Source organism: Pyrus communis, chromosome 6, assembly GCF_963583255.1.
Source record: "Pyrus communis chromosome 6, drPyrComm1.1, whole genome shotgun sequence".
Classification (NCBI taxonomy): domain Eukaryota; kingdom Viridiplantae; phylum Streptophyta; class Magnoliopsida; order Rosales; family Rosaceae; genus Pyrus; species Pyrus communis.
The window spans coordinates 3,156,250-3,300,428 of NC_084808.1; the positions used below are offsets into that span (position 1 = coordinate 3,156,250).

General features: G+C 39.6%; 6 protein-coding genes and 1 pseudogene across 6 annotated transcripts in view; 1 reads left to right on the forward strand and 6 right to left on the reverse strand.

Annotated features, from left to right (window-relative positions):
• The first annotated feature begins 26,322 nt into the window (after positions 1-26,322).
• LOC137737384 (uncharacterized) lies at positions 26,323-26,928 on the forward strand. Its single transcript, XM_068476839.1, has one exon. The coding sequence runs from the start codon at positions 26,323-26,325 to the stop codon at positions 26,926-26,928; it is 606 nt and encodes a 201-aa protein (XP_068332940.1).
• Positions 26,929-42,423: 15,495 nt separating this feature from the next.
• On the reverse strand, positions 42,424-44,151 carry LOC137737850 (uncharacterized). Its single transcript, XM_068477419.1, has 2 exons — positions 44,018-44,151; positions 42,424-42,817 (listed from the first exon to the last, which is right to left on the reverse strand). The coding sequence occupies exon 2, from the start codon at positions 42,771-42,773 to the stop codon at positions 42,567-42,569; it is 207 nt and encodes a 68-aa protein (XP_068333520.1). The 5' UTR covers positions 42,774-42,817; positions 44,018-44,151; the 3' UTR covers positions 42,424-42,566.
• An 18,926-nt stretch (positions 44,152-63,077) lies between these two features.
• Positions 63,078-65,407, reverse strand: LOC137737875 (anaphase-promoting complex subunit 13). Its single transcript, XM_068477448.1, has 4 exons — positions 65,259-65,407; positions 63,960-64,106; positions 63,796-63,849; positions 63,078-63,320 (listed from the first exon to the last, which is right to left on the reverse strand). The coding sequence occupies exons 2-4, from the start codon at positions 64,033-64,035 to the stop codon at positions 63,259-63,261; spliced, it is 192 nt and encodes a 63-aa protein (XP_068333549.1). The 5' UTR covers positions 64,036-64,106; positions 65,259-65,407; the 3' UTR covers positions 63,078-63,258.
• An 18,025-nt stretch (positions 65,408-83,432) lies between these two features.
• Positions 83,433-84,529, reverse strand: LOC137737390 (uncharacterized). Its single transcript, XM_068476850.1, has 2 exons — positions 84,220-84,529; positions 83,433-84,136 (listed from the first exon to the last, which is right to left on the reverse strand). Exons 1-2 carry the CDS (start codon positions 84,527-84,529, stop codon positions 83,433-83,435), a joined length of 1,014 nt encoding a protein of 337 aa, XP_068332951.1.
• Positions 84,530-92,579: 8,050 nt separating this feature from the next.
• On the reverse strand, positions 92,580-93,074 carry LOC137737391 (uncharacterized mitochondrial protein AtMg00860-like). The gene has a single exon (XM_068476851.1). It carries the CDS (start codon positions 93,072-93,074, stop codon positions 92,580-92,582), a length of 495 nt encoding a protein of 164 aa, XP_068332952.1.
• A 3,491-nt stretch (positions 93,075-96,565) lies between these two features.
• Positions 96,566-104,471, reverse strand: LOC137737392 (uncharacterized; annotated as a pseudogene).
• Positions 104,472-137,686: 33,215 nt separating this feature from the next.
• Positions 137,687-144,179, reverse strand: part of LOC137737550 (ras-related protein RABA5e-like) — a 7,754-nt gene continuing 1,261 nt past the window's right edge. Inside the window, exon 2 of the mRNA XM_068477069.1 lies at positions 137,687-138,727. Coding sequence (XP_068333170.1) covers positions 138,405-138,727 — 323 coding nt within the window. The 3' untranslated portion in view covers positions 137,687-138,404. The remainder of the gene's footprint in view (positions 138,728-144,179) is intronic.

The following is a 144,179-nucleotide window of genomic DNA, read 5'->3' on the forward strand; positions in this document are numbered from 1 at the left end:
TGTATATTGTTGACTGGTGCTCAGTAGTTTCGGGATTGGTCAAGTATGGTACAAATAGTGCTCCCCTAAGTTCCTAAGTAAGGGAAGCTCCTCGGTTGGGGACTTGCAAGATCCAAGCCATTGAGTAATCGCGAAACTTCCAAGCACCGAAGTGTGGTGTCACCTTCACTTGCCTTCTCTGTCTTGTAAGTAGATGTGGCATCTTTTCTTGGAAGTACTTTTCCTTCATCTAGGACTGGTATCTTTAGTTGGTGTTGACGTACAAGGTAATGTATCATTTTCATTTGAAGCTTACTTGTAGTTTCGGGTTTGGTCAAGTGCGATCCAAACCATATAGTAGGAGTCCCCTAAGTCTCTAAGCGAGGAGATCTGCCGAAGGAGGTGACAAACAAGGTAAGCAATTAGAGTTCCAAGTAATCAATCTCAGATCGGTAGGTTGATCTTGGGTTTCGGTTGATTGTGCTCATTCTCCTTGTCTCTCATTCAACAACAAGGATAAAGAGAAGAAACAGGGAAAAAAGATGATATGAGGTACTCTTGTTTTTGGAGAAGACGGATGAATTGACACGTGCTTTGTTATACTTGACTTTCCACAAGTGTATTCTTGAACTAGGCTGGAGGGTTTTCTGGTTTCCTCCAAAAGAGTGAGCCGACTCCAGAATTTGAGGGTCAAAACAAGTCCGCCAATCTGGAGTATGTTCGATCATGATGATATGGGATACTTTTGCTGTTTGACAAAGTAGTGGATGTGGTATGGCGAGGCTTTGTTCTTCGACGATGGTGCTAGCATAAGGCTGTTGAGGCTTCTTGATCTTTTCAATTAGAGCAATGATGCCCAGCTTAGATTTGACTTAGATTCCTCTGTCTGGATTATGCGGTTCCATAAGAAGGGCGTCGTGTTGTAGTGATCTGTTCTAGCGCTCGTCGTTGAACTTTCTGCTTTAATCTTTTGTATAGAAGAAATGGTGCACAACCTTTGCATTTAAATGGTCCTTCAGAGCACTACTTCTCAACGACTCATTCATGCTTGGCAACTTCAGTGTAAAAAGCCAATATCGTACCAACTGTTCTGAGGTATTTGCTGAAGGAATTCGTGACCTTGACAACAGTTGAGGATGAGTACTAGAGAGCAATGCTAGGCAAGCAACCAGGCAAGGGTTGAAAGTAATCAGTTCTAGATCGGAAGTTTGATTTCAGGTTCTGACTGATTGCATTCTTTCTCCTTGTCCTGTAGGTAAGAGCAAGGGCAAGGGAAAATCTGTTCTAGCTCGTCGTTGAACCTTCTGCTTTAATCTTTTGTATAGCAGAAATGGTGCGTAACCTTTGCATTTAAATGGTCCTTCAGAGCACTACTTCTCAGCGACTCATCCATGCTTGGAAACTTCAGTGTAAAAAGCCAATATCGTACCAACTGTTCTAAGGTATTTGCCGAAGGAATTCGTGACCTTGACAACAGTTGAGGATGAGTACTCGAGAGCAATGCTAGGTAAGCAACCAGGCAACGGTTGAAAACAATCAGTTCTAGATCGGAAGTTTGATTTCAGGTTCCGACTGATTGCATTCCTTCTCCTTGTCCTGCAGGTAAGAGCAAGGGCAAGGGAAAAGACAGGGAAAAAGCATGATATGTGATACTCTTGCTTTCAACCCTAATGATATGAGATATTCTTGCTCTGATGTGGCTGGTTGGCAGGGGTATTATCGATGGAGAAGAAAACGGAGTATTAAGAGAGGCTAGATTGGGAGTGCCATTTCGGATGTGAGGAAGGGTTGAGTTTTTTTTTTTATTTGGCAGGTCTGCCTGGCTGTGGAGGATGGAGGTCGACATATATAGGAATTGTCCCAACAGCGAGTAGTAATGCTGTTCCTTTACCCTTCTCGGTCAAAGCAATGTAGTGGTTGCTGCAAGGTTCACGTGTTTTAACTTTGTCAGGGCACTTTGAAAAAGTGGTCTGTGGTATCCAGAAAGCTGATGTTGCATGTGAGGATTGTGGACAAATTTTATCCAAGGAAATCTGACTCTCGAAGTTCAGGGAGTGGTGCCTCTTCGATTTCAATCTTTCTTATATAACAAAATATTCGTTAATTTCTTTGAACTTAATTAGATGTCTTAAACATTTCCGATTTGGCTAATATTTTACAAGGATGATCTATGAGGTGCAAGCTGAAAAATAGACAGTTCAGATCGTTAAAGTTTGCTGTGGCGTGAACCCTACAACTAATCCCCATTTATATATATATACTGATCATTATTTACCTTGAACTTGAGATATTCAATGAATTGACTGAGAGTAAGATATGTTAATTAAAATCAGTTGTTATGAAAATATTCATAATGAAAATAATGATGCAAATATAATTTGAAAATAAGTTTTATTGCAAGACTTACACAAGGACTTACAATTGATTTATTGACGATTGAGTCAGCAAATAAGAATGTGACTGATGAAAAGGATATTGATGCACACAGGCATCCTTGACATTTGAGAATTAAAAGTGTTTACATTTTTTGGTTTCTTTGAATACAATGTGAACTCAAAGAAAATTTTAACTAAGGAAAAATTGTGGAAAATTAACTTGCTTTCTCTTTCTCCGGAGTCCTCCTCTTATAGACATGGAAAATGAGGCTTGAATGATTGATTTCTTCACTGTTGAAGCACAAGATGAAAGATGACTTGCTTTTACTATTGATGAATAGTGAATTTGTCAGAATAATTGTTGCTTTTATTGTGGAGCGTGCTGAGTAATTTCTGCTGACTGATTGATTCCTTGCTTTGTCGGAATAATTGATGCGAAAAATGACTAAATGCTTCACATGGTGATTGACATGGTGAGTTACTGCATTCTCATGGCTTGACTTGTTGTTTCACATGGTGCCTTGAATGATGATTGAAATTTTCACATGGTGACTGACATGGTGTTCACATGGCTTTATGCAAATGGGTCTTGAGAATCTTGGTAGTCGGTCCATCTAGCTATTTGGCTTTTTAGATCGATTGGTTGCTGTGAGGATGTATCTGAAAACTCTGAGTTTGAAGCTTCTTTATCTTCAGTTTGGAGCATGGTTGCTTCTTCAAGTAATTGTTGAGCTAGGTCTTGGAGCTGCGCAACTTTGTCCTTGCTTTTTTGCCTGTTGACTTGGATGACTTGACTGTTCCTTTTAGGGATAAGAATGGACTAATGTCTGATAATGATTGTGCTAGAATGATTGGCAACAATGGCTGGGTTGGAATGACTGGGGTTGTGGTAATTGGAAATTCAGAGATGACCTGGTTGATGACCCTCTGTTGATTGAATTTTTCCCACCACTTGACTGGTCTTACTCTATAGACTTCACCGGTAACAACTTCATAATTCCACTTCAAGATCCATGAGACTTTGTACTTGGCCATGAATATTGGTAGAAGTGTAATCCTATAGTTGAATTTGCTTCTGTCGAATTTTGGCTGGAAATTGGCGGAGATTTTCTGCATATGTTCTTCTAGTAAGAGACTGGCTGTTGGGCCATGGATTGACCACCATTTTGGGAACCGTGCAGGAAACTTTAGCTTAAAACTTTTGTCAAAATTAATGAACCATGAATGACTGAAATCTTCTGTTTGGTGAAGAAAGATAGTAGTCCAGGCATCAATGTAATCAAAATAATTGTTATGAATATTGGGTAACTGGATGTATTGGGTATCAAGGGGTTTACTTTCCTAAAGATGCATTCCCTAGTCTAACTCGTTTAAAAATCTACGAATGTAAAGAGAATAGTAGATGATTTTTTTGTCATGGGTTTTACTGTAAAGTGGTTTGATGGAAATTGACTATGTTTCACTAAGAATGGCTTGGTAGAATTTCAATGTTTTGTATGACTGTGGTTGGGTGGAAAGACATTTTTGACTAATTTTTCTGGTGTTTGTTCATTACTGAGATTAAAAGGAACAATGAAAAGGTATTTACTGGGATTTTTCTTGACATATAGTTATGTTTTGGTATAGTTGACTGGTTGGGATGAAGATGATGATGGGTTTGTTGGAGTTGAATATGGGTCATATTGACTGACTAAGGCTGACTGGTAATTAGAACGTGGTGGTTGGTAGTTTAACAATCCTACTTAGAAAGCTAACAAGTAGGGCCTACTGGAATTAACAAACTGATAGGTGAGCAAATGAATAAACTATTAAGATTATTGATTCAATTACCACTCACTTGGCTCCGATACCAAATGGGGCAAAAGTGGGAGTAAATGAGGCTCATATGTGGGATTAAACAAAACATGGAACCCATTGTGATAAATAAATAAAAAGAAATGAAACCATAGTCTCTTCTAGTCACCCTCCATAAGAAACAATTTTAATTACGACCGCAAACACACAGATACCAGCTACTCCTTTCAAACTTCCAAAAGAAGAAGTACGAGTTAAACTAGTCATTGAACAAAACAATTTCACAAACCAGAGTCTACACACCATAGGAAGACACCTACATAAAATAGAAACCAAAATAGAAAGACTTTCACATCCCAAACCAACAATTAAAGAAAAACCCTTAGTTAACTTCCTAAAAGCCGTGTCTAGCACAACACTTTAAAGATGATCTCCACTAGTCAAAAAATGGATCAAATGTTACAAGAGTTAAAACAAGAAAAAAAGTCAATGTCTTACAACATCCAGATGAATCTCAACCAAAAACAACTTTTATAATATGGGATTCAAAAGACGAAAGTGAAACAAGTTCAATCAAAAAAGTAGAAGAAGCTTTTCAGAACCTTGAACTAAACCGAATCACAAACAAAAGAGTCAATCCAACAACTCTTACCAAGAATTCGTATCCAAGGTCAACACCTCCGGATATTCAATTTGAGGAGAGAAACATCCAGAACCAATTCTCAATCCCAACTGATAAACTCTGTGAATGGAACATAGATGGGATATCAAAACAAGAACTTTTAAACAAATTACAACAGATCTTCATGGTTGCTAATAGTTATGTTACCAACCACAATCTCAGTCAAGCCCAAGTTGTCGACCTTTTGGTCACTGGATTTACAGGAAAGCTTCATTCTTGGTGGGAAAAACATTTCACTGAACAATCCAAAAATGAAATTTAGAAATGCAGTCAAACGAGATGAAGAAGGAACACCTATTTTCAACGAATGAATCAGAAAGGGAGTCCTAGATGCAGTAAACACATTACTTTTCACATTCATAGAGCATTTCATAGGAACACCCATTAATGTCACCTCAAGAATTCATGACCAACTTAGTAACTTAAGATGTCCAACCTTAAGCGATTTTAGATGGTACAAAGATGTTTTCATGTCTAGAGTCATGCTTAGGGAAGACAGTAATCAACCATTTTGGAAAGAAAAATTCATTAATGGTTTGCCAAACTTGTTATCCCACAAAATCAGACAAGTTTTAGTCAATGAAGAAGGTAACATACCATAGAATACCCTTACTTATGAAAATATTATTAATATTATCTAGAAGGAAGGATTAAAAATGTGTATTTATAAGAAAATCACAAAACAAGTTGACAAAGGCAAGTCAATAGCTAAATACGAATTAGGAACATTCTGTGAACAATATGGATTACCCTATTGCTCCATCCAACAAAATGAAGAAATCAGAAACCTACAATAGGTACCCAAGTAGGAGACACCCAAAATAGAACAAATACAAATTCAAAAATAAGAATTTTGAAACAAACAAATTTTACGAGAAACCCAAGTCCGGCAAGAAGTGGAAGAGGAAGCCCTCAGGAAAATTCCACTCCAAAAACCAAGAACAAAAAGAAAATTGCTACAAGTGTGGCAAATTCGGTCACTATGTAAACAAATGTAGAGTCAAGAAAACAATCAACCAGATAAAGATCACTGAGGAAGAGAAAGTCTAGTTAATCCAAGTCTTAGAATTAAGACACACAGACCATAGTCAATCTAAAGATGATTTAGAATCCATAAATGGTATTCTAAAGTAAAAATAATAATTGAAGATTTCCAATTAGAAACAATTGCCTTAATCGATTCAGGTGTAGATTTAAATTGAATACAGGAAGGTTTAATTCCTACTAAATATTTCCATAAATCAACAGAAATCCTTAGTGTAGTAAACCAGTCACCAATGCAATTAAAATATGAAATTCCAAAAGCACATGTTTCTCAAAACAATGTTTGCTTTATATATATATATATATATATATATATATATAGAGAGAGAGAGAGAGAGAGAGAGAGAGAGAGAGAGAGAGAAAGAGAGAAAGAGAGAAAGAGAGAGAGAGAGGGTAGTGTTTTGATTTGTCAAAACAATGTTTGCTTCATATATATATATATATATATAGAGAGAGAGAGAGAGAGAGAGAGAGAGAGATTGAGAGAGAAAGAGAAAGAGAGAGAGAGGGTAGTGTTTTGAGGCTTACAAATTTACTGAAGATGTTGTGAACCTTTATAAGTGGAAGTTCAATTGATAAAAAATAGAAAAACAAAATCTTAAAATATACAAGGGATGTGGTAGGTGGATAATGCTCCTCTCAAATCACTTTGTGCCTAATTCATATAATTTTGTTCTTGTTGATGAAGATTGTTCATGTTATACATCATTCTGTAAGTGTCACATCCTAGCTCGACTCCGCCGTAGCACAATATTGTCCGCTCTGGGCTTACCATTCCCTCAGGGTTTTGTTTTTGGATTTCGGCACGAGAACTTCCCAAGGGGGTCACCTATCCTAGGACTGCTCTCACCCAAACTCACTTAACTTCGGAGTTCTTATGGGATTCAGAGCCAGTGAGTTCCCAAAAGGCCTTGTGCTATAGGGAGGGGAGCATGTACATATAAGGCACATTACCCCCTCTCCATTGGTCGAAGTGGGATCTTACAATGCACCCCACTTAAGGGGAACCCGGCATCCTCGCCGGCACATCCACACCGAACGGTAGAGTGGCTTTGATATCAAATTGTCACATCCCAGCTCGACTCTGCCGTAGCACGATATTGTCCACTCTGGGCTTACCATTCCCTCACGGCTTTGGTTTTGGGTTCCGGCACGAGAACTTCCCAAAGGGGTCACCCATCCTAGGATTGCTCTCGCCCAAACTCGCTTAACTTCAGAGTTCTTATGGGATCCGGAGCTAGTGAGTTCCCAAAAGGCCTCGTGCCATAGGGAGGGAAGCATGTACATATAAGGCACATCACTCCCTCTCTATTGGTTGATGTGAGATCTTACAATCCACCTACTTAAAGGGAACCTGGCATCCTCGCTTGCATATCTACACCGAACGGTAGAGTGGCTCTGATACCAAATTGTCACATCCTAGCTCGACTCCGCCGTAGCACGATATTGTTCACGTTGGGCTTACCATTCCCTTATGGTTTTGTTTTTGGATTTCGGCATGAGAACTTCCTAGGGGGGTCACCCATCCTAGGACTGCTCTCGTCCAAACTCGTTTAACTTCAGAGTTCTTATGGGATCTGGAGCCAGTGAGTTCCCAAAAGGCCTCGTACTATAGGCAGGGGAGCATGTACATATAAGGCACATCATCCTCTCTCCGTTGGTCGATGTGGGATCTTACAGTAAGCATCATCTAACAAATAATAGAGTAACCTTGCTCTTTCTAACCATGCTGATGAGTCAATATTATCCTATATATTTTACCCTAGTCTTAAATATTAATTTATTGGTTATTTTGTGAGAATTTTGATACTTTGAATTATATTTTCAATGTAAGACATTCAACTTCCTCTTGAGAAAAAAGTGGATAAATAGATGAATTTCGGAGTGATTTTAATGGAGGATGCTTGTTAGTCTTTCAAGTTGTTTGTGTCAAAGTTTCAAATTTTCTACCGAGCAGTTGATTTTTGGGGATGAAATAAAGGAGTAGTGCGCAATGCTGTCAAAGTGACGTTTTGGGCTTAATTGGGCTTTTTGGTGTCCAAGATGATGTCTTTTGCGCTTGAGGCCTTCTGCAATTATGTTCGAGACATCTCAAGCTTAAATCTAGTCATTTTGGGCCTATTTTGGAGCTTTGAAGATCCTGAAAAATTGTTGATTTGTGGTTGGACAGATTTCTCATATTTGATTAGGATTATGTTTCCTAGTTTCTCTTAAGTTATTATGTTTCCTAGTTTTTAGAAGATTTTTTCTAGGAAGGATTTTATCTTCTAGTAGTATAAGTTCAACTACGGGAGTTAGTTTCAACGAATGGCTAGACAACCTATCATGCTTGGATAAGAATGAGTTAAGCGATTTAAGTAAAGTAATTATCATTTGTTGGTAGATTTGGAATGATCGTAACAATGTAATTTTTCATCAGGAGACTCCTTGTCCCACAAGGACGCATATTATTTCTTCGAGTGTTGGTCAAGAGTTTTTCAAAGCTAACTGTAGGTCGTCTTCTACTGGGAATCCTGAAAATGTCCCCATCATCAAGTGGCATCCTTCGGACAAAGGCTTTGTAAAGCTTAACTTCGATGGCTTTGTCAGCAATACCAAGGCTGGAGCTGGTTTTGTTGTTCGAAATGAAGATGACTTTGTTATTGACCTTCAATCTAAATGGTACAACAATCAATGAAGCGGAGGCTAGAGCTTTGAAGAAGAATCTCACATATATCAAGAAGAAATGATTCAACAAGGTTTTTATTGAAGGTGACTCCAAGCTCATCATCGGGGCGCCTCAAGGGACGGTCAAACCTCCATGGAATATACGCACTTGCCTAGATGACATTAAATGGTTCACTTCAGCTTGTTCATTGGTGATTTGGAAGCATACCTTTAGTGAAGCAAATTTTCTAGCAGATGCCTTTGCTAAGCAGGGTCTTGTTAGTAGCAATAGTCATTATTGGGAGTATTGTATTACTAATTTTGCTCGTGTTGCCTTCTTATTCGACTCATTAGGCAGTGGTTGTAAGCGTGGTTTCTTGTTTAAATGCATTTCTTTCCTATATATAAAAAAATAAATAAATAATAAGGCTACTTAGCCATTAGGTGAGGAACAAATAAATTTACTAGGCTTTGAGGATTTATTTTCTTCTTCCAAGGTGTTTTCTATCCATGTTTTTAATAATATTTTGTGTATGATTGTTCGAACCAATTTCTTTTGCTAAGGTGAGGCCACGAGGAATATGTAGTTTCTTTTCAATTTGTTTATGATATTATATATGCAGGTTTTGAATTATTAATCACTGTGTTTAAACTATCTACTTGTCTTGATGCTTGATCACCATTAGGATATTTAGAAAAGTAATTTGATACAATTTTGATCGGAGGTCGATGACACACCCTGACCCGGAATGTCCACCTGGACTCTGAATAGTGATGTCTCGGTCGACACCAAAAAGGTGACGAAGCCATAAAGTGTAGTGATGTGGAAAGTAAATTTAAACCTAAAAGTGCCTAAATGCAAGAGTGCGCTTATGAGCGGAAATGAAACCATTTCTCACATGATTTCAGAGTATAAGTAAAGTACAATAAAAGTAGAATGAAAGTTATACCATCGAAGGTAATCTCCAATACCAAGATTTGCCAAGAATCCTCTTCGACACAAAAGCTCTGCTACTAAAACCTAGAGGGGCGAAAAAACAAGGGTGAGTGGGCCTAAAACAAGGGTGAGTGGGCCTAAAAATAAAGCTTTGTAAAACCTTTTCAAAACGTAATAACCCTTCACCGTAAAACAAGTATAGTTTTGAAAATATACATATCACGTATAGTATGAAAATACTTACCATATGTGACATCCCACATCGCCCAGGGAAGTGATCCTTATATGTATATTCTCATCTCTACCTAGCACGAGGCCTTTTGGGAGCTCACTGGCTTCGGGTTCCGTAGGAACTCCGAAGTTAAGCGAGAAGGGGGCTAGAGCAATCCCATGACGGGTAACCCACTGGGAAGTTGCTCGTGAGTTCCCAAAAACAAAACCGTGAGGGAATGGTAAGCCCAAAGCGGACAATATCGTGCTACAGTGGTGGAGCGGGCCCGGGAAGTGATCCGCCCCAGGCCGGGATGTGACAATTTGGTATCAGAGCTAATCCCTGCCTGGAAGTGTGCCGAAGAGGACGTCGGGCCCCTAAGGGGGTGGATTGTAACATCCCACATCGCCCAGGGGAGTGATCCCTAAATGTATATTCCCATCCTTACCTAGCACGAGGCCTTTTGGGAGCTCACTGGCTTCGGGCTCCGTAGGAACTCTGAAGTTAAGCGAGAAGGGGGCTAGAGCAATCCCATGATGGGTGACGCACTGGGAAGTTGCTCATGAGTTCCCAAAAACAAAACCGTGAGGGAATGGTAAGCCCAAAGCGGACAATATCGTGCTACGGTGGTGGAGCGGGCCTGGGAAGTGATTCGCCCCGGGCCGGGATGTGACAATATGGTATCAGAGCCTAACCCTGGTCGCGTGTGTGCCGACGAAGACGTCGGGCCCCTAATGGGGATGGATTATTACATCTCACATCGCCCAGGGAAGTGATCCTTATATGTATATTCTCATCTCTACCTAGCACGAGGCCTTTTGGGACCTCACTGGCTTCGGGTTCCGTAGGAACTCCGAAGTTAAGCGAGAAGAGGGCTAGAGCAATCCCATGATGGGTGACCCACTGGGAAGTTGCTCGTGAGTTCCCAAAAACAAAACCGTGAGGGAATGGTAAGCCCAAAGCGGACAATATCGTGCTACGGTGATGGAGCGGGCTCGGGAAGTGATCCGCCCTGGGCCAGGATGTGACAATTTGGTATCAGAGCTAATCCCTGCCCGAAAGTGTGCCGACGAGGACGTCGGGCCCCTAAGGGGGTGGATTGTAACATCCCACATCGCCCAAGGGAGTGATCCTTAAATGTATATTCTCATCCTTACTTAGCACGAGGCCTTTTGGGAGCTCACTGGCTTCGGGCTCCGTAGGAACTCTGAAGTTAAGCAAGAAGGGGGCTAGAGCAATCCCATGATGGGTGACCCACTGGGAAGTTGCTCGTGAGTTCCCAAAAACAAAACCGTGAGGGAATGATAAGCCCAAAACGGACAATATCGTACTACGGTGGTGGAGTGGGCCTGGGAAGTGATTCGCCCAGGGCCGGGATGTGACACCATAGCCTACAGTATCTCAAGAATTCAGTACGTTACAATATTTCATAAATAAACATCTAACGTCCGGTAATCACATAATCTCGAATAAACAAACATATCATATCCAGTGCTCATTGACTGGGTGTAATAATGATTTACGCTCTAGTACTATAATGACATGAAGACTAGTGCTATGCGCATCAAAGACGAGTCCTAATTGCCTATAGCAATCTAGGACATGATTGCACCTACAATGGATCCAAAGTGAGTGTACGGTGCGATGTGAACATTCACGAGAAATACTGGCCTTAGCCCCGGATGAGTACTAACACTAGTGCAGTACACGATGAACAAATAATGTAAATATGATCATGCCATGGTAAATCGATAATTCGATAATTCTAATCAATGCAATGCTATTCATGACCGTAAATCCAATTAAGGCATCAATAATTATATGTATACCTATGTATCCTGTAGGACATAGCATAATTTCATAAATTTCGTTCATACGCTAATTCTCATAAACATTAGTCTAATCTAATTGTAATGTGGAAAGTTTTCATCGGATATATAAATGGAACCTAAACAAATATGTAATATTTAAAAGCAAAGACTTACTAACAAATCATGTCGTCAGGTCGAACCATCCTCGTGGGCATTGAAGCTTCTTGTGATGCATTTCACCTAGAAACGAAACCATTTACATAAATATATAACGTACTAACGTATATATGCGTTTTTGTACAAAGTACAACTAATGGATAAACTATTTTAAAATGGTCAAATTTCAGAAAACGGACAGCAGATTCGGATTCGGCATATCAAGAAACCTAAGGAGGGACCTTGGGCTCCTCCACGCATCGCCGCAAGCGCCGCCACGTGCTGCCATAAGCTGCCTGGCAGCCATGCGCCTCATGTGTTGACAATCCACGCACATCCACGCGCCTATGAGTATGACTGTACTTGGCTTCCTAGTGAGTTCCTGCAATTTTTGCAGGTTTTCCCCTGACTTTTAAAGCTAATTTCTAGCTCGATACTTAACCATTTTCAATGTTCTACCTATGTATTTGAAGCTAGGAATGAGAATGAGAGAGTTATACCAGTTTGAGGTCCAATGGGTGTTGGACACTGCCAGAAAAGTCATCTGAAAGTGGCATGACAACCACAATTTTCATTTTCCAGAAATCTGGAGAAACTCCACTGCGTTGTTTTATGTACCAAATCTCGTCAAAACATACCTATGAACTCGAATATTTTCCCAGAACATCACAAGAAATTACTTTGAGGTGGTTGAAGCCTTACCTTTGCATAAAGGCAAGATTCTCGTAGGAAAACTTAGGATTAAATAGAGCTCCGTGTAAGCTTCTGTGCACTGTTTCTGTAACCCAAAGCTTGGTTTAAGTTTGTAGGGGTAAGAGGATGGTAGTCTAGTGGTGTGATGGTCTGTAGTTCACCGGAGTGGTGAAGGTGTTATGTGTGGTGGTGTCTTAGTGATGTTTTACCAAGAGAGGAAAGATTGTTTGAGTGAGGTAGAGAGAGTTAGAAAGAGAGAGAAGGGAGTAGGGTGAGGTGGCAAAAGAGGAGAGGGAGTGATGAGAGAAAGAAGAGAGATTTGAAATGATAGAGAGAGAGGCCGAGAAGTATGGAGAAAGGGGATACGGGACAGGGCAGGAGGTGTGGGCCCCACATGGCTCACAAAACAACACAAATATGTCTAAATATAAAATTACCAATTTGCCCTCGGTCTTCAGTGTTTCGTAAAATTTTAACCGTAACTGTGATTTCAATTCCGCTTGTGCCTACACATTCGAACCATTAAGTACTTCGAGAATACAGCAAAATAATAGCTCGTATGCATCATGAAATGATGGTCAACGAAAGTCAACAATCTCGCTTCTAGGGGCATTTTCATCAATTCACTTTTTAAAATTAATAAAATTGTAAAATTAGGGATAGGTTGTTACAATCTACCCACCTTAAAAATTTTAAGGTCCCCGAAATTTGAAATAAGTTGTTATACATAAACTACTCAAAGATAAAAAGAAAGTATATAAAGAAGAAATCAAGCTAAAGCGGTTGCATAAAAGAGAATGTCATTTTGTCGCGATCAAATTGCAATGATTTCTCTTTCACGCCTCCAAACTCTTACTTTCCTTCTCCTTCAGTACACTACTATAATATAATACCTTTATAAAAAAAATTCAAAGTAAAAACAAAATATATAATAACATGACGTCAAAATACATACATAATAACGTAAAGTTAAAATAGTTGTACTGATATCAAAACTGAACTTAGAAATGATTTTTCACCTACATACTCGTAGTGTCACGTGCTTCTAAGATATGTATGTACTATCTTGGGTCAAGCCCAAGCAGTAAATAAATAAATAAATAAATAAAAATACTAAAGTAGACGAGACTACTTGTCCACTTGCTTAACGAATCCAACAAATAAGTTATCAAGATTGCGGTTTGCAGCCCGCAATATCGACAGCTCACTGTCGTCTCGATAAGCAAGTAATAAATTTCTGAGGGTGCAATATTACCATCATGCCCTCCATTGGGAAATACACATAAATTATCCGATTAACGCCTCGATCTTGCTCGCGTACTACTATCTCGAGCAACATCGTCAATATTACACAATTTCCTATATTATAATTTCAATCCTTCGAATTCCTATTCTCAATACTCTTCTGTCTATCATGAACTGAGCGTAGAATCTCTATACAACGTCTCAATGGTACCATAGCTAAATCGAAATAATAATCGTCATTGTACGCATTTCTAATAGAGATAGGTGTCTGTTACAACCATGCTAAAGTTGCAAAATAGACAAACTCACATGTCCACTAAGGTCTAGATAGTTCGTTCAGACTGGCCGTTAGTCTGAGGGTGAAATGTGGTATAGGACAAAAATTTAGTACTCATTGCCTTCAAGAAGGTTTCCCAAAACTTGGAAATGAAATGTGTATTACGATGAGATACAATAACGGCACGCACATCATGTAGCTAAATAATGTAGTTCACAAGGCCTTAGCGAGCATATTCATAGTGAAATTCTCTCAGATTTAGTGAAAAACTTGTAGACATGTAAATTTCGTTGCATACAAATGATGCATCACAAAGCTCCACGTGGCATATGACTCATCACAAATAAACAAGTCATCAAAGAAATGTGGCACAAATCAAGCAAAGGAAGTACAAAACCTTCCCAAAAGTCAGCAAAAGGGAAAAAAATCCCTCTTAAAATCGGCATGGGGTCCAAGTTGCTCCTAAAACCGGAAAAAAAGCTAAAGCATCTTCATAAAACAAGCAAGAATTGAAGATTGCTCACAAAATAGGTAACAAGCCCTATAATTCGGCCAAGGTAAGGAAAAGTGGCTGAAACAAGGCACAAAACATGCCTAAATTGTCCCATGGACGAATCAAGATACAAATCAAAGCTAAATCCACCCAAAGGCATAGCTTTGGAAGTCTATAAATACAAGGTCCTAAGACAAGCAGAAGTGTCGACAATTACTACATTGAAGGGTCGAAATTCTCACAAAAGGAGAACCTCTGCCAAATCTTTGAAGGCTAATACACTGCCAAAGCTCCCTTTGAAGAACGCACAACCAAAGTTGAGCTTTCTTTCGACCAAAGCCGAAGCATTCCCTTGAAGAATCAACAAGCACTCGTGCCGATTCCGTCAAGACTTTGTTGCAAGCTCAAAACTTGTAACGATGTTCGATTCAATATCAAGTCGCCAAGATCCTTGAAATGACCAAACACACCCGTCTTCTGATACATCCCAATGTCGAGAAGAAGGAATGGGCAATCCCCATTTGAAACTGGAACAACCAAAGCCGACACACAGTTACACAAGGATGATGTAAAGCTACTTAAGACAAATGCAGTTTTACCTCTGACATAGCTAGGCAACGCTAAAGTTTCAAAAGCGCCACAAGGTTTTGTAAAACCCCTGCCTAAGGGGGTAGAACCAAGCTCTTTTCCAGCTAAGAGGACTGAAGAAGGTTTCAACCCAAACACCTACAAACTCGTGTCAAAGGTTGGGTACGATTTCGCCTCCTCTTCAAATCTTGGAAAGAAGAATGTAAACACATTTAACGACAAAGAACATGACCTCACTTAGACTCAAAAGAAGTTGAAGGACTGTGGTTACGGAGTTGACAACAACAAAGCTAGACTTAGCTTCACACCAAAGACACTCGTGAAGATTTCAAGCAAAGCGAAAAACGTTAGCACTCAACACATCTGTAACATCCCACATCACCCAAGGGAGTGGATCTTGTAAGCCTTATATGTATATTCCCATCTCTACCTAGCATAAGGCCTTTTGGGAGCTCACTGGCTTCGGGTTTCGTAGGAACTCTGAAGTTAAGCGAGTTTGTGCGAGAGCTATCCCAGGATGGGTGACCCACTGGGAAGTTCTCGTGTGAGTTCCTAGAAAAAAAACCATGAGGGCATGGTCGAGGCCCAAAGCGGACAATATCGTGCTACGGTGGAGTCGAGCCTGGGATATAGTGGGGGCCCGGGGCGGGATGTGACAATTTGATATTAAAGCCAATCCCTGGTTGGAAGTTTGCCGATGAGGACGTTGGGCCCCCAAGTGGGATGGATTGTAACATCCCACATTGCCCAGGGGAGTGGATCTTGTAAGCCTTATATGTATATTCCCATCTCTACCTAGCACGAGGCCTTTTTGGGAGCTCACTGGCTTCGGGTTCCGTAGGAACTCCGAAGTTAAGCGAGTTTGCACGAAAGCAATCCCAGGATGGGTGACCCACTAGGAAGTTCTCGTGTGAGTTCCCAGAAAGAAAACCGTGAGGGTATGGTTGGGTCCCAAAGTGGATAATATTGTGCTTTGGTGGAGTCGAGCTCGGAATGTGACATATCAGCGAGAGCGTTGAACAAAATCAAGATGAGCCTAAACCCGCCCCTCGAACATCAGTCTTTTATAGGCTGAATTGTTCAAAACCTAGAATTTATGTACTTGATCACATTGGTGGTCAAGACCGAATTTCTATGCTTAAGTGACTTGACACGCCAACACCCCAAAGCTCTGTTTCCGAAAGGTTGTCAAAACCTAAGAAACAAAGTAACATGGCTAGCTCTCATCCGTGACAGTCAGCCTTGGAAAGACTCAAGAAAACCAAGAAGCCTTCTAGAAAGAGGAAGACAATGCCGAAGGAAGAAAAGCTCGACGGTTTAGCAGAAAATGACGATGTTCAAAGCTCAATTCCTTCAAGAATGAAGCACCAAGCAACCTTGGAAGTTAACACAAAAGAACAATTGAAGGTGAAAAGGCGTACCATCGTCCACACTAGTCAATCTTCACGCCAACAAGCCCAAGATGATGACACTGAAGAGGAGGTCCACGTCTTCCACATCACTATCTAAGAAGACAAAGAAGAGGAAATCCCGAGGAAGACGTCACCGCTACGCCACCACAATTCGAGGATGGGGGGTAAGCCATGGTTGATGATCTCAAGGAGCTCAATTTAGGCACAAGTGATGAGCTGAAGCCTATCTTTGTAAGTGCACTACTAAGTGCGAACGATATCAAGGATTACTACCAACTACTCTTGGAGTACACAAATGTCTTTACTTTGACCTACAAGGAAATGCCCGGCCTTGACCCTACCATCATCATGCATCATTTTGCAGTCAAACTTGGGATGCAACCGATAAAGTAAACTCAAAAAGGCCATCGATCTGAGCTTATTCCAGAAATTGAGGCCGAGATTGACAAGCTAATCAAAGCAGACTTCATTTAAGAAGTGCAATAACCTAAATGGATCTCCAACATCGTTATTATTCTGAGACCTCAATGATGTTTGCCCGAATGATGACTTTCCCTTACCAATCGTCAAAATCATAGTGGACGTCGTATGACCAATCACACCAAAATCATCTGTAGTAAAAGCCTACATCCTAGCCGTAATGAATTACTCATACCCAAGCTACGCCTTATTCTCTCTTATATGGCATGAAAGTTGTTATGCCGCTCGAAAGTCAAATGCCCTCGTTAAGGATGGCTATACAAGAAGGCTTGACTGAAGAGCAAAACTCAAAGCTAGGATTTCAAGAGTTGGAAACACTAGACGAAAAGAGGCTCGAAACTTAACAACACTTGGAATGCTACCAAGCACGGCTATCCAAGGAGTTCAACAAGAAGGTCTTGTCTTGGCATTACGAAGGCTTATCATCACAACTCACAAGATAAAAAGCAAGTTCACATCAAAGTACGATGGACCTTACGTAATACAAGAGGTCTACACCAACAGTGCTTGCTTAATCATGGTGTAAAATGGCTTAAAGATTGGCCCCATCACCAGCAAATTCTTGAAGCATTACTACCCCTAAACCGAACACTCAATGCTCCTCGCCTGCATGAGCCTAAACTGCATACGGCACAATGCTCCTTGTTCACACAAGCTTAAAAGGTGACACACAACGCTCCTTGTTCGTATGAGATTAAAAGGTGACACTCAATGCTCCTCGCCTGCATAAGCCTAAACTTCATACGGCACAACGTTCCTTGTTCGCATGAGCTTAAAAGGCGACACTCAATGCTTCTTGCCTACATGAGCCTAAATGCATACGGCACAACGCTCCTTGTTCGCACAAGTTTAAAAGGCAACACATAATGCTCCTTGTTAGCACGAGCCTAAAAGGTGACACCCAATACTCCTTCTTCGCACGAGCTTAAAAGGCGACACCCAACGCTTCTGGCCCGCAAGAGCATAAACTGTGCATGGCAAAACAAAAACAAACAAAAAAAAATCAAATTCAAAATCACCATCAAAACCATTAAAAGCAATCCATCATTCCTTTCAACTATGTCATGACTTCATCTCTCATCTACCGAGGGTACGTAGGCAACTTGAAACTTTAAAACTTCAAATACAGTCACATCATCAAGAAAACACAAACGCTTTGAAGAATAAAAAGCAAATTCATAATGTGTTATTTCTTTAAAGGAAGAAGTTGGCTTTAAAGCCTTACTACAAAAAACTTAAAGTACAAAGAATAGAAGACACAACTTGAAAGCTATGTCCCAAAAACAACGGCGACTATCTTTAAGCAAGCCTTCCAAAGTCTTTAAAGTCTCCACAACTAGATGGGCAACTCCATAGCCATGCCTTTATCTTGCTCTAGGTGTGAAATCTCTTCTTGATGCTGAGAAAGTGTAGCTTCCTGCTCCGAGAGAACACCTAGAAGTCATGATGCTTCGATTTCCAACTGCTCTCGCTTATGCGCCAACGCTTCAAGATGTGCCTGGATGAAAGCTAAGTAAGTTCTTGTGACTTGATAAACTTCTGAAGCAGCTTGCTGAGAAGACCAAACTTGGACAATTGATAAGTCTATTACTATAAGTTATTGAGCTCTAACCTCTGGATCAACTTCTTTGAGGAAATAGCATACAAGGAAGAATACTTAGTTGAGGCGGCCATAAGTTCAGCAATCTTGACTCTCAAGAGTGAGGAATCAACGTTAAGGTTGTCAATCACAGAAACAAGCTTCGACAAGTCCTCCTTGAGCAACGCAAGGTCCTTCGATAGGCACTTTGAAATCCTCTTCTCAATATGGCTCTTGATATCCATAGCCGCATGATGGTTGAAGCGATGGATAAGCTACTCAGTGCCACTAAGGTTTGACCCTCTCAAAGAGATCTTAGAGCTAGTTGGCAAAGGTGTTGGATGCATGACAGGCTCTTACATACCTTCCACCTGCACACGGCAAACTTGGGCAACTTGACGGATTTGTAGCAAGCTTTGCACCAGGCAGATCCCCAATCACCTCATCCGTAGGTAGGTTGCCTCCAAATAACATCTCCATAAAGGAATGAATGCCCATGTTCACCAAATCAAGAGAACAAGAGGGCCCAACCTAAAGAAGTCAAAGAAAGATGTTAGAAATGAAAGCTAAACCAATGAAAGTAGAAGAAATCACAAGAAAGAAAGAAATACATACATCTTTCTCAAGTGACACACGGCCATCAAATTGAGGAGGCCTAAACACTTTCTTCTTCTTATGAGGGAAATTAAAGTCGCTGTCATCCAAAGCACCTTCATGCGATCGCTTGTTCAAAACTTGTTGACACTGCCACAAAACAAGTTTATCTTCGTGCGAATCAACTTTGTCACTTGCTTCTTTAGAAGCATCCGAATGTTGAGAAGACAAGCATGAGCGTTGAGGAGCTAAAGTCCCAAGTCCATCTTGCAAAGGAGTTGCACTCGCACAATCAAAAGGTGCCAACAAGCTAAGAAAACGGCTAGGTAAGATTCTTCCATGTGCTTTGACGCTACGCCAAGATCCTTAAACGCTTTCAACTTGGCAGGGGCACGGGGCCTAGTTGAACCAATGGCACCTGACAGGTCTGAGTCTCCCTTTGGCTTAGTGGTCTTGTTGGTGCCATTTTTCTTCGAAGGCTTCTTGTACTTCATGGCATCCCAATACCAAAATCGGATCTATCAAGAAATCTTCACGCCTGACTTACCCTGAGCCTTATGGGAAAACTTGTGATACGCCCAAAACATATAGCGGCAATTCGCAGGCAATCCTCAGCTATTATGATGGGAAAATTCCTCCACCCTAAGAACAACCTCGTTGTAAAACTTATCTTGGATCGGCAAGCCTCCTATCTTGTGAAGATCCCAAAGTGAAATCAACATCTCCCCTTGTGACGTGCGAAGTGTGTTGGTCGCTGAACACCAATGCTCAATGGCGATCATAACTAAACAAAGATGCGTACACAGCATGATAAAGGCCCACGTTAGTAAGAACATCTTTGGATCGACTTAAGACATCTTCAAGCCACTCCCAGTAAAACTCAGCAAAGAAGGCTTCTCCAATAGTTGACAAGGTGCTATTCCAAGTCATAGCTCTACTACGGATGCGATCACCAAGAAACTTAAACGAAGCCGGTGGATTGTCACGAACATGGTGCGAAGGATTCAAGATAAGAATCCTTGATGTACACACCTTCTTCGTCATATTTGGTCGACCAAAATCTGTCACCTCCCAAGATACTTCAGAAGACCACAACTTGATATGCATCCAGTTATCTTTTGCAGAAAGAACAATCGCCTTAGGGCTAGTCAACAACGCACAAAGCTTCAACGTCGTTCCTCCATCTTACGAATCACCTTCCTTCGCAAGAATGGTAAGCTTTTAAAGCACTTGAAAATGCCATGGTTGCAACAAAACAAACAAGGCAACATAAACATAAGAGTGGGGTGACAAAAAAGATAAAATAAAACAGCTTCACTAAAGCAAAAGACATGCGAGACAAACCTCATGAATGTTGAAGGATGACAATGACAAAGTCACAACGATGAAAAGAAATCAGCCACAAAGCTTGAGCGGCACAGCAAAGTGGGCAGCTACAAGACAGTCCTTTAAAGCACACTACAGTACTAAAGAAAGCCAAAATGCTACGTAATCGCACTACGCAACCCCACATCAATTACGCAAATATTTCTTGCACTGCACGACAATGTCACCACCGAGGGAAACAACGACCTACATAGCGAAACCCCGTTGCAGTCTTTCGCACAACACCACACTGTAAAAAGTGACGCACTGAACAAGCTCCAAGCAACAACAAACCACGGCAACAACAGCAGCAAGCACACAGTAAGGGTGTTTTGTGACAAAAACACATACCCAATTGTCCTATAAATAGGGGTCAATTGCTTCCCAATGCTATAGGGAGAATACATACCAAATAGCAAAAGGAAAATCAAAAGAAGGAAGTACATTCTGACCAAAAGAAGGAAGCAAATTCCAAGAAAAAAGGGCAAGGCGATTTCAGCCAACAAGGGAAAAAAAAACATGCTGTTTTTGCAACAAAAAAATCAGCAAAGAGAAGAAAAGGAAACAAAGAAATAAGGAAAGGGCTTTAAAATTTCCAAAACATCAAAGGAAAGTACCAAAATACAAAAGGAAATCCCTCCAAGGCATGGACAAGTCTTCAAGTTTCCCACAACAAGGAGATAAATACCCCCTTGGCCGAAAAAAAGAGAAGAGGAAAGGAAAAAAAAAATACAAATCCTACTTACCCAAGGATAAGAATTAAATCTTTCCAAAACCTTGAAGGAAATCACCACAGCTTTCCAACACTTTGAAGGAAATCATCCTCATTACCAAAATTGAAGGAGGTTCCTACCTAAGGAAGGAAAAACATTTTTTTTCCTACAACCACAAGGAAAAAATTCAAAATACCCCAAATGTTTTTGCCAAAAATATTATGGAAAACTAATACACACAACAAGTATGTTCCGATTTATCCATTTTCAAAATTTTCATTTCTTCCAAGATCAAGCCTCTACGGCCCTTGAAGAAAGTTTTCATTTCATTCAAGATCAAGCCTCTACGGGCCCTTAAAGAAAAATTTCATTTTCTTTCAAGATCAAGCCTCTATGGCCCTTGAAGAAAAATTTCATTTTCACTAAAGATCAAGCCTTTACGGCCCTTGAAGACAATTTTCATTTCATTCAAGATCAAGCCTTTATGGCCCTTGAAGATTTCGTCCAAGAAATACGCCTCAACGGCTCTTGTCGAAATTCATCGTTTTGTTCAAGAAATACACCTCTACGGCCCTCGAAGAAGAAAACTAATTCAAGATCAAGTCTCGACGACCCTTGAGTTAGAATATTCACATTGTAGGACTTCAAAACACGTTTCCTATATGTGACAAGCACATGCCTACTACACGCCTTGAAGTGGGGGCATTTGTAGACATGTAAATTTTATTGCATACAAAAGGTGCATCACAAAGCTCCACAAGGCATATGACTCATCACAAATGGACAAGTCATCAATGACATGTGGGACAAATCAAGCAAAGGAAGCTCAAAACTTGCCCAAAATACGGCCAAAAGGAAGAAAGCTCCTTAAATTCGGCAAGGGGCTCAAATTGCTCCCAAAACTGGAAAGAAAGCTAAAGCATCTTTATAAAACAAGCAAGAATTGAAGATTGCTCACAAAATAGGCAAGAAAACCCTATAATTCAGCCAAGCAAGGGAAAGTGGCTGAAATTAAGACACAAAACATGCCTAAATTCTTCCATGGATGAATCAAGACACAAATCAAAGCCAAATCCATCCAAAGGCAAGCTTTGAGAAGTCTATAAATACAAGGTCCTTAGACAAGCATAAAGGTCGACAATTTCTACATTGAAGGGTTGAAATTCTCACAAAAGGAGAACATCTGCCAAATCTTTGAAGATTAATACGTTACCAAAGCTCTTTTCAAAGAACATACAACCAAAATCGAAGCTTTCTTTCGACCAAAGCCGAAGCATTCCCTTGAAGAATCAACAAGAACTTGTGGTGATTCCTTCAAGACTTTGTTACAAGCTCAAAACTTGTAATGACGTTCAATTTATGATCAAGTCACCAAGACCCTTGAATCAACAAAGTCCTACATCAACTCTACCTTTGCCGTAACCCTGAACCTTGAGGTGAAGATTATCCATGCATTGTTTCAAGCTCAAAACTTGAAGCAATCGTTCAATCAATCATCCGAGATCAAGTCATCGCAACCCTTGGATCAACAACCTACACATCTACATCAAATTTGAAGACTGAATTAGAGGAAAATTGTAAACAAAGATTGTAACCCTACAAATTCATTAATACAAATCTACTTTGTACACGTGTTCTCGCTTCGATATAGAATATTCGTGTTTACAAACTCGTACTTCAGTTTCTAAGATTCGCTTATGGAAGTGACCAAAGGGATGACTAGTATTTGAAAAATGACAATTCTCGGTCAATGATTCACCAAAGGGATAATTACGATGTAGTCAATTCATATATTGCATGATGTGGAAATCCATGATATCCAACGTAATAGATTAACTGGCATCATTAGATTGGTAAAAGGAATGGTGCATCCACCGTATTCGCACAGGACAAGGCAAACTCGTGGCATTAGGATTCTCAAAACTTACCTGACTAAGGTACCAAGTGATAGATATATTTGAATAGTTAAAGATGATATGACGAATTGAATGGTACCCAAATCAAACAAAATCCTAATGAAAGTGTCCTGAATTTGTACTTGTGACTAGTTAGGAATGTTCTGGTTACCTAGGTGAATGATAGGGTCAACACAGCTATAAGTTTACTATCCTCCTAAAATGCTAGCTCCTAAGTTTCCATAATTTAATTTCTTTGCCTCAGGTAGTCACTGTTAACAATCGTGTCGCTAATTAACGCGTTTTGGCACAAAGGTATCACTTCCAGATGCTAGCATGTGTCTGGTATCAAAAATCAGATCGCCTGAATACTAGTTGACAACTCTTGGATATCAAGTAAGATCGTCAATTAGTAGTGCCACCATAGACTAACTACAGGTTAAAGGCCATTTTGATGGGTAATTTCGATTGATTGGTAAGGAATTGGTCTTATGACCTGGTTTCGTTGATTCTAGGGGAAATTGATTACTATTCGTCGATGGTATAACAATTCGTATTCCCATGCTTGTACCCATCACAATGACGAGTACAACATATAAAGAAATTCTGGAACTAGTATTGATTGGAAGGTTATAAGCTCATCAATGGAAATTACTAATAATCTACTTCGAAATGGGATTTAATGAAATAGAATCTTCCTCCTAAAGGTCCGGAATTATAAGTATGCTTGAAGGATTAGTATTGTTGAGGACCAAAGGTGATTGTCCCCCAGATGTTCTTCCGTTGAGTGCTACCACTTTAGCACCACATCATCACTTGAGACATTTCCAGAAATTTCGACGAAAAGTAAAACTTTGTAGGAATTCTGATAGATGGTATACTAAAGGGTACATTTAAAGAATCAAAACTATTTACAGTTTCCTAATTCGGAAGGGTTGGTAATGATGACTAGAAAGTAGTAGTAGAATTGATGAGTAAATCTTGGGTGGTGCTTAACTATCGATACATTAGCCCTGCATTAGGGCCATCAACTCGTCTCTAATCTAAATCTTTCCTTGATATGGAGGTTCTTCACTTGAAGTCTAAAGGCCTTCACCAAAACGATCATCTAGAATGTCGAAAAGTTAGGAAAGTTAACACGTTTTTCGTATTCGACGAGGTGGCAAGATTTGATAATTAGGTTCAAGGACCGAGAATGCTCACATCACACGTGTGATGAACGCAAGACTACCCAAACTTATGCTCTGATACCAAACTGACACACCTCGACTTGGAATGTCCACCTGGACTTCGAATTGAGTTGTGTTGGTCGACACCAGAAAGTTGACAAAGCCATAAAGTATGGGGATGTGGAATGTGAGTAAATTTAAACCTAAAAGTGCCGAAATGCAAGAGTGTGTTTATGAGCAGAAATGAACCCATCTCTCACGTGAGATCAGAGCATAAGTAAAGTCTAGTAGAAGTAGAATGAAAGTTATACTATCGAAGGTAATCTCCAATACCAAGATTTGCCAAGAATCTTCATCGATACGAAAGCTCTGCTACTAAAAGCTGGAGGGGTGAAAAAACAAGGGTGAGTGGGCCTAAAAATAAAGCTTTGTAAAAACTTTTCAAAATGTGATAACCCCTCACTGTAAAACAAGTATAGTTTCCAAAATATATATACTACATATAGTATGAAAATACTTACCGTAGCCTACAGTATCTCAAGAATTCAATATGTCACAATATTTCATAAATAAACATCTAACATCCGGTAATCACATAATCTCGCATAAACAAACATATCATATTGAGTGCTCATCGACATATGTTGACACACGAGTTCATGCAGAGGTATTCTGACATGAACAGGACTGGTTGAAATAATAATTTACGCTCTAGTACTAAAATCACGTGAAGACTAGTGCCATGCGCATCACATACGAGTCCTAATCGACTATAGCAATCTACAACAAGACTGGCACCTACAATGGTTCCAAAGTGAGCATACGGTGCGATGTTAACATACACGTGAAAGACTGGCCTTGGCTCTGGGTGAGTACTAACATTAGTGCATCAAACGATGACCAGATAATGCAAATATTATCATGCCACAGTAAATCGATAATTTGATAATTCTAATCAATGCAATGCTATTCATGACCGTAAATCCAATTAAGGCATCAATAATAATAGGCATACCTGTGCATCCTGTAAGATATAGCATAATTTCACAAATTTTGTTAATATGCTAATTCTCATAAACAGTAATCTAATCTAAGCATAATGTGGAAAGTTCTTTATCAAATATATAAATGGAAATGAAACGAATATGTAATATTTAAAAGCAAAGACCCACTCATAAATCATGTCATCGGTTCGAACCTGCCTCGCGGGCAACGAAACTCATTGTGATGAGTTTCACCTAGAAACGAAACCATTTACGAAAATATATAACATACTAACGTATATATGCGTTTTTGTACAAAGTAGGACAAATAAACAAACTATTTTAAAATAGTTAAATTTCAGAAAACGAACGGCGGATTCGGATTCGGATTTAGCACGTCGAGAAACTAAGGAGGGACCTAAAGCTCCTCTACGCGCCGCTATGTGCCACCACAAGCTGCCTAGTAGCAACGCACCACACGCACCGACCAACCATATGAGTCCATGCACGCCCACACGCCTGCGAGTACGACTGTACTTGACTTCCTCATGAGTTCTTGCAATTTTGCAGGTTTTCCCCTGACTTTTAGAACTAATTTCTAGCTCAATACTTAATGCACCCGACAAGGAGAAAATCGCGTTCGTGATCGAACGAGGCACTTACTGCTACAAAGTTATGCCTTTTTGGCCTCAAGAACACGGGAGCTACTTACCAATGACTGGTAAACATGATGTTCAACAAGCAAATTGGAGTAACCACGGAGGTCTATGTTGACGACATCATGGTGAAGGGCAAGTAGCGATCATACCAAGCAAATCCAAGCAATCCTAGAGTATCTTCAAGAAGATTCTTAGGATACGTAGTAACCCAACGAGGAATCGAAGCACATCCTAAGAAAATCCAAGCAATCTTAGAGATGAAATCTCCAACTACCTTGAAGGAGATCCAAAGCTTAACCGAACGAGCAGTCACACTCAACCGCTACCTCTCGCGATCCACTAATCGATGCAAGCCTTTTTCCAAAGCAATCAAGAGGGCACAAGAAGACAAATGGGATAATGAGTGCGAAAGAGCTTTCAAAGACCTGAATAAGTATCTTACATCACCTCCTTGACTATCTAAGCCGAAAGCAGCATATAACTTATACATCTACTTAGCAGTCTCGAAAGTAGCCGTGAGCTCTACCTTCATACGAGAAGAAATGGGGGCCCAATTGCCAGTATTCTACACTACTAAAGCTCTTCTCGATGTGGAAACCAGATATCCGAAGATCGAGAAATTAATTTTGGTGTTAGTTGTTACAACTCAGAAGCTTAGACCATATTTTCAAACTAATACAGTCATCTTCATGACTCAATCTCTTCTACGATCAATCCTACATAGTCCAGATACTTCTCAACGAGTAATGAAATGGGCATTGGAACTTGGCCAATGCGGCTTAGTTCTTCAACCCCACACGGTGATAAAGGCCCAAGCCTTGGCAGACATTATAGCAGAATTCATGCCTAGCTTAGGTGACGCAATAGAGCGACCCAACAATGCCCTGAAGGCAACTGAGCACACCCTAGCTACGCCTACTTCACCCAATGGAGACTTCTGGTATTTGCACATTGACGGTGCATTCAACTACAAGGACTCGGGAGTAGGCATGGTCCTTGTCACCCCAGACGGTTTGATGCTCAAGCAGGCAATCACTCTAGGCTTCAAATCATCCAACAACGAAGCAGAGTACGAAGCCCTACTAGCTGGCCTCCGAATGGAAAAAGACTTGGCGGTGAAAAAGCTTGCAATACATTCTGATTCCTAGCTAATCACCAACCAGATTACTAGGGAGTGCATGGCAAAACATCTGAAGATGGCGCAATACCTAGAGAAGGTACGAAGCAACTTAAGGCATTTCAGACTTACACCCTAACTCAAGTTCCACGGGTAGACAAAGCCTACACAGACGCACTAGTTGGCCTAAGCTCCGCCCTCGACCACTAACTTAAACGCTCTATTCCTGTGGAATATCTAGATAAACCAAGCATAGAGGCAGAGCCAGCAGCCGAGGTGTCATAGGTTAGTACAACTCCAAACTAGCAAGATTGATTTATAGACTACCTGGTCAATGGCACATTTCCCATGGAAAGATTGAAGGCTAGAAAGCTCCAAACAAAGGCAGCATGCTACTGCATGTGGAACGGCATTTTTGTCCGAATATCCTACACTGGACCACATCTTCGTTGCCTAGCGCCTCCCGACGACCTAAAGGTTCTAAGTTCAATCCACGAATGCGTTTGTGGAAATTACTCCGGAGGCCAATCCTTAGCATAGAAGGCTCTTAACACAAGCTACTATTGGTTTACCATGCATCAAGACGCTAAGGAATTAGTACAAAAGTGTGACTGCTGCCAACACTACAAGCTGGTACCAGCACTGCTTATCAGTGAGCTACACTCGCAGATAAGTCATTTGTCGTTAATGTAGTGGACAATCGACTTGGTAGGGCCTATGCTGCCCGTTACTAGGGACAGAGGCATGATGATCGTGGCGACTGACTACTTCACCAAATGGGTGGAAGCAAAGCCTATGACAACCACAACTCAGACAAAATAGAGGGCTTTATTTGGAGGAACATCATTTGCCAATTTATCATCCTTCAATCCATCATCACAGACAATGGCCCATAATTTGTAGGCAAAGATTTGGCGAAGTTCTTCCAAAAATATGGCATCAAACAACACATGTCCACGCCGAGGTATCCCTAAGGTAATGGGTAGGCCGAAGCATCTAACAAGATGATTTTTCACTACCTCAAGAAATCCCTCTTCAACAAGAACAGAAAATGGCCAGACGAACTTCCTAGATATCTATGAGCATATCGCACAACCAAACGACGAGCAACCAGTGAGACTATTCTCTTTGGCATTTAGTACAACAAAAGGGCCAAGATCCAGCAATTCCAGCCTGAAGATCTAGTCCTAAGAAAAGCCTTCATCACTGCCTGCAGAGAAGGCTCCAAAAAGATAGATCCCATATAGGAAGGTTCATACAAGATCAGCAGAGTAGGAGGAATGGTAGTTACACCCTTGCCACTATGAACAACAAAAAGATCAAAAAGTAGTGGAACGCCTACAATCTAAGGAAGTACTATGTGTGACCTCCCGCTACATCAAAGCCCGAAGGCTTAAGCAGCTCGACGGGCACCACCTTACAAACTGATGACTATCCAGTTGTTATGCAGTTCCTATCTTACAGCTAAGTTTTCATTCATTTCACTCGTTTTTCAATGAGGAATTCAGAAGTAATTGACAACTTGGCTTGGCTGCATGTTTACAACAACAGATCACTCATGCACTTCAAAAGAAGATCACTTCTGCACTTCAAAAGAAGATCACGCCCTTCTTAGGGACTTATCGAAAGAATTAGACCCCCTAAGGACCAACCATACTCTCCAGTGCGAGAGGGTAAACTAATTCCCCAACATCCATAGGGTCTGCTCCAATGTGAGAAGATAAACTATACACTTTGAATATCCAAACATCGATGAGTTGGGCTACCTTGGTGTAACTAAGAGCACACGATAGCTTGCGCTAGGATTCCTAGAAGTAGCCACAATGGTCTTTTTCAAGGCTTAGCTAACTAAAGGATTTTTTGGTCTCTTGGCCTAATTTGCGGGGAACTGAGCCTCAGAGACGGATGAGGCACATTATGCAACATGTCCTATGGACGGTTGCCTTGGAACCCTAAAGGTTATACTGAGTACACTAAGGTAGCCTACGATTTCCACAAGACTGCCTACGGCTTGCCCTTCAAGCAATAAGCTGTGCTAAACTTATGCAACCGCACATTTTTTGTGAAAGGTTAAACAGTTAGCGTGTATATATGAAACTCTATCCACTAGCGACATGTTACACAGTCAATAAGATTCACCTCTGCTAAGCGCAGAATGATCGTTTAGATCTACATCCTAAAGTGTTGTGATACTTGCTACACAACCCATGAAATTGGTTAGATAAAGAGCAAGGAGTTTTCTAGACCTTTGCTTACAAAATTCCATATAACCGCATACTTTTGATATGAAAGGTTAGCGAATTTCATGACCCAAAAATCTTTAGTATGTTGTGATGCAGGCCACACATCTCAGACGATTAAAGAAAGCCAAGGTTAAGAGCCAAGTGGTCACACAAACTTATCTGCTTATGTAAGTAAGGTGTCCAGCTGCCAACCCTATGGCTAACAACTTTGTAAATGTTCTACACTAACACCTACAGTTGCATAGGCTATGCGGGCCTGTCTGCTTATAGAAAAGCAGCACGCTTGCCGTTGGATTAAAGGTCAAAGGTTAGGCGTAAACAAAAGAAGCAAAGATGAAGAAAAGGGAAGGAAGCAAGTTTATTAAATTTTCTAGCAAATTTGATAAACAACTAGCAAAGGCCGAAAGAGTTCAAGTAGAGTAAAAAGTAATAAGGAAAACAAAGAAAATCCTAAATGCTACCTAGAAGACTACTCTTTAGCAGCTTGAACATCCCACGACAACTCAGTTGCCAGCCTGGGCACCAACTTCTCTGACTACTTCACTAATAGAAGCCTCAAAAGTAAAGGCAACCAAGTCTTCCAGAGAAATAGAGAAGGTCTCGAAGTCTTTCCCAGCAAACTCAGAGTCAGACGACCTACCAAAAAGATGATCTACGTAACCTAGCTTGTAGAAATCAGTTTGACTCTGAACAAGCGAAGCCTCAAGCCCTGCCTTCTCACCATTCAGTTGCTCAGTATCCTCGAGCAGACCAACACGGACATGCTACAATGCATCCACTTCCTTCTTCAGATTTTCGTTGATCTTCAATGCACCTTGGAGTTCCAACACTTGGGGTTCAAGCTTATTAACGACCTTCTTGAAGTGGATCACTTGATTATAAGTAACAGTCAACTCTTCATCCTTTGTGTAAGCAGCTATTGATCCTAAAAACTACCAACCTTACGCGGCGCGCAGATTGAGTAATTAATAAGCTAACTACATCATTCGGTTATATGCAGGGCATGCCAACTCGTCGGTTAGGCTTGGCCGAGGAGTAAAATATGTTGATTTGGCATTGGGCGCACTGCTGACTTATTAATCTTACAACTGCAGCCAAGGAAGGAACACGTCTCAGCCTTTGGGTTCTAAAGCTTGAAGACAAGGCTGCTAGTTCTGCGAAGTTCAAATATCAAATTCGGCTTTTAATATGCCGAATGTAGTAACCTGTAACACCTTACTTCGCCAAGAAGGCTAATGAGATAACCTCTACCAACAAGGACTTAAAAATCCTTGTTGACCAAGACTTGGATAAACAACCAGTCAACTTCAATGCAGTGTTGTTTATCCAAACTAAAGGTGCTCCGCAGTCGGTTAATTCTACGGTAACAATGCTGTTTATCCAAACTGAAGATGTCATCGGTTGCCTTCATAGTGTTGTTTATCCAAACTGAAGATGTGTTGGCAAGAAAAAGAAAATAAAAATCTCAAGATTGTTGAGAGGTTTCGTGTAGAGCAAGAGTTTGCGCAGGGCAGTTTGTGTGTTGAATTGGAGGGGGCTTCTTCCATTGCCACTGCCTCTGTATTTATAAGGATGTGCTGAGTTGATCATTAAGTATTGCGTTTGATGTTTGGCGTGCATTAGACTCAACTAAATGCATGGATTTATCATGCAATTATCCAACCAATTTCAAATCTCCATCATTATCTCCTTATTTCGTGCAAAGCAATCCTAATCCAAGTATTTGATAACCTCCTATGATGAAACCAAGGCATGCAATAATTAGCATGCAAGTTTATTTCCCAGCCATGCATTTCAACTGAGGCATCACGTCAATCAACTCTTAATTTTTCCACCAAGTCTGTCCACGTGCAATCATCCATTATCAAAAAATTCAACTTGATCACATCTCCCGGCCCTACACGTGTATGCAAGTGCCGACTAGAGAATTGCAAATGAATTGCAATTCTTTTTCTAACCATTGGTTATTATATAACCATTCTTCTACAATATTATCCTATGTAGAAAAACCCATTTCCAAACAAGCGCCAAGATATTGATCATTTCAGTCTAGATAATTTGATATATTATTAAAAGATAATATCACGATTAAAACCACAATATATCCTTCGATAATAATTATCTTAACTATTCTGCCATTTAACAGTTGAGAGCTATGATGAGCAATCCTATCAGCAATCATACTAGCTATATTAGGCATGGCATGCGTCACCAACCCAGATCTAGTAGCCTCATCTTTCTTCCCCTTGGAAGAAGTCAAGTTAATCACAAGCCTATTGGCAGCAGGTGGACCCTCAAGAGCAATGGAAAAAGCCTTAGATTTTTTCTCAATCGACTTCACGACAACGATCGGACGAGCCAATGCATCCCCCTTAATCCTCTTTATCTACTCTCTTGGGGGCAGCCCACTTTCTCCCGGTGAAGAGAACTAAGTAGCCAACATCATTCACGGTACTCAGCAGGGATACCTAAAGTAACATGCACCTTCTTCATATCTGGAGAAGTCTTAGGAGTTGAGCCGAATTCTGAATCTTCATAAGCAGATGATGACAATCAACGAATCAGAGAACAACTTTGCAAAAGCACAAAGCAACCTAGAGACTGAGCAGTCTACTTACCGATGATGAAAATCGTCGGAACGCGCAGCTCAAGGGAAGAATCAGACTCCCATTGTCCACTTATCTCCAAAGTCTCCTTAGCCCAGTCATGATCTCCCTATCTCGAATGATCAAAAAGCCTATGGTTGGATTGCAATTGCCCAACTCCATCAATATGGCCTATGTCAAAGAAGTACCGGAATTCATTAACGGTCAGATCCTAGTCAAAGAATTGGCTTAGATTGAGGAATCCCACCATCACACAGACCGCATTTGGAGAACATTGAGTGGAGGCACACTTCATGGAGCAAAGCACTTCTTGGAAGAAATGCAGCATGGGAAAAGTAAATTCTAACACGAAGTAGTAGGGGTGAAACTTGATAGCTCTCCAAGCCCCACCACATGGCTCATGGTTACTACCCTTGTTGACACACTCCATAAGCGTCCCAGACGGAATGGCATGCCTATGTGTTTCAAGGAAATCTCTAAATGAATCATCGAAGCTAATTTTGAAGTCAACAACCTTGAAGTAGCCTACTTTACTCAAAGACCTGCATTGGCGATACAATGATGGCACACCATCATCACTCTTGTGGCTTGAAGAAGACATGCTCAAAGAAATTCTACAAAGATACAAGGAAGAATCATTAGACGGCTACACAATAAAAAAATAAATAAATAAAAAACAAGCGCACCAAGCCCCATGGCCCAAGGACTAACCAGCCATAGGCCTAAGACCACAAGAACCCAGCAGTCACCCCAAGCCCCATGACCTGGTCCTTTCTCCCTCAGCCCAATTCAACTGGAATGGGGGCAGACACCCCTGCACCTCCTACTCTCTCTCACTGCATGTGGGCTCGAGCCCAGCAAACTAGGAGGCCCACACATTTTTGACACCACCTCAGCAAGCTACGCCGAAAGCCCATCCCACTGCTCACATGCTTAGCCCATAACAAGCCCAGCCCAATGTCCATTGCACTCTAATCAACTTAGCCTAAGCCAAGCCGCACTTAGCCCAGCCAGCCATCGTCGCACCATGCCAGCAACGACAACAGTGCCATGGCTTTCCAAGCCACCTTTTCACACATCCTCGACCCCCATTGAGCCAAATTTCAAGCCCCGATGCTCCAAAAAATTACGAAGACAAGGAAAAATTAATTTTTTTCTTACCTTGGTACGCCATGAAGACAAAGAAAGTAACGAAAGATGGTCATTTGCATAGGCAAGTGTAAAAGACTGCTAGGGGAGGGGGAACAAGTATCCTCTAGCTTTCTCTATCTTGTAAGGTAGAATAAATTGCTCTCTGAAGTTGATTTAATCATCTACTTAAGGTAGACTTCAATAGACTTTGGAAGTGATTTATTTCCCTTTCCTAGAATGATCTAATTTCCAATTAATGTGGGAATCTACATCAAAATAGGAAACAATCTTATGTTTCCTAAAGCAAGGGAAGATCTCTACACCTGCTACCTTTTCCTACGAGTAGCCCAACAGGTGTGGGAGCATTTGTGGAGCCAAGCATAATCAAGAAAATTATGGAGGTGACACGTGGACTTTTGGGTTAAAAGGGCAAAATTACCCTCACCGGGATTCCCACGCGCATGCAACGGACAATAACGGCTCAATCCATGAAGAGTCAAAGGTGATCAAAATGGTATTTATTCAAATCCCTCTCATCACTCCTCATCAAATCCTTATTCAAAAGGTAACTCCCAATTTTCCAATTTAATTTAGGATTAATTGCCATGTTAATTGAAAGATATTATTTCACATAATACCTTGCAATTATTCACACAATTTCACCCTATATGGTGGGCCACTATTCTCCAAATAGGGCGAACCACTCCCCTATAAATAGCCTTACTATCCCGCTAAAAAGCTAAGCCATTTGCTACCCACAAACTCCAAAACACATTCTTTTCAGAATTCTAACTTTGGCATCAAAGATTCTTCAGCCAAAGCGCCCCCCATTCATCGTGGGTGCATGAGGCTTTTGGCCTTAATCTTAGGTGTTATTATTTTGTAGGTGTATTTTTGTCAAAGGAGAATACGGCGGAAATTTGCATCCACACCTATTTTATTGAGCAATAATAGAGAGAGGGATAGGGACGGCAAGCATAGAGATGGAGAAAGGTCTTTAGGAATTTTATGTGTTATTCCTCATGCCTTGCGCCTTTACTTATACTAATAAGATAGAGAATCTTACCTCCCCCCCCCCCCCAAGGACTACAATTACAATTATGAAACTATCTAAAACATACTATAGAATCCCATAGATAATCTACTAGGACTTACAGAATAACGCTCTTGATGAAATTAGGACAGCAAGACTCCCCTTTGAGTGTGTAAATACTCAAGTAAATGGCCATTAGGTCTTCATGCGATGATGTAGAAATTGTTGATGAAGTCGTCTCATCTAGTAGGCATAATGAGCATGTCATATAAATAGTTTTGTCCTTATGATTAATTTTTAGGGAAATACGCCAAAATGGGACAATTTCTTAATCATAGGACAAAAATGGGACAAACCGGCCATGCACATAATGCACAAAACCGAAATTACTAAAAGGCCCATATATAAATACTAAAATCCCTCAGAACATTTCATCATTTTTGTCATTTGGAAGAGAGGATGTCGAGAGTGCTTTGTGAACTATGTTTCTAGGTTGAGCTTAGATCTTTGAGCTCTGATTTCGAATAGAGGGAAGTCGAGATGAAGCTTTGAAGTGAGGGTTTCTCGTTTGCATCAATGTTCCATCCTTAAAATATGATTTTTGTACCAAATTTTGCGTTTTGGTAGGAAAGTTCCATTGTTTACGGCAGTGAAGCTTCGACAGCCATCAGGTTCGTCTCTCTCTTTCTCATCTCTTTCTTTCTCTAACTCGGTCATTGTCTCCATTTCTGCAACTAAATTGCTTGTTTGTTCAATTAGTTTTTTGGATTTGCAGAGATGGGAAGTCGAACAAAAGAAGGATGGGGAAGAGAGGGCTCGAAATGTGTTATGGAAATCTTTATTTGTTTATGAGTTTTGTTATTTTAGATTTTTGAGTTTCAATCTTAGAGTTTTGCGTTCTAATTTTTTTTAGGGTATTGAAGATTCATGGAGTTGTGTTGGCGGATTTGGCTTTGTGGTTTTGTTACAAAATGCTCAATATTTGTTAATTTTGTTATGAACTTGCAAATTTTTGTGAATTCGATCTGGAATCTGTGTTTGTTTGAAAATGTTTGTGAAATACAAGTCTTAGTTGAATATGAAAGAAATTGTACACAATATGCACACGATATGCGCATGACATGCACATTTGTCATCTCTATATGATTTGCCCAGTGCTTGTATATTGTTATCAGTGTATACAAGGTGTTGGATTTTGGGTTTCAAAAGGTCCTTCAAACGATGAGTTTAAACCATTACAATGAGTTTCGAAAGAAAAAAAAAGAAAAAATGTATAAACCTCCAAGTTTCAAACCCATGTCTTGTCTTGTCGAAGCTATCAATGTATAGTCCCCACAATTACAAAATAGTTAGATATGCCTGGACCAACCTATGCACAACATGACGTAGGGGCGTGAGATTTGATAATACACTAACATTTATGTTTAAAATGAAGTAACAACATTTGGAAGCATCATTCAAGTTAGGGGACCATAAAGTAGTGATGGCGATTCTTACAACTTTTGAAGGTCACATGCATCACATCCTCACCACATAAACACCTTCAATACATTCCCTCCTTTACCTAACTGATTTCATCCTCATCATGGTAGACTTGTGTATAAATAATATGCTTCTCACACATAGTTGCAATAACCATTAACCACCCCCCCCCCCCCCCACCCTAAAAAATTAGACTTTTCAGATAGCCAAAACAATTGAGAACAAAAACATGTCCTAGTTCCCACATGAAACTAAGGGCTTTTACGTAGGGTTCCACGGGTGGTACAACATGGAACCTCCTCCACTTCCAGGGCCGCCAAAGGAAAATCTTACGTCATCATTTAGCTATGTGGACTCGAAGACGCTGCTGAAAAGTATAGATCAGGTCCACAGGAGACTCGATTATGAAACGGGCGTCGGCGAGTGGTGAAACCACAAGATAACGAAGGCAGAAAAAGAGCTTGTGGACCTCAACAATAAAGCCAACGAAGTGCTCTACCGTGCAAGCAAGCAAAAAACAAAGGTTGACACGTCTGGAGAAAGGATCACATTCCTAAATTTTGAATTGTTCTAGAAGTGTCTAGGCCATATTGAGTCATACAAGCGTCCCCGGGAGGGAAAAGCCGAAATGAAGGAGGAATACAACAAGGGCTTTGAAGATTCTCGCCAATTAGCAAAAGGAAAAGAATTTCATCAACCATAATGGGATTATATGACATTTTATTGTTGTGCAATGTATTAGCTAATTACCTTATGATAATAAACATGAGTACTATGTATCCTTGTTATATGCACATACCATACACTTCGCATACACATAATATGCACATCATATGCACATGCCATACGCAAGAAATGCACACCTTATGCACGCAACCTGCACAACATATGCACTTCGTATGCACATATCGGGAAAATTTTGTGAAATTCTGCAGTTGAACTGAAACACAAATTGGAACATACCTAATATTGAACCACGTCAAAAATCAATTTTTTTTCCACACATTACTGTAAACCCAGTGGGCATTAGCTTGTTGGCCTTGGGATTCTCTTCAAAACTAGGCGCCAAAAGGGATGAGACTTACCCCATTATTTTTGGGTTTCAATGTTTAATAATAATATAATACAAAAGTAGAAGGTTTTAATTAATGTTTCATTTGGGTACTTAATTTGACCCAAAAGGGTTTTGGAAAATGTTAATTTTCCCATTTCCAGATTTTATGTTTTCAATACTCCAAACGCAACATGCAGTGTGCATATCATGACCATGCGAGATCATTTTATGTGCTTAGTATGTGCATAGTATGTGGATATAATGCACATGCGTTGTATACAGGAGGCATTTATCATTAATCTACTTCTGTAATGGTATTTGGATGGTTTTATTTTTGAATTATTATGTACATAAGAAATTAACTTTTTGTCATGGGAAGCTACATTGTTTGAATGACCTTTTTTGTGATGGGAAGTTGCACCGTTTGAATGACCCTTATCCTCCATCTATTTAAGTTGTCTTGTGGGTTTGTGTTCTATTACAAAACCACAAGTTCAATTACATCCTCCAAAAAAAAACCATAAGTTGAAAATGATGAAGAAAGGCCACACCACCTCTTTTTTTTTTTTATGCAATCTATTTTTGACGACGTTCTCAAAATTCTCATCATCGTTACTTCCCGTTCATTAAGGGACCTCTTTTCGGCAAAGATGGTCTCGAAGAAGTTAAAGGAAATAGCTAATAACCCTCACATCTACCAACATATCAATATTACAGACTTTGAGACAGTCAACCTGCTTAGATCATGGGGTGCATCTAACAAAGTCTCAAACTTCATCAATCGCTACATCTAGTGCCGCAACCCCGAGGCCCTCTACATTGTGGGGATGCGATACTTCTTCCGAGACAACAAGGATGAAGCTGAAATTTAGCATATTAAGAGTGTAATCTTGGAGGGCCATCAATTAGCAACTTACGTGTACAATGCGATCTCAATGTGCCACGGGTGGGATTCCAAGCACGAAGGGCTCAAACTTCTCTATTCTCTCAACTATCACAACTCGAGATAGTTGAGTGTAATGGAATGCTGAGAGAAGTTTCGGTTGTGTTTGTCTGGTTTTTGGGTGCATAGGGAAGTAAGGGCCCAAATCCTAAAACTTCACCATGACAACGTTGCCATCAAACCTTGCAGCAACAATGGAAGTCCACCAAGTCCAGTCACACTATGAACGCATTGGGATGCATGTGACAATGAAAAATTCACAACCTGTAATGCATGTAGATGGCATCAGGAAGTGAATATATTTTGTGATATATTGTGTGGTAGAGATAGGTACTAAGTTTTTTTTTTTTTTTGTTCGTTAATTTTGTTGTTATCGCAGCGTTTAAACTCCAACACAACCTTTTGTTTTCCTTTAGTCTCTCATGTACTACTAAATTCGTAATTCTATGGACTTTGTACTTTTAATTTTTCTGTATAGATACAGAAACAATATAAAAAAAATGGCCCAAGTTGTCATTATTACCATGTCATCGATCTACCTTGCCGCCACTTTTTCCCACTTATCAATGCTTGTCTATCTTTTTATTATTTTCTTTGGAAATTGTGCATGAATGAATGACATGAAAAAAAAATGAACATTCCTTGCACAGAACATGCGTAGTACATGCACATGCACATGTAGTGCATGTGAAATGCACATTATATGCACACAACATCTTCATGCACACGACATCTTCATGTCCCCTGAACGAATCCAAAAAGTACAAATAATAGTCAATGGCAAGTCCTATAGGTTTGTGTGCAGTTGGGCTCTCGAGGGTTGTTTGAATTAAGAGTGATGACGGTTGGTTACTGTGCATGCATGGTTGGGTTGTAAAATCTCAACCACCTCATCCAATTGGTTATTGTGCATACACAAATAAGAAACTTTAAAAAGTAGGCATAATTAGGAAATTGTGATAATTAATTACGAAATTGTGCATGAATGACTTTTGGGTGGCATGAAAGGTGGTGTATTTATTCATGCTTGTCTAAGCACAAACCACCTCATCCAGTTGCAGAACGACGAAGAAAGGCAGAGCGATGAAGAAAGGCACAATGACCCCAATTTCATACAATCTCTTCTAGACGAGCTTCTTATGGAAATACTCACCAAGGTTGCTTCCCGCTCCTTTCGTTCCCTATATTCAACAAAAATGGTGTGCAAGAAGTTCAACCAACTTGCCCAACATGACCGCATCTTCGAACACATAAGCATTCAGAGACTTGAAAGGGTCGACCTGCTAACTTCATGGAGGAGACATGAAGAAGTGTACAAGTTCTTGGAACGGTGCATTTAAGAGTTCCTTACTCACAACTAGTATGGAAATAAGATCTTTTTTTAATATAAATATCGCTTAATCGTTAACTAATACAGAAAGAGCTTAACTGATTGCTCAAAAGTCCTCATTTCCCTTATAAACTTAACCAACTACAACTGATTCACGTGAGTCTCAGTAGGACCTTACCAACCAAAACTTTATGCACAAAGATACCTGGAAGACAAACGAAAGACTGAATGAAGATGGTAACCTATCGTTCTACAAAACTCCTACCAGTTGCATTGGTTAGTAAATCCCTGCACCATGGCCCAGGATCAGAGACCTTCATATTAAAGTACGGCAAGGCCTTGTACACCCAAGGGATGCGATATGGTACTTCCGATACAACAACTCTGAACTTGGAATTGAGTCTCTGAAGACGGCGATCTCCCAGGGTCATCAAGCATCAACATACATCTATGGTGCAATCTTAGGGTGCCAAGGGGGGATGAAAAAGAGAGAGGCCTCAGCCTTCTACATTCTCTCAACTGTTAGAAATTGGTAAGCGTAATGGAGTGTACAGAAAGAGCTTGGTGGTTTTTTTTGGTCAATTCGGGTGGACAGGGAAGTTAGTAGAATAATAAAATTTTACGAAGACAATGCTACCGTCAAATCATGCAGCGACTGTGGAAGTGCACAAGGTCCTTTCATAGTCCATCCCCATTGGGATTTATGGCATCAAGAAATGAACATTTTTTGTGAAATGTTATATGGTTTTAATTGGGACTAGATTTGTTTATTTTCCTTTACTTTTCTTCAAATTTAGTTCTCATGTATTTTTTATTAGTAAATGGAAAAGGGAGAAGTTTTTGGTAGCATTGACAATGTTTGCTTTCTTAAATGAAAAGATGCACAGCACAAAGCATGCCTAAGTCTTCAAAACCCAATGTTGTAAGTTCGAATTGTATATGGCATGACACTAGTGGAGCAAAAAATAATCCCAAAAATCATGGAGCTAACACGTAGATTATTTCCCAAGAAGGACAAGACTGTCCCAATAAATGAGCAGGGAGCATTCTCATTCACCACGCTCAGTTGAGGTCGAGCAGGCAAATATTAACGACTGCTCAAGGCACCCTGCCCATAGGAAAAGTCAAAGGTATTTATGATAGAATAATTTATTATTCTTATCATAAATACATTCCTAATCAGAGAAAACTTCTTTCAAATAAGTAATCCTAATTCCATTTATTTAAGATATTTACCTAATAACTCCAAGATATTTATTTAAACAAATATCTTGGAATATTCCCACCTAAAATACCACCCTAGGGCCGGCCCACTTCCTCAGTCTCTCCTATACATACCCATTTTATCTCCAAAATTCAGGAGGCTGTTGTTACCCAAAACTCCTAAACACATTCTTTTCAGAATTCTAACTTTGGCATCAGAGATTCTTCAACCAAAGCGCCCCCCCCCACCCCCATTCATCATGGGTGCGTGAGGCTTTTGACTTTCATCCTAGGTGTTATTATTTTGCAAGTGCATTTTCGTCAAAGAAAGAGACGGCAGAAATTTGCATCCACAACTCTGTGTCGTTGTTAATTGCGTGACGTCAAAATTAGACTACAATAATTGAGCAGAAACCCAAATTTGACTTCCTTTATGCATCTCGTGTGCATACAGTGTATAGTTTTATGAAAAAATTGAAGCCAAAGCCAAGAAATATTTGACCTCACTTGTAAAGAAACCTGCATCACTCGTACTAGGCTTTGGCTCATGTTGATTCATCCAGTCCCACTTGTGACCTTCATGAGAGCTTTGATGGATGAATTGTTATCCATTACACACCAAGCTTTTAGGATTGTGAGTTGGGAATAGTGTTGCCACCTAAAAGTTAGTTGCGATCTGAATCTTGGGTCACTGATTCAAAAACAGAAGAGAGAGGGGACTAGTGAAAGGATGGTCATCGGTGAGAGAGAAAGGGTTGATGCCGGTGACATGGGTTGTTAAAGGGTAAGTGCATCGTTAGGGTTCTTCGACAGAAAGATAATAGAGAGAGAAATCAGAAAAAATAAGGAAATAATCCATATATATACGAGGGCAATTAGGACATTTCAAGGTGTAGAAAATCATATTTCTGTCCAGCGACTGTGCATGGCGTGTATGTCACATCCCGGCCCAGGCCCCCTCACATCCCTGGCTCGACTCTATCGTAGCACGATATTGTCAACTTTGGGCCCCAACCACGCCCTCACGGTTTTGTTTCTGGGAACTCAGAAACAACTTCCCAGGGGGTCACCCATCCTGGGATTGCTCTCGCACGAACTCGCTTAACTTCGGAGTTCCGATAGAACCCGAATCCAATGAGCTCTCAAAAGGCCTCGTGCTAGGTAGAGATGGGAATATACATATAAGACTTCCAGGATCCACTCCCCTGGGCGATGTGGGATATTACAGTGTGCATGCTCTGTGCATATTCAAAAAATCATATTTCTATCCCCGGATTAAGAAAATGTCTCAGGGACAATGAACATGTGGATTCGAACATTCATTTCTGCCTTAAACCATTAGAGTAGGTTGCCAATAGCAGTGGCAGTTATTCCTGCAAAGGTAGTGTGCAAGGTATGGTTCTGATAGCAATTGTAGCGTAGATAGAAATGAGTTAGTAATGTTTCTTAATTGAGGACATAATTGTGTTTTGTTATAACATCCACTCATAAGCAGAGTTTTCTTCATTCGGGCGTGTGTCAGATTTGTTGTATACATACGTGTGAGAAAGAACCCTTTTATGTTTAGATTTGTGCTTCTTTTTTTATGCGTAGCGAATATGTTTTCAGGCTGTCGTCTAGCAAACTACTACTTACTCATGAAAATTCTTCTACCAAATGCAGGAGAGGTTAAGCAGGGCACTGATGGTCTGTCAAGACAAGTTCGATGCAGCTAAGCTACAACAGGCCACAACCAATTCTCTCAACAATTTGGAATCATGTGTTGAACAGACAACCCAAGATAGCATAAAGACGTTGCCGCATCTTGCTGAAAGATTGAAGGCTTCCTTCGGCATGAACGATTTAGTCAAAAGTCGTGATAATTGTCCTTTTAAGGACGCCTCGATTTGCCCGTTAACGCCCGTTAGAATCGGTAAATGATGTCGGAATTTTTTATTTTTTTATTTTTTTATTTTTTTATTTTTTTAATGCTGGAAGGCGTAAAAACTCTTTACTTGTTTTCGTAATCGAATATTATCCATGAGCAATTGATGCTTTTGTAATGGTGAGGAAATGTTTTGGTAGAGCTCAAGAGGCATATGAGCCTGCATAAAATAATTGATTGAAATCTCATCCAAGGTGAACTACACAAAAATTTATTGCGCATCCAATACACCACATTGGCACGCCGATGTGATATACCGTCTCCATCCGCAGTAGCATACACTAACTCTAGATCTCGTGTCATGTTTCGAACGGATTTGATACACTACGTCAGCATGTCGCGGAATGCATAAGTCGTCTCGTTGCAACTTCCAAGGGGATCGAGCTTGTAACCATGCTGGTATGCTAAATAGAAAGAAATTACGATAAGAATTTTCTACAACTACAATGTTCAGATTGCAAAATTATTTTGAAGGAAACAAAGAGCCAAACATTCGTTTCTGACGACATTAAAAGTCTTCTTGTCCCAGATTGCAAAATTAACCTTTCACTTGCTCGAGCATAAGAAATAAAATATCTTGGAGAAAAACATTGCATATTCAATAGAGGGCTGCAACGGTGTCTTCGAAAGCTTAACAGCAGGGGTTACATTGTCCTTGACTACATTATTATGTTTCAACCAAAAAAAGTTATTACATTATTACACAACTGATTTCTAAGATCAAACCTTCGATGGCATGCTTGCTTCAGCTTCTTTCTGACCTTTTTCGTCCTCAAACTTGTTAATAGCCGCTTGCAGTTCATCTGTGCCTCCAACAGCTCTCATGGTGTAGAAATATACTCCGAAGACAAAAGCTGACAGGCCCCCAGCAACTATCGCATTCTTTGTTTTAGGTGCAAGGCTCCTATATCCCGAAATCCCAGCCATCTATCAGAAATATTCGGCAGCAAGATCTGTTTTATGCTTCTGGTCTGCAAACACCAAAATACAAAATACATAAATCTTGTTTGCTCTCTGGAAGAAGCATTCTGGTAAGGACCGGACATTGAAAAAGAATTCACAGATTTAGCACTTGATTTTGTTGGATGTGTGTATGAAAAGAGCCAAACAATAAATGGGCAGAGAACATTTATGTGCAAAATATGGAAAAGCAGTGGCATTACATACTGCAGCCGAAACTACTCCATACACAGACAGATAATTGCAATACAGACAGTTGGTGACTAAATTTACAAATCACAATAACACCTGGTCACAGAAAATCCACTACTATGACTAAAAACCCTTTGCATGATATCAAAAGAATAAAAGGCTGTGAGGAGAAGATTTAAATTATATTGCTCCTCTACAGCATGGATCAATAATGTCCATATAAAAGATGATAAAAAAGATAGAGATAAACCACCTTCCCTCATCCACATCTAAGTTAAAGTACTTTTTTCTGCTTATAAAAGAGAAAAACCAAAGTAAAAGCGTTAAATGACGAACAGTTTTGAAGCCTAGGTATGCGGAAGCCAAAATATAATTACTTGGTATAAAACCAATGAAAAGAAAGGAGCTAAGTCAATCGAACAATATCATTATTCCATACCATGACTATGACGGTCATTCTATCTATTTTGATTTCTTTTCGTGTTGAAGCTGTTGTGAGGCTACTACAAATGAAGATCCTAGTTTTTGGTAATACAAGTAACTTGAGGGGAAAACTCATACTTGATGGGCAACTCTTGCACCTTTGTCCACTTGAAAGTGAAAATGACAAGTGGGGCAATGTCAAGACAATCAAAACTCCTACCAGCTACCAGACAGATTTTGAATCAAACTGTTTACTGTAAACCAATGTTTTCCAGCAGCAATAACAGATTATGTTAACCACGAATTATAACTAATAATTAATCATCATTAACTAATAATCTTCATCTCATGAGATTTTCTCAGTTGCCAAACAAATTTCAATAAACGATACAACAACAACCAGTTAAGTTAAAACATGTATAAAGAATTGAAAAGAGATGATAGATGTAAGAATTATGGGTTATTTCTGCTAACGAAGAAGGATCACTCCATCAAATCGGTAGAAAATGTTGAATATTTCTGTTTCCATATCAAAAATTTCAATAAACGGAAAGGAAACAAAGAAAACAGAATTAAATAACTATATAATTACATACCTGAACTGAAATGTTGAACTTATGAATTAGGGGAGCGTCAATCCAGAATTCCGGATTCCGAACGAAAACCCTTGAGAAACACCCGACTTGCCTTTTCATTGTATTCAATTTGGGGCTTTTTGTGTGAAGCAGCAATAGTGTGCTGACGTGTGCGGTTAAGGAATGAACGCGCGTCCAACTCTGCCTCGGCACACTTTGGTTCGTATCATCAGTGGGAGAAAATTTTCAATCTCCGCACAATACGAACACATACATTATATATCATTATACAATTTTTTCTTTTAATCATATATCATTATACAATTGAAAAAACGTCCTGAAAAAATATTTAATTTTAATTGTACAATAACTTTAGTGTATTGCATTGTGCTCTAAATACACTAAAACATCTCTCCACTACAATTTAATTCTAATTAATTTCCTATTTGTCAAACACTCCCCTCAAGTTGGAGAGTAGATGTCAAGAACTCCCAACTTGTGTAACATGCTCAAAACTTCTTCTTTCCGAGGGGCTTCGTAAACAAATCTACTAGATGTTGTATTGTGCCAACATGTGTAGTAACTATTGTACCACAAACAATCTTATCACACATGAAATGACAATCCATCTCAATATGTCGAGTGCACTCATGGAAAACGGGATTGGCAGCTATATGCAATGTCACTTGATTATTACAAAATAAAAGATATCGACCAGTTAAAGGAATGCCCAAATCCTCCAATAGAAAACGCAGCCAAATCACTTCATCACAACCAGCAGCCATAGCTCTATATTTCAATCTAGCAGAAAAGAGCGAGACAATTTTATGTCGTTTTGTTCACCAAGAAATCAAAGAATATCCCAAAAACACACAACAACTGGTGGTTGAGCATCGAGTGACAGAGAAACTTGTTGTTTAGGCCCAAAATAACATTATTGGGCCGAGCTTAGGTTTTTGTTCGGCCCAATGCTCTTTCAAAAATACTATGAGTCGTCCAACTAGTAGCCCAATTAGGTCGGCCAAGTCCTATTGCAAGAAGGATTGATTTGGATAAGAGCGAAGAAGTCGAGTCCTTGAACAACAAAGAGGTTTCAGAATTGAAAACGCTAAGAAGTCGGGAGTGAATCTAATTCTTTACAGAAGCTTGGTTTAGAAACCTATTGGAACTAGGATTGGACGAATCCTAATCAGAATAGATTTGGGAGTTTTAATCCCAAAACATCTCTGGTTCAGCCAGGAGTAGATTCGCTGCTATATATATAGAGGGGAGTACATCATTTAAAAAGTCAATTCAACACACAAACTGCCCTGCGCAAACTCTCACTCTACGCGAAACCTCTCAACAACCTTGAGATTTTTATTTTCTTTTTCCACCAATACACCTTTAGTTTGGATAAACAACATTGTGAAGGCAACCGACGAACATCTTCAATTTGGATAAACATCACTGTTGCCGTAGAATTAGCCGACCGCGGAGAACCTTCAGTTTGGAAAACAGCACTGTATCGAGGCCAATTGATCACCTATCCAAGTCTCGACCGACAAGGATTTTCGAGTCTTTGTTGGTAGAGGTCATCTCATTAGCCTTCTCGGCAAAGTGAGGTGTTACAAGTTATTGGGCTCGGCATATTGAACGCCGAGTTATTTATAATTGGATAATCACAAGTAAGTTTTAGAGTTCGGCATTCTGACGGCCGAACCACATTTACCATCAAGGCATACATCTCTTTTGAGTACTTGTGTCCGTATAGTTTGTTGTCAGTTCAGCATGCTTATGCTCTTACGAATATAATCATCGTGACCGAACCCGGTGCCGACGATCCGTGAACTTCGCAAGACTAGCAGCCATGTCTTCAGGCTCTAGAACTCGAAGGCCGAGATGTAGTCCTTCCTCACCTGCAATTGCAAGATCAAGAAGTCAGCAACGCGCTCAACGTGACATCAACACATTTTACTCCCTGGCCGAGCTCAGCAGACGAGTTGGCACACCCCGCATACAACCAAATGACGTAGTTAGCTTATTGATTACACGGCATGTGTGCCACATAGGCTTGGTAGTTTTTAGGGTCAACATTTTGGCACGCCTAGTGGGACCCAGCGCTAAAGCTACGAAGTTCATAACCATTGAGACATGGTCAGTAAAAAAGAAAATAGGGATAGGTAAATCAGCGACTAACGTTCCACCTATGGTTCAAAACCCAGATCATGATAGCCTGTCATAAGCACAGAATCCTCATGTTGCCATCACACTCGAAGCCACAAGTACGACAAGCCGAGAAAAGGAAGTTAGTCCCGGCGGACAGGGTCGTGATACGGAGATCACCACCAGAGCGACAAAAGCAATTTTTATCGAAGGAATAATCGAGGAGTGCAATGAGGATGGTTGCAAAGGTTCTGATCCATCGACTAGATCATTTCTCCGGAGAAAACTTGAAGAGCAATCTCAGAATTTCAGTCGAGAACTAAAAAGCATACTTGAGGTAATACGCAGTAATGGCGAGTCACACAACAAGTAGCTCGAACTATTGGTTAGTAAAGTTTACGAAGGTGGACCTATTGATCGTTCCCGACAACTTCCACTTAAGAGTAATCCATTATTAATGATATAGGCCGAGACAGGATGTGTTCGGCTCAAAACGATCGATTTGGAAAAAAGAGGAGGATCAAGCAGTAGATCAGACGAATCCAACCAGAGAGAAGAAATAGCATCCGTCGATATGATCGAGGTCCAAAGAATGATCAATTCGGCCTTGAAAAAGGGGCTAAAGTTTCCGAAATTCATCCATCCATACCCAGCTTGTGTAGAGAAGTTCGAATATCCTAAAGGCTTTAAGATCCCAGATTTCATCCTTTTTGCTAGAGAATCGTCCTTCTACTCGTTAGAACATGTAGCTCGGTTCACTGCACAATGCGAAGATGTTAACAGTGACTTCCATAAATTGCGACTATTCAACTTCTCATTAACAGGCTCGGCATTCGCGTGGTACATCAACCTCCCACCTAACTCCATCCAAAGTTGGGAGGAACTGGTCGAAAAATTCCATGAGCAATTTTATCAGCCGAGGATGGAAATGTCAATTTCTTCATTGGCTAGGATGGCTCAAGCATCTGATGAGTCACCAATGGATTATCTTACAAGGTTTAAATCGGCTAGAAATTGGTGCTGAGTACCTCTCCCTGAATTCGAATTTGTTAGGCTCACTTTGAATGGGTTGGGCGTGGAGTACAAGAAGAAATTCCTAGGGGTAAACTTCTGTGACATGTACGAACTAGCTCAACATGTCGAGCAATACGATTATTTACTCCGAGAAGAGAAGGCATCGAAGTCTCCGTCCAGAGGAACAATTTACAAAAGCCCCACAATCAGTTATGCATCTACCGAAGCTGAAGAATATGCCAGTATAGACGTAGCCGAAATAATAATCAACAAACCCTATATATGCAAGGCGTTGGCTCATGCCAATCCCAAAGATGCCAAGACTTGCTCGGCCCCTGAGGAGTCTCTCGTCAAAACAGCGAAAGTTTATACTTTCGACATTACTAGGCTGACGCCATCTTCGATCAACTGCTACTTGCCAAAATTATCAAACTTCGGCCTGGGCATAATATCTCTAAAGACGAAGAATTGAAAGGAAAGTCGTATTGCAAGTACCATAACTCGAGCAAGCACACGACAAACAACTGCATCGTGTTTTGAGACGTCATCCAAAGCTGGATTGACAATGGTAAACTCAAGTTTCTAGAAAAGAAAATAGGCATCAACATTGACCGATTTCCTACGATGACAATAAACGTGGTAAATGCTCATCTGCTTAAGGACAAATGCAAAGGAAAGGCCGAGTTCGTTCTAATGCAACACGTCCCAAAGCAGAACTCTCGACAGCAGATCAAGATTGATTTATTTTCAAACAAGCTGCCTAAAGATTTTTCAGGACCAGCTGTCGTCGAGCCCATGTCAAACTGCAGTGTAGAAAAAGCGGATGGGCCAGTGATTTTATGTAGTTGGTGTAAGGCAAATGTCATCTTCATCGAGCCAAAACAGAAACCACCTCAGGCAATAATATAACGACCGCCTCCTATGGCCGCAACGACACCTCAAACTGTGCTCGGCATAGGACAATGCCAAGGAGTTTTCGATAGGCTCAGCCCTCAAACACGAATCTATGAACAACCTTCAGCCAAACGACACCTCGATTTTGACACACCATTTTATAACAAGGACTATTATGCGTGCAACTCTAGCAACTCAAGCTCTTCCATGAGCCAAAAAACCTTCAAGCCGCCCGAGCCACGCGACCAATGGTGGTATAGTTACAATTCTCCTACTGGCGTGTATATCGCACTCTCTAAATTGCAGAAACGTCGATGCCAATGAATAAACTGCATGGCCCATCGACAAGCGGCTCAGGCTACCTCGGCTACCAATGGTAGCCCAAGGAAATAACAGATAATGAGGATGATCGACAATCCCCAGCAATCATGGCCGAATTACTTCACGGAAAGAAAGTGATCGATCACAATTTTGAGACCACGATAGAAGAGTCTAAGAAGCGCATCAAACTCATTCTCTAGCCTAAGGAAATGAAGGCTCATTTCGAACATCTTCGGAAGGAAGCAGAAAATAAACTTCCTCTATTGCCCTCACAAGTGCCATTAATAAAGGTCTGACGAAATCTACACCCCAAATTTCTCGGTGAAGCCTTGGAGTACATGCAGGAATTTCACAAGAAATATTCCATTACTGACTTGTATGGCTTACCAAAGGCATGTTAAGAGGCTCTCGACCTGGCACTAACTTGCCCTAATGCCGAGCAGATTATTCAAAAGACTACTGATCTGGGAATAAAGGCCAGGTTCCAGCATATACGAGAAGCTTGAGTTCTCGACTTCGAGGTTGACCCATATACTGATATAGATACTACCGAGCTTCCTTTCTCCCTCAAAGACCTCCAATATTTACAATACCATTTTGAAGTTTTCTTAGCCGTGTCTTTTTTCGACCTGATGGTTGATGAGAAAGAACGCATGGCACGGCTAGATGCTTATTTAGACACGAGGGATGCTCAAATTGCCTATCAGGAGCGTGCCCATAAGGCGTCACAAGGACGAGACTGGTCTCCAACGTTGAGCGAACTCAGGGATAGTAATCAGAATGAAACGCGGAATGTTGGATGCACCACAGGAATAATTACTTGAAAAGAAAAATGATCAGGTCGAGGACACTCTAAAATAGGATACTTTGCTCCATAGTCCAGGAGACAACGGCAATAACCCAATGGGCCATTCGGTTGTCGACAACATAAAAATTAGCATAGTCCACGTTCTACTGACTGAATTTCAACCAACCACGTCCCAAGCAAACTTCTTGGAAAGCGATGTGGTTGTCGAAGAAGCAACGCAAGTCGACTTCATCATCATGGAGGAAGACGAGCGAGTAAGCAAAGAAGACAACTCAAAACAGCTCTTGCTGACTTGTTTCTCCGCTCTTCCTCAGCCAATCTCCATCATTTAAAGCCGTTGTATGTCACAGCTCACATCGAAGGATATCCAGTCTCCAAAATCTTCGTTGACTACAGAGCAACAGTCAACATCATACCCATCTCCATCATGAAAGCACTACATCGCTCTAACGATGAACTTATCCCATCAAGAGTCACCATGAGTAGCTTCGTCAGAGATAAGTCCCAGACCAAGGGGGTACTTCCGTTAGAAGTCAATATCACAGGTCGCAATCACATGACTACATTATTCATTCTCGACTCGAATACTGAATATAATGCATTACTCAGTAAGGATTGGATCCATCAAACAGGCTGTATCCCTTCATCATTGTATCAAGTCCTTATATTTTAGGATAGCAAATCGATCATGGTTCATCCGGCCAATAGTTAGCCATTCGAAGCTAACATGATCCAAGCACGTTACTACGACAACCACGTAGGCTACATCACCTTGCACGGTCTCAACGATGAAGGACGGCCAACTTGAATTTTGATTCAAAAAGCCATTTGAGGTTGGTGCCGAGACTATTCAACAAGATTCAGTGAAACTCGGGTTAACTGACCTCATTACCGATCCCGATGTCTGATACCAAACACGCCGAACGCCGGGCCGCGGTTTCATCTACTATGGAACAACTGCTGGCCCACTACTATACTATTTCCAAATAGCCGAATTTGGGCATAAACCTCGTGGAGTTTTTCTTCGAAGGAGATAATGGTCCCGTCCTATCCCTTGATAAATTTCAAGCTACCCTAGCCCAGCTCGAAGACAGTCGACCTCAGGTCAAAGACCTATTAGAGGAAAGAAATTTTGGAACGGCCGATGACCCTCAACCGTTATTTGTTAGTGCATTGTTACCCCAATCCATGAACTGAACTTTGTAAATTACTCAACGAGTTTAAAGATTGTTTTTCTTGGAGTTACCGTGAGATGCCTGGTCTAGATCGAACCCTTGTTGAGCATGAATTACGCATCAAAGTTGGTTATAAACCTTTTTGCTAACCTCCTCGGTGATTCTCGGCCGAAGTACAACTCGGCATAAAAGGCGAACTAGTTTAGCTTTTAAAAGCCGGGTTTATTCAGACAGCTCGAAACGTTGAATGGTGGCGAATATCGTACCAATGTTAAAGAAAAGTGGTGCTCTACACATTTGCATCGATGTTCGTAATTTGAACACTAGGGTGCCCAAGAAATATAGATAACACCATTCAGTGCATAGAATTTTCGGTCGGGTACCTGACATTTAATATTTTTTCTTGGTTTAGATTTGTTATAGAAAAACTAACGAGAGAAAGTGATTGAGCCTTACAAAAGCCGAAGTAACTTTTTGAGGAGGAATGCTAAGATTTTGATCCTGAGGGTGAATCAGAGTCTCTGTTGTTGCTTCTGGTTCAACCCACGGTGCCCCTGCAAGATCGGGACTGGCTTCGACCGAGGAAGGCTTGACTCGACTAGCCGCTTCGACCACCGGTTGGGGATTAAGAGTGGTTTTCTCAGCCGGCTGAGACCTCCTCACCAAATAGGGACCTTCACTCTCATCTTCCTAAACAACAAGGGTTAATCATTAGACAGGGAGTTTTAGATAAAAGAACATTATAAATTTTATACTTCATCTTCTAGGATGATCTTTGCAGTTTTCTTTGGAATAGGGAAAGAGTTCTTCTTGGCTGAGGGAGTCGCTTCCTCTAGGATGGCAGCCACCAAGTCGTCTTTGGCATGAGTAGCTGCCAGGGCTAAAGTTGTAAGCCGCTTGACAACTAGATTGATGGCCAGCTCAATCGATGGGTTTAGCTATACCGCGGTGGAAGCCTCAATCACAGGAAGAGGAAAAGAAACGCTATGAGCAGTTGCCCCTATGGTTTGACTGGAAAAAACGTGAATCTCCCGCTCACCTTTCTTAGCCAATTTCTTGACACGTTTTTTGGGCCGAGGAGCGTCTCCTGCCGTTTCAGCTTCTGGGTGAGGGCGTTTGCCCGACAAAGCTAGCGCTGCAGCCGCCACCTTTTTTATAGGAGGGGCGAGTTTCCTTTTAGCCGTAGCCATTGCAATCAACTCGGCCCTCTTTATGGTTCGGCCACCTAAAAACACAGCTTGAATAAAAAAGAAGTTCGAAGTAAACAAGCAAGGAAAGTAACAAAGGAAGTTGTATACCTTGGGTCGTTTCTTTGCATTTCGGAGCGAGAGTCTTTTTGGGGCGGTCACCAAAACGCTTCTCGAAGACTTCCTTGACCAAAACGCTGACCAAAACGCTGAAGAAGTCCTTTGTTGCAATTCCGTCGTTGCGGGTTAGGCACAGGCAGATTCTTGATGTCAATGAGCTGAATTTTCCTTCTCTTGTTCTGATCCTCCTTATAACTTTGGTGGAGCTTGCGCTTACCGCACTCCATCCTCTCTTCATCATTCCAATCAGGTTTCTCCTTAGGGTTTTGTGTGGAAGAAGATGGAGGAGGAAGGTTTTGTGTGGAAGAAGAAAAAGGAGGAGGGTTTTGTGCAGATAGAGCGCGGAGAACGGTCTCCAAATCCTTGCATTTACCATAAGATGGTAATGGGTTCTTCTTCCTCTAACGCAACAGACCGTCTTCTGGATGTGGCTTCCTTTGCTTGTTCTCATCAACAAGAGTTGCCACTGCTACACCATGCTCATTAAGGTCGATTTCGTCAAAGAAGTTGAAGGGATCGAAGGACGTGGTTTCGGCCATCAAGAAACCGTCCAGGTCAACAAGAAACTCCTGATTCTGCTTGGAGTCCATGTCGTTTGAAGAAAGAAATTCGAAGCAGGAAGAAATTAAGAAAGAGGCTTTTTTTTTTTTTTTAATAATTTGAGGTGTTTGGAATGTTACCGTTGCGAGCGCTTGAACCCATTTTCAATTCAATTACAAACAAACAAATAAATAAATAAAATAAAATAAAAACCAAAAGCAGGAGCGAAATCCCTAAATTCTTATGGATTAATGCAGAAAATAAAGGACAAATATAAGCAAGAAATTACAGAGAAGAAAAGTGGAACCTGAAAATTGATATCCTTAGCTTCTTCTCCGAGAAGAGAAGAGAAGAGAAGGTCGAAGGTCAAAGGTCGCCGTCTCCACTACTGTATCGTATTATTCATCCCGAAACAACGACAACCAAGTAACGATCGAGGAAACCCTAATCAGAAGAAAATGATTTTTGTTCTTGTCAGACCAGGAGCGTCGATCGAATTGGAATTGAGAATGAATTAGAATTAAGGCTTAAATTCAAATGCAGAGAGAAGGAAACACAGAGCGAGGGACCTAGAGAGAGAGAGATGGGTTTGAAATTTGAATAAGTGACCGTTTGGTATTTTGATATTGCAAGACCCTCGCCGCTTAAGCGCGGTTTTAACTAGGCCTGGCAAACGGGTCGTGTCTGTCATGTTCGTGTCGTTTTCGTGTAACACCTGTTATCTTAATAGGTTGTGTCGTGTCACACCCGTTATCTTAACGGGTCCTTAACAGGTCGGATCACTTTACCCAACGGGTAAAGTGACTCGACCCGCTATGACCCGTTAAGAAAAATATTTTTTTTTCTTAAATTTGCACATACCACACATTGCCACATAAATATTACTTCAAAACATTAAAACACATTTTTCGTTTAAGTACTACATCTACACTTGAAAATAAAAGCCTAATAAACAAACATCCATACACTACTAATCTATTACAAAATATTAAATGTGCAATGATATGCAAAATGAAAGAGTTTTTGTTTTAAAGGTTGTGAAGCCTTTCTCAAAAGTTTAAACCTTGCCAATGGCACTCAATGCTTGCATGTTATTCCATTTACAAAATCCTCAATTTTCTTCGATCATCATGACATAAGATTTTGTGGTATCCACTAGTGTAAATATTTTAAGTTGAATATCAAATTCATCTCTGAATGTTTGTTTTTTACGATTTTTGGCGTATGCGATCTTGAAGCATATACAAACAAGTTTGACGGTTGGATCATTGAAATTATTTTCGAAGAATGCGTATCCCATCAAAACGATAGATTCACTAACACTTGGAGTTTATTTATACTTTCATTAAGTATAACATAAGATTTTGTGGTATCTACTAGGGTAAATATTTTAAATTGAAGATCGAATTCATTCATTGTATTCATATAGGGTCAAGGACTGTAGCTGTAAAAAAATCATCAAAATTAGAGTTAAAATAACCGTTAAATCGTGATTTTTCGTTGATAACCGTCGAAAAGTTTTGTCCCATTACTTGATCTCTGAATGTTTGTGTTTTGAAATTTTTAGCGTATGCGATCTCGAAGTATATACAAACATGTTTGACAGTTGGATCGTTGAAACTAGTTTCATAGAATGCGTATCCCATCAAAACAATAGATTCACTAACACTTAAGAGTTTATTCATACTTTCATTAAGTATAACATAAGATTTTGTGGAATCCACTTGTGTAAATATTTTAAATTGAAGATCGAGTTCAATCATTGTATTCGTATAGGGTCAAGGAGTGTAGCTGTAAAAAAATCATCAAAATCAGAGTTAAAATAGCCGTTAAATCGTGATTTTTTATTCATAACCGTCGAAAGGTTTTGTCTCTTTACTTAATCTCTGAATGTTTCCTTTTTGCGATTTTTACCATATACGATCTTGAAGCATATACAAACAAGTTTGACGGTTGATTGTTGAAATTAATTTCGTAGAATGCGTATCCCGTCAAAATGATAGATTCACTAACACTTAAGAGTTTATTCATACTTTCATTAAGTATAACATAAGATTTTGTAGTATCCACTAGTGTAAATATTTTAAATTGAAGATCGAGTTCATTCATTGTATTCACATAGGGTCAAGGAGTGTGGATGTAAAAAATCATCAAAATCAGAGTTAAAATAACCGTTAAATCGTGATTTTTCAATGATAACTATCGAAAACTTTTGTCCCGTTACCTGATCTCTGAATGTTTATTTTCTGCAATTTTTGGTGTCTGTGATCTCGAAGTATATACAAACATGTTTGACGGTTGGATCGTTGAAATTAGTTTCGTAGAATGCGTATCCCATCAAAATGATAAATTCACTAACACTTAAAAGTTCATTCATACTTTTATTAAGTATAACATAACATTTTGTGGTATCCACTAGTGTAAATATTTTAAATTGAAGATCGAGTTCATTCATGATATTCATATAGGGTCAAGGAGTGTAGCTGTAAAAAATCATCAAAATCGGAGTTAAAATAACCGTTAAATCGTGATTTTTCCTTATAACCGTCGAAAACTGTTGACCCGTTACTTGATCTCTAAATGTTTGTTTTTTTTTTAATTTTTGGCTTATGCGATCTCGAAGCATATAAAAACATGTTTGACGGTTGGATCGTCGAAACTAGTTTCGTAGAATGCGTATCCTATCAAAATAATAGATTTACTAACACTTAAGAGTTTATTTATACTTTCATTAAATATAACATAAGATTTTGTGGTATCCACTTGTGTAAATATTTTAAATTGAAGATCAAATTCATTTATTGTATTCATATAGGGTCAAGGAGTGTAGTTGTAAAAAATCATCAAAATCGGAGTTAAAATAACCGATAAATCGTGAATTTTCGTTGATAACCGTCGAAAAGTTTTGTCCTGTTACTTGATCTCTGAATGTTTGTTTTTTGAAATTTTTGATGTATACGATCTTGAAGTATATACAAATATGTTTGATGGTTGGATCGTTGAAACTAGTTTCATAAAATGCGTATCCTATCAAAACAATAGATTCACTAACACTTAGAGTTTATTTACACTTTCATTAAGTATAACATAAGATTTTGTGGTATCCACTAGTGTAAATATTTTAAATTGAAGATCGAGTTCATTCATGATATTCATATAGGGTCAAGGAGTGTAGCTGTAAAAAATCATCAAAATCGGAGTTAAAATAACCGTTAAATCGTGATTTTTCCTTATAACCGTCGAAAACTGTTGACCCGTTACTTGATCTCTAAATGTTTGTTTTTTTTTAATTTTTGGCTTATGCGATCTCGAAGCATATAAAAACATGTTTGACGGTTGGATCGTCGAAACTAGTTTCGTAGAATGCGTATCCTATCAAAATAATAGATTTACTAACACTTAAGAGTTTATTTATACTTTCATTAAATATAACATAAGATTTTGTGGTATCCACTTGTGTAAATATTTTAAATTGAAGATCAAATTCATTTATTGTATTCATATAGGGTCAAGGAGTGTAGTTGTAAAAAATCATCAAAATCGGAGTTAAAATAACCGATAAATCGTGAATTTTCGTTGATAACCGTCGAAAAGTTTTGTCCTGTTACTTGATCTCTGAATGTTTGTTTTTTGAAATTTTTGATGTATACGATCTTGAAGTATATACAAATATGTTTGATGGTTGGATCGTTGAAACTAGTTTCATAAAATGCGTATCCTATCAAAACAATAGATTCACTAACACTTAGAGTTTATTTACACTTTCATTAAGTATAACATAAGATTTTGTGGTATCCACTAGTGTAAATATTTTAAATTGAAGATCGAGTTCATTCATGATATTCATATAGGGTCAAGGAGTGTAACTATAAAAAAATCATCAAAATTGGAGTTAAAATAACCGTTAAATCATGATTTTTCGTTTATAACCGTGGAAAAGTTTTGTGCTGTTACTTGATCTTTGAATGTTTGTTTTTTGTGATTTTTTGCTGATGTGATCTCGAAGCATACACAAACAAGTTTAACGGTTAGGATCCTTGAAATTAGTTTCGGAGAATTTGTATCCCATCAAAACGATAGATTGACTAACACTTAGAGTTTATTTATATTTTCATTAAGTATAATATAAGATTTTGTGGTATCCACTTGTGTAAATATTTTAAATTGAAGATCGAATTCATTCATTGTATTCATATAGGGTCAATGAGTGTAGGTTGTAAAAAATATCAAAATTGGAGTTAAAATAACCGTTAAATCGTGATTTTTCATTTATAACCGTCAAAAAACTTTGTCTCGTTACTTGATCTCTGAATGTTTGTTTTTTGTGATTTTTTTGCTGATGTGATCTTAAAGCATATACAAACAAGTTTGACGGTTGGGATCGTCGAAATTAGTTTCAGATAATTTGTATCCTATCAAAACGATAGATTGACTAACACTTAGAGTTTATTTATATTCATTAAGTATAATATAAGATTTTGTGGTATCCACTTGTGTAAATATTTTAAATTGAAGATCGAATTCATTCATTTTATTCATATAGGGTCAAGGAGTGTAGTTGTAAAAAATCATCAAAATCGGAGTTAAAATAACCGTTAAATAGTGATTTTTCATTTATAACTGTCGAAAAGCTTTGTCCCGTTACTTGATCTCTGAATGTTTATTTTTTGTGATTTTTTCCTGATGTGATCTTGAAGCATATACAAACAAGTTTGATGGTTGGGATCGTTGAAATTAGTTTCAGATAATTCATATCCCATCAAAACGATAGATTGACTAACACTTAAGAGTTTATTTATACTTTCATTAGGTATAACATAAGATTTTGTGGTATTCACTTGTGTAAATATTTTAAATTGAAGATCGAATTCATTCATTGTATTCATATAGGGTCAAGGAGTGTAGCTGTAAAAAATCATCAAAATCGGAGTTAAAATAACCGTTAAATCGTGATTTTTCGTTTATAACCGTAAAAAATCTTTGTCCCGTTACTTGATCTCTGAATGTTTGTTTTTTGTAATTTTTTGCTGATGTCATCTCAAAGCATATATAAACAAGTTTGACGGTTAGGATCATTGAAATTAGTTTCGGATAATTCGTATCCCATCAAGTTCAATGGTGTGTGTATATATCTATATATATATATTTATTAAGTAGATTTAAATCTATTTATTTTGTACGTATAATTGATTGGTACACGGAGTAGTACATCACGTGAGTCATTATAAAAATAGTGAGATATGTTATATATGTGATAAAAAGTTAATAACTTTGAAAAAAAAAAAAAAAAATTCTCACCACTTCTATTAATTTTCATTTTTCCCTGTCTTTTTTGTTTCCTTTTCAACTTTTCTTATAATTTTCACTTTTCCTTCCGGTAGCCTATGGTGCCTACCCATCTTTCCCTAATTCCCTCTCTTTTTTGTTTCCTTTTCAACTTTTCTTATCATTTTCATTTTCCCTCCCTTTTTCTTCACAGAGGGTGGCACTGCAGGGAATGGAATGGAATTATCAATTATGGAATCAAATCAATGGATGCATATTAATTAATAATTATTATAGTTTTTATAAAATTTAATATATATATATATATATTATAGATAGTTAATATTTTGGGGGTATAATTATTATAGTTAATTTAATATATATATATATATATATATATATATATTAGTTTTTAGGGGTATAAAATTGTTAAATTAATATATATAATTATTACAGTATTTTTTTAGGGTTATAAAATTATAAAAATAATATTCTGCTTATCGTGTATCGTGTTACCCACGTGTATACCCGAATCAACCCGTTATCTTAACAGGTGCTTATCGAGTTACCCAATAACGGCCCGATTCGTTATCGTGTCGACCCAAACATCTGTTAATTTCGTGTCGTGTCGTGTCGGGTTATCGGGTCATGTCAAGAATTGCCAGGCCTAGTTTTAACCACGTGCCCTTTTTTCTTCATTTCATTGCATCAGCGCCTTGACTTGAATCGAAACCCTAAGCCCCAAATTCCAAATGAGTTCTAAATGACTAAAATACCCCTGACTTGCATTTGACGCGGCTGAGCGACTGAATTCGTCGTAATACTCCATCATCTTCTCTAGTTTTGCTCCCATATAATCCAAGGAGGTATTTGTTAGTTTGTCCTCTAACTTGTATAAAGTGCCAATTTTTCTCTAAATTTTAATTCAGTCAATTACTCTCTGAACTTTTATAATTAACCAATTTTTCCCCTTTTAGCTAATTACCCACATAAAATTTTATAGATAGCCAATTCTCCCATAGCATTAGGTTTTAAACTTTCATCCAATTTCCATCCATCCAATTTTCCATTCTTTTGACCCTTATACAGTTGTCATGTGTTGCCTGCGTGATCAAAATGGATAAAAATTTGGATGAAAATTTTGAAAATCTAGCATCAAGGAGAAAATTAGCTATTCATAAAAGTTCAGGGGAGGGGTAATTGGCTGAAATTAAAGTTCAAAATTGACTAATTACAAAAATTTAGAAGGTAATCGGCTAAAATGAAAATTCAGGAGAAATTGACAGCTTTAAACAAATATGCCTAATCCAAATCTATGTGAAATCATCCCCTTCTTCCTTACATATCAAAATTACATTAAAACATGGCATCATAGCATAGTTGGATCTGAATACTGGACGTTTAATTCACAATTGTTGTGTGTCGATTGCATGTGTTCTTCGCTGTGACGCACTAATTCTTCTATGTCTTAGTCTAACATGGTTGGGTCTAGCCGAGGAGAGCTATGAGCTCCGATCTTCAATAGGAGTAAAGGGAGAGTCTCTAACACACCCCGACCGAAATCAAGACGTGCTGGCCGTCACATGAGGGTGACGTAGCCATGTGCACAGTGCGGAAGCAAAAGATAATAATAAAAGTATGAATAAATAAAAACCAAACTACTAAATAAACTAATTAAGGTAATACACTAGTGTGAGACTAAGTGTGATAAACATAATCAGAGCACAGAAAGTCTAAGTGCAGTCCAGAAGAATGAATACTAATTACACAACACCCAAAGGTGATCCTACATTTGTGATGTTCTGTCAGAACCATCGTCAAGTCCTCGTGAACCACCAAAGCTGCTTCTAACTAGAACCTGGAGGGGCGCAAAACAAAAAGTGTGAGTGGGAAAAAACAAAAAGTGTGAGTGGGCAAAAACAAAGCTTTTCAAAATCATTTCATTATCAAAAGTTCTAACCCCTTGCCTTAAAACCTGTATAGTTTCCCAAAAAATAGAATATACACATATATCGAAAACATGTTCAGAAATATGCCATGTCAAATGCCTCCACATAAACTGTAAGTAACCCAGGTAATGTCAATCAATGCAAGTAACATGTCAGCCGGAGTCACCTAACGTGACCTATCGGCTAAATCTAGAGCTCAAATCCCCAACTCACTAACTATACCTGCACACGAGTCGGAATCACCTAAAGTGGTCTATATGACAGGACTGGGTGTAAATAAATACGCTCAAGTGCTACAATCACATGAAGACTGGGCAAATAATCGTGGGTCACCTACGAGTCGGAACCACCTATAGTGGTCTGTACGACAGGACTATGCACCTAACTTGGATCCAAGATGAGCGTGTGTACGGGAGGTGAACATCACGTGAAGGACGCCCTACTCTGGGCAGGAGCACTAACACAGGGGGTGCAAGTTATGAGCTCTCTATGCATCTCACATAACCACTAATTCACAATCATAAACCATAAACTTACCTGGCACTTACCTATGCGTCCGCAGCACTAAACATACATATATGCAACTACTAATGCATAAATAAATAGGCAAACGCTATGCATGGCATTTAAAACATATAAACATTCCATTTCATTTTCTGGGAAAAACCATAAGTATATAGGTATATACGGAAAACCAAAAGACCACTCACTGATATGTGGAAGGGTCGTAACTCCCTTGTCTTGAGTGACTGCGCATGTCCTCAGGATGAGTCTCACCTATATGCGAAACAACTACAAAAACGTCAATTTAGAGCACATAACAAAAACTAGGAAATAACTTCTCATACAATGCTCAAATGGGGTGTGTGAATACACCAACGTGATCTACTCAACCTCACAAATATCCCTCCACGTGCCGGCACGTGCCGGCAAGGACACAGCCCTACGCGCCCCCATGCGTGGCCAAAACTGACGAATTCCCTAACCGCTGTTAGGGAATATTCCGTGAAAACTAACAAATTTCGTTAAAACTAACTTGACACTGTTAAGAATATTTCGTTAACTTAACGAAATATTCCCTTGTCTTCTCCAACACTCCTCCGGTATCGCCACTGTCGTCGGAAAACTGGAAAATTTTCAAATCTTAATATCTCACTCGTTTTTTCACCAAATTTCATGAAACTAGTACCAAATTGAAGCTCTTAACTTGTAGAACATTTCCTTACCTGTTTAAGCCCCAAAGATCACGAGATGTCGTCGGAGAAATTCAAGAAAAATCGGCCAAACTCGCAACTCACGATCCCAACGTCCAATTCCACTCAACGACCCACCCTAAGCTTCCTAAGGACCTCACTAACCTCCCTAAAAGCTTCAAATTCCCTGAAAGTCAATAATTCACGTGTGCATGAACAGTGACCAAATCGGAGATTCCTGGTTCGACATGAAATCGAAGGATTCCTTACCTGAAATTGGTATGGTTGAACTCGTATGATCCTCACGAACACAAAGGTACCATTTTCCACTTCGATCCGTCCCGTTTGCAAGGGTTTTGAGTCCCGTCCGTACAAGTGACAAGGGGGGAGAGAGAGAGAGAGAGAGAGAGAGAGAGAGAGAGAGAGAGAGAGAGTTCAAGACAGAGAGAGACACGGGAGAAGATGATGTGGGTGTGGGTGTGTGTGGTCCAGGTGCAACCAACAAAACAACAAAACAATCACCCCAAAATGACAAATACCCACCAAGGGCAAAATCATCATTTCACACCTACAGTACAAATAATTCGGGACGGGCTATCATAGTCTCAGCCCTGGGAGGCTTAAAAAACAATTTTTTTAAAAATATATCTAATTTTCAACTTGTAAAAATAAACGATGAAACGGGTACGGTTAAATGGATAACGATTATGGTTAGTCGTTTATAAACAGTTATGGTTATGGGTATATTCGTTTAGAAAATTACCTAGCGGGTATTGATCTAAATTGTTATAGGTAAATAACAATGGTTATCGGCCCGCCATAACCGTCAAATTCAAATTTAGTGGTCCGGATTACCTAGCCCTTAAGCTCCGTACAATTAGATCTATAGTGGATTTTTGTCCTTTTAAGGGTAGTATGATGGCCACAAGTATAGGTTTTCACAGGAGAGCCATGACGAAGCAACAAAGGAGTGAGAAATAATCAAGTGTTTGAGGATATATGCATACAAGAATGACTGAAATTTTTTACAAGTAATTTTACTACTTTAATTTAGTGTTTTTATCAACACGCAACTAGACCTAGACGAATTCGGATCCTCTCCGGATCCTCTTTGTGAGGATCCTAAGAATTCGTGAATCATATTTGTTCGTTATACATCGTGTGATGAGAAATCATTTTAAATATTTTTATTTAAAATTACATACAAACAGTACCTGACAAAAATTGACCGCACGATGTACGATGAACAAACACGATTTACGAATCTCCAAGATTTGCACCAAAATGTTCTAGAGAGAATCCTGTTAGGACCTAGACTTCTCATAAAAGGCAAGTGTCGATAAAGCAGACGCATGAGAACGTTGGGTACAAAAACGTTGTTTAATTGAGCTTAAGCACTTTTCCTTGCCCGACCGCATAATTGTACCATCAAATTAAAAGGATAGATCTTGGCTGTTGAACAGATCAGCAATAGCTGCTGCTTACGACCAATCAAGGCTGGACATATGTCCAAGTTTGATTAAAAGCATCAAAACTTGGACACATGTCCAGCCGTGATTGGTGCTGCTGATCTTTCAGCAACCAAGTCCAGTTCAAATTAAAATCAGTTCCCACTTACCTTGCAGTATTACAATCATATTCTTCGTTCATAGGATCAAAAGTACTGGGATCAATCAAAAGTTCAATTCTATCAAAACTATTCATTTTCAAATGACATCTACATCGTTCACAAACATCCGTTTTTTTATTTTAAAATTTTCTTATAATTTAATCCATAACAAATTTCGCATCAAGTTCACAATCACAAATGTCTGTATTTTTTAGTTATATTTAAATTATTAGAACTTATATTAAAGAATCAAACAAAACATTCTGTCTTTATCACAAATCGAATCAATATTCGAGACCTTAAATTTCATTTATCATCAATCCAATTACTGTTCACGCTACTTCTTTTTCTTATCAATGAGTAGATCGATTTGATCCGTATACTCCTTTTCTTAAAAAAAGAAAAAGAAAAAGGGGAAGGGATCTTCTTTGGTGGATCTCTCTTGTTCCTGTTTAGTCCCTTTCCTTTCGTTTCGGAAGTTGTTTCGACTTCTACATCTATTTCTTCCTCACTTTCCTCCATTTCTTCCATTTTTGAGGTTTCTTTTAGTTTCTTATTAACAATGGACAACGGCATTCTGCCTAAACAGTAGACACATGTAATAAATAAGAATGTAGCCGTATGAAAACAAGCTGTGAATTATCAGTCTCTGCCATTTAACCATGATCAAAATGTACACCAAATAAATCCGAATCTACTCAAACCTTCACAAGAGGATGACGCTAAACAAGCATTTTTCAGAAAACCCGATCGAGCTTGTCGCTGGGATCTAAATACTTCTTATATATCTTCTGCACAGATTGTGTTAGGCAACCGTAACATAGTTTCAATAAGTTCTTACGACCATGGAAATACTAAGAATGACAAAACTTGTTTCCGAATAAAATAGAATAAAAAGAACATAATACAGATTAGCGTTGCACATGATCAGGTTCATGTAAAGATCACAATCAACAAACCCAAAAAACAATAATCCAATTCATTTTAAGCCGACACAGCCACTAAATTACACACATTCTTACGGCCAAAAGAAAAGGAAAAATCACTGGGAAGGTAATGCAAGATCATGCCAACCATCCGCATCAACTTGTTGAGTCTCTTGATCTGATCAATGGACAAAAAAAGGGAAAAGGGTAATCAGCACAAATAGTGTTTTTCCACAAGAAAATGTAAACACGAAATAGTCCAAACAACTATAGTGACTGAGCTCCAAAAAGCAGAGAAATAACTGCCCTAATAGTTCCTAAACATCGTTAATTTGTTGAAAATCCAAGGCTTTGACTGCATGCAAGTCTAAAGTGTTAAGAAAAAGATGATACTATGCTTCCTCAGAAGGTACGGAATCATCAAGAGAAAACGTGTTAAAGAATAGGGAACACTGCAGCAACAGAAGGAACAAATGTATGCTAAAAACATGTGCCTACGTAACATGATTTACCAGATAATTGAAGGGACTTGATGGCAAGTTCACAAAATGCAACATTGTGAAAGTGCAATGGGCATCAAACCAATATTTTCTTTTTCAGTGAAAAAGTTACACAGGTGGTTTAGAAAATTTTGTAAGAATAAAAAGACGTACTGGAATCCTCAGTGTCATCAGTCCGTACAACAAGCACTGGTGGTAGGGGAAGCTCTGCAAACAATAAAGACTATTTATCAATTGAACTACAAGAAATAAAATGATAATTACTTCTTCAATGTATGCATTTTTAGGTACATTTCAAAGGGGGAGGCAAAGACTACCGTCATCAGGAAGAGTGCTTCTCATCCATTCTTCATCCACAATATCTATTAGTATACCCGGGTTTAAGTCAGCCATGTTTGTTTGCTTTATACCCAAGGCAAAATCCGATCCGGAATTTTTTTTCAGTTCAAACTATTACTAATTATCTACAAAAGAACAACATGAACTAACACATTAATAAGAACACATGCATTCATATTGGGTAGGACAAATCAATCAGAACCAATGTATTAAACTATAGAGAAAAAAGAACTCTGCCATAACATGCTCATTATACGTGAGCAATCTCTAGGACCCAAGATAGTATCTCTAACAAACTCAAGCTAATGACATCTACCCAAAAACATCAAATGAACTAAAGAGTAAAGAGTAGCATAACATTTCAACATAAAACGACCACACCCAAAAACAGTGATCATATTAAGTAAGTCCTGTTAAGCTGAACTAAAGTTTCTGAAGTTTTACGTTTATTTAGCTATTTACTTATTATGGTCTCTTCATGGCAATCGAAATGTAATATTCACATTAAGGAGCTTGGCCTCACTTCCAACTTTCATACATGATAAGGAGTAAATACCGAGGAAAGAAAAATGAAGCAGTATGTAAAGGGTCCCCATAAAGAATATAAACAAGTATTTTCTCAATAACCCCTATATTTAATCTACGTATTGTTCCATAAGACTTTACAAAGGAAGTTTGCAAGTCCTCAAGCCTTTTCTTGTATCCCTTCCCCTATAACTCTAGCCCCTTCGTAACCCTTTCCCTTCAACTCTAGCCCCTTTGTATTTTGGCACAAATCATGTCAAATGCTATAACTTGCATATACAATTAATTCAACAGCCAATAGTATCGTGCAGTTTTTCCACTGGGAGCCGGTTATCCCGCAGAAAGATAAAGAAACAAGACCAAAAGATAAAGAAATTACTCGTAAGTAAAAGACGAATGAGTTGTTCAAAGTTCGTATTGACAGTGGAGTCCTAATGAGTTATTCACCGAAGATTTTCTATACATGTTGCTTGCTAACTCGTATGCGTATTCTTTTGTCAGACTTACTAATCTGCTGAGAAGACGAACATTTTCCTACTTTACCGAAGCAACACTATCGCATCATGTTTTCGAAAAACCCAAAAAAATCCCATTCGAATTAAAATCTCGAATTTGTTTAGAACCCAGATCATATATCAGATTTACACATCAAATTCGAAGCCAGATCACATTTCAGATTTACCATCACAGAAAAGCCCAAATCGCAAAATTATATAGCAGAATCCAAAAACTAAAATGGACGCTACACGTACCTGACTAGCATAGAAATTTCGCAAGCTCAGCTCGCCGGTTGGTTCTAGGGTTCTGCCGACAGACGATGGCTTCGTGAGAGACCAAATGGATTGGGGGGTTTTAGGTTTATGACTAAATTGTTGCGAGTTATACATTTATTAATGAGTAAATTTATTACCGTGAAGTTTTTTTTGTTTTCAACATATGATGAATAAGTTTTTTATGGTTTCAAAGTGGTATATTGAAATCCTGTTTAAGATGCAACGTGGCGCGCCATGTGGATAATGACTTGGAGGCCCACGTAGATATTCAAAAATTATAAAAAGTTAGAGAAAAATTTAAAATTTAAAAAACCTAAACAGTTAAAAGTTATAAGCCCAAAAGGAGATAGGATCCTCTCCGCATCCTCTAGATCCTTCTTTACTATCAGAGTTGGCATCCTAACTTCATCGGAGTTGGCGTGGTGGCTTCGCTGGAGCTACTAATCGGCATCGTCGTAGTCGTCTTGAACGACGAACTCCACTTGTCATTCTGAAAAATAGGGTGCGTAGAAGTTCCCAATAAACAAGCAGAAAAAATGAAGAAGAAGATTGCAAAACAAGAGGAACCAGAAGCAAAACTGAAGAGATGAAAGAAGAAGAAGAAGAAGGATTTGGATGGGTGGGATCTGGAGAGGATCTTATCCCGCCTAAAAGAAAAACCACTTTCTACCAGGAACCCACACCCCAAGAAACCATAATCCAATAGATTCCTTCAAAACCCTACTAGATCCATGTCGTATGCAATTGCACTTGCTCATCGTCGCTCTAGCTTGCCATCGGCCTAACTCTTTATCCTCCTCATGCTGTCACACGATTGGCACCTCGAAGAAGGGTGTGTTATTTATGAAAAAACAATATGGCCCTCAAGCCATCAGAGGCGATGAGGTGGCAAAAACAAAAGATAGAAGTTGTTGAAACACTATGATATTGTAAGAATCCTACCTTTTTGAATTTGATCAGGGTTTTAGGTTTTGCGAATTTTCAATTTTGATTTTTTAGGGATTTTTATGGATTTATGGCTTTTCCATTTCAATTTCCTTTTCTGTAGCTTTTTGGAATTGTGTTTTGTAGTGGGTGTCTTCATTGTTTAGTGTTTTCAATGTGCATGTGGTCTGTGTCTCCATTAATGGTCCTAGTTGCAGTGCTTTAAAAAAACCCTTTTATTGATAGTCCCAATGGTTTGGTTGTCTGTTTTTGTCTTCATCAAACTTATAAAAGCCTTATGGTGGTACATGTTTGGTTGCCTGCTTTCAAAACCTTGTGGTGCTACATGTTTGTGTTTTAAAACCCTTAGTATTAACTTTGCAGGCATGCCAGATTTGTTTACCCTTAAGATTAACCATGGTGGGAAATGGTCTGAAGATGCATATACAAGAGAGTTTAAGGCTTGGTTTGATTATACAGACAAAGACTTTATGCCTTTTTTGAGATTGATGAGATGGATTCATTTTGTATCAATATAGGATTCATAGGATGTCTTATAGGGGGTGATTAAGGTTTGATAGAACGTGACCAACATATGGATAATATGTGCAACTATGTTCTGGGGACTAGGAAAATAGAATTGTAACCTAGAACAATAAAGTACAAAGCAAGTTGCCCTTAAACATAAGCTTTTGACAAATCTAGATGAGAGTAACATAGTTAAAAGGGAGATAACTATAGAAGATTTTGAGGAATCGGGAGTTGCACTATCTATTACAAAGGGTAATGGATCAAAAGTGAAGAAGACTAGAGCAAAAGGCGATGTTGATCACTTAGAAAAATGTCTATGCATTTTGTATGACATAGCTTACCATGTTGATTTAGAAGATAATGGATATGAGAGTGATGGTAGTGTGGGTATTTGGAGGAGTGACACTGAGGGATGACAATGAAGTGGAAATGGTACTGTGAAAGGCCTCTCAATGGTGCTGATTAAGGAGTGGAAATGGTACTAAAAAAGAGACTGAAAATGTTGCAACTGAATGTGGGAAGATGTTGTTGTTGAAGGTATATTGGAAACATTTATTTTTGCAATTTTACTAAAAGTATTCAATTGTTATGTATTGAAAACATTTTTTTAACTAATATGTATTATATGTGGCAGGTAATGCAGATGAGGACACTACTGATAATGTATTTGTGGAAAGTGGCTATACTTTAGATGGTGGTGACGTGGCTACCAAATTCAACCCAAACTCCCCCATCCCACCCCACCTCCACCTCCCTCGCAACCCCCTCTCCCCCACACCTCCCCTCCCATCCAAAAAACCCACCCCATCCTACCCCACCCCCACCTCCCTTGCAACCCCCTGAACCCACCCCTACCTCCCCTGTAAACCCCCAACCCCACCCCCACCTCTACACTTCCACCATGGCTTCTTCACCTTATATCATGGGTATGGGTCACAAATTCAAGATCTAAACAAAGTTTGGATCTTTATAAAGAATTTGAACTAGTAAAAAAATAAAAAAAATAAAAACAAGTTTAAAAAAAAGGGAAGGAAATGGAGGAAAGCCAAGCTTACTCTTGGGTTGAATTCATGTCTCTATGTTCCTCAAACCAGAAAGGAACAACCACCCTCATCGAATGACGTTGCCGCATCTAGATTCTCCAACACTGCAACCCCCCACTTCCAATCTTCAATCCTTAATCCCCACTCCCAGCCGACCCCAACCTGTAACCCACAAACCACAGCTTTTACCTAAACCCGCATCCCACAAATTTCTTGAATCTTACCTATCGAGACAGCTTGGATGGATGTCATTATGAAATGTGGGGTGGGGGGGGGGGTTGCAGGGGAGGTGGGGATGGGGTGGTATGGAGCGGGTTTTTTGGATGGGAGGGGAGTTGAAGAGAGTGGAGGAGAAAGAGAAGGTGGGTCGGACATGGTTTGGGTTACAGGGAAGGGGAAGGATTTCTAGGAGTGTATTATTATTATTTTTTTTAGGGTAAATTATTATAATATTTTAAATGCATAAAAAAATATTATTTTTTACCACGTGGCACAAATGTGGCAGCTACATTAGCTCTTAACTGACCAATGAATGGAAAATGTAACAGATGTATTATATTGAAATAAAATAGTACTTCAGATATGAAAGTAAGATTTTTTGAAGATATTGTATGAAGTTGCAAGAAACCTCAAACCTGAGATGGTAAAGTGTAATTTACCATTTTTAAGGGTTGAGACCAATTTAAGATTACTCTTAAAGATTAAATGATTCCAAAAATTAAATAAAATTAAATTAGGAAGGGCAAAACAGTAAAGTAGCCGCGATCGGGAAGCAAATTTGTCACATCCTGACCCGGGCTCCACCACATCCCGGGCTCGACTCCGCTATAACATGATATTTTCTACTTTAGGCCCCAGCTAGGCCCTCACGATTTTGTTTTTGGGAACTCACACGAGAACTTCCCAGTGGGTCACCCATCCTGGGCATGCTCTCGCCCGAACTTTCTTAACTTCAGAGTTCCGATGAACGCCGAAGCCAGTGAGCTCCCAAAAGGCCTCGTGCTATATGGAGGTAGGCATGTACATATAAGGCACATCACCCCCTCTCCGTTGGTCAATGTGGGATGTTACAATCCACCCCCCTTAGGGGCCCGACATCCTCTTCAGCACATTCGCACCACACGGCAGAGTGGCTCTGATACCATCAAAAGTTGTCACATCCCGACCCAAACTCCACCACATCCCGGGCTCAACTCTGCCGTAGCACGATGTTGTCCACTTTGGGCTCTGACCACGCCCTAACAATTTTGTTTCTGGGAACACACACGAGAACTTCCCAGTGGGTCACCCATCCTAGGATTGCTCTTGCGCGAACTCACTTAACTTCGAAGTTCTGATGAACTCCTAAGCCAGTGAGCTCCCAAAAGGCCTCATGCTATATGAAGGTGGGCATGTACATATAAGGCACATCACCCCCTCTCTGTTGGTCGATGTGGGATGTTACAAGATTGGCGCTCATATTGCGCGGTACCAAGTTTGAAAATCAAATTAGATGTTGTCGTTGCAAAAGCAAAACAAATAGCGCATTTGGAAATCTCTTTCTCTCGTTCTTAGAGCAGTTCCACTGTGGGAAAGGCCCCCTTGCTATTCACTATTTAATCCACCCAGTGAACAGTAAATGCCCTTAGTGAACAGTAACTGCCCTTAATGAACAGTAACTGCCTTTTGCATCTCCACCCCTACATTGAATAGACCTAGCAATAGGCAATAAAATATTAGTATTTTTTTATTTATAAAATAATACAAAATAATTTAATTTGTAATTTCGGATAAGATTTTTAATCGTTCTCGTTGCACCACGTGTCATTATCCGAAAAGACAATTATTAGTGATGGATTTCGATAAGATTTTTATCAAAGTAGCTAATAAATAAATAATACAAACAAATAATTATAATGTAAATTTGGGTATAGTACAAACAAATAAATAATATATTGTTACCTGATCCGCTAAATTTTCCCCACTTCGAAGATTACTACTAGCTTGTGCCAAGGCGTCTCTCCATGTACTAAACGATTGTGCCAATAGTTTCCAATGATTAGACATCGATTCTTTGGTTCTTTTCCCACCAATTTTCTCAAGATAATTGGTATGAATAAGACTCCACATTTCTCGCAACTGCATCTCATTACTTATAATCGGATCATGAGTAACTTCAACTCAGCTAGTACACTACGCAACATCTTCAAGAGCGTTCAATTCGTACCTGCATCATTAGTCATTTTGTTGGAAAAAATTGGATTAAAACTTTGGGAGAAACATAGGAATGTGGTTGAAAGTAGTTGAGAAAATATGAATGACACACCCCGATCGAGATCAGGGCATGCTGGCCGTCACATGGGAGTGACGTAACCATGTGCACAGTGCGGAAGCTAATAAAATAATAATATAAGTAGTACGAATAAATAAAAACTAGCTTTATACAAAGTAATAACGAACAAGTGCAAGCGTAAGTGCGACATTAAGTTCAGAGCATGAAAGCCTAATGCAGTCCAGGAGAAAACGAAGCAACAAAAGTACACCCGAAGGTGGTCCTACACTGGTGGTGGTCTGTCAGATATGCCGGGGAAATCCTTAGGGAAGCCACCAAACGTGCTAGCCGACTAGAACCTAGAGGGGCGCAAAACAAAAGCGTGAGTGGGCAAAAACAAAGCTTTTCGAAAACCATTTAATAAATAAGTTCTAACCCCTCGCCGTAAAACCTGTACACTTCCCAGAAAATAGAATATATATATATATATATATAACTCCTGCTCAAGAAGATGTTATGCCAAAACCTCAAAGTAAAATGCAAGTGCTCAGGTAATATCGCATCAATATCATATAATCTGTCAGCCGGAGTCACCTAACGTGACCTGTATGGCTGAATCTAGAGCTCAAATCTCCATCTCACTAACTAGACCTGCACACGAGTCGGAGCCACCTAAAGTGGTCTGTACGACAGGCCTGGGTGTAACATATATATACGCTCAATTGCTACGATCACGTGAAGGCTGTGCGAATAATCGCGGGTCACCTATGAATCGGAACCACCTAAAGTGGTATGTACAACAAGACTGTGCACCTAACTTGGATCCAAGCTGAGCGTGTGGTGCGGGAGGTGAACATCACGTGAAGGACTGTGCCCAACTCTGGGCGGGAGCACTGACACCGGGGGTGCAGGTTATGAGCTCTCTATGCATCTCAAATCACTACTGAAAGTAAACATAAATCACAACTCACCTGGCACTTACCTGGGCGTCCGCAGCACCAAACATACATATATATGAACAATTAACAATGCATAAACAACGGCAAAACGATAGGCATGGCATATAACGAATAAACGTTCTAAATCAATTTCTGGGAAAAACATAAGTATATAGGTATATACGGAAAACCAAAAGCCCACTCACTGGTAAGTGGAAGGGTCGTAACCCCCCTGCCTCGAGTGACCACGCTCGTCCTCGGGATAGGATTCATCTATATGCGAAACAACTACAAAAACGTTAATTTTAAAGCACATAACCAAACTTAAGAAATAACTTCTCATACAATGCTCAAAAGGGGTGTATGAATACACCAACGTGATATACTCAACCTCAGGATCATCCCCATATTTTTAGAAAAATTTTCACCGCCGCACGCGCCCCCACGTGCAGGCACGTGCCTGGCACGTTGACGACGTCAGTTAACGCCATCAGGAATATTCCGTTAACTTTAACGGATTCCGTCAACGGCGTTAGGAATATTCCGTCCAAAATCACGGAATATTCCGTCGTCTTCTCCGGCGAGGCTCCGGCGCCGGAAAATCGGGAAAACTTCAAATCGTCCTATCTTCTTCGTTTTTCAACCAAATTTCACAAAATTGGTACCAAATTGAAGCTTACAACGAGAGGAACAAAATCATACCACTTTCAAGTGCTAAAATCCACGAAATCTCACCGGGAAAATACCCCCAACTCCAGCCAACCTCGAAACTCGTGATCCCGACGTCCAAAACCTTCAAACGAACCACCCCGAGCCTCCTAAGGACCTCACCAAGCTTCCTACAAGCTTGAAATTCCCAAAAACATTAGAATTTACGTGTGCATGAACAATACCAAAAATCGGGTATCCCGAGTTCGACGTGAAAACGAAGGTATCCTTACCTGAAATGGGTATGGTTGGACTCCAATGAACCTCACGAGCATAGATATGTACTTTGTTTCTTCGATCTGTGAAGATTTGGGTGGTTTTGGAGTGTGTCTGTACACATGGGTATGAAAATGGGAAGGGAAATGGCACGGGATGGGTGCAGGGATAGGGGAAAGGGTGAAGGGAAGGTGTGGGGAAAATGTATGGTGCAAAACCAGCCACACCAAGCTCAAAACAACCACACAACGAAAAAATCACACTAGGGGCAAAATCGTCTTTTCACGCGTACGTTTTAAAATTTTCGGAATGGGCTGTCACAACCTAACCACCTTATTAGAATTTCATCCCGAAATTCAAAACAATCATTCAACAAACCCCTAGTGATCAAAGAACAACCGAGGATACAAATCCCTCATCCGATCTTCTGTTTCCCACGTAGCTTCCTCCACAGAATGATTTCTCCACAAAACTTTCACTAAGTTCACCGTCTTGTTCCTCATAACCTTTTCCTTCCAATCTAGTATCGTCACTGGTTCCTCATCATAAGTCAAATCTGGATTAATTTCCAAAGGTTGAGGAGGTATCACATGAGACGGATCAGCAACATAATGTCGAAGCATGGACACGTGAAAAACGTTATGTACTCTAGCCAACTCTGAAGGCAACTCCAACCTGTAAGCTACCTTACCAACTCGCTCAGTGACCATGTATGGTCCAATGTACCTGGGACTCAACTTACCTTTCTTTCCAAACTGTACAACACCTCTCCATGGTGAAAGCTTCAGAAATACCCAATCGCCAACCTCATACACTCTGTCAGTAGCATGCCGATCTGCTAAACTCTTCTGCCTGTCCTGGGCTGCCTTCAGGTTAGACTTAATTACCTGAACATTTTGAGTAGTCTCCTCAACAATCTCTGGACCCACTAAAACTCTTTCTCCGACCTCTGACCAACACAATAGTGTGCGACAAGATCTGCTATACAATGCCTCAAATGGTGCCATGCCGATACTCGAATGAAAGCTGTTGTTGTAGGCAAATTTCATTAAATCCAACCGCTTGTGCCAAGCATCACCAAACTGTAGCACCGAAGCTCGCAACATATCCTCCAAAGTCTGAATGGTTCTCTCTGACTGTCTGTCCGTCTGAGGATGATACGCCGTACTATAAAGTAGTCTCGTACCCAAAGCTTCCTGAAACGCCACCCTAAACTTAGATGTAAATCGTGGATCACGATTTGAGACAATACTCACAGGGACACCATGGTATTTCACAATCTTCGAGATGAACAACTCTGCTAATTGGCCCAAAGAATACTTCTCCCTTACGGGAATAAAAATGTGCTGACTTAGTAAGCCGATCAACAATCACCCAAATGCCGTCAAAACCATTATGTGTACACGGAAGCTTGTACACAAAACCATTTCCACTCTGGAACGGGAAGCGGCTGCAACAACCCAAACGGCTTCTTCCTTTCCGCCTTAACTTGCTGACAAACAACACACCTACTCACATACTCAGTTATTTCCTTCTTCATACCCGGCCAATAATAAAACGGTCGAATGGTATGATACATTTTAGTAGCTCCTGGATGCATGGCATAAGCCGAGATATGTGCTTCATCGAGAATTACTTTCTTTAAATCCAAACTATTAGGCACAAACATCCTACCTTCTTGCATCAACATGCCATCCGAATCACGAACTCTGAGGTCTCTCCTCCTTCCCCGATCTCGAGCTTGGATCAATTCTTGAGTTTCTCTATCAGCTACCTGAGCTTCAAGCACCCGATCGACCAAAATTGGCCTAACTTGAAAATTAGCAAGTAAAGCCACATCTCGATCTTCTGCTTCCAACCTCACTCCCGTAGAACGTAAGTCTGCCAGAAGAGGAATACGACTAGCGTATAATGCATTGATACGGCCCTGAGACTTCCTGCTAAGTGCATCCGCCACCACATTTGCACGACCAGGGTGATAATCAATCGTGCAGTCATAATCACTGAGCAACTCCAACCACCTCCGCTGACGAAGATTAAGATCTTTTTGCGTAAAGAGATACTGAAGACTCTTATGATCTGTAAAGATCTTACATTTCTCTCCATAAAGGTAGTGTCTCCACAACTTCAACGCAAAAAATGATAGCTGCTAACTCCAAATCATGGGTAGGGTAATTCAACCCATGAGGTTTCAACTGTCGCGAAACGTAAGCAATCACCCTACCATGCTGCATCAACACACATCCCAAACCATTCAATGAAGCATCACTATAAACCTCGAAATCACCACTATCGTCCGGGAGTGCCAAAACAGGTGCGTGAGTGAGACAATACTTCAACTGCTGAAAACTCTGCTCACACTTATCATCCCACTCAAATTTAACATCTTTCCTCGTTAACCTTGTCAGTGGTAAAGCAATCACAGAAAAATCCTTAACAAACCGTCGATAATACCCTGCTAAACCAAGGAAACTCCTCACCTTTGTGACGGTTCGTGGTTGCTCCCATTTCTCCACAGCTGCGACCTTTTGAGGATCCACCAAAATACCCTGAGCTGAAATGATGTGCCCCAAAAACGCGACTTGGTCTAACCAAAACTGGCACTTGCTAAACTTAGCATACAATTGGTGTTCCCTCAACCTTTTCAACACCAAGGTAAGATGTCGAACATGCTCCGCTTTCGATTTAGAATACACCAAAATGTCGTCGATGAAAACAATAACAAACCTATCCAAATATGGCTGGAACACTCGGTTCATCAAATCCATAAAAGCAGCTGGTGCATTCGTCAACCCAAATGGCATAACCAGAAACTCGTAATGACCATAACGAGTCCTGAACGCCGTCTTAGGAACGTCATCCCTACTAATCTTCAGCTGATAATATCCAGACCTCAAGTCAATCTTGGAGAATACACAAGCACCTCGAAGCTGATCAAACAAATCATCAATACGCGGCAACGGATAACGGTTTTTAATCGTCACCCGATTCAATTGCCTGTAATCAATACATAGCCTCAAAGTTCCGTCTTTCTTCCTCACAAACAAAACTGGAGTTCCCCAAGGTGAAGTACTAGGCTGAATAAAACCCTTATCCACTAATTCCTGCAACTGAACTTTCAATTCCCTTAACTCAGCGGGAGCCATACGATAAAGAGTCAAGGAAATAGGATTAGTACCTGGAAGCAACTCAATAGTGAACTCCATGTCTCGGTCTGGCGGTAAACCAGGTAAATCCTCAGGGAAAACATCGGGAAAGTGTCTGACTACCCTCACATCCTCTACTCTACTAGGAGCAGCCTCATCCAACACCACACGAGCTAAGTACCCCTGGCAACCTTTAGACAACAACCTTTTCGCTCGCAAGGCCGAAATAACGCCATGTCTCACCCCACTCTGCTCGCCCACAAAAGTAACCACAGGTAGTCCAGGGCGATGGAACGTAACTATTTTCCCGTAACAATCAATATTGGCACGATTGAAATGCAACCAATCCGTGCCCAGAATCACATCAAAGTCAACAATGTCCAACGGGATAAGATCAGCTGGCATAACAACATCCTCCACTATCACTGGACATCCTGGGTACACACGATCTACAATACATCTCTCCCCTCTAGGCATAGCGAACTCTAAATCATACCCTAGAGGTGTGGGGCGAGGTTGCGTCACTTGAGCAAATGTATAAGAAATTACAAAATGTGTAGCACCACAATCACTTAATACTCTAACAAAATAACCAAGGATATTTAACGTACCCATGATCAAATTTGGATTGTTCTGAGCATCCTGCAGAGAAATATTATGAATATGCCCCTGGGTCTGCTGTCGTCCACCTCGACCTCTGCTCGTCTGGCCACCACGACCCTGAGTGCCACGCCCCTGACTGGGCTGACCAGACTGCCTCGAAGACCCCGCACTACTCGTAGCAATCTCCCCCTGCTGAATCTGTCCTCCCTGAAACCACTGAGGCCCACCTGCTGGAACTGGAGGATACGACGTATAGCCGCCAGAATACGAAGGATAACCGCCCTGGGGATATGGGTCCTGGGGATACTGATATTGTCCCGGGGCATAAGGAACAGCATCGCCCTGATAGTAGTAGGCACCACCTCAACCTGCTTGCCCATAATTACCCGGACCCTGGATCTGCTGAATCGGTACAGGTGGTGGCAAGAAAGTCTGCTGCGGCTTCTGCTGCTGACTCTGGGGATAATTTGCAGCCCGATGTCCCATCTGCCCACAAGTAAAGCAACCACTGCTACCTCGCTTACACTCACCAAAATGCCGATTATTACACCTGCGACAAACTGGGGCCCTACCTCTACCAGCATCACCCTGTCTCTGGCCTCTAGCACCACCAGCAAACCTACCTCCACGTCCTTGACCAGTGGCGCTAAAACCCCCGCTAGAAGAGCTAGAACTAGTGCCACCCCTCTTGAAGTTCTGTGTCCTACGAGGTCCGAGCGACGCCTGACCTTTACCTTTATCATCCTTCCTCTGATTACCCTCTTTCTCTTCCTCCTCACTCTCGCTCGGCATATTTTCTGAATCCTCAATTCTCAGCAGAATCTCATAAAACTCCTGGTAGGTATCACAGTGGGTAGTGGTCGCCATCGAACGCCACTTCTTCTTAGTGCCTAAACGGAAACGACGAAGCATCTCCGCTGGATTACCAGCAACATCTGGATGATAGCGAGACAAATTAGTGAACCTCCGGTAGTACTCATTCGCTGTCAACTTCCCTTGTCTTAACTCAGTGAATTCCTGCTTCTTTCGATCAATATACTCGGAGGCACAAACCTTCTCCTGAACAGCTCTCGGAAAACATCCCAATCCGTCTTCTCAGCTGGAGTCAAATGACGAAGTTCCTGCTCCCACTAGGATGCAGACTCCTTACCCAAAAACCACGATGTCGTCTTAACCCACTTCTCGACAGGGAGATTCCCCTGACTGTGCAAAACACGAAAAGTCTTCTCAATATGCTCTAACCATCGCTCCGCACCCTCATGACCCTCGTTGCCTTCAAACTTATCCAACTTCAAATTATACATAGTCTCCAGAGGGGTCCTCTGGGGAGGGCGGATCGCCGACTGAATAGCTGTAGCAATAGCTTCCCCCAGCTGAGCAATATCGGGGAAACTAAGCTCAGCAGAGCGACGTGGTTCCTGACGAGGCGGCATAATTCTGACAGAAGACACCAAAACCATTAGAATACCCACAAAAGCACAGGACTGCCAAACCTAGGCTCTGATACCAAACTGACACACCCCGATCGAGATCAGGGCATGCTGGCCATCATGTGGGAGTGACGTAACCATGTGCACAGTGCGGAAGCTAATAAAATAATAATATAAGTAGTACGAATGAATAAAAACTAGCTTTACACAAAGTAATAACGAACAAGTGCAAGCGTAAGTGCTACACTAAGTTCAGAGCATGAAAGCCTAATGTAGTCCAGGAGAAAACGACACAACAAAAGTACACTCGAAGGTGATCCTACACTGGTGGTGGTTTGTCAGATATGCCGGGGAAATCCTCAGGGAAGCCACCAAACATGCTAGCCAACTAGAACCTGGAGGGGCGCAAAACAAAAGCGTGAGTGGGCAAAAACAAAGCTTTTCGAAAACCATTTAATAAATAAGTTCTAACCCCTCGTCGTAAAACCTGTACACTTCCCAGAAAATAGAATATATATATATATATATATATATATATATATATAAGTCATGCTCAAGAAGATGCTATGCCAAAACCTCAAAGTAAAATGCAAGTGCTCAGGCAATATCGCATCAATATCATATAATCTGTCAGCCGGAGTCACCTAATGTGACATGTACGGCTGAATCTAGAGCTCAAATCTCCATCTCACTAACTAGACCTGCACACGAGTCGGAACCACCTAAAGTGGTCTGTACGATAGGCCTGGGTGTAACATATATATACGCTCAAGTGCTACGATCACGTGAAGGCTGTGCGAATAATCGCGGGTCACCTACGAGTCGGAACCACCTAAAGTGGTCTGTACGACAAGACTGTGCACCTAACTTGGATCCAAGCTGAGCGTGTGGTGCGGGAGGTGAACATCACGTGAAGGACTGTGCCCAACTCTGGGCGGGAGAACTGACACCGGGGGTGCAGGTTATGAGCTCTCTATGCATCTCAAATCACTACTGAAAGTAAACATAAATCACAACTCACCTGGGCGTCCGCAGCACCAAACATACATATATATAAACAATTAACAATGCATAAACAACGGCAAAACGATAGGCATGGCATATAACGAATAAACGTTCTAAATCAATTTCTGGGAAAAACATAAGTATATAGGTATATACGGAAAACCAAAAGCCCACTCACTGGTAAGTGGAAGGGTCGTAACCCCCCTGCCTCGAGTGACCACGCTCGTCCTCGGGATAGGATTCACCTATATGCGAAACAACTACAAAAACGTTAATTTTAAAGCACATAACCAAACTTAAGAAATAACTTCTCATACAATGCTCAAAAGGGGTGTATGAATACACCAACGTGATCTACTCAACCTCAGGATCATCCCCATATTTTTAGAAAAAAATTTCACCGCCGCACGCGCCCCCACGCGCCGGCCACGCGCAGGCACGTGCCTGGCAAGCTGACGACGTCAGTTAACGCTGTCAGGAATATTCCGTTAACTTTAACGGATTCCGTCAACGGCGTTAGGAATATTCCGTCCAAACTGACGGAATATTCCGTCGTCTTCTCCGGCGAGGCTCCGGCGCCGGAAAATCGGGAAAACTTCAAATCGTCCTATCTTCTTCGTTTTTCAACCAAATTTCACAAAATTGGTACCAAATTGAAGCTTACAACGAGAGGAACAAAATCATACCACTTTCAAGTGCTAAAATCCACGAAATCTCGCCGGAAAATACCCCCAACTCCAGCCAACCTCGAAACTCGTGATCCCGACGTCCAAAACCTTCAAATGAACCACCCCGAGCCTCCTAAGGACCTCACCAAGCTTCCTACAAGCTTGAAATTCCCAAAAACATAAGAATTTACGTGTGCATGAACAGTATCAAAAATCGGGTATCCCTAGTTCGACGTGAAAACGAAGGTATCCTTACCTGAAATGGGTATGGTTGGACTCCAATGAACCTCACGAGCATGGATATGTACTTTGTTTCTTCGATCTGTGAAGATTTGGGTGGTTTTGGAGTGTGTCTGTACACATGGGTGTGAAAATGGGAAGGGAAATGGCACGGGATGGGTGCAGGGATAGAGGAAAGGGTGAAGGGAAGGTGTGGGGGAAAATGTGTGGTGCAAAACCAGCCACACCAAGCTCAAAACAACCACACAACGAAAAAATCATACTAGGGGCAAAATCGTCTTTTCACGTGTACGTTTTAAAATTTTCGGAACGGGCTGTCACAATGAAACTGTGGTGTAAGGTAGAAGATAATGAGAAGGTATTTATTAAAATGTAAAATCAATTTTTTTTTTTAAATTTTCCAAAATTTTTTTTTTGGATTTTTATTAATTTTTTTACATTTTTATTCACCTAATTAATCTTTGCTTTTGGATTAAAAAAAATTTGAATTCCAACACTCCAGATTGTGCCACATGGCACAACGGTAAGATTTCTAATTTTTAAACTGTTTTTTTTTTTAATTTATAAAGGTGAATAATGTGGACTGTTGATCTCAGATCCAACGGTTGAAATTAAATAAGGTTTTAAAATTATTATTACCATTGGAAATCCAATGGTATAAAACAAATAACCGTTGAGATCCAATGGACGCCAAGGCGCCACGTGGCCTCCAACGGTCATTGACGATGGCCTACGCACGCGGGCCCCAGCGGCTAACGCAAAATAGAAGCAAAACGTGGTTGTCGTCAGGATGATGTTAGCCTTGCATCGAACCCACTCCGGGCTCCAGGGCTAGCAACTCTCCACGGGCCTCTCCCTCGGACCTGCTTGGGCTTGCTCGCCAGCAGACGCTGGACTTCATCACTCGAGCTCTTTGACGCTATTCCTACGCCTGTCCCTCGGGCTAGAGCACACGGTGGAAGTGCTCTTAATTTGCTTTCCTGTTATCAAATCAGATTAATTGCACTCTTGTTTTTTTCTTAGCCATTTATCCAGTTAGGGTTTTGAGCAGAAATCACGCCCCTTTCTTGGTTTTCTTATTTTGTCCAATACTAGCTTGTCTAAAGACTAGATGTTGGTAATGTCGGACACGCCTTAAAGTAAAGTGCCAACATATCAATACATCTTATTTGAGAGGCTGCTTTCTGAAACATTTGAACATTTGAAAAGCCACCATAAATATCATCATTTAGGATTTCTGTTGTACGTGTAAAGGCTCTCATTTGCATTGTTTTGTTTTCATGGAGTTATGGAATCTTGGTTTTTCAGTTGTCTAGTGTTGTTTAGTTGATGCCAGATTCAGTTGTGGTTTGAGTGCTGGAATGGCGTTATTGATAAGCATTCATGTGGAGGCAATTCCTCGTGTTGTGGTGTGTTTACAACTTTATGTTAATCGTGATATATTTTGAGTCGATTTTTGTTTGGTTTATTCTTCCATGGATGCAAGTTTCATTGGCTCTTCGTTTAAAATCTTTTGGTTTCTATAGAATTTATATATGTTTACATCTTCTCTCTTCCAAGAGGAGGCAAGTTATTAAGCTTTTGTCCTCAATATAAATTTTTACAAACTTCACAATTTGGGACCTGTCTGGTGTATCGTTGCTCAGAAACATGGCAAGCCAATATTTTTGTATAGCATGGTTTTACTTGTTTTATTGTATGAACTGGTATTAACAATTGATATCCATCAATATGAAAGCCAAAGCAATGTTGTAGGTGTGATTTAGAAGTTCTGATTTATAAGCCTGGTTTTGAGGGAGCAAAGGATGAGGAGATGGGTCGTTTATGGAATAGAGTTCATTATTTGGCTTCTATCACGGCGTTAGTTCTTTCAGGAAATTGTAATTCTCTTAGTCCGTTGCTTGACTTATAAAGTCCAATAATTTTGTTCTTTTACATTTGGTCACAAGTTGCGGGTCTTCCATTCTTTCCCTTGCTTGGTGTTTACGTAGCTTACACTTGTATTCCACATTGAAGAAAGGCCGCACTTTATGATTATCCAATTTATTCATCCACCACTTTAAGGAGTGGGAGCTTAGTATTTACCAAGACATTGCCACCAACACGACATGCAAAATGACTACTTTTGCTTCTTGTTGTCGTTACTTTCGTTCTTAATAGCATAGCCACTTTCAATTTTCTTTCGAAATTCTCACTGCCCGACCCAACTTCTTTAGCTGCCACTCTAATATTAGGGATTTCTTACCTCACGTAATCTCTCTGTCTTTCTCTCTCTCTGCCCTCATCTATCTAACTCCATTTCGATTTTAAAGTAAAACAATGAGTTTGCCAAGCTTTTGCTAGTTTTTCACATCAGGTTTGTTATCAAGCTGTTTAAGTGCAAATTTTGTTGGTCAACCAGCTTCGGTCTATTGCACATATTTGTAAGTGTTGCAGATATGAATTCAAAATAAATCAAGATGCATTTTGGCTTGTTAATTTAATACTCTTATCATATAATGAAAGGGTTGCAATTGAATTACTCTGCAAGTCATGTCAAAATTCCAGAATCAGGCGATTGTAAAGAGGTTATGGACAGAAGTTTGCAAATAAATGGTAACTACAAATATTGTCAAGGTACAAAAATTTGTAGACAATCTTTCCAGGCATGCCTCATTGTTCGTATGAATAGCATATCATTCCTTATCATTTGGGTACATCCTTCCTTAAACTAAAATGGTACCATTCATGAACTTTCCTCATCCCATTTTTTGATATGGACTAATGACGGATTTTTCTTTAAGATTACAAGATCAATAATTAGGAGAGTACTGTGCAAACCATTCAACCTTGTTGCATGAGACTTGCATCTAATGACCAGGGAAGCAATGTGGTTTTTTTGTACCCTTGCTGTGGAAAGTGAGGAACAACGGCAGGAAAAAGTTATAAGTTATCTTCTTTTATAATAGGTATTACTGCTTGTTGGCACCCTCTGTTGAAGATTGTGCCGTGTCATCCGATCAGCTCAGATGATTGGTTTCCTGTTTCTGAATAATGATATAAAAGCATTCCAACCCGCCAAATTTGCTTCATAAGAGGCTACTACCATCTTCAGATTGTTATCATAGACATGCATATCACTCTGCTCAATGTGTTGAACCACATTTCTCTCACCATAATTGACTACTATCAGTGCCAATGCAGCTCTTCCTTACCCAGACAGGTTTTCCGGGTTACAGATTCTGGTGCCATGTATCAAATGATGCAGTTTTGTCAAATTTATCTCCGGCAACACCACATGTAATCACTGAAGCAATTACAACTGCCAGAGGCTCAGGTACACAAATGTACAGTTTCATTCTGGTTGCATATTGATGACCTTTTTTAGTTATTGTTTAGATTTGCTTGTCTTAGTTTCTATTCAACTTTGTGCTGTTCAGACCTTAACTTTGATTAATGACAATAGTGTTGTATTTGATTAACGATAATAATGTCACATTTATATCACCAGCTTCTCTTGTGATACAAGGATATAGATTTCAAGTGCGTATCACCATGTGCTCTACTGCTTATAGACCCTCTTAAGAACTAACTGAACACCTTTTATTATTTGGTTGTTCATCAGTTAGACTTTCTTTGCCATTCCGACAAATGAGATTAGCAAAAAATACAATTATTCAAACTAATTGAGAAACCAGATTAATTTAATCAAAGCTAAGGCAACGCATAAAATATTATATGTCAAGCAATTTGTTCTACATCTTCTGATTCCCCTATATAACACATCCATCCCTTCAATGTAATTAGGAAACATTTCTAATAAAATACCAAGCTCAAAATACATAACACCACAAGACTCGTCGCAAACAACTCAAGCGTTCGTGAGTGAAGAGTTGGAGCACCGCTCCGAGTTATCACTTCAGAATGAGAGGTAGAAGGTGATGAGGATCCAAGAGCTGGGTTTGGACTAGTAGACGAGTCAGCTGGTATAGGTAGGTTGACCTTAATGTCGACTTTTTGTCCCGCTTGGCAATGACTTGGAGCACCACATAGAAAGTACATGTGTCCAAGCCTTTTAAGGGTGATAGTGTCAGAACCAGAAGTATAGGTTATGAGAGGAGAGCTCGTGTTGCAAGACTTGAAATCTTGGTTAGCGACTTGCATCACATTGTGGAATTGATTGCTGTCGTCCACCTCGACCTCTGCTCGTCTGGCCACCACGACCCTGAGTGCCACGCCCCTGACTGGGCTGACCAGACTGCCTCGAAGACCCCGCACTACTCGTAGCAATCTCCCCCTGCTGAATCTGTCCTCCCTGAAACCACTGAGGCCCACCTGCTGGAACTGGAGGATACGACGTATAGCCGCCAGAATACGAAGGATAACCGCCCTGGGGATATGGGTCCTGGGGATACTGATATTGTCCCGGGGCATAAGGAACAGCATCGCCCTGATAGTAGTAGGCACCACCTCAACCTGCTTGCCCATAATTACCCGGACCCTGGATCTGCTGAATCGGTACAGGTGGTGGCAAGAAAGTCTGCTGCGGCTTCTGCTGCTGACTCTGGGGATAATTTGCAGCCCGATGTCCCATCTGCCCACAAGTAAAGCAACCACTGCTACCTCGCTTACACTCACCAAAATGCCGATTATTACACCTGCGACAAACTGGGGCCCTACCTCTACCAGCATCACCCTGTCTCTGGCCTCTAGCACCACCAGCAAACCTACCTCCACGTCCTTGACCAGTGGCGCTAAAACCCCCGCTAGAAGAGCTAGAACTAGTGCCACCCCTCTTGAAGTTCTGTGTCCTACGAGGTCCGAGCGACGCCTGACCTTTACCTTTATCATCCTTCCTCTGATTACCCTCTTTCTCTTCCTCCTCACTCTCGCTCGGCATATTTTCTGAATCCTCAATTCTCAGCAGAATCTCATAAAACTCCTGGTAGGTATCACAGTGGGTAGTGGTCGCCATCGAACGCCACTTCTTCTTAGTGCCTAAACGGAAACGACGAAGCATCTCCGCTGGATTACCAGCAACATCTGGATGATAGCGAGACAAATTAGTGAACCTCCGGTAGTACTCATTCGCTGTCAACTTCCCTTGTCTTAACTCAGTGAATTCCTGCTTCTTTCGATCAATATACTCGGAGGCACAAACCTTCTCCTGAACAGCTCTCGGAAAACATCCCAATCCGTCTTCTCAGCTGGAGTCAAATGACGAAGTTCCTGCTCCCACTAGGATGCAGACTCCTTACCCAAAAACCACGATGTCGTCTTAACCCACTTCTCGACAGGGAGATTCCCCTGACTGTGCAAAACACGAAAAGTCTTCTCAATATGCTCTAACCATCGCTCCGCACCCTCATGACCCTCGTTGCCTTCAAACTTATCCAACTTCAAATTATACATAGTCTCCAGAGGGGTCCTCTGGGGAGGGCGGATCGCCGACTGAATAGCTGTAGCAATAGCTTCCCCCAGCTGAGCAATATCGGGGAAACTAAGCTCAGCAGAGCGACGTGGTTCCTGACGAGGCGGCATAATTCTGACAGAAGACACCAAAACCATTAGAATACCCACAAAAGCACAGGACTGCCAAACCTAGGCTCTGATACCAAACTGACACACCCCGATCGAGATCAGGGCATGCTGGCCATCATGTGGGAGTGACGTAACCATGTGCACAGTGCGGAAGCTAATAAAATAATAATATAAGTAGTACGAATGAATAAAAACTAGCTTTACACAAAGTAATAACGAACAAGTGCAAGCGTAAGTGCTACACTAAGTTCAGAGCATGAAAGCCTAATGTAGTCCAGGAGAAAACGACACAACAAAAGTACACTCGAAGGTGATCCTACACTGGTGGTGGTTTGTCAGATATGCCGGGGAAATCCTCAGGGAAGCCACCAAACATGCTAGCCAACTAGAACCTGGAGGGGCGCAAAACAAAAGCGTGAGTGGGCAAAAACAAAGCTTTTCGAAAACCATTTAATAAATAAGTTCTAACCCCTCGTCGTAAAACCTGTACACTTCCCAGAAAATAGAATATATATATATATATATATATATATATATATAAGTCATGCTCAAGAAGATGCTATGCCAAAACCTCAAAGTAAAATGCAAGTGCTCAGGCAATATCGCATCAATATCATATAATCTGTCAGCCGGAGTCACCTAATGTGACATGTACGGCTGAATCTAGAGCTCAAATCTCCATCTCACTAACTAGACCTGCACACGAGTCGGAACCACCTAAAGTGGTCTGTACGATAGGCCTGGGTGTAACATATATATACGCTCAAGTGCTACGATCACGTGAAGGCTGTGCGAATAATCGCGGGTCACCTACGAGTCGGAACCACCTAAAGTGGTCTGTACGACAAGACTGTGCACCTAACTTGGATCCAAGCTGAGCGTGTGGTGCGGGAGGTGAACATCACGTGAAGGACTGTGCCCAACTCTGGGCGGGAGAACTGACACCGGGGGTGCAGGTTATGAGCTCTCTATGCATCTCAAATCACTACTGAAAGTAAACATAAATCACAACTCACCTGGGCGTCCGCAGCACCAAACATACATATATATAAACAATTAACAATGCATAAACAACGGCAAAACGATAGGCATGGCATATAACGAATAAACGTTCTAAATCAATTTCTGGGAAAAACATAAGTATATAGGTATATACGGAAAACCAAAAGCCCACTCACTGGTAAGTGGAAGGGTCGTAACCCCCCTGCCTCGAGTGACCACGCTCGTCCTCGGGATAGGATTCACCTATATGCGAAACAACTACAAAAACGTTAATTTTAAAGCACATAACCAAACTTAAGAAATAACTTCTCATACAATGCTCAAAAGGGGTGTATGAATACACCAACGTGATCTACTCAACCTCAGGATCATCCCCATATTTTTAGAAAAAATTTTCACCGCCGCACGCGCCCCCACGCGCCGGCCACGCGCAGGCACGTGCCTGGCAAGCTGACGACGTCAGTTAACGCTGTCAGGAATATTCCGTTAACTTTAACGGATTCCGTCAACGGCGTTAGGAATATTCCGTCCAAACTGACGGAATATTCCGTCGTCTTCTCCGGCGAGGCTCCGGCGCCGGAAAATCGGGAAAACTTCAAATCGTCCTATCTTCTTCGTTTTTCAACCAAATTTCACAAAATTGGTACCAAATTGAAGCTTACAACGAGAGGAACAAAATCATACCACTTTCAAGTGCTAAAATCCACGAAATCTCGCCGGAAAATACCCCCAACTCCAGCCAACCTCGAAACTCGTGATCCCGACGTCCAAAACCTTCAAATGAACCACCCCGAGCCTCCTAAGGACCTCACCAAGCTTCCTACAAGCTTGAAATTCCCAAAAACATAAGAATTTACGTGTGCATGAACAGTATCAAAAATCGGGTATCCCTAGTTCGACGTGAAAACGAAGGTATCCTTACCTGAAATGGGTATGGTTGGACTCCAATGAACCTCACGAGCATGGATATGTACTTTGTTTCTTCGATCTGTGAAGATTTGGGTGGTTTTGGAGTGTGTCTGTACACATGGGTGTGAAAATGGGAAGGGAAATGGCACGGGATGGGTGCAGGGATAGAGGAAAGGGTGAAGGGAAGGTGTGGGGGAAAATGTGTGGTGCAAAACCAGCCACACCAAGCTCAAAACAACCACACAACGAAAAAATCATACTAGGGGCAAAATCGTCTTTTCACGTGTACGTTTTAAAATTTTCGGAACGGGCTGTCACAATGAAACTGTGGTGTAAGGTAGAAGATAATGAGAAGGTATTTATTAAAATGTAAAATCAATTTTTTTTTTTAAATTTTCCAAAATTTTTTTTTTGGATTTTTATTAATTTTTTTACATTTTTATTCACCTAATTAATCTTTGCTTTTGGATTAAAAAAAATTTGAATTCCAACACTCCAGATTGTGCCACATGGCACAACGGTAAGATTTCTAATTTTTAAACTGTTTTTTTTTTTAATTTATAAAGGTGAATAATGTGGACTGTTGATCTCAGATCCAACGGTTGAAATTAAATAAGGTTTTAAAATTATTATTACCATTGGAAATCCAATGGTATAAAACAAATAACCGTTGAGATCCAATGGACGCCAAGGCGCCACGTGGCCTCCAACGGTCATTGACGATGGCCTACGCACGCGGGCCCCAGCGGCTAACGCAAAATAGAAGCAAAACGTGGTTGTCGTCAGGATGATGTTAGCCTTGCATCGAACCCACTCCGGGCTCCAGGGCTAGCAACTTTCCACGGGCCTCTCCCTCGGACCTGCTTGGGCTTGCTCGCCAGCAGACGCTGGACTTCATCACTCGAGCTCTTTGACGCTATTCCTACGCCTGTCCCTCGGGCTAGAGCACACGGTGGAAGTGCTCTTAATTTGCTTTCCTGTTATCAAATCAGATTAATTGCACTCTTGTTTTTTTCTTAGCCATTTATCCAGTTAGGGTTTTGAGCAGAAATCACGCCCCTTTCTTGGTTTTCTTATTTTGTCCAATACTAGCTTGTCTAAAGACTAGATGTTGGTAATGTCGGACACGCCTTAAAGTAAAGTGCCAACATATCAATACATCTTATTTGAGAGGCTGCTTTCTGAAACATTTGAACATTTGAAAAGCCACCATAAATATCATCATTTAGGATTTCTGTTGTACGTGTAAAGGCTCTCATTTGCATTGTTTTGTTTTCATGGAGTTATGGAATCTTGGTTTTTCAGTTGTCTAGTGTTGTTTAGTTGATGCCAGATTCAGTTGTGGTTTGAGTGCTGGAATGGCGTTATTGATAAGCATTCATGTGGAGGCAATTCCTCGTGTTGTGGTGTGTTTACAACTTTATGTTAATCGTGATATATTTTGAGTCGATTTTTGTTTGGTTTATTCTTCCATGGATGCAAGTTTCATTGGCTCTTCGTTTAAAATCTTTTGGTTTCTATAGAATTTATATATGTTTACATCTTCTCTCTTCCAAGAGGAGGCAAGTTATTAAGCTTTTGTCCTCAATATAAATTTTTACAAACTTCACAATTTGGGACCTGTCTGGTGTATCGTTGCTCAGAAACATGGCAAGCCAATATTTTTGTATAGCATGGTTTTACTTGTTTTATTGTATGAACTGGTATTAACAATTGATATCCATCAATATGAAAGCCAAAGCAATGTTGTAGGTGTGATTTAGAAGTTCTGATTTATAAGCCTGGTTTTGAGGGAGCAAAGGATGAGGAGATGGGTCGTTTATGGAATAGAGTTCATTATTTGGCTTCTATCACGGCGTTAGTTCTTTCAGGAAATTGTAATTCTCTTAGTCCGTTGCTTGACTTATAAAGTCCAATAATTTTGTTCTTTTACATTTGGTCACAAGTTGCGGGTCTTCCATTCTTTCCCTTGCTTGGTGTTTACGTAGCTTACACTTGTATTCCACATTGAAGAAAGGCCGCACTTTATGATTATCCAATTTATTCATCCACCACTTTAAGGAGTGGGAGCTTAGTATTTACCAAGACATTGCCACCAACACGACATGCAAAATGACTACTTTTGCTTCTTGTTGTCGTTACTTTCGTTCTTAATAGCATAGCCACTTTCAATTTTCTTTCGAAATTCTCACTGCCCGACCCAACTTCTTTAGCTGCCACTCTAATATTAGGGATTTCTTACCTCACGTAATCTCTCTGTCTTTCTCTCTCTCTGCCCTCATCTATCTAACTCCATTTCGATTTTAAAGTAAAACAATGAGTTTGCCAAGCTTTTGCTAGTTTTTCACATCAGGTTTGTTATCAAGCTGTTTAAGTGCAAATTTTGTTGGTCAACCAGCTTCGGTCTATTGCACATATTTGTAAGTGTTGCAGATATGAATTCAAAATAAATCAAGATGCATTTTGGCTTGTTAATTTAATACTCTTATCATATAATGAAAGGGTTGCAATTGAATTACTCTGCAAGTCATGTCAAAATTCCAGAATCAGGCGATTGTAAAGAGGTTATGGACAGAAGTTTGCAAATAAATGGTAACTACAAATATTGTCAAGGTACAAAAATTTGTAGACAATCTTTCCAGGCATGCCTCATTGTTCGTATGAATAGCATATCATTCCTTATCATTTGGGTACATCCTTCCTTAAACTAAAATGGTACCATTCATGAACTTTCCTCATCCCATTTTTTGATATGGACTAATGACGGATTTTTCTTTAAGATTACAAGATCAATAATTAGGAGAGTACTGTGCAAACCATTCAACCTTGTTGCATGAGACTTGCATCTAATGACCAGGGAAGCAATGTGGTTTTTTTGTACCCTTGCTGTGGAAAGTGAGGAACAACGGCAGGAAAAAGTTATAAGTTATCTTCTTTTATAATAGGTATTACTGCTTGTTGGCACCCTCTGTTGAAGATTGTGCCGTGTCATCCGATCAGCTCAGATGATTGGTTTCCTGTTTCTGAATAATGATATAAAAGCATTCCAACCCGCCAAATTTGCTTCATAAGAGGCTACTACCATCTTCAGATTGTTATCATAGACATGCATATCACTCTGCTCAATGTGTTGAACCACATTTCTCTCACCATAATTGACTACTATCAGTGCCAATGCAGCTCTTCCTTACCCAGACAGGTTTTCCGGGTTACAGATTCTGGTGCCATGTATCAAATGATGCAGTTTTGTCAAATTTATCTCCGGCAACACCACATGTAATCACTGAAGCAATTACAACTGCCAGAGGCTCAGGTACACAAATGTACAGTTTCATTCTGGTTGCATATTGATGACCTTTTTTAGTTATTGTTTAGATTTGCTTGTCTTAGTTTCTATTCAACTTTGTGCTGTTCAGACCTTAACTTTGATTAATGACAATAGTGTTGTATTTGATTAACGATAATAATGTCACATTTATATCACCAGCTTCTCTTGTGATACAAGGATATAGATTTCAAGTGCGTATCACCATGTGCTCTACTGCTTATAGACCCTCTTAAGAACTAACTGAACACCTTTTATTATTTGGTTGTTCATCAGTTAGACTTTCTTTGCCATTCCGACAAATGAGATTAGCAAAAAATACAATTATTCAAACTAATTGAGAAACCAGATTAATTTAATCAAAGCTAAGGCAACGCATAAAATATTATATGTCAAGCAATTTGTTCTACATCTTCTGATTCCCCTATATAACACATCCATCCCTTCAATGTAATTAGGAAACATTTCTAATAAAATACCAAGCTCAAAATACATAACACCACAAGACTCGTCGCAAACAACTCAAGCGTTCGTGAGTGAAGAGTTGGAGCACCGCTCCGAGTTATCACTTCAGAATGAGAGGTAGAAGGTGATGAGGATCCAAGAGCTGGGTTTGGACTAGTAGACGAGTCAGCTGGTATAGGTAGGTTGACCTTAATGTCGACTTTTTGTCCCGCTTGGCAATGACTTGGAGCACCACATAGAAAGTACATGTGTCCAAGCCTTTTAAGGGTGATAGTGTCAGAACCAGAAGTATAGGTTATGAGAGGAGAGCTCGTGTTGCAAGACTTGAAATCTTGGTTAGCGACTTGCATCACATTGTGGAATTGATTGCTGTAAGCAAAAAGGGAATTGGAGTTAGCTTCATTCCACGGCGGTAGAAGGTAATGGTGGTGGTGGTTATAAGCACAATCCTCAAGCCCTCACTCAAGACCTGCAGGCAGAGCTTTGCAACTGTTTTTTGTCTATATATTCTTTCTCCAACATTCACAGCCAGCTGGCTTTTACAGAAAAGGCTAATAACTAATTAAAAGTGACTCATACTTAATAGAATTACTTAATACCCCCTTAATTGTGATCAAGCTAATCACAATCCTATCATTACCCTATCCTTCCACAACAACCTTGTCCTCAAGGTTACAATTCATAGCTTAAACCTTGGACATCATGCAGTGAAAGAATCGTAGTCTTCCCATGTTGCTTCTTCCTCAAAGTAGAACTTCCACTTGATTAGTAGTTGAACCCCAGCTGCACCGCCTTTCTTGTATATTCTTCATTTGAGCACTTCTTCTGGTTCTTGCGTGAGTAGGCCATCATCTGTCACCAAGGGTAGCAGAGGAATAGGTTCGACCCGAGCACCCAAGTGTTTCTTTAAGCAACTTACATGGAATACGGGATGTATTTTGGATTCAGGAGGAAGTTTAATTCTGTAAGCCACATTCCCCACTTTCTTCAACACTTCAAAGGGACCATAATACTTGGGATGCAGCTTGTGATAAGCATGCAAAGCCAACGACTGCAACTGATAGGAAATTAACTTCAAGTACATGAAATCCCCAACTTTAAATAATCTTTCACTCTTATGTTTGTTCGCCTGGACCCTCATTTGGTTCTGTGCAACCAAGAGATTTGTTTTCTACATGGACACCATTTGATCCCGAGCTATCAATCCTTGTTCAACTATTTCAAGTTTGGCAGTACCTTTTTCATATGCAGCATGTGGGGAGGAGGATATTGATAAACTATCTCAAAAGGAGTGAACTGTGAAGAAGAGTGAAAAAAGGTGTCATAGCTCTATTCAGCCCAAGGGAGCCATTGGAGCCATTTCTTGGGCTGGCAGCTTGTGAAGCACCTTAAGTAAGTCTCTATACAACGGTTAACTACTTCACTTTGCCCATCACTCTGGGGATGATATCCCCGAGCTCATGCAAAGTTGAGACCCTTGTAGCTTGAAGAACTTTTTCCAAAACATACTAAGGAATATAGGATCCCTGTCACTTACAATGGTGGTACGTAGGCATCCCATGCAATTTAAACACATTTTCCACAAATTCTTGAGCCATTATGCTAGTTGTGTAAGGGTGCCCTAGTGCAATGAAATGGGAATATTTGGATAGTCGATCAACCACAACCACAACCATGATCACTGATTTACCTTTACAAGTGGGTAGGCCAGTGATAAAATCCATACTTATATCACTCCACACCTTTTCAGGTATAGGAAAGGGTTGTAGAAGTCCTGGAGGCGAGATTGTCTCGTATTTGTTTTGTTGGTAGATTCTACACTCGGCTACCCAATGCTTGATGCCCTTCTTCATACCAATCCAGTAGAAACTCCTTTTCAACATTTGATAAGTTTTTAGCACCCCTTCATGGCTTGCAATGGGAGTGCAATGGTGCTCCTCAAATAACTTCTTCCTCCAACTAGAATATGGTCCTACTACCATTCTAGAATTATACTTCAAAAAACCATTGTCTAAGTGATATTTGGAAAGAGATTTATTGATAGCACCTGAAGTAGGGTTTTCCAAGACTTCCTTGCTTTTCTTTAATATCCAAGGTTCTTACTCCAAATGTCTCCGGAGATCATCTAACCACCTAAAACAGGGATAGGTTATTGTTGTGCATTCAGAACCTTGCAAGTGTCTTCAAGTAAGAGGTTGGAACCAGGAGCTCAAGACATGGTATTTGCAACAATATTATCTGCCCCATGCTTATACTGGATTTCGTAGTCAAATCCTAAGAGCTTGGAGACCCACTTCTACTGGAAATGAGTGGTTACTCTTGGTTGAAGAAGTATTTCAGACTTTGGTGGTATGTTTTAATGATAAAATGATGCCCTTAGAGATAGCTCTGCCACTTTTGAGTAGCATGGACTATAGCTATCTGTTCCCTTTCATATGTAGACAAGGCTTGGTTTCTGGGCCCCAACGCTTTGCTAGTAAAGGCAATTGGCCTCCCTTTTTGTTGAAGAACAACTGGTATACCCACACCTGAAGCATCACATTCCAACACAAAAAGGGCTGAAAAATCAGGTAGTGCTAGCAATTGAGGAGATGTCATGGATGTTTTAAGTTGCGGGAAGGCCAAATCAGCATCTTGTGTCCAATGGAACCCATCTTTCTTGGTCAACTGATATAAGGGATGACAAATCTTTCCATAAGCTGGAATAAATTTTCGGTAATACCCTGTCAAGTCTAAAAACCCCCTGAGTTCTTTGACATTGCGAGGAGGAAGCCAATCAATAATGGACTGAATCTTTGCTGGATATGTGGTACCTCTTCTTTTGAGACTATGTGGCCTAAGTACTCCACTTGACTTTGACCAAAAGAACATTTTTTTCTTCTTCACAAATAACCGATGTTGCTGCAAAATCTCCTAAGCTTTGGACAAGTGTAACAGGTGGTCCTCCATGTTTTACTATAGACGAGGATGTCATCGAAAAAGACAAGGATAAAATGCCTTAAATGTGGTCTGAATATTGCATTCATAAAACTTTGAAAAGTAGCTGGAGCATTGGTTAAGCCAAAAGTCATGACCAAAAACCCATAATGGCCCTCATGGGTTCAGAATGCTGTCCTTTCAATATCTTCAGTGTTCATTTGAATCTGGTGGTACCCCAAGTGCAAATCCAGTTTAGAAAAATATCTGGCACCATACAACTCATCCAACAAATCATCAATCAAGGGAATATGGTATTTGTCCTTGATGGTGATGTTGTTTAGCTCCCTGTAGTCCATGCATAACCTCCAGGTTCCGTCTTTCCTCTTGACTAACAACACCGAAAAAGAAAAGGGACTGTGGCTAGGCCTGATCAAACCACCATCCAAGAGTTCTTGCATAGCTTTCTCGATTTCACTTTTTTGTAGTGGGCCATAATGGTAAGACCTAATGCTAGGAGGTTTAGTACCCGAGATTAAGGGAATTTGATGGTCATTCTCCTTTGGAGGTGGCAATTTGGTGGGAATCCCAAATACCTCTTCAAAAGTACTCAAGACCCCCTACAGGTCTTGCAACTGTTGAGTGCTCAAATCAGAGGCTTCTAACTTGTCTCCCTCCGAGGAATAAAGTATGACTCCCAAAGTAGAGTTATATAGCTCTTTCTCAATATTGCATAAACTGATGTCATGCAATTGGGAAGAAGGAAATGGGGCTGAAGACTGAGTGAGTTTGAAAGTGACTTGATCTAGCGAGAACTTCATAGTGAGTTGTTGAAAATCCTAGAGCATGGGGCTTATGGACGATAGCAATTGGACCCCCAATTTCTTGATAGGATTTTTACCACCTGCAAAATTCTCTACAAACTTGTAGCTAACCTAGCTATGATGACACATTTTCTCCCACGGCAACGGCGCCAATTTCTTGATAGGATTATTACCACTTGCAAAAGTAGGGATAAAAACACTTAAAAATACTTGCAAGAGAACAGAGTAGTTGTAGTATAAACGGCTCAAGTAAGGTTGTTTTCCGCATGGATTGAATGAATAATTTGTATTTAAACTAATTCTTAATTAACTAATTCTCCCACAGCGCCTTGACTATCACAACACATTTTCTCCCACAGCGAAGATGACCTTTGTGCGTTCTCTTCTTGCTATTACTATTACCCGTAATTGGTCTCTCCACCAACTTGACGTCAACAATGCTTTCTTTCATGGCGATCTTCATGAAAAAATCTACATGTGTCCACCTCCTGATTTTCGGCACCTGGGGGGAGAAATTTAAATGTCTCCTCAACAAGTCACCATATGGTTTAAAGCAAGTCTCTCAGTAGTGGTTTGCTAAATTCACTGAAGCTATTTAGACAACTAGTTTTGTTCGGTCAAAAGTGGATTTTTGTTTATTTACCCACAAGCAAAATCAGTTTTATTGCTTTGCTAATCTATGTTGGTCACATAGTGATTACTGGAAACAATGAGTGTGATATCAGTTGCCTCAAAAAATTTCTCTTTACTCGCTTCCGTATCAAAGACCTTAGGCGATCTGGCCGTGGGAGTGGCATTATAGCCGGCTCGCCTTCTTCTCCTAAATCTGCACCATTTGTACACCATCTGTACAACTATGAGAAGTCCTTTTGCTCGTTGTTTTGTATAGCTCGACACACTTAGGTGAACTTTTAAAAATCTCCCAAGCATGTTGCAAATTAAATTTTGCGTGGTTGCATGATTTATTTCTAGCTCAAACAATTGGCGTGCTTTCCACTCCTACGCATATAGTAAGGGAAAATTAATACGATGAAAAATGTGAATACAATTAAAACTTTAACATTTAAAGATGTGGTCTTACCATATCTTCTACGTTGGTATCACATGGTTGATTACAATATGCTGCACTTGAAGATGCACTCCATAGTTAACCTTGTTGGTTGAGAGTTTTGAAGTGAGACTTAACATCCTCCTTGTAGTCGAGGTTTTCCCCTACAATGCCCAAATTGTTACAAGAAACTTTTTGTAAATATCCCCCATATAGAATCAATTGTTTGGAAGTGACCAACAGAACCATCTTCGGCGATCTACACCCAAGCTAAGCATAAGGCGACATATTCACTAGGAAGCCAATTGTCATTTCTAGCACTCTCTTTGTCTGCCATATGAGCTAAATTTGAAAGGAGAAGGGAAGAAATTTTGGTAGTGAAATATGAGAAAATTGATTTCTTTTATGGATATTTGTAGAGTTTTGGAGGAGTTTTACATTATGTTTGGATGAAGAAATTTTAGGTTACTAAGGAATTTTAAAATGACGGGATTTTATTTTGTAGAATTTGTAAATTTTCTTGCTTGGTTAACCTAAAAGAACAATGTACATGAATACGGAATTTGTTGTTTTTGAACTCGATTACAGAAATTGGGAAATGACACCTATTTACATGGAATTTAAACTTGAGAATTGGATGTCCCAAATTCCAAGTTTTTTTTCCACTCAGAAATTCTAAATTTCTATATATGTTTATGAATTCAAACAAGAGAATTGGTGCATGTCAATTTATAAATACTTACTTTTATCCAAATTCCAAGTCTAACTCAGATTAATTAATAAAATTATTTTGCCTGTGAGCTGTTAGACTTTTTTTTTTTGTTACCGTTAATATTGCTCAAATTGGATTTGAACCGTTAGATTTAAAAAGTGGATGTATAGAAGAAAAAAGTTTCAAAAACGACTGTTGGAATTTTCAAAAACGATTGCTGGAATGGAACAATCAAGAAATCTGGGCCGCACAACAAAGTTGTCGTTGGAAAGGCCTATAGGGCTTAGGAACGCGCCTCTTTGTATCATGACTCAAGAGGCACGATAGTCGATGGATGACAACGACTAACGCATCTGGGCCATTAAAAATGGGATTGTTGTGAGCTTGACCCCAGAGAATCTCTTGAGTCAATTGAACTAACGCTCATGTCCATATTTTGGATTTTAGGTGATGCTCCACCCCTAAATTCTTATTTTCTCTGCCCCAAAATACATCATTTGGAGATGATTTGGACCGAAACGCTGCTTTTTTTCCCCACCCCTCCATTGGAGACAGTTTAACCATCATTTGGAGGTTTGAGGACTGTTTCCCTTCCACATTTTTTACCGGAGTTATATTCTAAACTAGTATAATTTGCAAAACTTTGAACTCAAGTGCAAGAGGGCATGCGGACTGCCTTGGTCAATTTGTCTAACCCCCACACATGCACATATTTGTTTTCATTCAAGAGTCTGTTGTGTTGTATTCACTCACATTCAATTGTGGACATAAAACAGCATTATATTATCAAATGAATAAAAGTGAAAAGAGGATACATGACATACTATACTCAAAATTTGCACTAAAAATGGACCAAAATTTGTTATTCCGTCGGGCCGATCTTTTTCCCCTTAAGCTCTTTCCCAGATATTCGTGGACCATAAAGACCGCGATGCAAGGAACCTTGTTGTAGTCGGTCGTGGAAGTAGTTCTTGTACGAGTCCCAGAATTCATCTCTGCGAAATAAAATCAATGTGAGGCATGTGGAGTGTATAAAGTTGAAAGATTTTCTATTCAAAATAGAGCACGAAGACGAGAAACCAAAAACAACATATCAAGATTCTCTCTCTGATTTTTGAACTATCACTGCCCACTCTGGCCAGTGAACTTGGAGAAAAGGCAAATGTGAGGGTTAAGATTTTTCAAAGACTATCATTAGTTCGGTATTATGGATTTCAGATTAATTTATGTTTGCAAAAGAATTTCCTGAGAAAGAATGTATAAACCTTAAAGAAGGTTTGCCACTCCACCCTGTCATATGAATCCGAAGGTAGGGCTTTGATTTGTTCATTATTTAGGAAGGGGGAAATCAATAAAAATAGAACAGAAAAATCCTTGAGAAAGCAAATGAAATGTAGACGGATGACTCGTAAGTCATAACCTAACCTGACATGTGGAAGCGTAATCAGGGAATAGCCCTTAACATCTGGGTGCATGTCAAGTAAAATCACCGATAGTCGTGAAAGCCCCAATGCCTCAATGTCAATTAGCTTCTTTATCCTGAAATTACTGAGTCGAATCTATTAACTAGAAAACAGAGTTTTGACATTGATCAAGGTCTTTAGAGAATGGAAGAGAGTCGAAGAATCAAAGAAAAGCTTAGAACTCAGAAGAGGAAAAGACTTCACTATTCTTGTATTGTTAAAATCATTATTGCGTTATTACAAGAGAACCAAATATAAAGGAATATCACTATTTGCTTAATGACTAAGCTACCCCTCAACATATCTCACTAAATCTTATCCATTTAACCAAATCTTACAACTATATCCAATTGTCCTTACAACCAATTCCAACTGTTTTGCTGACATGGCAACTATATGTAATATTGCCATGTGACCATACTCATCATCCCCCCTCAATCTCAGGTAGGGTGACCAATCCTGAGATTGCAGCAATGCTTGAAGAAGGCAGGCTCGTGGAGACCTTTGGTAAGAACATCAGCCGTTTGTTCTGCAGTAGGAACATATTGAACTTGCAAGTCCTTCTTCTAAACCTTCTCTCGTACAAAGTGAAAATCAGTATCCAAATGTTTAATCCGTGTATGAAACACAGGATTAGAACATAAGGCTAACGCAGAGAGGTTATCACAATGTAATACCGGTGGCATTGACAGGAACTGATGAAGATCTTTGAGCAACAACCTTATCCATATTACATCAGATGCACAATGAGCTAAGGCCTTATATTCTGCCTCTGTGGAGCTCCTAGAAACTGAGGACTGTTTCTTTGATTGCCACGAGATTGGATTATGGCCCATATACACCACAAAACCAGTAATAGATCTTCTAGTATTAGGATCAGTTGCCCAATCCGAATCAGAGAACGCTGTAATAAAGTTGTCCGGAGATGCAGAATATGTAATACCACACATGACAGTACCTTGAACATAGCAAAGAATCCTTTTCACAAGACCATAATGAACATCAGTAGGTTTATTCATATACTGACAAGCAATGTTAACAGCATAAGAAAGATCTGGTCGAGTAAAGGTAAGGTATTGTAAAGCACCAACAAGACTGCGATACATAGTGGGATCACTTAAAGGAGTGCCATCAGATGCTAAGAGCTGAGTGTGAGGCTTACATGGTGTGGATGCAGGCTTGCAACTGTCCATACCAGCTTTATGGATCAAATCTTTGGCATACTTAGATTGATTCAAGAAAATATCACCATTATCATTGTACTTAATCTGCAACCCGAGAAAATAAGACAATCTGCCCATGTCTTTGAGATAAAAAACATCTCCCAATTCTTGAATAATAGCCTGAACCTTGGTGGCATTAGATCCTGTCAAGATAATGTCATCAACATATAATAATAAGGCAATAACATCAGTGCCATCATGTTTGATAAACAGACTGTTATCGGATTGAGACACTGTAAATCCCATAGCTGGAAGATAGCCTGTAAACTTAGCATTCCAGGCCCGAGGTGCCTATTTCAAACCATACAGAGACTTAACCAATTTGCACACAAAATCAGGATGTGTAGAATCCACAAAACCTTGGGGTTGCTGCATGTAAACCTCTTCTTCTAAATCTCCATGTAAAAAGGCATTTTTAATGTCAAGTTGCCTTAATTCCCATTTGTTTTGAGCAGCAATGGAAATTATCAACCGAACTGTAGTATGCCTAACAACAGGACTAAAGGTTTCAAAATAATCGAAACCAAACTCTTGAGTATAACCTTGAGCCACTAACCATGCCTTATATCTGGATATTGTACCATCATGATTCCTCTTCAATTTATAAACCCACTTACTACCAATGATTGATCTATGTGTTGGTGGAGGAACCAAAACCCAAGTCCCTTGACTGGTTAAAGCATCAAATTCTTCTTGCATGGCATTTTGCCAATTAACATTAGTTGCAGCACTCTTAAAAGATTTAGGCTCAGAGAGATCATTCATACTAGCCACAAATGAAAAACCACCAGAACAAGAATCCTGGACATCAAGTTGCAATGAGTGTAATTCTGGTAATGATGCTATGTAATTAGTATAGGTCTTCCTGGAAATGGCACCAGTTTGTAACCTTGTTTGCATTTTTGGAGGAGAAGAAACAGTAGGATGTGTAGTACCCCCAGTAGAAGATGAAGGAATGGGAAGAATTACCTCCAGTTGTGCAGGATCAAGGACAGGTAACACCAAAGCTGTTGAGGAAGATGAGGGAGTTGTTTCAGATTCAAGGACAGTCAAAGAAGGACTCAGTGGGCTAGACAATTGCAGAGAAGGATGCATAGTAGTAGAATCAGACAAATCGATACCATCTCGACCCACAACACAATCCAGAGATGAACCATCATTGGGCACTGAAACTGACTGTGGCAGAAAGATAGCAGAATGTATTGGAGAAGATACATGTGTGGAATCTGAAGAACTACTCCCCTGAGATGTATTCTGCAATGACAGCTGAGACTTATATGGATACAAATCTTCATCATGAATCACATGCCTAGAAATGATAAATTTCCTAGACTTTAAATGAAAACAGATTACTCCTTTATAGCCCAAGGCATATCCCATAAAAACACATAACAAAGCCTTTGGTTGCAATTTATTGACATTGTAAGGTCTAATGTATGGATAAACTGTAGTACCAAATATTTTAAGCCCTTGTAAAGAAGGAGAGACACCATATAGCCTTTGATATGGAGATTGCATGCCTAAAACCTTGCAAGGCATTCTATTAATCAAAAACACAGAATGTGCACAAGCATGATACCAAAGATCCTGAGGTAACTGAGCAGTAGTCATCAGGGTAATAGCAGTTTCCACAACGTGTCTGTTTCCTCTCTGCAAGTCCATTTTGTTGAGGAGTGTATAGACACGAAATCATATGTACAATGCCCTTATGGTTCAGAAAATCAGCAAATCTTCTACTTATATACTCCCCACCATCATCAGATTGCAAACACTTAATTCCAATATTAAACTGAGTGAAGACAAAATTGTAGAATTTCTGAAAGACATCAAACATTTCTGATTTATTGATTAAAGGAAATATCCATACAAATCTGGTAAACTCATCAATAAAACTGACATAGTATTTGTAACCTGCTATAGACATAGTAGGGGATGGACCCCATAGATCAGTATGCACCTTTTGAAATGGAAAGTTACAGGACTCGTTTCTATCATGAAATGGCAGTCTACACATCTTGCCAGAAATACAACAGGAACACACATGTTGATGAGTATCAGGAGAACTAACTATACTAGACTGTTTCAACATTACAGATAACACTTCATTGCTGGGATGACCACACCGTTGATGCCATATTTCAGACTTTATTTTCTGTCCAAGAAGAGCCACTGACTTCTGAGATGAAGACTCTGATAACAACTTCACTGGAATCCGAAACAACTCACCCTCATTTGTCCTTCCGTGATACAGAACAGCCTTGGTTACCTTGTCCTGCACAAAGAACTCAGTATCATCACATATAAACCAACAAAAATTATCCTTGCATAATTGTTTAACTGACAGTAGACTGACTGCAATAGTAGGAACATGTAAAACTGTTCTGAGAAGTAAAGACTGAGGTAAAGTATGTAAACGTGCAGAACCAATATTTTTGATTTGCAAACCTTCATCATTTCCAATAGTAATCTTATCAGTGCCTGCATAAGATGTGACTTGCTGCAGGGAGTTCAAATCAGCAGTTATATGGTGCGAAGCACGAGTGTCTACTATCCAAGAATCTTGAGGGAGAAGATTAGAAGAAGCATGAGCTTGCATAGCAGTCAAGGAAGGAGCAGGAGATGTGCCTTGATAGGCAAAATTATTACGATGATGACAATCCAAAGCACTATGACCACGCTTGCCACATATTTGACATTCCACAACTTGTCCCATAGAGCTAGGACCAGTAGATCGCTTCCAACAATTAGGGGCTGTGTGACCACGTTTAGAACAGATTTGACACTTTGGAAAAATATGAGACCTGGTTTCAGTATTCCCTGACCAAGACTGCCAAGTACCTCCACTTTGTTTAGGACCAGAAAACTGTCCCCATCCACTGCCAAAATTGGAACCTCTACAGCCCCCATTAGGCTTAGAACCAGAGAAAGGCCGCGAACCATTATTGGAATTAGGAAATGGCCTAGGAGAATTACCATTGCCCATAAAACCATAGACATTTGTAAAATCAGGATATATAGGAGGCAAAGATGGAGGCAGCCTGTATGAATTAGGAGAATATGGAACTTGAGGAAACATAGAACCATCCATAGAATAAGGAATATGTGGAAACATTGGACCTGGTGGCAGAACAGGCATTGTATTAGAACCCTGAGATATAAATGGCATACTCACAGGTGGAGCATTGTTGGGTACTCGAGTAATAGTACCACCAGTGGTGAAAGGACCATTATCAGAGTTACTAGAGGAACCCTGAGAATCACCTGATTGAGAAGAAGATCCTTGCATATACAACCCAGAAAAATTATGAGCCAAAGTGTTAACCATAGAACCAGCCTCTCTCTCTGCACACAGTAATTACTCTCTGAATTCTCTTAGAGAAATAGAAGTATCTCGAGTAAGAATTACAGTTCGTATAGCAGAATACTCTCTCGGTAAACCAGATAAAGCAGCCACCACAAAATCATTGTCTGAAACAAATTCACCAGCTGCAACCAATTGTTCTTTAATGTGCCTCATTTTGGACAGATATTGATCAACTGAATCACCACCCTTTTGAATTGTTTGAAATTCTGTCTTTAACGTATTCACCCTAGCCTTTGAGATTGATGCATATCTATCTTGAAGATTAGACCATGCCTCATGTGCAGTCTTGCACCCCAACACATGTTCAATAGACTCATCAGATAAAGTAGCAATCAATAGACTCAAAAGAGCTAAATCAATAGATTCCCATTCAAGAAAAGCTTCTGTAAGAACATTAGTAACCCCAAAGGTCGGATCAATCACAAACTTAGGAGGACATATAGCAGTTCCATCAAAATGACCAAAGAACTTATAACCCTTCAACACCGACTTAAACTGAAAAACCCATTTTGAGAAATTCTTATCAGTTAACTTGATCGTCAACATTCCAAGCAAACCCTCAATTTTAACTCCAGAAGATGCCATGATGATTACCAATCAAGAAAACAAAATACCACTGCAACAATTATCAACGAAATTGCCTACTAAACAACAAATCGTGCAAGAAAATTACCCAGATGGCTTCGTGCCTGCTACACAATCGTGAATTGGCTTCGTGCCCAGTTCACAAATCAGAAAATTACTCAGATGGCTTCGTGCCTGCTACAAAATCTTGAAATGGCTTCGTGCCTCAACTGATGTCATAAACCACAAACACAGAATCAAAGCTCCATGAACAAAACTCCAGAAATTCACAGAATACCAAGAATCACCAAGAACCAATCAAGCTCTTTGCCCCAAGAAACTACGAACCACAGGAGGAACGAAGGCTCTGGATACCATATTAACTAGAAAACAGAGTTTTGACATTGATCAAGGTCTTTAGAGAATGGAAGAGAGTCGAAGAATCAAAGAAAAGCTTAGAACTCAGAAGAGGAAAAGACTTCACTATTCTTGTATTGTTAAAATCATTATTGCGTTATTACAAGAGAACCAAATATAAAGGAATATCACTATTTGCTTAATGACTAAGCTACCCCTCAACATATCTCACTAAATCTTATCCATTTAACCAAATCTTACAACTATATCCAACTGTCCTTACAACCAATTCCAACTGTTTTGCTGACATAGCAACTATATGTAATATTGCCATGTGACCATACTCATCAGAATCAAGAACCAAATTACTCAATATATATAACTGAACTTCAAAACAGGAAAGATAAAGGACATGACATGTGATACTGACGGTATGCACCCTTATGAACTCAAAATGAAGTAAACGGGAAACGAACCATGAGCGTAAATAAAGCAGACATTCGACCTAAACTTTCTGAACTTTCCCCCTTTACCAAAATACAGTCGCTACATCACTAGATTTTAAAAAACAAATATCAGCAAGTTGACTGCGTAATTCATCACATAGTTATTATTAGTTTTCAAGCTATATCGTATCCCCTTGGCGGCTTGGCACTTCCTTTATCTTTACTGTTTCAAAGCACATGTTATCAAAGCTACATTTTTCTAGTTAAAATTGAGCTTCATTATTTTGGGGTGGTGAGTCTGTTTATATTTGAAAAAGAAAATTTAGATTAATTTGCATAGGCCACACTACACTACTACAGCCATATAATTAAAGCACCCCTCATGTTACCTCAGACTAAAGAACAGACTAGCACTGCGCCATGCTGCTTGAAATGATACCGTGATTAAATCTGTAGACCATCTAACACAAACACTAAAAATTGAAAGGGAAGGGCAACAGATTTCCCAGACTCCATGTCAAGTAACAATTCTTGATACTATATACGACATGGGTACGCTCAACATATTGAACTGTAACCAAACAGATGCTAGTAAGCCTAGCAAATAGTAGAACATGCAGAAACAACTGTGGGGTAACAAATAGTAATACATGCGCCATTAACTAGGGAATTTTAAAGATTCTGAGAAACTACCTGTGCTTCAACCTTCATATGCTTAGAGAACAGCTTTGCTGCACCACATTCATTAGTCGACAACCGGAAGCCCCTATAGGAACAGAATAAAGGTTCAGTGATATGCATGTAACAAAGGGGTTAAAGTCTCTGGTGCTACTGAGACATTTTTTATGAAATTCAAACTTAAGTTTGGCAAGATCAAATTTGCAAATGGTTCAAGTTATGGTACAATAACAAAGGAAACTAACGCATTTAACCTCAGAAGTTCTAATGATCAAAACGCAGATGTACTAATAATAAGAATTGCTGGACTCCCTGAATCAATTTTTCCATCCACGAGATCCTTTTCACAAAGTTCTTGTTTCCATGATGATGGACCAAAAGCTTCCTTCACATGTTTCCCCAAGATGCTGACATCTTGATCCAAGCTTTCAGACAGATCCAGAATACACTTATCTGCAAAAGTAGACGTATAAATTCAAGTTCATTCCTCAGACGGCGGCATTTTCACGTTGTGCACAAGTACTTCAAAGTAATCCATAAACTCCACATACAAAAAAAATAAAGCTGAACATAAATTCAACATCAATACTGAACTAGTGACTGAATTTCGAAACATAGCTTCAACCAATGACACTAAGGAGGCCATCTCCAACCGATCCGGCCAGCGGGCCATAAGGCTAAAATTAATCTGAAATGACACGAAACCGTCTCCAACCAAGGACTAGGCCAAAGGGCTCGTGGGCCCCACTGGGGCCAAAAACACCAAATTAGGCCAACTAGCTGGCCTACATGAGCCAACCAGCTAGCCCTAGGCCGGCCCAAATTTCAAATGCCAACGGCTACTGTGCTGATGCCAGTAGCCGTTGGATTTGAATTTTTTATTATTTTTTGGGACAAAATTTATAAAAATGAAAATTTTTTAATTTAAGTTGTTGTAGTATCTAAATTGAAATAATAAATTATGTTTGACCTATAGCCCTTTGACCCCCTCGGTTGGAGATGGTTTTTTGTCACAGGACTATGTTTGGCTTATGGCCCTTTAGCCCCCTTAGTTGGAAATAATATGAAATATAGCATGACAATGTTCATTAAAATATAATTTATTGGAGGACTATAGGGCTAAGGGAGCCCTCTCGCCCTCCTTCGGTTGGAGATGGCCTAATATGTTGAACTTCTTGTTGGTGTATTTCATTAATATATATATATATATATATATATATATATATATGTGGTGTTGCGTGAGAGATTGACTGCAATGCCATGTCTCTTGGAATTGAATATATATATATATATATATATATATATATATGGTGTTGCTTGGGTGTATAATGGGAGAAAGGCTGCAGTGATGTGCCTTTTGGCTGCAGTGCCGTGCCTTTTTTCTTTCTACTTGGCGTGTCTCTTAAATTGAAGAAGCATGGCTGCAGTTGCTGTGTAGCAATAGGTTGCATCTTTTCAGAAAAATGAAAGGATGCAGCAAGTTGTGTTTTTTATTACAATATGCATCCCTTCGGTGGTAATGATGCAGGAAATCATGACTTTTTATATGCACACTTTGATCCATCTTCAAATGGTTCTATAGTATCTATAAATAGCCCATGTTGGATGCATATTTGGATATACAATTCTTCAAATAATAGTTTCTTATCCTCTTTCTCTCCATAAAAATCATATAGTTTCCTTTTAGAAGATTTTAAGGGAATTTCAGTTCTTACTCAACTAAAATTCCAAACTTTGTTGTATCCTAGAAGTGATTTGCTTTAGACCTGTTAGCAAACTCATATTAGAGCGGAGGCAAATATCACTTTAAGAAAAACGTATTAACGTGCCTCAAAGTCATTTTTCTATCAAATTCTCAACCTTATTCTAACAATCTTAAAGTGATAATCGCAATGGAGAAGATGTCCGAAACTATGGCTTTGTCTGTAATGAACGATGTTGCTTTCTGGAAAATCGACAAGTTTGATGGAACCAATTTCATGTGAGATACGCTGGATGCTGACAGCCCTAAAAATTGCCTATGTTCTTGATCCAAATCTGCAGCCAATTCCTGAACCTAATGATGCAGATACTGAACAAATTATTGCCTACAGAAAGAAGCGTGAAGACGATGAATTGATGTGCAGAGGACATATCCTGAATACTTTGTCGGATCGGCTCTACAATTTATTTTCTACAACTCAATCTCCAAGGGAAATATGGAATGCTCTTGAAGAGAAGTATACATCGGAGAAAAAAGGTACCAATAAATTTATCATGTTTAAGTTCTATGAATTCATTATGACTGATGGCAAATCCCTTGTGGACCAAGTTCAAGATTTATTACTTTTGGTCACAAAGCTTCGTGAAGTCAAAATAATTGTTCCGGATGCATTACAAGTATGGGTTATCATGTCAAAATTACCCCCTAGTTGGAACAATTATAGAAAGAAGCTTTTGCATATGGCAGAAGATATAAGTCTCCAAGATCTCTTGAAGGGGATCCAAATTGAAGAGGAAACTCGAAAACGAGAAAATTATTTTTCCTCAGAAGACTTCACTAAGATTAATTATGTTGAAAGGAGCAATAGTAAGTTCAAAAAGAACTTGAAAGCGAAGAACCTAGGAAAGTTCAAAAAAACATATTTTGGCACCAACAGTGGCAAGAAAAATGCAACTTGCCACCATTGTGGAAAGAAAGGTCACTTTATTCGTGACGAGACATGTGTTGATGCAAAGAGTTTGAGAGAGAAACCCAGATGCAGATGGGAGATAGAAAGATATAAAGGAGGTGGTAGACAAAGGAATGTGCTCTGCAATATCATTTCACGAGATGAAAAGGTTGAAGTACGCACACTCGCTTTGATAAGTATTATTTTCTTTCTCTTTGTTCTTATTATTAAATAAAGTTATTAGATAACTTTTTTTTTTTTTTGGTCAAATGGATAACGCTTTTGATTAAAATTCAAAGTTTTGAAATATTTTTCATTAGTTTTCCTTAAAAGTCAACACTGATAACATGACCACCAAGTCACCCAAGAAAGTGGCTGCCAGTTTGGAGTTGATGCGACGTGGGAAAAAAAAAAAGCATTGTTTTCAGAAGTAGGTATACAGTTACTTTTGCTTTCTGCTGTTTTGTACCAATGATTTTGACAAAAAACACTTTTTATTTCACTTACCAAACACAATTTTAGCCCCAACCGACACACCCCGATCGAAATCAAGGCATGCTGGCCATCACGTGAGGCTGACGTAGCCATGTGCGCAATGCGGAAGTGATAGTATTATGTAAATGTGGGTGAACAAAAACCAAATTGGCTAATTTACACTAGACAAATATATAAGTGTGAGTGAAGGTATTTAAAGTGTAAATACACATATTCAGAGCAAAGGTAACCTAAGTGCAGTCCAACAGACTAAGTATTAATTATACAGATTATAAAATAAACTTCCTACATTAATTGAAGTTTGTCAAAACCGCCGTAGAGTCCTCGTAAGCCACCAACACGAACGTCTAACTAGAACCTGGAGGGGTGCAAAATAGAAAACATGAGTGGGCAAAAACAAAGCTTTTTAAAACCATTTCTCTTTCCAAAAATAATAACCCCTCACCGTAAAACTCGTATAATTTTCCAGAAAATAGTAATACATCCATATGTAGAAATCATGATCAAGAGTAGTGAAAACCAAGTATATGCCATGTCAAGTATCTCAGCAATGAAATAAGTAATCCAGGTGAAATAATTCAATATAAACTGATATGTCAGCCGGAGTCACCTAACGTGACCTGTACGGCTGAGCCTATAGCTCATCTATCAATTTCTGCACATGAGTCGGAACCACCTAATGTGGTCTGTACGACAGGCTGGGTGTAAATAGATACCGTCAAGTGCTACGATCATGTGAAGGCTGTGTGAAGTATCGCAAGTCACCTATGAGTCGAAACCACCTAGTGTGGTCTGTATAACAAGCTGGCACTTGCCTTGGATCCAACACCGAGGTGCAGGAAAATGAGCACTAAATGCATCTAACCATAACCGTACATACTGCAATTACTATCATCAATATGCACTCACCTGAAACTTACCTTGGCATCCGCAACGTCATGCAATAATGTGCATATCTATGCTAATGCATATACTAAAATGTAATGCAATTGACATGGCATTTAAAAACGTAAATCCATTTAAAACCATTTTTTGGAAAATGGAAAACATATATACGTATATATAGAAAACCAAAAGGCCACTCACTGGTATATAGTAGGGTTGTAATCCCTGAGTCTCGCCTGGCTACGTTCGTCTTCCTGAAACGTCTCACCTATATGCAAAACAACTAATTTAATGTTAATTTTAAGCACATCACAAAACCGTGTAATAACTTCTCATAAGTTGCTCAATTGGGTGTTTGAATATACCATCGTGGCCAACTCAACACCACGAGCATCCCCATATTTTTAGAAAAAATTTCTGGTGTCTCACATGCCCTCACGCACCGTGCCAGGCACGTGCCTGCACCACGAGTTACGTAGGATTATGGACCCTATCATTGACCTTTGATCGACGGTTGACTTTTGGTCAATGGGTCACAAATCATTTTAGAATGTCCTTAGGGATGTGTTTTATGTAAGTTACGAGTTCTATTGATAAGAATTCTGAGATGTGATTGAATATTTGTTCTAGGTGATGATGATCGTTTGTGACGTCTCGATATTCGTGCTAGGGAATGGTGGCGTGGACTCCAGGTGAGTGGGTCTTTTCCTTTTTATCGTGTGTGTGTGTGTGTGTGTATGAATCATAGTTCCCACAAATGCTTTTGAATTGATTCATGTACTTCATGCCATGTCTAAAGTGTGTGATATTTTAAATGTTGCATTATTATGATGTGTGTTACGTTAAAGTTGCTATGAAGGCTGATAAGTTCATGTAAGTTATTATGTGATTGAATTGGTTGTATTGCATTGGCTTGCATACATTTATTTAGAGCTCATCATGTTTGCACCCTGGTGCTATTGGTCCCGTCCCGGGCCAGGGCCAGGGCCAGCCTTCATGTGATCGTTCACCTCCCGCACCGCATGCTCACCTTGGATCCAAGTTTGGTACCAGCCTCTCCTACAGACCACAATAGGTGGTTCCGACTCGTAGGTGACTTGTGATTTATCGCACAACCTTCACGTGATCGCAGCTCTTGAGTGTACATATTTACACCCAGCCTTGTCGTACAAACCACAATAGGTGGTTCCGACTCATGTGCTAGCATATATTGATGAGCTATAGGTCCAATCGTATAGGTCACGTTAGGTGACTCCGACTTGCATACTATTTTATATTGATTTCACACCTGGCTTACATCTTTTAGTGCTGAAACGTTAGGACATGGCATACTTCAATTTTCACTAGCTTTGTGCATTGGTTTTCCATACGTATGTAGTATTATTTTCTGGAAACTATATGGGTTTTACAGTAAGGGGTTATATCATTTTCGAAAGGTATTTATTAAAACTTTATTTTTAGGCCCACTCACCCTTGTTTTTCACCCCTCCAAGTTTTAACAGTTGAACCTTTGTATCAACGAGGATTCTTAGCAAATCTTAGTATAGGTGGCTACCTCTGAGGGTATAATTCTTACCCACTTTACTGTACTTTACTTATGCTCTGATGTCACCTGTGAAATGGGTTCATTCCCGTTCATCAGTGCACTCTTGTCTTTAGGCACTTTTAGGTTTAAATTTATTCAAATTTTCCACATCACTATACTTTATGGCTTCGTCACCTTCCAGGTCGATTCAGGATCCTAGTGGACATTCCGGGTCGAGGTGTGTCACTAGCTTTTTTTTTAAAAAAACTGTCTTCTAAATAATTTTGCAATGTCAAACTAGCCTGTAAGAGCATCCCTGTCACATCCCGGCCCGAGCGGGACCACATCCTGGGCCCGCTCCACTACCGTAGCACGATATTGTCCGCTTTGGGCTTACCATTCCCTCACGGTTTTGTTTTTGGGAACTCACGAGCAACTTCCCAGTGGGTCACCCATCATAGGATTGCTCTAGCCCCCTTCTCGCTTAACTTCGGAGTTCCTACGGAACCCGAAGCCAGTGAGCTCCCAAAAGGCCTCGTGCTAGGTAGGGATGGAAATATACATTTAAGGATCACACCCCTAGGTGATGTGGGATGTCACTGTGAGTAGGGATGGAAATATACATTTAAGGATCACACCCCTAGGCGATGTGGGATGTCACAATCCACCCCCCTTAGGGGCCCGACGTCCTTGTCGGCACACGCGCGACCAGGGTTAGGCTCTGATACCAAATTGTCACATCCCGGCCCAGGGCGGATCACTTCCCGGGCCCGCTCCACCACCGTAGCACGATATTGTCCGCTTTGGGCTTACCATTCCCTCACGGTTTTGTTTTTGGGAACTCACGAGCAACTTCCCAGTGGGTCACCCATCATGGGATTGCTCTAGCCCCCTTCTCGCTTAACTTCGGAGTTCCTACGAAACCCGAAGCCAGTGAGCTCCCAAAAGGCCTCATGCTAGGTAGGGATGGAAATATACATTTAAGGATCACACCCCTAGGTGATGTGGGATGTCACTGTGAGTAGGGATGGAAATATACATTTAAGGATCACACCCCTAGGCGATGTGGGATGTCACAGTGACATCCCACATCGCCTAGGGGTGTGATCCTTAAATGTATATTTCCATCCCTACCTAGCACGAGGCCTTTTGGGAGCTCACTGGCTTCGGGTTCCGTAGGAACTCCGAAGTTAAGCGAGAAGGGGGCTAGAGCAATCCCATGATGGGTGACCCACTGGGAAGTTGCTCGTGAGTTCCCAAAAACAAAACCGTGAGGGAATGGTAAGCCCAAAGCGGACAATATCGTGCCACGGTGGTGGAGTCGGGCCCGGGAAATGGTCCGCCCCGGGCTGGGATGTGACTATTTGCCCTCGTGAGTTGCCAAAAACAAAACCGTGAGGAAATGGTAAGCCCAAAGCGGACAATATCGTGCTACGGTAGTGGAGCGGGCCTAGGATGTGGTCCCGCCCGGGCCGGGATGTGACAATTTGGTATCAGAGCCTAACCCTGGTCGCACGTGTGCCGACGAGGACGTCGGGCCCCTAAGTGGGGTGGATTGTGACATCCCACATTGCCTAGGGGTGTGATCCTTAAATGTATATTCTCATCCTTACCTAGCACGAGGCCTTTTGGGAGCTCACTGGCTTCGAGTTCCGTAGGAACTCCGAAGTTAAGCGAGAAGGGGGCTAGAGCAACCCCATGATGGGTGACCCACTGGGAAATTGCTCGTGAGTTCCCAAAAACAAAACCGTGAGGAATGGTAAGCCCAAAGCGGACAATATCGTGCTATGGTAGTGGAGCGGGCCCGGGATGTGGTCCCGCCCGGGCCGGGATGTGACAATTCACCCCCCTTAGGGGCCCGACGTCCTCGTCGGCACACGCGCGACCAGGGTTAGGCTCTGATACCAAATTGTCACATCCCGGCCCGGGCGGGACCACATCCCGGGCCCGCTCCACTACCGTAGCACGATATTGTCCGCTTTGGGCTTACCATTCCCTCACGGTTTTGTTTTTGGGAACTCACGAGCAACTTCCTAGTGGGTCACCTATCATGGGATTGCTCTATCCCCCTTCTCGCTTAACTTCGGAGTTCCTACGGAACCCGAAGCCAGTGAGCTCCCAAAAGGCCTCGTGCTAGGTAAGGATGAGAATATACATTTAAGGATCACACCCCTAGGCGATGTGGGATGTCACAATCCCCAGTGAGGGACTCTATATTGGGCTGGAAAAGTGGTGGATATAGCCCATTTTAGAATATCTCCCAATGAGGGGCTATATCTTTCGGGCTCTATATGAAGCTATATATATAATTATATATTAAATTGATTAAGTGATGATTTTATTTTTTTTAATTATTATTTTTTTTTTTTTTTTTGTGTTTTGCTTTTCTTAAGTTAATTTTTGGACGTGCTATCTTAAAATATTTTTTTTATGAACCCTTCAACCTAAAAAGTTTAAATTGTGACAAAGTTAGATTTCATCACTTATAAATCGTTCGTTGGATTAGATTCTCTTATCTCAATCTCATCTGTTGAAAGAAGCAAACCCAACTTCGCCCTCTGAAATAATTTGATTTTCACGTATAATACAACAATTTACCTAGCACCAATTGGTAAATTAGTATCATACAATTTTGAAAAAAATTATTTGAAAATTTCACCCATCAATGCCCATGAACATTAAATCAATTTGAAAATTTAATTCTTATGGAATTTAAAACAATCATTAATTAGCTAAATTGAGAGAAAATAAGAAAAAAGAATTAAAAATAATAATAAAAGGAGAGTATGAGTGTATTCGCAAGTGGAGGGAGAGTGATAGAATTTTGCTCACATGGGTTATTACTTTTTTTGTGGGACCCACTGTTTTTTGGGGCTAGATGTAGCCCGATTTTATGCTACCCAAGAAATGAAGTTACTAGCCCTAGTGGTGGTTCTAGCCCTATTTTCTGGCTCATTAGGGATGAAATTTCTCGCTAAGGCTAGAAATGTGGTAGCTTCATGGAGGATAAAGCCCCCATTGAGGATGCTCTAACATGTTTTCTATCTCGAGGTACAGTTTTGAGTAACCTAAGTCGGTGAGAGTGGACAAAGTGATGGACAAGAGTTCAAAACCCTCAATCGTAAACCAAAAACAAGAAAAAAGGTTTGAATTGTTGTAATGTAATATGTGGATGGCCCACATGAATAGTTTATTACTATTCATCCGAAGAACAATCAGATGGATTATTATTTATATGAAGAAAGTTTGTAAAACAAATAGTGTTGTTACAATAATCTTTTGCCTATAAAATGAGAGCATACAGAGGAAAGGAAAGAAAAGAGAAAAGATAGAAGATGTATGCAGCATAAAGTATCAGTGAGCCAAGTTAGAGAGAAGAGAGAAAATAGTGAGAGTTATTTTGTACTCCCATTATTTCAGATAATGAAAGAAATTACTACTACTACCCTGAGGATGTAGGCTTGTCGAACCTCGTAAATATTGTGTCTTATTTACTTTATATTCCACTGCACACATACCGTCAATTTTACAACACGAGAAGCTCTCATGTTAGTGGAAAGCACAACACCATAAATCTGGTGAAGCACTAACTACCTCTCACCTCCATCAGTTGGAAATCTCACAGATAAGAAAATCTTTTCATTTCAGCTTCATATCTCTGTATAACTAATTTTCTTAAAGTAAATATACATTTGGTTATATAACTATTATCATTATTATTGGCAGAAAATCTGACAGCTATGTAATCAACCTTTAAACTCCAACTTTCTCACCTCGGATTGAGATGCTTCTTCTTAAAAGTTGTTCGTCCACCCAGCGCCTATAACGTACCAAAATTTCAGAAATTCCAACAGTGCGATCGTCGCAAATGTCTGAAACACCAACCTAGTTTTCAATTCCACAGAAAGCTAGACAACCATCTTATGAGTACCAAAACTCCATTTTCAATAGCTCAGGTCACAACTGTTTCTTCACAAAAGTTGTTTGGTATCCTTATCCATATCATACTAAAATTTGAGTCAAATATAACGATTCAATCTACTCATAAGTTGCAGACACTACTCTTAACTCCAAAACTTATAGGAACCGTTTCGACTCTTTTAAAACTCACTGAAGGAGGAACACCAATTAGGACTTATTGTTACTATTACTTACTAGGTAACTAAAAGGACTTAGAACTGTGAAATGAAAATAAAATAAAAAGGATGAAACAAAAGAAAGTGGCAGACAAAGAAATAGAAAAAAACAAAAGATGGAGACTTAATCATTGCCTTTTCTGCTTTGATATATTTATGTGAATGGTGCCGGTTTAAAGCTCTATCACAAGTTCTATTTATTTAAATTTATTTATAGTGGGTGGAATTATTACCCTTTGCTTTAAGCTTTGATATTTATGTTAATGGTGTTGAATCAAAGCCCTTGTCACAAGCTTTATTTACTTAAAAACAATTTATTTACCATGGTTGGAATTACCGTTTATTGCTTTAATTTACTTACTATGCTACATTTTGTTATGATGAGTATAACATAGATACATAGTTCCTTGATCAGATTAGAACCTAAAGTTTCTTGATCCTCATCATATAGAAAGATCGGGCTGAAGTTCCTTGATCAAAAATCAAAACCTTAAGTTTTTTAATCAACTGAGAGAGCATCAATTCCTCAACTAAATTAAAATGACGACCATAATCTCCTTAGCCCACAAACTATTAAGTGAGGGTCAGAAGTTCCTTGATTCATTTAAATGAGGACCAAAAGTTCCTTAATCCATGTACAGATTAAGTATGGGCATGAATTCCAAAAATATGAACCTAAAGGTTCTAATGATGTCAATATTGAGAATAAATTCCAAGTGCATATGATAATGTTTTGACCTGAAGTTCAAAATATGAATAATGTGAAGAACTTGAAGTTCTAACATTTTGTGTAGACATATGTTATATGTGGTATGAGTTAATTATCGCAATTTTCGTCATACCTGAATTTCTTCCTTTCGGGAATAAGAAAACGGTGAACTTAGCAAAACCTGATTATGTGACCATCAACATCTTACACAAGAGATACTTTCACGAATTCATAATGCTTGAGAATTCATGTGAAAGCATATGATATTAGAAAACATTTATACTTAAAGGCTCATTGAATCATATTCATAGAACCAAAAGTTTCCACCGTCTCTTCATTAATTCATTAATTATGGAACCAGAAGTTTCTATGGGTTCGCATATATAACAAGCTAAAGTAGAAGCTTCTAGACCAAATGGGAAAAAAACTTATACATATATGTACATACGCGTGAGTTACAACTACAAAAACAAACAAATGGGGGGACTTTCATAAAGGTTGCTCATGTGAAGCCTCAGTACTTGGCAGTACCCCAGAAGGGGCAAGCACTAGAGATTGATCATGTGACACTCCACTATTTGGCAAAACACCAAAAGGGGAAGGCACCAGTTGCCTTCAAAATCTAGCCACGAATCTCTTGTGATCACTTTGAATCCAACTTTCGGATCCATGCAACTGGTCGAGCTTCCTTTTCATACTCATCGAGTAAATATTTGAAATTTTGTACTCTTTATTCTTGTGCTTGAGCCCTCTGATCTCTTGTCTAAGACTTGCCACCTCAGCCATTAATGTTTAGAGTTGGCAAGTTCGAGCAAGTAGACATTGGCCTATGTTGGATACAGAACCCCCACACTGAACAATGAAAGCTAAAGAGTCTTGAACAACCAATTCATCAAACCTCTTTGAAAGTATTCTTTTATCTCTGGGAGTGAGAAGGATCCTAGCTACTATTGTAGGCGTTATATCATCCTTCATCATAGGGTCTCTAATCGTAGGAGGGCCATTAGAAGATAAGAACAATGGGCTCCATATATTATCCTGAAGCGGGACTTGTGCATCTCCCTCGAACAAATCTAAATAAAGGTTAGATGGGCAAGCCATTTTCAGAAATGATGAAAGAAAAGGGTTGGATATATGAAATCCCAGAAATACAACAGAGACAATTTTTAGAGGCGGGCAATTTTCAAAGCGTGCATTTTGAATACAATTAATACATCTATAAAAGGAGAGGCAACACAACCACTTGTTCAAATATTGAAGAGCACCACTTTTTGAATTTCAAAAGCTGAATTTCCTTGAATAAAGTTCGTCAACATTTTCTCATATGCAATCTCAGCTTTCTGGATATTAAGGACGACTTTGTCAAAATATCTCTGGCAAAGTTAAAATACGTAAAATTCACTATTCTAACTACACCACTGTTGCTGACAAGCGTGGGTGACAAGGTCACAACCGCACCACTACCTGCTATTGGGAAATCCTTATATATGTTAACCTTCGTTTTCCATGGCAAGGCACACCTCCAAAACGCCTAACTCATCTTCCTTGTCGAGAATGCATCTGCAACCAAATCTCTCAACATATTCAGTTTCCCTTCTCTCTGAGAATACCTCTTCAAGCAAGTCCTCAAAATGCCAAACTCATTTTCTCAGCAAGAAACCCCTTTTGATTGAAAAGGTTTACACCAGCATCAAGATTTTATACTTTTTCATTCAAGAGAAAAAGTGTCCCATACCATCAGGTCGAAAGCAAGAGTATCTCATATCATGCTCTTTCCCTGTCTTTTCCTTTGCCCTTGCTCTTGCTTACAAGATAACGATAAAGAAAGCAATCAATCAGAACCTGAAATCAAACTTCTGGTCAGGAACCGACTACCTGGGACTTTTTCCTAATTGCTTACCTTGCATTGCTCTCAAGTAGTCATCTTTAACTATTGTTGGAGCTAGGCCTCAAGTCACTAACATCGCAAAATAATTGGTACGATGTTGGCTCTTTACACTAAAGATGCCAAGCATGGATGAGTCACCAAGAAGTGATGGACCATCCAAGGGCAAAGATAGTGCACCACTTCTACTGTGAAAGAGACTAAAGTAGAAGGATCAACGACGAGCCCATGGAAGTCCAAATGGAGAAAATTGGTGGCTAATTGAGTGATTGGAAGACCAAAGTTCAATGATGGGAATCCTACTCACAACCCCAACAAACACTACCAATTTATATAATTCACATAATGTACAAAAAGGTAATGAAAATTACCAATTGCTTACAAGTTACAGAGATGCCGCACAAATTGAAGTCTCAGTCAGATTATCCATAGCCTTGGCACTACTAAACTGTTGCATGCTCGAAGCATAACAGTCGCCGCATGGATTCAAGTTCCAAAAAGGATAATCCATGGACATGAAAATTTTAATATATCTCATGTCTGAAGCATGACCGATGTGTAGTTTCCAATGATTCAACTCCCCAATAGTGTTGATTAAAAATCCAAGCTCTATAATGCTCTAGAGGAGGTTATGATCCAAATTCTCAAACCATTCATCTAAAAAGAGCTAATAGTCCTAGAAGAGACAATGTAAAGCCCCTGAAGAGGCAAGGATATCCAAAGTAATGAAATGCTTATAAATATGCATGCGCATGCACATGAGAATTATGGGATCACGAATTGATGATTACCAATGTTAATTTTGGTTTTATAGTAGCTACTAAATTCATCAAAGAGCTGTGTTGATATTGAGCCACATTCTTTTGTTCGTCGACAAAAAGCAAAATTATTGGCCAAAATGGAGAAAGGAAATTCCATTACAATTGATTAAGAATGTGGAAACATGGACCTATAGTACAAATCGCCAAATTAATACAGTGAACTACACTCACATGATATGACACAAGATTCCTAATTGAAACCTGAAACTATGATATACTCCTGCAAACATGTTTTCTCACTATGAAACTTGTTCATTCAAATGGAGAATTATTGTTGACCCTAAAAACTACCAAGCCTACGTGACACGCAGGCCGAGTAATTTATAAGCTAACTACGTCATTCGGTTGTGTGCGGGGTGTGCCAACTCATCAGCCTAGTTCAGCCAGTGAGTAAAATATGTTGATGTAACGTTGGGCGCGCTGCTGACTTCTCAATCTTGTGATTGCGGCCGAGGAAGGAACACATCTCGACCTTCGGGTTCTAAAGCCTGAAGACAAGGCCACTAGTTCTACAAAGTTCAATATCAAATTTGGCTTTCGATGTGTCGAATGTAGTAACCTGTAACACCTCACTTCGTCGAAAAGGCTAATAAGATGACCTCTGCCAATAAGGATTCCAAAATCCTTCTTAACCGAGACTTGGATAGATAACTAGTCGGCCTCAACGCAGTGCTGTTTATCCAAACTCAAGGTTCTCCACCATCCGCTGGTTCTATGGCAATAGTGTTGTTTATCCAAACTGAAAATGTTCGCCGGTTGCCTTCACAGTGATATTTATCCAAACTGAAGATGTATTGGCGGAAAAAGGAAAATAAAATCTCAAGGTTGTTAAGAGGTTTAGCGTAGAGCGAGAGTTTGCACAGGGCAGTTTGTGTGTTGAATTGGAGGGAGCCTGAATGATGCATTTCCTCCTCTATTTATAGTAGTGAGCCTAGACGTACTCAGACTAGAACTTCTTATCCTAATCTGATTATGACTTGGCTAGTCCTAGTTCCAATGGGTTTCTAAACTAAACTCTATAACAAACCAGATTCATTCCCTGACTCTCAACGCCTTCAGCTTTAAGACCCCTTGTGGTATCAAGATTCACCCTTTGCCTTTATCCAAGACAATCCTTCTTGCAAAAGGACATGGCCGAAACCGACAAGGCAACTCTTGGTGCCTAGCTGACCCATGATATCCCCGGAAGACCGTTAGACTAAGAGTCTCGACCCAAATTGTTTGAATATCTATAATGATTACAAAATCCTTCGGTTGATTTTACCCCCCCTAAAACTGCTGAACTTCATCCTAAACACCTATAAATACTCTGCTTTCCTTCACTCAAACTTTTACGTTTTCAAAATTCTCAAATCTCATTGCTAAGTGTTTTCAAACCCAGAAAAGCCAGCCTTCCCGGGAAACCTTCATCTTCTTCAATGGCTGCCAGTACTTTCATTGCCAAGTTGGTTGAGGAATGCACTAAATGCAAAAGTATCACTAATCGAAACACTATCAAAACCGTCCGATTTGAGGATGAGCCAAATATTTGATAAGCTCATATTTATATATATTTTACATCAAATTCACTTGTCTTTAATTAGTTCCTTATATTTTTGAGCTATTTACTTTGTTTTTGTGTTTTGTAGGATTTGTCTAGGAAAGGAAAGAAAAATAGCACAAGTGGGATTTTAAGTAACAAATTCGTCAAAACTGCCTGTGCAGATCAACTAACTTTGGAAACAAGTTCCAATAGCTCAGAATGAATTACAGAATATATGCTTGGAAAGCTACGGATGTCTATTTTCTGGAGCATTTCACGGATTGCTCATATCATTTTTCTAGAAGTTATGGCCGTTTTAACACTAAAAGAGTCCTAAGAGGCTGAGCAGTTTGTAACTGACAAGACTACAATGAAAGCAATAAACCCAATAAATCTAGCAGCCACAACTGATGTAGCCAAGAACAAGCCAGCTGACACTAATTCAAATATCAGAGGAAGGAATTAAAGATGAGGATTAAGTGGGAGTAATTGGCATAAAGGCTACCTAAAGAGTTACAATTGTTTTACCATTTCCTCTCACTTATTGTCATCACTAAATGGTTGTTAGTGGGGTGAGTTATGGAGAAGAAATTGGGGCAAAAAGCGAGAACAAAAAGGCTGCAGGTTGCAGCAGCAAAGTAAAAAAAAAAAATAGAAAAGAAAGAAAAAAACAAGGCTGCAACGTTGGGGAAGGAAGAATGAAATCTTGGCATTCTCTTCTTTTGGTTTTATTTAAGGATTATGTGTAACTAACTTTTAGTAGTTAGGGGCTGTTTTGAAGCCCCGAATATGATTGCAAGTTCGTTATGACATTTCGTTTGAATTACTTTTATGAATGGATGAAAATTGCTTCACTACTTGTCTCATTGATGAATTCTTTATGTGTTTCTACGGATGCATACTTAGTAAGCATATCTAGGATTCTAATGCTATGAATATGTGTGTGCATGCCCTTGTCAAATGAGGACCTACATATGCTCTAGAGTAGTACTTGTTAATTGCAATTAACTTGTGAACTAATTTCTAGGATAAGTAAGACAACGCCACTACTTACGATGCCTTGTGATGACTCAAACTCTTTTCGTTCTTAATGATTTCTACTTGTTAAAGCTATGAACACGCCATTCTAGATTGCATACTAGGGAATAAGTTAAGTTGAAAATGCCATTCTCTTAATATACTACATAAGAAAGAGTGATAGGTTGAGTTCTAACATTGAGCCAACTTGAGCATCTTCATCCGGAAATAAAAAAAATTTGAATGAAACATAACATGTTTGCATGATTATTTGGTGGTGGATAGCAATTCCCCTAATTCGTTTTTCTTAATTTGTGAACTACTTAAAATATGTTTTTGTCCTGTTTTTATTTGATTTAATTTAAATAGAAAATCAAGTCCAAAAATCCCAAAAATTTGTGCAAATGTACCTATGTGTGCCTAGTGTCTTCATATAAAATTTTGCAGACTTTAGATAAGTTTAAGTTGGTCTAATAAATATTTTTTAGTGGCTGATCAATAGGGACAGCAACCCAGTTTTTGTGACATTTTAAGTAGTTAGATAAAACAATCTTCTGTGGGAAAGACCCTTATTTTCATATGCTACAATTGACAAATCTTAGTGTTAAGAAGGAATAGGACATTTGTGTGCTACTTTGTGGTGTGCTTTTAATTCTATCAATGTTTCCCACCAAACCCTCGGCCCATTGTTCAAAGACGATGTTCCAGAAGTGATCACCGAAATGCTCAAGGACCATTGCCTGAAACCCTTATTCTAAGGGTATGATTGGTCGAAATGGGAACCGGCCAAACCCCAAGGCATTTCGCCTTTGACCACTGCAGCCTGGACTTCCGAGGTTACTCGAATAGAGCCATATTTGGGCGACGAATGGAAAGCTCTCGGTATTTTTGATGCCATTAAACTCTCGACCATCGAGATTAACTTAGATCAAGAGCTCATGATGGCTGCTTTGAGCTTCTGGTGCTCGACCACCAATACGATGGTCCTTCCCCTCGGTCCCCTTAGCCCAACAGTGATGGACATCACAGCCATACTTGGCACCTCTTCTACTGGCCTGCCAGTCGACAATTCTCTTTCTGGGTATCAATTTGATTTGGACCTGAGGGCCATTTTCGAGGATCGTGCTGTCAAAGCCTTGACAAAGGGAACAAAAACCCCCGAAAGAAGATGCGCAGAAACTACACAAGAACTTTTTCAACTATAACACCCTAATCACTCACTTCGCCGACTCGAGAATGGAAGATCTTAAGAAAGGTGAACACGAGGCCTTCTTATTCTAATTGTATAACAAATACATATTTTATGCCAAGTCGAATAAATGCCTGGCCGAGAATATGCCCGTCGCCGAAGCCTTGGCCAGAGGTCATGTCCTGGCCCTTAGTCCGACCATTTTTGCCAATCTCACCAGGTGTTTGGCCAAGATTACTGTGGGGAAAATCGACCCCCACCAAAACGGCCCACTCTGGGTTTTTCAGCTCTAGTTGTAGGCCTATTTATCGACGTTGCGGCATACCTTGCAAGTTTCACTTCTTCTGAAGCTATGGGCCTTGAGCTGGCCTCACGACCAATTCCTCCCCACTCAGTCGAAGAGATCTTCAAATATTTCTTCGGCCTAAAAGACTTTTCAGATGACGAATTCTAGATTTATCATCCCCGAACGTACCCCTCTTCCATCATCCTTCTAACATCAGCATGGGAAGATGCTAAGGAAGCTAATCTCCAAAATTCCTGAGGGTCATTTATCATCACTCATGACCTGCCCTATGGTTGTGAGGCTCGTCGAGGAAGCTAGGAAGTCTATCACCCCAACTTCTTAGCTCATCAATTAGGCTATCTTCAGGGATGCCCTATGCCATTCCTTACCTCTCTCTCCCTCTTAAGGGATCTAAGTAAGTTAGATTAACGAGACCTTTCTCTTATGTTCATTCCTAAAATGTTCCTAGCCATAGGATTGCCAATTGGGCATTGACAATCTACTAAGGTTAGTATGTGTTATGTTAACTCAAGCGTGAGTATGACTAGTCTCAAGTCATTTAGTGTTGGACATTGGGACAAACAAATACATGCTTAAAAGGTAATCACGTACATTGAACTACGATCAAAAGAGAGTTCGAACATACATGTCATGTAAGAGCTCCTAAGTTGCAATATGCAAAGTAGTCATTTGACCTGAGGCATCATAGATGTCTAATAGTTAGGTCCTTGATCTTTGATCATGTCAAAGGCATTCCATCGAAAGTATCCACGACATTGTTGGGGTCAAGCTATCTAGTCATATAGGCATATGAATGCACAACAAGGGATCTCTAACCTTCCATGGTGAAGGGAGAATACTTTGAGATATGATTCGAGAGTCTTTGATCAAAGCATACGGATATGACTTAGGAAGTTTGTTCCAAATCATATTCAATTAAACCATATAAGAGAAGTATCACATTGGATAGTAGACATGACACAAACTATCAGTCAAACAATGTGATTAAGAGTGTTGTATTACAGAAGGACCGTATTGCATTGTAATTGTAATTGGATAGGTTCTTGAACCACTTCTACCTAGCTTGGGTAGCCATGACATATTGCTAGGTGTCACTCATGGTTTGTGGAAGCCCTAAAGATTAGCAAACACTAATCTTCATCAAGGGGAGAATTGAAATGTAGTTTCAATTCACAATCGATCGTTAAGAGTAACAATTGCCCACCGCCTCGCTAATTGGAACCTAATGGATCGTACACCGAGTAAGGATGAAAGTGAAGAAATATAAATGAGATGGATATGCAATTAAATAGTTTAATTGAGAATGGTCAAGATTAATTAGTGAATTAATCTTACAAAAGGTTCGTAATGGGCTTTTAAGTTGGTTTTGGGTTTCGGGGCCCAAAAAAGTTTTTGGTCCACAAGGCCCATTGAGTTTAGGTGTGTGATAACTAAAACTAAATGGAAATTAACCCCAAAAAAAAGTCAAAACTGGCCAAGGGTGAGTGGTAGCAAACTTGGGTTAATTGCAAGTTTGCCACGCAAATGTGGTATAAATTCATCTTTATAGTTTTTTTTTTCTCGCTAGGGTTTTTCTTGGGTCAAAGAAGAGAAACTTTTTCTCTTCTTTTTCTCTATAGAGGGCGGCCACTTAGGGAGACTTTTACTAGCATCTAAAATCTCTCTAAGTCATCCATTTCATCTTCACACCTCATCCTTGGTGTGGAGACTTAGAGACACTAAACCTTTGGTGTTCTTGGAGATCTTTTCCTCACATCCTCGTGGAGCAAACGAGTATCAAAAGGAAGAAAATTACAAGGAAGATCTAAGGAGCTAGGAGGTGACTTAAAGGCCCACCACTTGGGTGAATCCCATGTGTAAACAAGGATGAGCTTCAAGGGTAATGAATCTCAAAATCCTTTCTTCTCTTTAATGTTGTTAAAGAGTCTTGTGGTTCACCATTCACTAGGCTTTCAAAGTCAAGGGTTTTAGAATTGTTTTTGAATGTATGCCTACTTTAAAGTGTTATTAGTTTGCTTATGTGTTCAAATGTTCTCACATGTTCTTAGCTAGGACAAATTTTATCCTTCAGTGTGACGTAACTGAGAATGATTTCAAGAAGCGGTGTGCTAAATTCCGTCTTCGGCCAAAAACTCCAAAATCCCGGTGTCCATGCATTTTTGCCGATTGGTGGGCTGCTTATACTAAGGACTTCTTTAGCGTTTTGGTCGAGGAAGTCTCCGAGAAGCTTTTTGGCTACCGCCCCAAAAAGACTCTCGCCCCAAAATCCAAAGAAACAGCCTAAGGTATACAGCTTTCCTTGTTACTTTTCTTGCTTGTTTACTTCGAACTTCTTTTTTATTCAAGCTGTGTTTTTAGGTGGCCAAACCATAAAGAGGGCCGATGTGATTACGATGGCCCCAGCTAAGAAGAAGCATGCCTCTCCCCTGAGGAAAACTACAACTGTCGCACCAACCCAGTCAAGCAAACAATCTCGCTTGGATCGGGCTGGTGAAGCACCCCGGTCGAAAAAATATGTCAAGAAATTGGCAAAGAAAGGGGAACAGGAGATCCATGTTATCTCCAACCAAACCATGAGAGCAATTACTCCCGATGGCTCTCTTCCTTCCCCTTCCGTCAAGGATTCAGCCGTGGTGCAGCGACACTTGGTTATTGAGCCAGTCACTGATGTGAAAATTAACTTGACACACAAATTAAACCCTATTTGTGACAATTGTAGTAGATATGTAAGTAGGGATCGTTCTAGACCGGGGATTAACTAGGGATGCTAATCAACACAATTAAAACTTAAAAACACTAATTTAGACTCTATAGACTCAAAACTAACTTAAAACAGCAACAAACACTCAAAAAGACTCAATTCTAGACCCAACAAGTGATTTTGCCGAAAATAAGACTCAACTTGACTCAAAAGACTAAAAGAAAACAGATTTTGACTCAAATAACAAGACTAAATGAAAGGGGGATTGTTTTTGACGAATTTAAAACTTAAAACAAAAACTTTGTAGAAAACACTTTGTAAAAACGAAATTAGGTGAATTAAATGGGTGAAAGGCTAGTTAGAGGGTCCTTCTCCACACATGATATATGCATATGAACCAATTTCCAGTTATTATTCCTTTAGACTATGAATGACAATGCCCCAAGTTAGTTGCATCGCACAACTAACCATCAGATTTTCCTTATTTCATTGAGTTAGATGGAATACGCATCTAAGCCAAATTATCTTTCTTAAGTTCCCTATATGAAACGCATAATAAAGATACATGTCAAAAGTCATTAACTTTTGTGAAAATCATAAGCATTGACAAGGCATTCATCACTATGAAACGCATGAGACTCATACCAAGGATTTACTTAACACGATTGTGACTAGCAACCTCCACTACTTGTGAATATAAGTGAATAACTATTACATGAAACCCCCTTATACTCTAGCATCAAATTCATGCATCCAAATTAAGTGTCGACCCCCAATCCACATACATAAAGAAGTTTTAATAACTTAGATAAGCAAATCACATTCATGCCTTAAGAAACAATAACTGGACGTAATCAATTCATATAAAACATATAATCATGGCTTCAAATTCGCCTCTAACTAAAAAGAAGTTAGTTCCACATGTTCATCATAATTGAAAACCAAATTAATATAAACATTGAACTAAAACTAAGGATAGAATACACCTAGAAACGCTCCACACTCCAATGGCAGATTTCGAACCCTCCTTGGATGGCAGATTGCACAAGTCTTCTTCTCCTTCCTTCCTTGCTTGCGGCACTAGGGTGGTGTAGGGTGAATTGTGGTGTTTGATGGCTGAAAGTATGAATGAATGAATGAGTGAATGGATGGATTGAATGGTGTGGCATATGGTTGTATTTATAGGCTAATTTATGCAAAATTTCTGAAGGAAAAGGATTGCACAATCCAATGGGAAAAGGGTTAAGTCTTTGTAGAAACCAAAAGGGACAGGGATAGGGAATTTTCGCTAGAAATTAAGGGCTTCTAGAAACTAGGTATTTTTTTTCAGAATTTAGACTTCTAGAAGGGATAAAGGGCAGATTTCTGGACCTAAATGGATAAGGACTCATGGCATAGGTGTAGGAAAGGGATTACAACTCCTAAACCTCCAAGGAATGGCCTATATGCGGCATACAAAGGGTTTATGCTTCTAGAATCTGAGTTTAAGTGTTTAAATGCATAACTAATCCCTCCTAAATAGCTATATTTAAGGCACAACCTGATTTGGATAGGATAAGATAGGATAATGTTAGAGTTAGGAAAGGATAAGGTTGGTTAGGATAGGATAAGATAAGGTTGGATAAGGTTCCTTATTTCTTGCTATTTCCTTATCTTCTTTGCATTTGGACTCCTTTCTCCAGATTTTTAGCCCTTCCTAGCCCTTCTTGACTTCAATTTCGTCCATCCTCTTTGCTCCATGGTTAAGCTATCCAATCCATGCCCAAAACTGCTCCATTTAGCTTTAAAATGCCCTTTCTTGCTCCTTTTGCCATTAGGACCTAAAAACATATGAAAATAGCTTAAAAGACTAAAATAAATAGTAATTAACTCACTAAATGCAAGGAAACAACATAACTAAGTAGCATAAATATGCTCCTATCAAATTCCCCCACACTTAGCTTTTGCTAGTCCTCGAGCAAAACGAAATAAACAAAACAACCAAAACACAATCTAGATCTTCCAACATGTACCTCAGGGATTTCCAATGAACATGACACATTAAAGAACACCACATACATAGATTTTAGTTATCCCTACCCTCGAGCATATACTTAACCATAGTTACCACACACTAGCTCCCATTTAATCAATTAAAACATGATTTTGAATGTAGTAACATGCCTTAGAGAATCCCCCAACTCCTCACTGGATACACTCTATTTTCACACAGATTTTCTGACTACGCTCCCTACACTAGGTATATGTGAGAAGATTGATGCAAATATGTAAACTAATACTCACATATGTCATAACAAAGAAGGCAATTTCCGGAATTATTAACATGTATATGTATATGATCTCATGAATGGAATGCCACTACTTAGACACGAGAACCAGGGATACCATATGCTCAAACCAATTTTAAACTCCACATATTGAAACACATAACAATCAAGATCGAAGTCTAAGGGTTGTAACCGAGCTAAGGTATTGGCTAACAAAGAAAGGTAAGGATAAACAAAAGTTCTTAAAGCAATAGTAAGCAAAGTAATGAAATAAACACTTAGAATTCACTTTTGAATGCAGAAATCAACTTTGCCAAAGGAACGATTCACACAAAACTTAGGGTCAAATTCAAACTTTTGGACCCTTTCTTCAACAATCAACACTTGTGAGTTCATTCTCACTTATTTTCAACTCTTTTTTCTTTCTTTTCTTCTTCTTTTTCTTCTTTTTCACGTTTTTTTTTCCCCTTTCGTTCCCTTTTCTTTTTCTTTGGCACATAAAACATGCATCCTCCTAGATTTCCATGAAAAACACATTCCCCCACACTTGTTTTTCTGCAAATTGTAGAACAAAAGGAATTCCTTCTAAGTCATGCTTTACTATACTTTAAGAACAAGGGTATGGATAGTCCTATTCTAGGCTAGGTAAGGGTAATGTGGGCTAACAAAGACAATAGGCTAACTAAGGCTCAAAGGGGTTAACATACAATACATATGCAAAGGCTAAGGCCTTTTGGCTCTGGTTTTAACTAAACAACTTCATCTTGTTTTATGTTATGCACTCAATTTTATGCTTTGAATTAAATGGGCATGAGTTCTAGTATTTGGAACTATAGTGGTGAAACGCATTCTAAGTAGCAACCAAGCAAAGAATGATGAGATCATGCGACGACTTTAGAAATGATTTTTTAATACTCTCCAAATAAAGTTTAGGCTCAAGTCTCTCAGGGTTGTAGCGTTAGTTTAAGTTTCTTCCTTGAAGCATGTCACAAAAACTGATTTTTTTTCCTTTGTGATTACATGTGAATTCGTAAATGTCAACTACAACTAAGCATAAACCAAAGAGTATATCAAACTTCCATCCATGTTTGTAACTTTCTTTAATAGTCATGCAATTAAAAACCAAATCCTCATCATTGTGTTGGAAGGTATCCTAAGACAAAAACGACTCTAAAACAACTCTTTTTGGGTTTTTAAAACACTATTTTTCAATTTTTTTTTCCAAATTTTCCGATTTTCTGTTTTAGAGACATAAAAACACTTCAAAACACACTAAAAACACTTAAAAACAGTGAATAACAACTTAGAAGTGATAGGTGATAAAATCCCACGAATTTTCATGAAAAACACTTTATTTACCCCCCCTCCCCAACACTTAAACCAAACATTGTCCTCAATGTTTTAAGCATAGACTCACAAACAAACAACCAAATAACAAACATGACAATCATGGCAAAGTGAAAGCAATAAAGAGTAGGGTTTAGGAACGCAAATCTGGTTAGGGAGTGTTGGAGATTCCTAGGTCTTCTTTATTTGCATGCATGGGTTGCCTCCCAAGAAGCGCTTGCTCTAACGTCTTCCAGCCGGACGATCCTTCCTCTTAAGCTTCATTTGGGCCCACTGCATGGAAGCTTGCACCATCCACAACATGCTCTTCAAAGTTCTCATAGTATGGCTCAATGAATGGGAGGGGATAGTGATCCTCCCTGTTTGTGGTGTTTTGGTTCCTATAGTCCATGTAAATACTCCCACCACCTTGAAATCGATTTGGAACCTGCACCAAAGAAGGTAACAACCTATTAGTTGAAATGGGAATTGGAATTGGGATTGGGGACTTGCTAGGATGTTGTGGCAATGCACCTAGGGCAGCCACCATCTCGCCAATTTTATCACTAGGCACGGCCATATTGGGTGTTTTTAGGGTAGTGGCATGCTCCTTGTGCTCCACTCCAATTCCTTCCTCGATGGTGATTCTAGATGCATCCTTCTTGATTGGTGTTGAATGTTCATGCCCTATATTTTTAATTATACCAATGGCAAAGCAAGAACGAACATCATTAGGATTCTCAATGGATTCAGAAACTTTAAAGTTAATCATATCACCACCAAATTCCATAGTTAAGGCTCCCTTGGCCACGTCAATCTTGGTGTGGGCTATTTTCATGAAAGGTCGTCCAAGTAAGAGTGGCGATGGTGGAGAGTGGGTTGAATCATCCATGTCAAGCACATAGAAATCTGCAGGAAAAATCAAGTGGCCTACCTGCACCAAAACATCTTCCAAAACTCCTCTTGGGTATGCATTAGATCGATCGGCTAATTGAATAATAACACCATCATTTTTAAGCTCTCCTAGATTCATAGATGCATAAACAGAATTTGGCATGACATTAATTGATGCACCTAAATCTAGCATAGCATGTTCAAACCTTGTATTACCAATTACACAAGGGATAGTGAAACTACCTGGATCTTTGCATTTAGGTGGTAGCTTTCTTTGCAACATTGCAAAGACATTCTCACTTACATGTACCACCTCTTTCTCCCGAATCCATTTCCTTTTTGTACAAATCTTCTTCAAAAACTTAGCGTACTTCGAAATTTGCTTTATTGCATCAAGGAGCGGGATATTGACATGCACCTTCCTAAACGTCTCCAGGATGTCGTTTTCATCCTCCTTTGTCTTAGATTGCATAAAACTACTAGGAAAGGGTGCATTTAGTGGAATAAAACTAGACAAATTCGAATTTGGACTTACCTGGTGGTTTGGGATGGTTTTGGTGCACTAGGGGGCTGCAGCAAGGTTTTGGATTCCCTTGTCGTGGCCTTTGCTCCCTTTTCTTCTTCTTGCAGTAGCTTTTCCTCTTCTTGGCTTGTTTTGGACGGTTTTGGGGTGGTTCCAACCTCCTTACCACTTCTCAACGTAATAGCCTTGGCGGTTTCAAAGCTTCCCTTTGGATTCACAATGGTTGAACTATGAAGCTTGCCTTGGTCTCGAAATTGTCCTACAAACTCTGCAATCTGCCCAATTTGCTTCTCCAAATGGTCCACCCTTTTTTCTTGGTTTTGCATTGCTTTGTTTTGATTCTCTTGCCCTTGAGACAAATTGGTTAGTAACTTAATAAGTGTATCATTGTCCAAAGACGTACCTTGATTGTTTTGGGCAGGTTGTGCTTGGTTTGGATTGGGGCCATATGGCTTGGTGTAGAACCCCGGGGGTTGTTGTCTAAAGCCTCCTTGTTGTGGAGGTTGTTGAGGCTCCCTCCACTTGAAATTTGGGTGATCTCTCCAACCCGGATTGTATGTACTTGAGTATGGATCATTCCTTGGTTGATTTTGAATTTGATACCCAACGGCATGGGCACTCTCCCATCCTCCATTCTCTATCAATTGAGGACATTGATCATTGAGATGTCCTTGCATAGAGCACACTCCACATATGGCCGCACCTTGCATTTTGGGTCCTTCAACAATCTGAGACACAAGCATAGTGAGATTAGCTAATTGAGATTGAATTTCAGAAATTGCACTTACCTCATTCACTTGTTGTTGCCGTGGGGGGTCTCTTTGTCCAACACCTTCATATTGTTGTGCATTCAAGGCTCGATTTGTAATTATAACCTTGGCAGCCACTGGTGTTTTGTCAACCAAAGCACCTCCCGCTGAAGCATCTAGCATTTGTCTCTCAACAAGGGCTTTGAAACGCTCATAATATGCTAGAAAAGATTCTCCTTGGTTTTGTTGAATTCTGCTAATCTTCTTCCTCAAAAGAATTACTCTTGAAGTTGGGAAGAATTTCTCCAAGAATGCTCGTTTCATACTTTCCCAAGAAGTAACGGTTCCGGGCGCCAATTCATATAGCCAATCTTTAGCCTTTTCCAAAAGAGAAAATGGAAAGGCTTTCATCTTCAAAATGTTCCCATCCATGTTAATGGGTGTCATGCTTAAGCATACAACTTCAAACTCCTTCAAATGCTTGTTTGGATCTTCCATGGACAGCCCATGGTATTTGGGAATATGATGCAGCAAGCTTGACTTTAATTCAAACTCATCAGTCTTGTCCAGGGCTGCCCTAGGGTATTGAATGCAAATAGGCACGGCATTGTCCAACCCCGAGGCTAAAAGTTCTTTGATTGTTCGATTGTCCGCCGCCATGCTTTCTTCTTCTTCAAATTCAGATTCGGACTCTGAACTTGAACTAGGTGGATTAGGTTCTGGTTGCTTCCTCTTTCTTCTCAAAGTTCGTTCAAAATCGCCGTCAAACTCCAAGATGTTTCCACGAATAGGTTGAGAACTACGAGTCATAAACTAGTACCTAAAACAAAGCAAACAAAAACAAATCAATAAGCACTTTAAAGGGCACGGCAACCATAAACAAAAAGACACAAAGACACACAAAAGACACTTTGACACAACACAAACAAAAGGGATTAGCAAACTAGTTTGCTAATCCCCGGCAACGGCACCAAAATTTGATGTGAAAATTAACTTGACACACAAATTAAACCCTATTTGTGACAATTGTAGTAGATATGTAAGTAGGGATCGTTCTAGATGGGGGACTAACTAGGGATGCTAATCAACACAATTAAAACTTAAAAACACTAATTTAGACTCTATAGACTCAAAACTAACTTAAAACAGCAACAAACACTCAAAAAGACTCAATTCTAGACCCAACAAGTGATTTTGATGAAAATAAGACTCAACTTGACTCAAAAGACTAAAAGAAAACAGATTTTGACTCAAATAACAAGACTAAATGAAAGGGGGATTGTTTTTGATGAATTTAAAACTTAAAACAAAAACTTTGTAGAAAACACTTTGTAAAAACGAAATTAGGTGAATTAAATGGGTGAAAGGCTAGTTAGAGGGTCCTTCTCCACACATGATATATGCATATGAACCAATTTCCAATTATTATTCCTTTAGACTATGAATGACAACGCCCCAAGTTAGTTGCATCGCACAACTAACCATCAGATTTTCCTTATTTCATTGAGTTAGATGGAATACGCATCAAAACCAAATTATCTTTCTCAAGTTCCCTATATGAAACGCATAATAAAGATACATGTCAAAAGTCATTAAGTTTTGTGAAAATCATAAGCATTGACAACGCATTCATCACTATGAAATGCATGAGACTCATACCAAGGATTTACTTAACATGATTGTGACTAGCAACCTCCACTACTTGTGAATGTAAGTGAATAACTATTACGTGAAACCCCCTTATACTCTAGCATCAAATTCATGCATGCAAATTAAGTGTCGACCCCCAACCCACATACATAAACAAGTTTTAATAACTTAGATAAGTAAATCACATTCATGCCTTAAGAAACAATAACTGGACGTAATCAATTCATATAAAACATATAATCATGGCTTCAAATTCACCTCTAACTAAAAAGAAGTTAGTTACACATGTTCATCATAATTGAAAACCAAATTAATATAAACATTGAACTAAAACTAAGGATAGAATACACCTAGAAACGCTCCATACTCCAATGGCAGATTTCGAACCCTCCTTGGATGGCAGATTGCACAAGTCTTCTTCTCCTTCCTTCCTTGCTTGCGGCACTAGGGTGGTGTAGGGTGAATTGTGGTGTTTGATGGATGAAAGTATGAATGAATGAATGAGTGAATGGATGGATTGAATGGTGCGGCATAGGGTTGTATTTATAGGCTAATTTATGCACAATTTCTGAAGGAAAAGGATTGCACAATCTAATGGTAAAAGGGTTAAGTCTTTGTAGAAACCAAAAGGGAAAGGGATAAGGAATTTTCGCTAGAAATTAAGAGCTTCTAGAAACTAGGTATTTTTTTGCAGAATTTAGACTTCTAGAATGGATAAAGGGCATATTTCTGGACCTAAATGGATAAGGACTCATGGCATAGGTGTAGGAAAGGGATTACAACTCCTAAACCTCCAAGGAATGGCCTATATGCGGCATACAAAGGGTTTATGCATCTAGAATCTGAGTTTAAGTGTTTAAATGCATAACTAATCCCTCCTAAATAGCTATATATAAGGAACAACCTGATTTGGATAGGATAAGATAGGATAATGTTAGAGTTAGGAAAGGATAAGGTTGGTTAGGATAGGATAAGATAAGATTGGATAAGGTTCCTTATTTCTTGCTATTTCCTTATCTTCTTTGCATTTGGACTCCTTTCTCCAGATTGTTAGCCTTTCCTAGCCCTTCTTGACTTCAATTTCGTCCATCCTCTTTGCTCCATGGTTAAGCTATCAATCCATGCCCAAAATTGCTCCATTTAGCTTCAAAATGCCTTTTCTTGCTCATTTTGCCATTAGGACCTAAAAACATACGAAAATAGCTTAAAAGACTAAAATAAATAGTAATTAACTCACTAAATTCAAGGAAATAACATAACTAAGTAGCATAAATATGCTCCTATCAGTCACCAATCTGGCTGTCGAAAAGCCTATAACTTCAACACCGGCTGCTACTCACGTCGAAGTCGACCCAGCAGTTGCTACCTCGGAGAGGGCAGCTTCTGTAGCCAAGAAAAAGCTCCTCCCGAATCCGGAAAAAGCTTCAACAATCATCCTAGAATAAGAGGTATACAATTTTGTAATGTTCCTTCTATCTTGAACTTCTTGCCTAACGATTAATCCGTTATCTAGGAGGATGAAAGCGAAGGGCCTCTGCCGGTGAAACATCCTCAAACAGCCGAACTGCCAACTACCACTCCTCAACCGGCAGTTAAGGTGACAGATCAAGCCGACACTCCCATAGTTAAAACAAGTTTGGGACATGAAGCAACACTTCCTATTGAGCTAAAGGCGACAGCTGAGATGCCGATTCATCCCCAGGACTAGAATCTCAACATCCCTCCCCAGGATGTTACTTTAACTTTTGTAAGTACCATCACTATGTCCCTTTTCCAATTCCTAAACTCTGAATTCTAAAACGAGATCAATCATTAAAATGCCAGGTGCCTAATTGTTCATTTGACCGACAATTTTACACGTTGAAGGGTGTTATTTATATTTCTTAGCCGCCTCAGTGGCCATCAAATGTAGGTAGCCTCCATCAACCACGTAAATTAAGAGGCTTTCTTAAACATTGGGCTTAGCCACTAAGTTATCTAGGTTCGAGCAACGTACCAGCAGATATGGCCGAGGTCTCCTCTCTGCAGGTCTATCATGATCTCCTTATCTGTTATTCTTTTGGATTCTTTTTTACCAACTTCTTCTTTGTGCAGCCTTCATGGGAAGTCAAACTTGACATTATCCTCTCAAGTACTTCTGGAGTAGCCAGGCCTTCTACCGCATCAGTCGAGCTTTCCGTGACCGCGGTCGAATCCAATGCCTTCGCCAAGTTGTAGGAACTCATTTCCCTTTCGGCCTCACAAGTCCTTCAATGTAAAGACCTCGACTTTGTAGGAGAGTGCCTGAATGATCTTGCAGCGGGTGGCTTGTTAAAAACCGAAAGTGTTGTCCACTTATCCAATATCTTGGAGCGGACCCGGCAGTACTTTACTACTTTTGAAAGGGCTCTCCGGGCCGAGGACAACCTAAAGGTTGCAAAGATCACTCATGAAGCCATAAAAGCAAAGAAAACACAGCTGGCCGACCTTGATCATCAAATTGCCGAACTTCAACGGCAAAGGTCGGCGTTGCTTCGGACCTTGAAAAGGATTTTGAAGTAAATAAGGCTCGTCTAACAGACTTCGCGGCTGGTGCAAAGTAGATACATCAACTTCAGCTTGATAAAAGAACAAGGCAAGTCGAAGTCACAATGGGTGAAGTAAGGTGGTTGGAACTAAAGGCCACTCTTGAAGCTTTCCTTCCTTCGACCCCTTAGGATTTTGGCTTTAGCAATCAACTGTTGGAAGGATAAAATCTGGGATCTTAAAGCCTTTAGGATATTCAAACTTTTCTACATAAGCTGGGTATGGATTGATGAATTTCGGGAACTTCGGCCCCTTTTTCAAGGCTGAATCGATCATTCTTTAGACCTCGATCATATCGACAGATTTTATTTTTACTCTTTGGTCAAATCCGTTTAATCTACTACTTGATCCTCCTCTTTTTTCCAAGTCAACCATTTTGGCCTGTAGCGTTGATAACGAATTACTCTTAGGTGGAAGTTGCCAGGAATGATCAACGGGTCTGTCGTCGTAAGCTTTACTAACCAATAGTTCAAACAATTTATTGTGTGCATCACCATTATTACGTATCACCTCAAGTATATTTTTTACTTCTTGACTGAAATTCTGAGATTGCTCTTCAAGTCTTCTCCGGAGAAACGAACAAGTCGGTGGATAAGAACCTTCACCATCATCCTCATCGTAGTCCTCGATTATTCCTTCGACAAAAATTCCTTTTGTCGCTCCAGTGGTAATCTTCGCATCACGAGCCTATCCACCAAGACATATTTCCTTTTCTCAACGTGTCGCCTTTGTGCCTTCAGGTGTGATGGCAGCATAAGGATTATGTACTTGTGACAGGCCATCATGATCTGGGTTTTGGACCATAGGTGGATGGTTAGTCGCTGATTTACCCATCCCTGTTTTCTTTTTTACTGATCGTGTCTCAATGGTCATGAACTTTATAGCTTTAGCACTGGGTCCTACCAGGCATGCCAAAATGTTGACCCTAAAAACTACCAAGCTTACGTGGCGAGCAGGCCGAGTAATTAATAAGCTAACTGCGTCCTTCGATTGTGTGCGGGGTGTGACAACTCGTCGACCGAGTTCGGCCAGTAAGTAAAATATGTTAATGTAGCGTTAGGCACGCTGCTGACTTCTCAACCTTCTCAACCTATAACACCTCACTTCGCCGAGAAGGTTAATGGGATGACCTCTGCCAATAAGGATTCGAAAATCCTTCTTGACCAAGACTTGGATAGATAACCAGTCGGCCTCAATGCAGTACTGTTTATCCAAACTAAAGGTGCTCTGTGGTCGGCTGATTCTACGGCAACAGTGCTATTTATCCAAACTAAAGATGTTCGCCGATTGCCTTCACAATGTTGTTTATCCAAACTGAAGATGTGTTGGTGGAAAAAGGAAAATAAAAATCTCAAGGTTGTTGAGACGTTTTGCATAGAGCAAGAGTTTGTGCAGGGCAATTTGTGTGTTGAATTGGAAGAAGTCTGAATGATGCACTTCCTCCTCTATTTATAGCAATGAACCTACTCCTGGTTAAACCAGAGACGTACCCATAATAGAACTTCTTATCCCAATCAGAGTCTTAGTTCCAATGGGTTTCTGAACTAAACTCTATAACGAACCGGGTTCATTCCCTGACTCTTAGCACCTTCAGCTTTAAGACCCCTTGTGTATTAGGATTCAACCTTCGCCTTTATCCAAAACAATCTTTCTCCTAAAAGGACTTGGCCGAAACCGACAAGGCAACTCTTAGTGCCTAACCGGCCCATGATACCCCCGAAAGACCGCTGGACCAAGAGTCTCGGCCCAAATTGTTACTCTCGACCCAAATTGTCATTTTGGGCCCAAACAATTATATATACACGAAACTTTATGATGCCTAAAGCATATCTCCACAAGTAAATCCCTCAAGTATACATGGAAGGAAGTTATTCTGTATAAATTTCAAAGAAGAATGTGTTAGGAAGTGTAGAAAATCCTTGAAGGATTCAAATTGCTTGAAGAAAGCCCGGGAAGGGTAAAGCACAAATTATGTACTCAATGCCAGTGGATGTTATAAATCACCTTAGTGAGTATTATCACTATGATGTTGTTGCAACATACCAAATCTCTTGCAAGAGTTGATAATATTAGAATGAAACTCCTGAAGAGTCTAGAAAGATTATAAAGTGTTGAAAGGAATATTGTCTTGAGTTGCAGATCGAACAATATGCCAACACGATTCTTATCTACCAAAAGGGTTTTATGGTATTAAAGAACCATTTGGATTGAAGATCATGAGTTGAACACTCAAATGGTTAATTAATGTTTAGGCACTAAGAAAGATCATTCATCCTCATGAGGGAAATGATTAATTGATATTTGGTCCAAGAGTACCATATCTTAGTAAAGTATGTGCCTTATTGTATTTAGCACAACACACTGAATCAGATGTTACACTTCTTGTGGAGCATAATACCAAAAAATGGGTATTGCAATGAAATAAAGTTTATTTGTTGATATCTCTAGGAAATTATAGACATGTGATTGTTCTATTCCAAAGAACTCACTACTAGCCATGGTCTTATTAGGCAAGCAAAATTTGAATACCTCTCTAGCCTGCATACAAATCTCTCTCAGAAAGGATTTGTATTTACATATGGAAATAGATTGACTTTGCAACGATCAAGGAAGCAAAGATTCATTGATGCATCTTCATATCTGACATAAATACATATCTCCATGAAGCTAGTCATTAATGTATTTGGCTAATACTTGTGGCCCATTAAAATTTGGAGCGCCTGCGAACCACCTTCAAAAGCAAACACTCCAACTATCATGCATGGTATCGGATTACATCAACTTAGTAATTAGCCAGATTGAAGAATTCGAAATCAGGGGAAGATACTCATCAAGGGGAGCATCCAAAACATATCAAGATTTTAACAAGGCAACCAAAATTGACACATGGTCATCCAAGGAGGAGTGTTGTAATGTAATATGTTGATGGACCACATGAATAGTTTGTTACTATTCATCCGAAGAAAAATCAGATGTATTATTATTCATATGCAAAGCCGGCCCTGAGAGTAGCTGGAGTAGGCGCCAGCCTAGGGCCCCCACTTCGAAAGGGCCCCGAATTTTTAGGCGAAACTAGGCAGATCTAGATGGAGCTATGCGAGCTTATATGTAAACGTCGGAATCTCGAAATCTTTTGTTGCAAGGTTGGCCTCGCGTGAGGAAGAAGACAACCTTATTCCCAACATCATTTTAATTGCACGATTTTACTTAAGATGGTCCCACCATCTTTTTTATAGTTGCAAGTCTTCTCCCTTTTAAATAGTCCCCATCTTATTTATACTTTTTTACTTCTCTCTTAAATATCACATTTACATTTATTTTTATGGGGTTTTATTACTCTATTTTAAGATCACACCACATATATCTTTATTATGTACCTAAAGGATTAAAACTCTCACCTTTTTGAAAAATGACATTATTTAATATTCCAATTAATTAGTTTATATAATATATAATAAACTATTCAAATTTGTCTCGTCCGCCAGGTTCGTATACGAAAATTACTATCCTCTTTACTCTAGTCTTTTTCCTAGCTGTAAGATGTTGTCTCTGTAATCCAACCATTCATTCATTTATTGAATGTAATAAGTAACATTGTAACAATAGAAAAATGATTGGAATTTGGCGTACTAGGTAGGGACTTCTTTTTTGGTTTGAATTGGTTGAAAAATTAGATTATGTAAACTTAATAAGTGCATTTGCATCTAAAAACGCGAGACAGGGAATATTTGAGTAATGTTTGTATATCTTTCTTTTTTTTTATATTAATTTTTAATGATATTTAATGTAGAAATATATTTTTCATGTATTTAGTGAATTGTTTTTACACATGTCAATGTACAAAGAGTCAGGAGTCAAAGAACTCTAGCACCCCACTTCGAAAGCTCGCCTAGGGCCCCCAAATTCTCAAGGCCAACCCTATTCATATGAAGAAAGTTTGTAAAGCAAATATTGTTGCTACAATAATCTTTTGCCTATAAAATGAAAGCATACGAAGGAAAGGAAAGAAAAGAGAAAAGAAAGAAGATGTATGCAGGAGAAAATATCAATGAGCCAAGCTAGAGATAGGAGAGAAAATACTGAGAGTTATTTTGTACTTCTATTATTTCAGATAATGAAAGAAAGTATTGCTGCTGCCCCGAAAACATAGGCACACTTGCCGAACCTCGTAAATATTATATCTTATTTACTTTATATTCCACTGCATACATACAATTGATTTTACAATATGAATTTCAATTCAAATGACTACAGAGACATATAACTGCTGGAAAACCAAAAACAAAAAAAAAAAAAAAAAAAAAATGATAAACTTCTGTACCAAGTATTCTTTTTTGGACAAATCTGTACCAAGTATTCAGAACATACAGAAACTCGCAAAAGAAAGTCTGCTAAATTTTTTTCTCAGATAGATGTGCATGTCACGAATCAGAATAACACCGTTCGATGTTTTTTTCCACTGCACTATTAAATCACATACAATTTCTGTCTAGTTGCTGAACTTAATATGCTTATCAGACCGAATAATATCACACAAAAGATGGTTGCCTACCTTCATTTTATAGTTACATGGCCTCCATACAGAGTACAAAAATTCGACTTGTTTTACATGAATTAAAAAGAGCACTTTATGTATAATATCGACTTGTTTGGAAACCTTTGAGTACGTATTACCCAATAGCAAACAAACAAACCAATTAACGAACCAAATTGAATAACCAACCTTGAAAATGCTCTCAAGTGCTCTTTCTTACACTTGTTTGTCTTCTTTTCGGAGAAATAAGCCATATCACCCGGAACAGCAAGAAAAATAGCCCTTGGTTTTCTTTAATCCGTCTGCTCCATTATTAACAAGGCTGACCCTGTTCACAGATAACTCTGCTTTGTAGGTATCCGAGTTCAAGACCTTCCGGCTGACATTGTTATATATTTCTTGAATCACAAGCTCAAAAGCCTTTTTAACATTTGTTGAGTCCAGGGCAGATGTCTCCATGAAGAACAACCCCTCTGCTTCAGCAAGGCTTCTACCATCCTCAACACTCACAGCCCTAATATTCTCTAAATCACATTTGTTCCCTACTAGCATCATCGCGACAGTCGTATCGGAATGAGCTGCACCAATGATTAAAGCAAAGCTCAAATAAGAACTTAGTAGTAAAGCAAGAAATGGAGGGTACGACAACCAAAAAATCATAAATAAGCAGAGAGTTCTGCAAACTTAAAGTTCAAATAATATAACAAGGATACATTTTATAAATACGTTCAGTAAGACAAATGAATTGATATACAGACTCAGTTTTGAAAAATCATTCAAAGCTAATATGATAGAAAGATAAAAATAAATAGTGACACAACGTAGGTATTTGATGATAAGAATAGATCACTTTCACTATAATAGAACTGATGATAGCCAAGATAAGAATCCATGTAAGTGACAGAACCGTGACAGAAGTGTCTAGAAGTAGAACGTATGCCCCTTCTTTGCTAAACATAGCGGTCTCTCTACCAATAAGAATACTCGTATATCTTGTGATAGAATTTGCCATAGTCCATGACCTGAATATAAAAAAAGCATACTTTTGGTTGGTCTAACGGGCGAGAGGGTGTGGAAGTAGCACTACACTCCTCATTTTTCACAATTTGCTTTCTACTAAAAGGAAATTACCGTGCGTTCCTTTGTCTGTAATGAAAAGTAATTAGAAGGGCAGCTGTGGAGAAAGGGTCTTTACAGAAAATGAAGCATCATAATCCTAGTATCATTGACAGTGAATTATTTTTATGTAAATCATGTACATAAACAAATAAAAAATGAAAACCACAATTGATGACAAGACTATAACAAAAATAGCAGTATAATCTTTGTTTTCTAGGAATCTTCCTCATCATAAAGCAATACTCTTCTTATAACATGAAAAGAAACAAATATTCTTCATAGATTTTGTTAGATAATAGTTCAATGACATAGGTTCGGTCTACATCTCGGAAGTAGAGGATAAGGGGTGTATAACATGTATAAACAAAAATAGAACAAACAAGTGTACTGAACAGCACATACAACAATAACAAAGCCTTTTCCCCTAAGTGGGGTAGGCTGTATGAATCCTAAAACGTCATTGCGCTCGGTTCTGTGCCACGCCCTGGCATGAACCCGAATTGGTTGTCCGAGACCCGTGTCTATGCTCAATTACTCTCTCCTAGAGCTTCATTGTATGACTCATTAACTTAATACCCCTATAGTTCACGCAATTTTGTACATCGCCATTATTCTTGTAGATAGGTACCAAAGTGCTCTTTCGCCACTCATTTGGCATCTTCTTCGTTTTCAAAATCCTATTGAAAAGGTCTGTGAGGAATGCTATACTCGTCTTTCCCAAGACTTTCCACACTTCGATCGATATATCATCTGGGCCCATTGCTTTTCTATGCTTCATCTTTTTCAAAGTTACAACCACTTCTTCCTAATTCGACGGTAAAAGGAGTAATTTCTACACTCTTTTGAGTTACTCACCTCCCCCAAAGAAGTACTCCTTGAAGATAGTTACTCCTTTCTACACTGTTTGACCGCGTTCTCTGTAACAAGAACCTTTCCATTCTCATTCTTGATGCACCTCACTTGGTTTAGGTCCCTTGTCTTGTTTTCTCTTACTCTACCTAGTTTATAGATATTCAACTCTCCTTTGGTATCTAGTCACTTATACATATCATCAAAAGCCGCTAGCTTAGCTTCTCTTACAAATTTCTTCACCTCCTTCTTCGCTATTCTATATCTTTCATCGTTTTCATCGGTCCTATCCCTGTATAGGTTTTACAACATTCCTTCTTAGCCTTAATCTTTGTCTGTACCTCCTCCTTCCACCACCAAGATTCCTTTTGGTGTGGAGTAAAGCCCTTGGACTCTCCTAATACCCCTTTTGCTACTTTTCGGATACAACTAGTCATGGAATCCCACATTTGGCTAGCTTCCCCCTCTCTATCCCAAACACATTGGGTGATTACTTTCTCTTTGAAAATGGCTTATTTTTCTCCTTTTAGAGTCCACCATCTAGTCCTTGGGCACTTCAAGATCTTGTTCTTTTTTCTCTCTTTTGATATGTACATCCATCACCAATAAGCAATGTTGATTAGCGAAGCTCTCTCCTGGTATAACTTTGCAATCCTTACAAGTTATACGATCTCCCTCCTCATTAGAAGAAAATCTATTTGTGTTTTTGATGACCCACTCTTATAGGTGATCACATGTTCTTATCTCTTCTTAAATAAGGTGCTAGCTAAGAAGAGTCAAATGCCATTGCAAAATCGAAGATGGCTTCCCCATCCTCGTTTCTCTCCCCAAAACCATGGCCACCATGAAAACTTCCGTAGATGCCTGTCTTCTTGCCCACATGTCCATTCAAATCTCCTCCTATAAATACCTTCTCTGTCTGAGCAATTCCTTGCACCAAAATTTCTCCTTCAAACTCGTATCCAACCCGACTTGAGGTGTGTACGCACTAATCACATTCATGAATTCTTGTCCTATTACAATCTTGTTTGCCATAATTCTATTTCCTACCCTCTTGACATCTACAACATCTTGTGTCAGGGTCTTGTCCACGATGATGGCAACACAATTTCTCGTTCTATTTGTGCCCGAATACAGAATACCAAACTTAGTTTCTTGGACGCACATAATACTTATCCTTCTCCTCACCATAGCTTCCACTACTTCCATAGATTTTCCCGTTAAGTTCCTATATTCCATGTTCCTAAACGCATTCTACTCTCTTGAACTCTATCCTCCTGTCCTAACTTTTTCACCCTCCCCGATCTAATAAGGTCAAAGTACTTCTTTTGCGTATCCTGTGTAAAGTTGATGGGAGCAGATGCATCCAAACAACTTTGAGTGGAGTCGTTCAAAAAGAAGTTTCTATGGCCCCCTTGTTCATTTAACATTGCATTCAGGTGCCGATGGAAATACAGCAACCCTTGCTCACTTATCACTGTGTTCGGGCCACACAGTGCGCCACTTAAGGGTGACGACCTAGCTTTAGCGCAATTTCGTTCAGGATTCATTATCAGAAGGATTCGATGTAGGATAGGGGTGTCGGCTGTCGACTACGTGACACCCTTCCCTTTGTTTATTCGAGCTTGGGACCGGCAATGTAAGATAAACTGAACAACGCATAACTTCTAATAAATTCAAAAGCATTAGTGATGAACCCTGAGATAGGGGATAATGGTGTTGTACTTTTGTGTGCAAATGGACGCGAATTCTAACAAAGTACCAATGTCGTAGGCGAAAGAGAAAAACAAACAATCTCAAACAGAAAACAAGAGATTAACATGGTTCGGCATAAAAGCCTACGTGAAGCACAGCAAGGATAATTCCACTAAACAAATGGAGATTACAAAAGTGTGTTTAAACTCCCACAAAGGTTACAAATCCTAAACCAAACAAGTAGAGAACCCAAAACAAAGCGGAGGAGATTCTCTCAAATTGTTGCCTAACTCTTCAAACTCACAAATTGACAAATTTGCCAAATGAAAGGTCCATGAATTTGCCACGCACTCATGACTCCAAATGGTGACCTTCACCCCAAAACCAAAAAAGAGAAAACTCTCTACACCAATGGTGTCGGCACACACAATAAACCGACCCTAAGGTTCTATTTATAGAGTTTAGGACTTAGGTTACAATAGAATCATAATCCTATTGGAAATAAATCCAAATCCTAATACAAGAACAACAACAAAGCCTTATCCACTAAATGGGGTTGGTTTTATGAAACCACTGCGGTCGGTTTTGCCCTTGTTTCTAAGCGATGCTATACTCGTCTCTCCCAAGACCTTCCACACTTTGATCAGTATACTATCGCGACCCACTGTTTTTCTATGCTTCATCTTTGTCAAAGCCACAAGCCTACAACCACTTCCTCTTTCTTGATTTGAAGGTAGAAGATACACTCTTCCGAGTTACTCAACTCATCCAAAGAAGTACTCCTTTCGTGTCTTTCATTGAAAAGACAATGAAAATAAGCTCTCCATATGTCTTTGACTGCGTTCTCTACAGCTAAAACATTTCCATTCTCATCCTTGATGCACCTTACTTAGTTCAAGTCTCTTGTCTTTCGTAATTAAATCCAAATCCTAATATAAAAGGTAATTAACAAAATCTGTCTAGAAGCAAACAATCCAACCATCTCATCCTTATGCCTAAAGATATTCTCAATTTGGACAATTATTTGGTGAAAGATAACCGCATTGAGTCTCTGTCGTAGAGGGGACAATCATGACCATTCGGGAACGGTGTGATGTGGTTACATATTTTGGGCATTTCGAATTCAGTTCTTTAAAAAATGAGGTAAGAGAGATAAAACAAAGGTCGACTTTCCAGGAGTGGGGACGCAGCTTGATTCAATTGGTTTCAGTAGTACTCCTACTTTAGGTCAATATTTGGAATCTCAAGTAGGGTGGCTGTGTTTAATGAGGAATTCCATTGCAAGGGCAATGAGCCATGGGACCACTTAATCCGGTGGAATCTAGTGTACAAATCAAATGGAGCCATTGCAAACTTATTGAGCAAGACTCTTACTGGTGTTAAATCATTAGGAGTAAGCAGAAAGTCCAATCTAATGGGTAGGATTCTCGGATTGTCAAGAGAAGTTCCTTTCAATGTCGTTAATACATGTGTCAGGGTTATTCTTCATCATCTCAGTTGTCAAAACTCGAGATAGGGAATGGAGCTAAATTTAAGTTTGGGAAAATTTTTGGCACGATGAATAAATTTCTTCATTTATACCGGTTACTATGAAAGTAATGTAGTAATTGCTTCCATAAATTTCTTTATCAACACATTGAGCTTCTTGGAATTTAGTTCTTGGAAGAAATTCGAATACAGGATAGTCCTATAAAGGATAAGGATTTGTCCATGCTTCAGAGACTTTCATGCCAATCCTTTTTCTTCTATTCTAGAAATTCTTGTTGGTCAAGTTTTTAAGCGGTTTTTCCCCGTGTGGTTTGTTTGGATGGTCCATTTAGGACAGACTTAGATTTTTAGACATTTAGCAGATTTTTAGACATTTAGCTTTCTCTAGATGTCTAGTGTAATTCATAGTGATTTAGGGAGTATTTTGAGCTGAATACAATTGTATTTATGCAAGTACTAACGGTAGTTTGTAGGACACAAACATTGTCGACTGACTCGACTTTGCAGTATCATGGTTAACATATAGAGGAGAAAAAAAGAAAGAAGGCTACTCAAAACAACTTGTGATCGGTGCTAACTCAAACAAACTTGGAGATCATGGCAAAAAGGAATTTTAATAATGTCAACAAAATAAATAGCATGATCATAACCATCATGAAAATATAACACCAAGGAAAAATCCACAAGAGAATTATGAGAAGAACGTGAATACTGGTGTGAGTTTGAAGAAGATTAGCTAATACAAGAAGCCAAAAACAGACTCTATTGATGTTCATAAGGAAAAATGTAATTCACAAATAGAAGTGATTGATTGATTGCTCGCTCACAAATGGATTTGGATGGTCAAAGTTCTTAGATTCAGCAAACAAACATGTACCA

What these genes read in the sequence shown, in the direction of transcription:
- LOC137737384 (XM_068476839.1), top strand. Translation starts at nt 26,323, where the DNA reads ATGGGGGCCCAATTGCCAGTATTCTACACTACTAAAGCTCTTCTCGAT.
- LOC137737850 (XM_068477419.1), bottom strand. Translation starts at nt 42,773, where the DNA reads ATGGCTGGGATTTCGGGATATAGGAGCCTTGCACCTAAAACAAAGAAT.
- LOC137737875 (XM_068477448.1), bottom strand. Translation starts at nt 64,035, where the DNA reads ATGGCTGACTTAAACCCGGGTATACTAATAGATATTGTGGATGAAGAA. An exon ending in AAGCACTCTTCCTGATGACG is followed by an intron (nt 63,850 to 63,959) that starts GTAGTCTTTGCC and finishes TATTGTTTGCAG; the next exon opens with AGCTTCCCCTACCACCAGTG. An exon ending in TGATGACACTGAGGATTCCA is followed by an intron (nt 63,321 to 63,795) that starts GTACGTCTTTTT and finishes TCCATTGATCAG; the next exon opens with ATCAAGAGACTCAACAAGTT.
- LOC137737390 (XM_068476850.1), bottom strand. Translation starts at nt 84,529, where the DNA reads ATGGTTTTGGTGTCTTCTGTCAGAATTATGCCGCCTCGTCAGGAACCA. An exon ending in GACGACATCGTGGTTTTTGG is followed by an intron (nt 84,137 to 84,219) that starts GTAAGGAGTCTG and finishes GTTTTCCGAGAG; the next exon opens with CTGTTCAGGAGAAGGTTTGT.
- LOC137737391 (XM_068476851.1), bottom strand. Translation starts at nt 93,074, where the DNA reads ATGTTCTTTTGGTCAAAGTCAAGTGGAGTACTTAGGCCACATAGTCTC.